At 42.2% G+C, this 139185-nt stretch overlaps 6 protein-coding genes across 6 annotated transcripts in view; 4 read left to right on the top strand and 2 right to left on the bottom strand.

Annotated features, from left to right (window-relative positions):
* Positions 1 to 20178: 20178 nt before the first annotated feature.
* LOC310987937 (protein NLRC3-like) lies at positions 20179 to 27697 on the top strand (the record flags this gene model as incomplete). The annotated part of the gene is made up of 5 exons (XM_083974406.1): positions 20179 to 20197; positions 21137 to 22934; positions 23042 to 23215; positions 23307 to 23480; positions 27601 to 27697. 5 exons carry the CDS (start codon positions 20179 to 20181, stop codon positions 27695 to 27697), a joined length of 2262 nt encoding a protein of 753 aa, XP_083830532.1.
* Positions 27698 to 40765: 13068 nt separating this feature from the next.
* Positions 40766 to 79860, top strand: LOC310987598 (cytosolic 5'-nucleotidase 1A-like). Its single transcript, XM_083973927.1, has 6 exons — positions 40766 to 40837; positions 41955 to 42065; positions 51720 to 51855; positions 51962 to 52084; positions 53125 to 53255; positions 79453 to 79860. The coding sequence occupies exons 1-6, from the start codon at positions 40802 to 40804 to the stop codon at positions 79690 to 79692; spliced, it is 777 nt and encodes a 258-aa protein (XP_083830053.1). The 5' UTR covers positions 40766 to 40801; the 3' UTR covers positions 79693 to 79860.
* Positions 56792 to 109642, bottom strand: LOC310987543 (uncharacterized protein). Its single transcript, XM_083973851.1, is given in 15 exon segments — positions 56792 to 57469; positions 58180 to 58226; positions 61363 to 61536; positions 61628 to 61801; positions 61893 to 62066; positions 62158 to 62331; positions 88918 to 89091; positions 89183 to 89468; positions 89471 to 91261; positions 91411 to 91636; positions 91771 to 91849; positions 92033 to 92146; positions 93612 to 93749; positions 101789 to 102068; positions 109411 to 109642. Coding segments are annotated over 13 exon segments (4047 nt in total). The 5' UTR covers positions 93701 to 93749; positions 101789 to 102068; positions 109411 to 109642; the 3' UTR covers positions 56792 to 56924.
* On the bottom strand, positions 81629 to 83274 carry LOC310987222 (neoverrucotoxin subunit alpha-like; the record flags this gene model as incomplete). Its single annotated transcript, XM_083973412.1, has 3 exons — positions 81629 to 82218; positions 82357 to 82438; positions 83152 to 83274. 3 exons carry the CDS (start codon positions 83272 to 83274, stop codon positions 81629 to 81631), a joined length of 795 nt encoding a protein of 264 aa, XP_083829538.1.
* Positions 103740 to 122743, top strand: LOC310987936 (protein NLRC3-like; the record flags this gene model as incomplete). The annotated part of the gene is made up of 11 exons (XM_083974405.1): positions 103740 to 103870; positions 112880 to 112958; positions 113093 to 113318; positions 113487 to 115260; positions 115374 to 115547; positions 115639 to 115812; positions 115904 to 116077; positions 116169 to 116340; positions 118247 to 118278; positions 121972 to 122009; positions 122148 to 122743. The coding sequence occupies 11 exons, from the start codon at positions 103740 to 103742 to the stop codon at positions 122741 to 122743; spliced, it is 3570 nt and encodes a 1189-aa protein (XP_083830531.1).
* Positions 122744 to 131676: 8933 nt separating this feature from the next.
* Positions 131677 to 139185, top strand: part of LOC310987600 (cytosolic 5'-nucleotidase 1A-like) — a gene marked incomplete at its 5' end in the record, with an annotated part of 9476 nt that continues 1967 nt past the window's right edge. The window contains 5 exons of the mRNA XM_083973929.1: positions 131677 to 131712; positions 136438 to 136548; positions 137628 to 137763; positions 137870 to 137992; positions 139035 to 139165. Of these exons, the coding sequence (XP_083830055.1) occupies positions 131677 to 131712; positions 136438 to 136548; positions 137628 to 137763; positions 137870 to 137992; positions 139035 to 139165 (537 nt within the window). The remainder of the gene's footprint in view (positions 131713 to 136437; positions 136549 to 137627; positions 137764 to 137869; positions 137993 to 139034; positions 139166 to 139185) is intronic.

Raw genomic sequence — 139185 nt, 5'->3', positions numbered from 1 at the left:
ATTACAGCTGGCGGCACCTTTACTTTGCAGTGGATGTGGATCAGGACGGGGCGTTTGACCGGAGGGAGAGATACGTATCCCTGCGGCCGCCTCAACCCAAATTTTGGCCAGAAAAAACCCTGAATACGTTAATTTCTCCTTTCTAGTATGTTGTCGGACATTCATTGTAACTATCTGAGCCTGTCAGTTTGAAAAAAATGCTCGTTTACGGCGAACTTTGACGGGAGCCACTTGCCCCATGCAAGAGCATCAGCTGGGCTGCAGGCTGCCTGCCCGGCTCAATACTGGAGCCACCTCAAAAAAAATATTATCCATCACTCACATCTACAGAAAAACATATGAAAACAGGGCCCAGGTTGAAAAAAACCGAAGTTGCCCTTTAATGTTTCGAACCTACTTTGACCGGAATAATCGATTTTTGTCAATAGACAACAAGAGAAGTGACAATGTCCCTTTAAATAGTTTTAGATTTTCAAAAAAATTAGAACATGAACACAAAAAAACATGAACCCAAATAAAAAACAATGCTTGATTTGTTTTCTTATTCCTGAAGATAAAAGCTGTATACAATGATGATGAAGGATTTTTCCACCTCGTGGGGGTGACACGCAGGATAGGGCCACTCAATGCGGGTGCATGGGGCGGGTGCTCTACCAACTGAGCTAAACACCGACCCTGATGAAAGATTTTTTCACCCCAGAAAATATCATTTTTTCAATTTCTTCTTCAATCTTTTGGTCTGTAAATGAGTTCAAGTTTCTAACATACTTTGAATGAAATTATTGATTTTTGTGAATAGACAACAAGCAAAGTGACACAGTGTCCCTTTAAATAGTTGTAGGTTTCCAAAAAAAAAACATAAACACAAAAAAACATGAAGCTTAATAAAAAACAATGTTTGATTTGTTTCCTTATTCCTGTAGATAAAAGCCGTAAACAATGATGAGGGATTTTTTCACCTCAGAAAATGTCATTTATCTCTTTGTTTTGTTCTGCAGATGAGTTGAAGTTTCTATCTTTACCTGAGTTTTGCTCGTTCTCTCTCTCAGTATTTATGCAGGTTTGTTTGTCTGCTCCTGTAAAAAGCAGCTGCTGAGATTCTGCTTCAGCTCCTGTAACTGATCCTCTGTCTCTGCTCTCTGTGTCTGACGTCACTCTGAACTCACTAGAAATCACTGATCGGCCCCTCGCCCTGTTGCACACCTCAAAGCTGCCACCAGGAGGCGACTTGATGCAGCCAACATCACCATGTTCCTTCTACCAGGTGGAAACAAGACCATGAACATTTAGAGCAAATGAAAAGATGATTTTAACCCAGTGGTTATTTCCTGTTTTAAGTAGAAGGTGCTGACATATTTCCTGTTGCTACTGGGCTGCACTGTGAGAATTACTGAATATTAACATGTGGATGTTCAGGCAGGGACTCTTTACTGCAGCTGGACAATGTGTGTCTGAGCTGTAACTCTTTTTGACTCCACAGGAATAACGTTCAACAGAAACTCAAAAGCTTTGAAATTTAGTTTTGTCTTACATCTGATCAGCTGTTCCACGTCCTCCTTTGAAGTTAATGTACCGGCCCTTTGACATGTTGCTCTTTAAAGGGATAGTTCAACATTTTGGCAAATTGGCCCATTGCCATAATCGCTATAGTCATAGCAGTAGGTTCATTACCTTTAATTGTAGGTGTAAGCTATTTTCAGTACGGCGGAGCGCAGCAGCTGGCTGCTCAGAGTTACGCTATGGAGGCTAATGGAATTTCTTGGTTTCCCTCATTAAACTCATCAAATTCAACATCCCAAAACTCCACAGCGCTTTTGTAGACAAGTTGTGACCTGCACAACCACCACGCTATGAGATAATGACGGAACGATACGAAACGGAGCCGTTTTCGAGGTAAATACAGGGTAAATACGGAGACTGCTTGCTGAAAAACTGTCCCTGAACGCAACGCGCATCAGCGGTTTTGTATGAATTTACCTCGAAAACGGCTCCGTTTCGTATCGTTCCGTCATTATCTCATAGCGTGGTGGTTGTGCAGCTCACAACTTGTCTACAAAAGCGCTGTGGAGTTTTGGGATTTTGTATTTGATGAGTTTGATGAGGGAAACCAAGAAATTCCCTTAGCCTCCATAGCGTAGCTCTGAGCAGCCTGCTGCTGCGCTCCGCTGTACTAAAAATAGCTTACACCTACAATTAAAGGTAACGAACCTACTGCTATGACTATAGCAATTATGGCAATGGGCCAATTTGCCAAAATGTTGAACTATCCCTTTAAAGACAGACAGCTGGGTTCAGGAGAGTCTGGTCTCTGCTGCTGGATCCTGAAACAACAACACAACTGATAAATGTGCATGTTGGAGAAAAACTGATGAAAAAATATCTTCAATCTTTTTATAAGCACAACAACTGACTTTTAGACAGTTTTAATTCTGACCTTTGACCTCTGGTCTGGCCCTGATGTCCCCCACACAGAGTGGTTTTAGAGGGAGGGGCTCCCTCCTCTCTGTCCTCACACTGATCCATGCTGCTGAGGTCACATCCACATCAGCTCACACACACTTTGTAGCTTCACCTGCAGAGGAAACACACATCATTCATGTGCACAGCAGCTCACATGTCCATCATGTCTCCAGCTGCTCCTCCACTGATTGGCTCTTCTTCTCTGCTTCATATCAGTGTCAGCTGAATGCAGTCACACAGCAGTGAGGAAGAGGAAGCTGCCATCAGCTGCTGTACTTCTACTATCAGTCCACTAGATGGCGTCATGAAGCTGCAGTGAAGTGAAGAGCAGCCCAGCAACATGATCCATGGACGACTGTTTCCATCACTGACACACACAAGGACTGAGATCCACTGAGTTGATGTGACACCGTCTCTGTGTGGACAGCGTCCCTGTAGAAAACCACTGGATCAAACAAGCTACAGCTGATTGTTACACACACAACAACTGGGCCTCAACTCAGCTGCAGTACAAGCAGGAAGTAGCACAACAAGGAAATACTCAAGGAAAGTACAAGTACCTGACAACTGTACTGATGATAGGCAGTAACAGTACTGATCAATAGACTGTAGTAGCTGTTGAAGCAGGAGTCTCTGTGGTGTTCACTGTCTTTCTGAACATCATATTAAAAACCCTGTGAGCCGCTCAGCCCGCCACACTGAGTCCACATCAGTCCTGTAGTGTAAATCTTTTTAAAATAAACTACAGCAGCAATGTGCAACAACAACTTGAAGTGCAACGACAACAATTAGGGTTTTTTGTAATTACGCAGGAATTCTCTAGGGATTGACAGAAGTTACACAATAGATTTTTAAAAGTTTGTTGCTTTTTGGGGCCCTGAGTTGTTGTGAGGCCCTAAGCAGGTGCTTAGTTTGTGTATCTCTGGCCTGTCTCTGAGTAGAGCTGCACACAAATAACCAACTCTGCTTCTGCTTTTCTACCAACAACAGGTTCTGTCGGTCCAGACTTTACAGTTACAGCTCTGACTCAACTACAGTAACATTATAATAACACAACAACAACACAACAAGAAGTTGAAGGGCAGAGAACTCAGGTAACGACAGGTGTTAACGAGGAAAACATTAAAACTGTTCACCTTACCTTCACACGAGAAAATAAACTGTGACACAACTGCTGGTTCAAAAGTGAAAGTAAACTTTGAACAGGATGTGGGGGAGGGGAGGGTCATGATCTGAGTGGAGAGACTGGTGTTTTTACTGCTGTTTATTTCAACCACTGAACCAAGAAGGTTAAATATTCAAGACATTATCGACCTTCAGTCCGCCGCTTGCTAGAAGAACATGTGTATTTCCCCTGTGCGTTGTCAGGACCGTGAGCAGGGGGCGACACTGCTCCGCTGCAGCAGGTTAATTGTGAAGTACAGACTCATGTTTCTATGTTGTACCAGATGGCTGTATTGTATAGGGTAAGCAGCAGTAATGAGCTGCCTCATGTTTTTGGTATGATTATATTGTACAAGGTCACTGCTGTTTTTTTGTGCCCTGTTTTAGTCTGAAAGCATGTTGTGGGAAAAATAAAATCCTTAAAGCAGAAGTAAGCGATCCGGTCGTTTCGGCTAATGCTGCGTTCCAGGCAGGCTTTTGAAACCGTAAATTACAGCTTCAAGTCACAACTTACGATTTTGTAGCGTTCCAGGCAACCCACTGGTGTTTTTCCGACCTGTTTTACCGGTGAAAGTCACTATAACGGCCACTCGTAACTTCCGACCCGTGAACTCGTACCAGATCGAACTGGTACAACTTCACAGGTTGGAAAGAACAGGAGTTACGAGTTTCCTTGAACGCACCATAACAGTCCTCGTCCCTACGTCACCACATTCACGGCGTCCCTTGGCTGCACACACAGCCCTGCATGCCATTCTCTCTCCTCATTGGATAAAAACTTTAGGATACGATAAATGTTTTCTCCTCGGCTCAGAGCAGAGCAGAGGGACTGACAGACCCATGTTTCGGTCCAAACACTCTATGTAAGTGATTGCTGTCGGAAGATATAACTATTTAAGACTTATATTAACACAAATATATCACTTCCTTCTGCTTTAATTGCATTAAAAAAAGTTCCTATAAAACCATCCACGGGGAAAACACAAAGAAGAGAAGAGTGGAGTGACTGCAGGTGTTCACACACCTTTATCTTAAAATCGCCTGTAAAAGCCTCTGTCAGGTGGAGAGAAAATAATCATTAACTTTGTATTAATGACAAGAGGTGGTGTGATATGTTCATACAGCCTATGTGGGAATGCCAAAATAAAGATGTAAATTAACCTTTTCCTTTTATCAATGAAGACCAAATGTGCCTGAGATCAGTTTTCAGATCAGATAAATCCTACCAGCACATTTATTTTGTGGCGTCCTCCTCTAGCTTTACCTCCTACCAGCAAACTAGCAACCAGCCACACATCGTAAGAAAAAAAAATCAATGAAAACAACAACTTCTTCACAGCTGCTTGTAGATATTTTTATTCACTGCAATTGTATGATTATTTAGGATGTTATATCAGTTATATTAGCTGGATTTCATTACGCCCATAAATGACAGTATGTGTGTAGCTGATGACAGCATCAGTAGCTACAGAAGCTGGCAGAGGTCACGTCAGGACTCAGACAGGAAGTGAAGCAGCGTGTGAAGTGTGAAACATGATCCAGTGGTTTAATGGAGCCTGATCCAGCCTGACAGATCCTCCTGCCAGCAGCTCAGCCACTGGTTTGTGGACTGGGCGATGATGTGTTAAAGGGATAGTTCAACATTGTGGCAAATTCTACTACCACCATAATCCCTATAGTCATAGCAGTAGGTTCATTACCTTTAATTATCGGTGCATGTTGTTTTGAGATCAGCGGGGCAGAGACCCGAGTTGCTCAGTGACACAATCCAACAACTCCACAACGCTCTGGTGGACAAGTTGGGACCTGCACATTCACCACGCTATGATATAATCATCTATAATTATGTAACATTACGACACATTAAGCAAATACTCTGAACTACTGGTGCTTTTGAAATCCCTCCGCCCAGCAGCCGTGTCAGGAAAGTAGTTCCGGTTACATTTGCCTCTAAAACAACTCTGTCTCGTACCTGCAGTCACCTGCTACAGTCAGACGTGCCAAATAAGAAACATGGTCTTCAACATGAGTTCATGTTTATTTCATATTTTATTGTGTCAGCTTGAAACCATACAACCATGTAGTGTAGTCGAACAGGAATGTGCACAGCCAATCAAATCCCAAACAATCCATGAAACAATCAATGGTCACTAATAAACGAAAATGAAGTCATGAGTGTGAATTGGCTCCAGTTTCCAAGAAACAGCAGTTAGGTAATAATTATAATAAAAAACAATCAGTCTCAAAGTGAAGATAAATTTAAATCTACAAACGTTATGAACTCAGCGTCATGTTAACAGAAAAAATCATTAGCTGGTAGGATTAGTAGTTGATGGTTTTTGTGCTGCTCTACATCAGCAGGAAATGCACATTACATATAAAACTGATTCAAATTGTTTTATTTGATTCAGTGAAACCACAAAGAAAAATAAATCACATGTAATTCATTATATTCAGCGTCTATACAACATTATGTTTGTTTTCAGTTGTGTTTATTGTTGTGTCTGTTTACCTGTGACCAGCTCACAAACAGCCTGTAAAGTTGAACATGAACAGAGAATTTGTTTAAAATGTGTTTTTCTCCTCGGTGACGCTGGCGGCTCAGAGACTTTTAGCTTGGTGATATTAGGCCTCGTCCTTCATCAGCAGCTGAGTAAAAGTCACCGTGGTTTTTGTCCTGTAATAATCAACACTTCCATCTTTAAAGGAAGAGGAAGAAGTTTACAAGAATCATTGAGAAGAGTTTTAAAAATCAACTGATTTAATCCATGAATGTGAAAACCTGAGTGAGAGACAGAGACAGACATGTAGAGACTGAACTGTCTGTTCAACAGTGAGAAGGTTTCTGTGACAGGAGGAGACTCTGATTCACTCAACACAGAGACACTGAGGAACCAGACCAGAGTCCAAACCCAGGATACAGAGGTTGAGTGAAGGTGGTGTTGAAGGTGTAGAGGTGGATCAGTGAGTCAGAGGAGACTCTGTAGAAGGACAGAGAGCCAGCAGGACAGTCCACATACACTGCTACTCTGTTAGAGACAGAGGAGGAGGAGGAGGAGGAGGAGGAGGAGGAGGAGGAGGAGGAGGAGGAGGAGGAGGAGGAGGTGATGTCTGTCTGTCTGTCATTCTGACAGGACTGATCGTTCCCTCCAAACCTACAGTCTTCACTGCCTCCTTTCCTGCTGATTCCTCTGTAACTCACTGATATATGAACCTCTCCTCTCCACTCGACCTCCCAGTAGCAGCGACCAGTCAGGCCACATTCGAATATTAATTTTCACATTCGTTGACGGCCCTAATATTATATATGGTGATCATAATAATGATGAGAAAAGAAAATGCATTACCCAAATTTGTGGCCTATAGCAGGATTCAAACCCAGACTGACAACAAGTTTGGTTTCCTGGGGGAGCTGCCCTATCACGTGAGCTATTACTACTAACTGATGTGTCTAGCGCACTCACCAACTTTTAAAAAATATTTTTGGCTCACATCAGCACGACTGCATCGCAGCGGTCGCAGTTACCTCGGTCCAACCGACCGTTGTGACGCCTATATTGGACAGTCCGTCACTGCTCCCGTTTTATAGCGTAAATGTTGTAGATATTGTTGCTGTAACAAAAAATAAAAATTAAAACACAGACAAAAAGGCACTGGGCAAAGGGGCAGGTTCGGTTAAATCCGGCCCTTAGGAGCTACTTTTAAGCCTCAGATTCTTTGTGAATACGGCCCCAGATATTTTTCTCATGACGCAATTCAATCGGATCACGAAATAAAATTTTGACTCCCGTTCACTGACATGGAGACTTTTTCCGAATTGAGGTCCCATGACGAGCTTCTCTTCCGCTTCGGCTCTCTATAACCGTGAAGTAGGGATGTCACAATTACTTGTTTTCACAATTAATCGCGGTATTAATCGCCACAATTAATTGATCGCAAAGATTCCTAAATACCGTCAAAAGATCATGTATGAACCGTGTTGGCAGATGTGCGCCAAAGTAAAGGTAAATGCACAGATACTGGTCCATTTACCTAACGTAGCATTGAATTTAAATGGTAGAGTGTCATTTGTAATTTTAAAAAAAAGATTGAAATTAACTTGAACATTTGGTATCGATGACACTTCCACTGGTGGATTAATAATTGGTCATATTTTAATAGATATTTTAAATATATTTTATAATTAGTAATGTATATTTTAACAATATTTGAATTTACACATTAATAGTGTTGTGAAATTAATCAATGCATAATAATCGTGATAAATGTAATACCGTGATTATTTATCTGACAATAATCGTACCAAGAAAATCTGTAATCGTGACATCCCTACCGTGAAGGATTTTTTTTGTCATATCGTCTCATGTTGTGTGTGTGTGTGTGTGTGTGTGTGTGTGTGTGTGTGTGTGTGTGTGTGTGTGTGTGTGTGTGTGTGTGTGCTCACCTGGGCGTCACTCTGCTGCTCTCCATCGTCCCTCAGCTCCTCCGACGGCTCTCTGATGGACAGACGATGTTTCACCGCCACCGCCCCCTCGTCGGCGCCCTCGGTGTCCGACGTGTTGGGCGACTCGGCCAGATCCAGGAACTCGTCCCGCCTCTGGCCCCGGAACCGGATCTTGTCCAGACGCTTCAGCATCGTAGTGGTGGTGGGCGTCGCCGAGAGACCGGGCTCTACCGGGACATGGCCGCCGACCAATCAGCTGCAGAGACTGAGCAGAGGGGGCGGAGCCACAGGAAGCACTGATCAATGAAGGAGCCACAAATATTATATCACTAAATAATCAATTAGGATCTGCTGCTTTATTCAAACGTAACTTTATTCTACACGAACAAAAAAGAATCAGCTCCAATAAAAACATGTTCAGAAACTGTTCAATCAATCAATCAATCAATCAATCAATCAATCAATCAATCAATCAATCAATCAAACTAATCTGAATTGAATCAGATCAAACAGATACGAGTGTCATAGATTGAAAGAATCCAGATGTTGAGACTAAACAGCAGCAGAGGATTCCTGCAGCTGTCTGAAGGAGTCTCCAAGGCTTTTATTTTGAAACTCACTGAACTTTATATTGTGACTTCTAGTGGAGGATTGATCCACAGAAAGGTCAGATAATTGATCACAAGTATTTGCAAATTAATTAATTAAATATAATATTATTAAATGCTGAACATATTTGCTGCTTTATCAAATGAAACTTTATTCTACATGAACAAAAAAACAAAACAATGACGGATATTTTTCAGAAACCCTCTGAAGGCCTTTTAATCGAACTGAACCTGAACTAACCATGAGTCCAACCTGAGATAATTGAGCAGTTTAACATGGAGGGTTTTGTTTGTTCAGGAGTCGACCAGGTGTCGTCTCTGTTTGTTCAGGGAGGAAAAACACATTTCATCTGAGTGACGTCTAAACCTGGACTAAAGCTGGATCTTTCTTTGTATTAAAAAACTAACTTGTCTTTGTCTGATGTGATCATAAACTGTGTTTTAGGGTTATTAAGGTTATTAATAAGTGTCACTTTTCAATATTTTAGGGAAAACTATTAATAAAGAAACCGATTTCTCCAGATTAATTAACAAATAATGAGTTGCACCAGATGACGATGATACAGCTTTTGTTTTTCCTTGTTATTTATCGTTATTTAGTCATTTAATTGATTAGTCAAGGATCAATATGCTGGAATCTGCCTCCATGATGTGTGTTACATTTGTGTAAAATCCTGACTAAGAGTTAAAAATAAAAAATCAGCACAATACGTGATATAAATGTCTGGATTAACAAACTTTTACATTTCACTGTACATGTGGAAAGTGGCGGCGTGGTGGTGCAGTGGATCAGTGGATAGTGTGCTGTCACCTCGCAGGTTTGATCTCCGCCTTCCTCCTCCCACAGTCCAAACACTTTGTGTTGACTAAACATATTATAGGTGTGTGTGTGTGTGTGTGTGTGTGTGTGTGTGTGTGTGTGTGTGTGTGTGTGTGTGTGTGTGTGTGTGTGTGTGTGTGTGTGTGTGTCTTACAATCAAATCTGGAGCTGCACAATGACTGAAGTCATAATAAATCAAAGTGCAATATGTGAATCACACTCGTCAGCATCATTAATGTTGTGTTGCTATGGAGACGCCCTGGACAACAAACCATCAAGGGTCAAAGTTTGTTCAGGTCCAAGACTCAACAAACATCATCATCATCATCATCATCATCATCATCATCATCATCATCATCATCATCATCATCATCATTCCTGAGTGGGAATTAAACTCAAAGTCCAGAGGATTGGACCTCTGACCGACTCTCAGATGTCACCGGTCGTTTCCACGGTCGTCAGCGGCGACAGCGTGACAGCTGAAGGTGTGTTCAGGTGTTCAGACAGAGCGTCGGTCACCGAGTCGTCTGACTGGTCCGACCGCTTCACATGGAAACTGACTCTGTATCTAATCGTTAACACCGTCTGTCTGGAAAACAACCACACAACAACAACAAGACTGTGACTGTGTAGTTATCTGGTTCTGCAAATATGCAAGAAGAAGGGGAACAAATCATAATTCAATTATATATATCATAATTAGGGATGTCACGATTACTTGTTTTCACAATTAACTGCAGTATTAAACACCATAATTAATTAATCGTCATGATTCCTAAATACCGTCACTTTACAAAAAAGATTATGTCGGAACTATATTGGCAAATAAGCGCCAAAATAAAGGTAAATGCACAGATACTGGTTTAAATTAAATTAATTTTCCTAATGTAACATTGAATTGGTATATGTTAGCGTGTCATTTGTAATAAAAAAAATTAAAATAAACTTTTTGGTATAGATGACAATTATTAACTATATTATTTTGTGGAAATAATTAGTAATGCAACCTATAGTTTGACTATATTTGATTTTACACTTTCATAGTGTTGTGAAATTAACTAATGTACAATAATCGTGATAATCATAATACCGTGATTATTTCTCCGACAATAATCGTACCAACAAAATGTATAATCGTGACATCCCTAATCATAATAATGATATTTATAGATGCCTTTAAAAACAGCCAGGGTCACCTTACAAGTCAGAGCTTGAGCGAATTCCACTTCCTATCTTAACCCTCAATCTTAACCTGCAATCTCAAAAATGCACGCTCCAGTTAAAGGGCTGAATCGCCTCAATACTGAGATTCTCCGACCGACACCCTTGGGAGCAAGGGCTACCCAGAATGCAGTATTTTCTTTGTTATATAGATATAAATATCACGAAAACCATTGTATCATCTTAGTTTAGGCTCATTTTATGGATGATTTACCTGTTTGTTGCATAACATTTAGCCTTATCTTTTATGTTACAATCTTTTGTCAGTAGCCGGCCGGTGCAGACAAGCCGTGTTGCTGTGGTTTAGTTACAAAATGGTCATTTTTCTCAGTGGTAATATAGTTGTTAAGTTGTTTAATCAAGATACAGCCTATGACAGGGCTGATGTCATCTCCCGTAGCCGCAGAGTTATCTAGAGATAGTTACAGCTGGTGTTTACCTTTCAATAAGCCGTGGAATGCGGTGACTTTCAGCTGAATATGTCCGTGGTTTATGGTATTTATACAGATTATTTGTTTGAATATCAACTTATAACTAACTCAACTAACTAACAAAAAACTAATACCCAAAGTAATAACTAACAGATAGTCCACAGTCTGAATATGTATCTGCATTAAAGGGGTGTCCCATTACTAAGTCACAAAATAGCCCTTAACACTTGGTTTTGAGGGTTAAGATAGGAAATCAATATGATGTATAGGAGCAGATATTGTGATTGTGATATTGTGGACATAATATAATATAATATAATATCAACATTAATAAATAATTCATTTATTTTATATATCGCTTTTCAGGGACCCAAATAATAACAACACTAAAGCTGTTAAATGGTATTTTTAGGAGCAGACTGAACTCCAGTCGTTCAGCAGGTACAGACAGAGATCTGTCTATGTTTTATTAAAGTTAGTGAGTGAATAATTTACAGTCTCATATTATTTTAAAAAAAAATTAATAATAAAAAATTAAATAATCACCTCAGTACGTCTGATTTATATCTAATCAATACCTGAAGTGTATGAGCTGATGATGATGATGATGTTCTATATGTATATGTGTCTTTTTTTACCTTGTTGTATTGTTATTATGAGTGTGACGACAGACTGGTCCGACCGCCTCTAATGGTTATTGTTATTCTTTACCTGCACAGGTGAGACAGGTGACTGTTACCATGACTACCAGGTGACAGGTGGCAGGTAGCAGACTGACTGAGTGACTGAGTGACTGAGTGAGTATAAAGTCATCAGCACCTGCACCTGTAGAGTCCTGACGTCACCATGATGAGGTCGGTGTCGGACCGACATTAAGACATAAGAGGAATTCTCTACCGACCGAAATAAAACTAACCCGAGACATTAGAACTTTTAATACAAAGGTTAAAATCTGCCTGAAACAAAATCTGAATTGTATGCATTTTTAACGTGTCATGACTTGGTATGATTTTAGAAGTATTGTAGGCTACAATTTATAAATAATGTTGTTATGTAACTTTGATGTCTTTCTTCTTACCTTCATTTTTTTTTTCTACTAAAAGCCTAACTAGGGACGGGAGTTGGAAACTAGCTTTAGCTATAATCTCTGTATGCAGAACATCAGTCACATTGACTTGTTTGTAATGAGTGGAAGTGTCACTATGTTAAGCTGCATTGTCCCTATCAAATAAACTGAATTAAATTAAATTAAAGCAGAAGTAAGCGATCCGGTCGTTTTGGCTAACTTCTTGTCAGCCGATGGAGTTAGCAGCCCCCGCCCTCGTCATGGATCTATTGGTCCTCGTCCCTACGTCACCACATTCACACGCATCCCTTGGCTGCACACACAGAGAGGACCGCCCCTTTATGCCGTTCTCTCTCCTCATTGGATAAAGGTTGTAGGATACAAGGAAGTATACAAGACGTTTTCTCCTCGGCTTACAGCAGAGCAGAGTGACTGACAGACCCGCGTGTTTCGGACCAAACACTCTATGTAAGTGATTGCTGTCGGAAGATAGAACTATTTAAAGGGACAACGAACTACTTCAAGGGACAACGAGGAGTTTTGGAAAAGCAAAGTGTTTTCACACTACATTTATGAGCCTCCGCGCACCGTGAAATTATTTGACCGGCGCAAGACAGACTCATGTTTTCATTCATCAAGAATTAAAGTCAGAGGTTGGAAGTCGATCACATACCGTCGTAGTTCCCACCATAAACGGCAATTCAGCGGAGTTATTCTCATGATTCGTCGCAAAACCTAATAGTCTACTTGCCAGCCCATAGGGCCCCATTGTGAACCCGGAAATGTTGAGTACCCCAAAGTTTTATGTTAGAAATATATAGTATGGGTCCCCAGTATTCAGAAACTGCCGGATGCTAACTTATATATATTGGGCAATTAGCACAATTGACATAATTAGCATAAATTACCATAGTTTCCTATATGGGCAATATTTCCGCAAAATTGACTTGGCTGATCTGGGCAATATTGGAGTGGTTTTAGGGGTTATTGATGATGCTGAATCCATTTCTGACATTTTCAAAATTCAAAATGGCTGTCTAAACCGGTAGTGACCAGATTTAAACCGCCAGTGGGACGATTTTGATGGATTTCAATCTGGTCCCTTCCGGTTTAGACAGCCATTTTGAATTTTGAAAATGTCAGAAATGGATTCAGCATCATCAATAACCCCTAAAACCACTCCAATATTGCCCAGATCAGCCAAGTCAATTTTGCGGAAATATTGCCCATATAGGAAACTATGGTAATTTATGCTAATTATGTCAATTGTGCTAATTGCCCAATATATATAAGTTAGCATCCGGCAGTTTCTGAATACTGGGGACCCATACTATATATTTCTAACATAAAACTTTGGGGTACTCAACATTTCCGGGTTCTCATTTTTGGCAAGTAGACTATAAAGTAAAGAAACGCTGGTCGGCTCGACCAGCATGTCCACCACCACTAATAATAACAAAATAACGATAGAGACAAAACGATATATTATTTATCGAAAATGGGCCCATTAACAAGTGTGGGTAGCAGAGATTCATCCACATTAACGCGAGACTTTTTTATAACCAAATAGAAACTCCTCGTTGTCCCTTTAAGACTTATATTAACACAAATATTCCGCTTACTTCTGCTTTAAATTAAATTAAACCTGTCAATCACCTGGAGGACTGTGGACAGGTGGAGCTACAGGGCTGCTGCCCGGGATGATAATAATAACAACAACAATAATAATAATAATAATAATAATAATAATAATAATAATAATAATAATAATGATAATAATAATAATAATAATAATAATAATAATAATAATAATAATAATAATAAATGTAGCCACGTCATCATGGAGCTAATTAATAAACAACAACACTTCCTTCAGTGTGCTGCAGCTGATCTCAGGCCTGTAGAGCCGCTGCCACCTGGACCGGTCACCTGCCGGTTACCTGCGGAGCTCGTGGGGGGGTCGAACCGGGACCTGTCTGGCCCGGTTGGACCCGGGTGGACCCCCTCCTCCTCCCCCCTAGAGGAGGCCGAGGTCCCGAGGGAAGGAAGCGAGGAAGCGAGGGGACAGAGTAGGTGTGTCTCGTCTCACCGTGAACCGACGCCGCCGCCGGACCAAACTTTGCTGCTTCCCGTCTCTCTCTCTCCGAGCCGAACCCGCTCCAAACCGGTTCAAATCCGCCCCGAACCGGTCCGGGTTCCTCCCAGACCCGCTCCGCTGCGACCTCCCGCCTCCTCCCCGGTGATTAGTCCGGGTTTTCGGGGCCGTTTCTGGGGCGAAACAACAGAGAGAGACCGTGTTTCACTACCTGACACCACACCACACACACACAATAATCACCCGCGGTGGGCGGGGACAGCGACGCACGGCACGTAGCCCCGAACGAGGATGTGACGCAATGACGTCGCGTTCTCATGCTGCGTTCGAGACGACTCGGAATTCAGAAACTCCCGGTTGAAAACTCCGATATCCGACTTCAAAGCGTTCAAAGAGACGCACCACGCCAGAATAACAAAAAGACGTTAAAGTAGGCTACATAAAATAAAAATAAAAAATTATAATAATAAAAGAATAAATAACCAAAAACATTTACTACCTACACCGAGACAAACTTTCAAATTCATATTCAAATTGCTTCACGCAGCTTAGGTGCCTCACCTGTGAACACCTGCAGTCCCTCCTCTCCACTCTCTCGTGTTTTCCCCGTGGATGGTTTAATGGGATTTTTTTTTAATGCAATGAAAATGATTTGATTTTGCCCACAACATGCTTTCAGACAAAAGCAGGGCACAAAAAACAGCAGTGACCTTGCATATCCTATGAGGCAGCTCATTAGTGGGTTAGGGTTAGGGTACTCTACTGTATACAATGCAGCCGTCTGGTACAACGTAGAACATTGAGTCTGTACTTCACAGTTCTTCTATTGTGTAATATTTTAAAGTGGGAGAAATAAACAGCAGTAAAAACACCAGTCTCTCCAATCAGATCATGTGACCTCCTCCCCTCCCCCACTGCCTGTTTAAAGTTTACTTTCACTTTGAGCCAGCGTTTTTCGTCGCAGTTCTTTTTCACCTGTTAAGGTAAGGTTAAAATGTTAAAATGTTTGATCGCTGATCAACATGGGCTGTACCGGCCTATCACTAATTAATTCAGACTGTTAGATGGCGTTTTCTCGATAACTTCCAGTGTTTTAAAATTATTCTGTGAATGCGTGCAGTAGGCCTATGTGAATGTAGTGCCCTGCCCTACAAAGCAAAAAGGCAGTAAGTGAGTTATTATCATTTTCATGACATTCAAGGCATCCTTTGTTATGTGACAAAATATCTTATCTCAAATGTTTGTCGTTTTGGAGAAAAATGGTAGTCGTTTTTACAGTAACTGCAAAAAGCCCTATGTTACTGTTTCCATGTTTCCCATACCCCGGTTTCCTCTTCTGAATATACAAATATATTTATGATTTCCAATATTTCCTCATTATCATTACTCAATCAAAATTATTTAGTTCTGCCCTGTTGAATTGGAGTTAGCCTAACTTGCCTATATTGCTTCAAAGTGAAGTTGACAGTGCTTTAAAGTTAATGTGATTTGTTGTAGATATAGGCGATACATTAGATAAACATAAACACACCCAGATACACATTAATCTAATATTCACACATAAGAATGTGGTAGCCTACTATTCAAAATAAATTGTCCTAATTTGGGCCTTGATACAGTTTAGGAATGTGAGACACTTTAAGCAGCAATTTCAGCACCAGAATTTCCGGGTGGAAAATATTGGCCTAAAATGGTCAGATTACTTTGGGTTTGGTATATCCATGTTCAGGGAAACAAACGTTTCCGATTAGTCCAAATACAGTGTATCTAACACACCTAGAGCACAAGTTGTGACAGAATAGTTTTTGAAGAATCTGCAGTTACTGCCTTTTTGCTTGGTATGGTGCCACAGTTTTGGCAAGTAATACAAAGCAAGAATATAGTAACTGCAAAATAGGGGTAAAACATCAAATCAAATATGATAAGCTAATACAAAGTAACAAAACTGCCTCATGTCCAATAATCTACCTACAACTACTTAGGCTGGACAACAGGATAACTTTAAAGTCATTTTTCTCAGTTCGGAACTCTGCGTAGTTACTGCCTTTTTGCTTTGTAGGGCAGTGCGTGTCTCCCAATATGTGTCCACTGTGTTCCTTTTTTAATCATGTAAAGCACTTTGAGCTGTCGTGGGAATGAAAAGGTGCCATACAAATAAAGCCTGATTGATTGATTGATCATCGATCAATACTGCATATCACTAATGATACTAATACTGCCTATCACAGATCAATACTGAACACCTCATGTTGTTATCAGGGTTTTCCTGAGACTTTGCTGATTATTGATTTTCCAGTATTTATCAATGCTCAGCATCAGGTTCTTCACAGTAACTGACTACATTTAGTGCAGTGCAGTTGTGAGGTATTTGTACTTCCCTTGAGTATTTCCTCGTTGAGCTACTTCCTGCTTGTACTGCAGCTCATCTACCTGACAGGTGAAGCTACTGGTCACTTTCCAGCTGCAGGTTATAGATTAAAAACACTGTCTCTGTGTCCCCACCATTCATGTCTGTGGTTACACACAGCAAACACTCTGGGTTATTGATTATTGGACACAATCATCAATATTGTTCTGAAGAATTTTTTAGAGCTGCAACAGGCCGGTTCATATTCTCATTTGCCCAGGTCGTAGTAACCTCCTTTGAAATAGAGCTGCAACAGTTTTTCAAGCAGGAATTTTCAGTTTTCAGCCTCAAACAATGAAGATTTCCTTGTTTTCTTTGACTGTAAACTGAATATTTTTGTCTCTTTGATTGTTGCTGTGACAAAACGAGACATTTGAAGACGTGGCCTTTGTCTTTGTTTTCTGACATTGATGGAGCAGACGATGAAGAGTCTTTTTCTCTCTCTGAATTTCCAGTGAGTGAAATGACTGAATGTTTGATAATGAAGCTATAAGTTTACCACCTACACCTGGACAAACTTTGCATTCAAAGTGCTTCACGTAGCTAAGGTGCCTAACGTGTGAACACCTGCAGCCCCTCACTCTTTTTCGTGTTTTCCCCGTGGATGGTTTAATAGGAACTCTTTTTTATGCAATGAAAATGATTTTATTTTGCCCACAACATGCTTTCAGACAAAAACAGTGCACAAAAAACAGCAGTGACCTTGTATAGTAGGCTATATGAGGCAGCCCATTACTGCTGCTTACCCTGGCCGATACATCTGGTACAACATAGAAACATGAGTCACAGTTCTTCTACTGTGTAATATTTTAAACCTTTATGGTTCAGTGGGAGAAATAAACTGCAGTAAAAACACCAGTCTCTCCACTCAGATCTGCAGCTTCATGACGCCATCTAGTGGACTGATAGTAGAAGTACAGCAGCTGATGGCAGCTTCCTCTTCCTCACTGCTGTGTGACTGCATTCAGCTGACACTGATATGAAGCAGAGAAGAAGAGCCAATCAGTGGAGGAGCAGCTGGAGACATGATGGACATGTGAGCTGCTGTGCACATGAATGATGTGTGTTTCCTCTGCAGGCGAAGCTACAAAGTGTGTGTGAGCTGATGTGGATGTGACCTCAGCAGCATGGATCAGTGTGAGGACGGAGAGGAGGGAGCCCCTCCCTCTAAAACCACTCTGTGTGGGGGACATCAGGGCCAGACCAGAGGTCAAAGGTCAGAATTAAAACTGTCAGACTTTTCTCTCTAAAAGTCAGTTGTTGTGTTTATTAAAAAATTGAAGATGATTGAAGATTTTCATCAGTTTTTCTCCAACATGCAGATTTATCAGTTGTGTTGTTGTTTCAGGATCCAGCAGCAGAGACCAGCCTCTCCTGAACCCAGCTGTCTGTCTTTAAAGAGCAACATGTCAAAGGATGAGCTCATTAACTTTAAAGGAGGACGTGGATCAGCTGATCAGATGTAAGACTAAACTAAATTTCAAAGCTTTTGAGTTTCTGTTGAACGTTCTTCCTGTGGAGTCAAAAAGAGTTAAAACTCAGACACACATTGACATTGTCCAGCTGCAGTAAAGAGTCCCTGCCGGAACATCCACTTGTTAAAGGACAAGTGCCATTTTTTACAGCCTGGACCTTATTTCTGGCATAAAATAAGGTCATTTACTCACCCATGTAACTTTGGTGTCACTTTGGACAATATTTAGGTCCATTCAAGAGTTGCTTATAGCCATATAGTGGGAGTGATTGGGGCACTGAAATGCAAATAATAATAATAAATTAAATTACACATTATCTGCCGTGAAACTCATTCTGTTATCGTCATCCAGGGTCTGTAGAAATCTGACAAATATTCAACCAGGTTGCATAAAACTGCAAAACTTTTCTGTATTCATGTTCCATGTATGTATTTATTTATTTATTTATATATAAACAAATAAATGAATAAATCTAAACTATTTAACATCAGTTGTGTTGTTGTTTCAGGATCCAGCAGCAGAGACCAGACTCTCCTGAACCCAGCTGTCTGTCTTTCAAGAGTGACCGGTCAAAGGGAAGGCCCATTGACTTTAAAGGAGGATGTGGATCAGAGATGTAAGACAAAACAAAATTTCAAAGCTTCTCTCTGTTGAACGTTCTTCCTGTGGAGTAAAATCAGTCGAATCATTGAAATTTGAACAATTTCAATGATTCTCCATAAAATCAGAGTTGTAACTCAGACACACATTGTCTCTACCTGAACAACCACGTGTTAAAGGACAAGTACCATTTTTTACAACCTGGACCTTATTTCTGGCATAAAATAAGGTCATTTACTCACCCATGTAACTTTGGTGTCATGAGGAGTCCTTTGGACAATATTTAGGTTCATTCAAGAGTTGCTTATAGCCATATAGTGGGAGTGATCGGGGCACAGAAAATGCAGACTCTAAATTACACATTATCTGCCGCGAAACTCATTCTGTTATCATCATCCGGGGTCTGCAGAAAGCTGACAAATATTCAGCCAGGTTGCATAAAACTGCAAAACTTTTCTGTATTCATGTTCCATCGACCTAAAATATTTAACATCAGTTGTGTTGTTGTTTCAGGATCCAGCAGCAGAGACCAGACTCTCCTGAACCCAGCTGTCTGTCTTTAAAGAGCAACGTATCAAAGGACGAGATATTGAACTTTAAAGGAGGATGTGGATCAGCTGATCAGATGTAAGACAAAACTAAATTTCAAAGCGTTTGAGTCTCTGTTGAACGTTCTTCCTGTGGGGTCAAATTTCAAGGATTCTCCATAAAATCAGAGTTATAACTGAGACACACATTGTCTCTACCGGAACAACCACGTGTTAAAGAACAAGTACCATTTTTTACAACCTGGACCTTATTTCTGGCATAAAATAAGGTTGTTTGCTCACCCATGTAACTTTGGTGTCATGAGGAGTCCTTTGGACAATATTTATATTCGAGAGTCGCTTATATCCATATAGTGGGAGTGATTGGGGCACAGAAAATGCAGACTCTAAATTACACATTATCTGCCGCGAAACTCGTTCTGTTATCGTCATCAAAACTTTTCTGTATTCATGTTCCATCTACCTAAAAAAGTGTAAACAGTGAGTTACTTTTATCTAGGAGCACACGTCTTAATTGTGAAGGGTTTTTCAATTGAGCTTCACTGACTGCAGTGTGCAGATTTGTTTCATTTTTATTTTATTTGGCAGGGACACAGTATATTTTGTACCAGATAATGGCTAGAGAAGTGTAGTTATTTTCATACGTAGTCCCTGGGTGTGCCATTCACAATAACACACCACCTGTACAGTGAGAAACAATTGTTGCCTGATGTGCGATTAAAAAAGATGATTAATTGGGACTATGAGCATGATTTGTGACACCACAGTTTAGAAGCCAATCCTGGTCCAAAATTGAATGTTCAGAAGTGTGATGTGTATACCTGAAGTGTACAATACAAATGCCTACGATTGACTATGGTGAAGTACACTAGGATACATCTTGTGTCCGGCAGGTAAACTTAAGTGAATTATTCAAACAATAACATTGATGAAATGGATTCAAGATAAATTATTGTGTGGTTATTAGCTTTGCAGTGAATCGTGCAATAGAAATACTTTTTACTTTTCATAATACTTTTGAGTACATTTCAGAGCCTGTACTTTTTACTTTTACTTGAGTATAGATAATTGGATCAGTACTTTCACTTTTACTCAAGTCATTTTTTACACAGGTACTTTTACTTCTACTCAAGTAAAGAATCCAGGTGCTTTTGCCATCTCTGTCTCTCTGTACTGATGTTCACTTGACACTGATTCCTCCACAGAGTGGACCAGGAGAGCTCAGAGGTTCCCAGTGGTCAGTCTGCCCAGCAGCATCAAACACACCTGGACTCCATGTTTATGGTGGGTACATGTCCAACAGCTGCTGTTACATCTGTTGTGCTCACCATCATCTCCATGCTGCACTTTGACACCAGTGGATTGTCAGTCTGTCAGGTTTTAGTTTGATGCTGTCACTCATAGAGTTTCTGTTCCAGCTGCTGGAGGAGAACATGGTCACTTTTGTGAAGAACGAGCTGAAGAAGATCCACAAGCTGCTGAGTCCAGATTACCCAGAATGCTCAGGGAGTCAGAGGGAGGATGAGGAGGTGGTGGACGGTGAGGATGAAGATCAGAGGAGCATCAGAGAGGCGTTAGTGAAGATCACAGTGAAGCTCCTGAGGAGCAGGAAGCAGGAGGAGCTGGCTGAGCATCTGCAGAGCAGTAAGAGGATTTCTGTAAAGATTCAACATGATGGACAAATGAGATGTTCACTGACCTCAACACATGGAGGGAAACATGTTCATATAGTCGTTATTTAGAGGAATTATCATGTTATATTTTCTTATCGGCCTGATTTCCTGTGTTTTCATTCAGAACATGTTGCTGCAGTTTGTCGATGTAAACTCAAATCTGACCTGAAGAAGAAGTTCCAGTGTGTGTTTGAGGGGATCTCTAAAGCAGGAAACCAAACCCTTCTGAACCAGATCTACACAGAGCTCTACATCACTGAGGGAGGGGCTGGAGGGGTCAATGCTGAACATGAGATCAGACAGATTGAAACAGCTTCAAGGAAACCAGACAGACCAGAAACAACCATCAGACAAGAAGACATCTTTAAAGCCTCACCTGGAAGAGACCGACCAATCAGAACAGTGATGACAAAGGGAGTGGCTGGCATTGGGAAAACAGTCTTAACACAGAAGTTCACTCTGGACTGGGCTGAAGACAAAGACAACCAGGACATACACTTCACATTTCCCTTCACCTTCAGAGAGCTGAATGTGCTGAAAGAGAAAAAGTTCAGCTTGGTGGAACTTGTTCATCACTTCTTCTCTGAAACCAAAGAAGCAGCAATCTGCAGGTTTGATCAGTTCCAGGTCGTCTTCATCTTTGACGGTCTGGACGAGTGTCGACTTCCTCTGGACTTCCACGACACTGAGTTCCTGACTGATGTGACAGAGTCCACCTCAGTGGACGTGCTGCTGACCAACCTCATCAGGGGGAAACTGCTTCCCTCTGCTCGCCTCTGGATAACCACACGACCTGCAGCAGCCAATCAGATCCCTCCTCAGTGTGTTGACATGGTGACAGAGGTCAGAGGGTTCACTGACCCACAGAAGGAGGAGTACTTCAGGAAGAGGTTCAGAGATGAGCATCAGGCCAGAGAGATCATCTCCCACATCAAGACATCACGAAGCCTCCACATCATGTGCCACATCCCAGTCTTCTGCTGGATCACTGCTACAGTTCTGGAGGAGCTGTTGAAGACCAGAGAGGGAGGAGAGCTGCCCAAGACCCTGACTGAGATGTACATCCACTTCCTGGTGGTTTATCTAAAACTGAAGAAGGCCAAGTATGATGGAGGAGCTGAGACAGATCCACACTGGAGTAAAAAGAACAGGAAGATGATTAAGTCTCTGGTAAAACTGGCTTTTGAGCAGCTGCAGAAAGGAAACCTGATCTTCTATAAATCAGACCTGACAGAGTGTGGCATCGATATCAGAGCAGCCTCATTGTACTCAGGAGTGTTCACACAGATATTTAAAGAGGAGAGAGGCCTGTACCAGGACAAGGTGTTCTGCTTCGTCCATCTGAGTGTTCAGGAGTTTCTGGCTGCTCTTCATGTCCATCTGACCTTCATCAACTCTGGACTCAACCTGATGTCACAACAACAAACAAAATCTCGGTGGTCTCAAGTGTTTAGAGAAAAACTAAATTCTTTCTACAAGAGTGCTGTGGACGAGGCCTTACAGAGTCCAAATGGACACCTGGACTTGTTCCTCCGCTTCCTCCTGGGTCTTTCACTGGAGACCAATCAGACTCTCCTACGAGGTCTGATGACTCAGACAGGAAGTGACTCACAGTCCAATCAGAAAACAGTCCAGTACATCAAGAAGAAGATTGAAGAGACTCCCTCTGCAGAGAAAAGCATCAACCTGTTCCACTGTCTGAATGAACTGAATGATCGTTCTCTAGTGGAGGAGATCCAACAGTCCCTGAGATCAGGACGTCTCTCCACAGATAAACTGTCTCCTGCTCAATGGTCGGCTCTGGGCTTCATCTTACTGTCATCAGGAGAAGATCTGGATGTGTTTGACCTGAAGAAATACTCTACTTCAGAGGAGGCTCTTCTGAGGCTGCTGCCAGTGGTCAAAGCATCTAACAAAGCTCTGTAAGTGTAGAGATAGTTTGATTTATTCATCAAAAACACTTCTGTCTTTTCAACAGGACAGAAAATAAATTCCTTCCTTCTTTAATTCCTCATGATCATCTCTTCAGACTGAGCAGCTGTAACCTCTCAGAGAGAAGCTGTGAAGCTCTGTCCTCAGTCCTCAGCTCCCAGTCCTCTAGTCTGAGACACCTGGACCTGAGTACCAACGACCTGAAGGACTCAGGAGTGAAGTTGCTGTCTGGTGGACTGGAGAGTCCACACTGTAGACTGGAGACTCTCAGGTAAAGATCCATCCAGCTGTTTATCTGATGACACTTGAACACACCTCCAGGTGTTGACAGTGGTTTCCTGTGTGTTGTTGTGTGTGTTCAGTCTGTCAGGATGTCTGGTCACAGAGGAAGGCTGTGCTTCTCTGGCCTCAGCTCTGAGCTCCAACCCCTCCCATCTGAGAGAGCTGGACCTGAGCTCCAATCATCCAGGAGCCTCAGGAGTGAAGCTGCTGTCTGCTGGACTGGAGGATCCAGACTGGAGACTGGAGACTCTCAGGTATGGAGAGGCTGCTGCAGCCACACACACTGTCTGGTAGAGGAGGAGGAGCTGGAACATTTTCTATGGCCCCGTTCACATCTGGTCACACCTGGTATTAACATCTGTCTCAGGTGATTGATGCATTGATAACATCAGATCTGATCACTGAGACCATATACAGAGGTGGTGTAGGCCACAGTGAAGCTCCGCCCACTCCACTGACGTCCTCTATCACAGTCTGACACGTCCCAACACAGTTTACTGAAGCCAAAATCTCTGAGTGTTTCAAACATGAGCTGTGCAGCTTTCATCGGTCACAGTGACAAACTACTGGGATCAGGAGTTTCTCCTCATGACTTCAGTGTCTCATCATAACTCACTGTTTCATATTCAGTAGAAGAGATCTCAATGACGAAACCAGATGTTGGCAGCTGTGCTCTGAATCTCTCAAGATGTTTTGATCAGACTTTATTTCAGAGTTGATGAGGAAACATTTCAGCTGCAGCTGGTTTAAAGTTATGGTTGGTAATCATGTTCAGAAACACTTTTTGTTATACTGGGTGAAATGGTCCTTCTATCCTGAGAGTAGTCAATACATTATCTATTCAGAAAAAGGAACTGACTGGAGTTGGTTTTCATCAAAAAGCAAAATTTTCAGACATGAATAGGAATCTTAACACAATCAAAAACTACATGCTTTAACAATATTCTGAATTTAAATTGGCAACAAAAGTAATGAGAGCAAAGTGCTCCGCGTTATTTCAGCACCACGACCACGGACAAGTAAAGGACGAGACATGCGGACAGACAGACGTCTACAGGCGCTGATCCTGCTGGTGCTGCGATGCTGGAGCAGCAGACAGACAGCTGTCTCCTCCATTATTAAAATCTGTAAATAAGCTGCGAATAATATCACATTTTAGTTGTGCTCTCTCTCGGGCATTTTAACCCGAGAAAAAAAAGAAAAGAGGAGGAAAGTGATTGACAGACATCAATCATCAGGTTACGCAACTGGGCGCACGTCAGGAGGAAAGCAGGAAAAACAAAAGGACATTAGAAACGCTAAGAGAAAAGGAATAATACTGGGAGAAGGAAAACGAGGGTCTATTGATAGTTTGCGGGCCGTTTTCAAAGGTAAGCCTACGTTGTTATTGATATTTCCTGCCGTATTATTAACTCATTGAGTGCCAACCACATAATTTCTCATTTTTTGTTCCCATGCGTTGAGTGCCAAAAACAAGATTTTACGTTTTTTGCTTTTTTTTAAATTATGAAAGTAGACACTTTAACACACCTGATATGTAAATTTGGGGACTCTACGACGAGCAGAACTGAAATAGATGACGATCAAAAACTTATGACAGCTCATGATCTGGAAGTTTTTATCATAACTCAGCTTTTGCAAACGGAGTTCTGCATGTGGATGCAGCAGCTGCTCTGCTCTCACCTGCGAGGCTCCAGCAGCTCGGAGCCGAACAGGAAGCTCTCAGCCGACAGTCCCGCCCGGTCTTCATCTCGAGCAACACCGTGTCCTCCCCAAGGTCCTCCTGCGGTAAAATCTGATGGTCTCTGGGCCAAAGCAGACCGGCATTACCGACCCGTACCACAGAAGGACCGCGACCACCGGTGGGACCGGTGTTCCCGACCTGCTGTGGCCGACAGACCATCACATTCCGCGGCGAGAGGCTGTGACACGGCACGGTGCGTCTACACGAGCCCTTTGATCCAGAAATGCGAGTGTCAGAAGAGCGACAGGCACAAACAGAGCACCTTTCATAAAAGACGCTCTATCTCCTTTTCTAGAAAAAAAGGAGGGATTTTGGTGAAACCCAGCCATGTTTAGCTTGACTTTTCTCAGGAACGGAGGCACGTAGAAACAAACGGTTTGTGGTCATTTGAAGCATAAAGTTTCACCTTTCAATTGAGCTACAGTATGTGTTGGTGGCAATAATATAGAATACACTATGGCTCTACATAAAAAGTCAAAAATGGTCTAAATTGCCGGTACACTTGACTGAAACTTTGGAAAGGATCACGGCACTCAATGAGTTAATTAGGAGCGATTAGTACCGTCGCGGTGTGGCATGATGCAGCGGTTGTAGAGCAGATCAGGGGTCGAGTGTGTGACCGCACGGTGGACAGAGCTGTTTGAGTGTGTGGTTGATGTAGGCCTGTGTGTGTGTGTATGTTAAGGTGAAACCGATCAGAGTCTTCACCCAGGTCTGTGTAAAGGTGAAGGTGTGGCTTCAGAGAGAAGTCTGAGGAAAGGGGCTGGGACTTTTGACTTTGTATTTTCAAAATGTGGCCAGATAGAACCGTTTTTCCAGAGTCTCCAACCCTCTCTGTCTGGTCAGATATTGATGATCAATAATCAGCTCAGTCTCTCTGAGATCCTGATCTTGTCCTGATGAGATCTGTTGTTGTGTTGAGGAGACAGTAAACCACAAGTGTGACATCCAGATGTCATCACTGTCCAGAGGCCTGGAGCTGTCAATCAGAAGAGAGTGAGTGTAGTGAACAGTGTAATAATCAGTGTTTGTGGCTGAATGTGTGTGTGATCAAACAGCTGTTTTCAGACTGTGTGTGTGCTGCTCAAACACATCTGACTCCAGATCAGATGAAGCCACAAAGTGTCTCCTTAAAGCAGAAGTGAGTGATATATTTGTGTTAATATAAGTCTTAAATAGTTATATCTTCCGACAGCAATCACTTACATAGAGTGTTTGGACTGAAACACGGGTCTGTCAGTCACTCTGCTCTGCTCTGAGCCGAAGAGAAAACATTTATCGTATCCTACAGTTTTTATCCAATGAGGAGAGAGAACGGCATGCAGGGCTGTGTGTGCAGCCAAGGGACGCCGTGAATAACCCGTTACGCAAATACCGCCATTTTTGATATCACGCAATGCATTGTGGGTATGCACCGATGCACTCTGGGATTGAACGCGTCCAAACAACACCGCAGCACCGTGCTCCGCAGCTCTGACAGAGACGGGCCACGGCCGCAATGGACACAGGAGTTAACTTTAGTAATATGACGGTTAGTCATAAATGTAAACGGAATCAAAATAAAACTAGTTAAACTAAGTTTAAGTTGACTAAGTCAAGTTGATTTACTAGTTAAACTAGTAAATCAACTTGGAGCTCGAGCGTTTATTAGAACCAGGCGCATATTTGCAACAGGCTACTTATTTTTGCAATGACCAGCACCGTTATGCACAAAACAGTCACCGCCCCCGACTCTTTATTGACATCAGACAATAAATACGACAGCTTGTTTGTGTTACCACGATACAAGGAGCTGATCAGGGGTTTACCATTTTTTTGTCTAACAAAGGCTTTTTATTTATTAGCCTAATTGAAAACAATTCTTACGCTCAGCACAGAAAATCTATAGGCTATCTCTGTTGTTACTGTTCAAAAGAGTCAGAATAGAAGGGTCGGATCGACAGCAGCATTAATTTACAAGTTTAATCTGCACCAATTAGCCTACACTTTTTCTGAATAAATGCTCCGGCCACAGACTACCAGCCCTTGGCTCAGTCATCGGACCGGGCAGAACACGACCGGACACACCGGGTTCGGATCGAAAACATTTACTAACTCAGACCAGGGTTTTTTTTCCTGAATTATAAATTGTGAGGCGGCCGTCTCGCTGAACTGCGTTTGTACGGATCGAGATCGAGCTGATCCGCTGCTGTTGACTTTCTCTCTGAGCGTCTCTATGTTCAGCTGAGGGAATAGCTGCTCACCTGTTGAGCTGAGCATCAGGAGCAAGTTGATAACCGGGGCTTGAGGTTTTGTTAAGCTGGAACATGAACACAAAGCCTGGCCATCGAGCTTCCTTCGCAGGCCGGAGGAGTCGGTGTTGTTGTTGTTTTTTTCCCCCCTCGGCCTTTATTCTGAAGGGACAGCGGAAAGAGACCGGTAAGCTACGCGGGGATAATTAAAAGTGAGGGGAGGTTGACACGCAGTTCCATTATTATCTGAAGCTTTCAGGCAACATTATCACCCCTAAAATATATATATTGGTGAGAAATGATCGAGGAGGAGGGAAAAAAAGACGTGTAAACGGCTATTGATTTTTCTAAACGGTTATGATTTGTTATCCGTGTACGTGTAGATGTTGACACTCCTAGATCAGAGCTATTAGTCCAGCACAACCTCGGGTCTCTGTCTGTGCAGTGCACCTGCATGCGAGAGAGCGAGCGGGAGGAGCCGCTGACGACGCTGTAAAGCGGCGTTCACACCGAACGCGATAGACGCGAATATAATCGCGCCAGACGCTTCATTCGCACCGCTTGGTCATTTTGGATCATTCGCGTCCATCGCGTCATTCGCGCTAGACGCTCCGCCCGTTAATTTGAAAACCGGAGATCTCAACCTGCTCTCTTTCCATGTCGATTGTGGCTGATATCACCACCGTTGCTGCACTGTAGCCTACTTGCTGTACAAGTCTCAGAAACACCAGAAAACCACCCACCGTCGTGTCTGGGTTCACTGTGTGTGTGTGTGTGTTCACTCTGTGTAGAAGACGGCAGCGGTGCCCACTCAATTAGCTTCTCCTTCATGTTGTTCTGAGTGTAAACAACCGTACAGAGAAGTGACGTCGTCGGCTTGAACTCGGCGCTGATTGGATGTCACGGCGCGATGCCGCCTGAAAAGTTCAATATTTTCAACTTTATTCGCGCCGCTCCAGACGCGCCGCTCCAGACGCTCCATTCGCGCCGCGTCTCATCGCGCCAGACGCTCCATTCGCGCCGCCTCCGCTTGCATCGCGTGTCATCGCGCCATTTACATTGATTTTCAATGTAGAGTTGCCGCTCCATTCGCGTCTATCGCGTTCGGTGTGAACGCCGCTTAACACAATATTATATTACTATTTGGTCATATACTGTAATGTACTAAAATATGTAGGCTACACGGGTTCGTCATATTACAGCGGCTATTTTAGTACATGTTCACATCCCTTTATAGTAATATATTATTGTGTTACAGCGTCCTCACCTGTCAGTCAGCAGCTCCTCCAGCCCGCTCTCTCGCCTGCAGGTGCACACAGAGACACACAAACGCGGGAGCGTGACAGGTTGTGCTGGACTATTAAGCTCTGATCAGCTCCTTGTGTCGTGGTAACACAAACAAGCTTTATTGTCTGATGTCAATAAAGATATATCGGGGAAAAAGTAGTTTTGTTCTGTGCATAATGGGTGCTGGTCATTGCAAAAATAAGTAGCCTGTTGCAAATATGCGCCTGGTTCTTATAAACGCTCGAGCTCCAAGTTGATTTACTAGTTTCACTAGTTTTATTTTGATTCTGTTTACATTTATCACTAACCGTCATATTACTAAAGTTAACTTCTGTGTCCATTGCGGCCATGGATGTATTGATTGCGGCCGTGGCCCGTCTGTCAGAGCCGCGGAGCACGGTGCTGCGGTGTTGTTTGGACGCTTTCAATCCCAGAGTGCTTTGCGGGATGTCCAAGATGGCGGTATTTGCGAAACGGGTTATGTGGCGACGTAGGGACGAGGACTGTTATGGTGCGTTCAAGGAAACTCGTATTTTTCCGACTGTGAAGTGGTACCAGTTCGATCTGGTACGAGTTCACCGGTCGGAAGTTACGAGTGGCCGTTATAGTGACTTTCACCGGTAAAACAGGTCTGAAAAACACGAGTGGGTTGCCTGGAACGCTACAAAGTCGTAAGTTGTGACTTGAAGCTGTAATTTACGATTTCAAAAGCCTGCCTGGAACACAGCATTAGCGAAAACGACCGGATCACTCACTTCTGCTTTAATGAAAGTCTCCAGCAGCTGGAGCTTCACTTCCTGTCTGAGTCCATGTGCTCTGAGCTGAGCCTGGTTCTCTCTGCTCTACAGTTTCTCTGCTTCCTCTGGACTCTGACTTCAAGTCCAGTAAAAATGTGTGGACAGGTTTGATGGAGCTCAGGACTGGTCCTGAGGACGGCTGCTTTGTTCCACATGATGTGACTGATCTCAGTGAGTCAGTGTGTTGCAGCTGATCTGTGTGAAGAGCAGAGAAGAACAGAGTCATTGATCATGAGATCCTGATCCGTCCTGTCACTGTGATCAGATGGTTTCTATTAGAGCTCCTTCATCCACTCACTGCTGCTGTGGCTCCTGTGGAAACCTGCTCACAGCCTCATTCTTCAGCTTCCTGGGGAGTTTTCTTCAAACAAACACAAGTTGTGTTCACACTCAGTGTTTCTCACTAAACTCACTGTTTCACTGAGCTCTAACAAACGTGTCTTCTCCTGTGCCTTTCTTGGTGCATTGTGGGATATCTGGGCTGGTGAGCTCCACCTGTTGTGTCTTCATCTTCTTTGCTGTGACGTGTGTTTGTGCAGCTTGAGAGTCAGAGAGTGAAAGTGTGTGTCTGACACTGCAGTGACATCACATGGAGAAAACACATGATGAAGTGTTTCCTCCTCGTCTCCTCCTGCTCTGTATCATCACTAGATAAAGACTCCAGCTCCTTCTTCTCTGTGCTCAGTGTTCATCCATACATACCAGCCTCCATGTGAACACAGTGATAAAACAGTGTGTGTGTGAGAGCCATGTAATGTCCATGTGTGCATGCTGACAGAGAACGTGCTGCTCTGACCCCCCTCCTCCTTTCAGGGTGGAGCCTGCTGGAGCCCAATTCGGTCCGGGGAAGTGTAAGTGTGTTTTTACTTAGAGCAGCACATTCAACCATCTTCACACTGTCACATCACTGACGTCATGAGTCTTCATCAAACTGTCAATAACTGATCACATGATCAATAACTGCAGCTGTGTCTTGTTCTCTCCATCAGATTCCTGTCGACTCACAATCGACACAAACACAGTGAACACAATCATCAAACTGTCTGACAACAACAGGAAGGCGACACATGTGGAGGAGGATCAGTCATATCCTGATCATCCAGACAGATTTGACCACTGGCCTCAGCTGCTGTGTTCAACTGGTCTGACTGGTCGCTGCTACTGGGAGGTCGAGTGGAGAGGAAAGGTTGAAATATCAGTGAGTTACAGAGGAATCAGCAGGAAAGGAGGCGGTAGAGACAGTTGGTTTGGAGGGAACGATCAGTCCTGGAGTCTGGACTGCTCTGATGGTCGTTATGACGTCTGGCACAATGGCACACGGACAGACATCACCACCTCCTCCTCCTCCTCCTCCTCCTCCTCCTCCTCCTCCTCCTCTGTCTCTAGCAGAGTAGCAGTGTATGTGGACTGTCCTGCTGGCTCTCTGTCCTTCTACAGAGTCTCCTCTGACTCACTGATCCACATCTACACCTTCAACACCACCTTCACTCAACCTCTGTATCCTGGGTTTGGACTTTGTTCTGGTTCCTCAGTGTCTCTGTGTTGAGTGAATCAGAGTCTCCTCCTGTCACAGAAACCTTCTCACTGTTGAACAGACAGTTCAGTCTCTACATGTCTGTCTCTGTCTCTCACTCACACTTTCACATTCATGGATTGAAATCAGTTGATTTTTTAAACTCTTCTCAATGATTCTTGTAAACTTCTTCCTCTTCCTTTAAAGATGGAAGCGTCGATTATTACAGGACAAAAACCATGGTGACTTTTACTCAGCTGCTGATGAAGGACGAGGCCTAATATCACCAAGCTAAAAGTCTCTGAGCCGCCAGCGTCACTGAGGAGAAAAACACATTTTAAACAAATTCACTGTTCATGTTCAACTTTACAGGCTGTTTGTGAGCTGGTCACAGGTAAACAGACACAATAATAAACACAACTGGAAACAAACATAATGTTGTAGAGACGCTGAATAGAATGAATTACATGTGATTTATTTTTCTTAGTGGTTTCACTGAATCAAATAAAACAATTTGAATCAGTTTTATATGTAATGTGCATTTCCTGCTGATGTAGAGCAGCACAAAAACCATCAGCTACTAATCCTACCAGCTAATGATTTTTCTGTTACCATGACGCTGAATTCATAACGTTTGTAGATTTAAATTTATCTTGACTTTTTATGATATATTTCTATACGGAAACTGGAGCCAATTAACACTCAGGACTTCATTTTTGTTTATTAGTGACCATTGATTGGTTCATGGATTGTTTGGGATTTGATTGGCCGTGCACATTCCTGTTCGACTACACTACATGGTTGTATGGTTTCAAGCTGACACAATAAAATATGAAATAAACATGAACTCATGTTGAAGACCATGTTTCTTATTTGGCACGTCTGACTGTAGCAGGTGACAGCAGGTACGAGTTGTTTTGGCTGCTGGGCGGAGGGATTTCAAAACCACAAGTAGTTCCAAGTATTTGCTTCATGTGTCGTAATGTTACATAATTATCAGTCAGGATCAACAGACAAGGAGGCCAACGAGGGCGGGGGGGGATTCTAGGATGAGTTTACCACAAGTAGTGTGTCTACTTGTTCTGTTATTGGTCAGTGTAGCCTAAACATTAACTTTATATTTTCAATATTTAAACTGTTTCACAATAAAATGTGAATTTAAAACATTATAGTTTCTGCATTTATGCAGTATTTATCAGTAATACAGTGAAAATTAGAGGAAATGTGAAAATTTACTTTGCAAGTTGATTTCGGTGTGCACCCCTAAATGTTTTGCTTGCGCTCCTAAGATTTTAAGTTAGGGGCCACTGTGCTCTTAGTCAAAAAAGTTAGTCTGGAGCCCTGTTCAGTGTGTACAATAGGCCATAAACAGTATAAACTTTGTGTTCATGTCACAGGTGGGAATAAGTAGTTTTTTTAAGCTTGATCCATTATTTGTTTATGAGTTTGATGTGCCCTTACTTTATATTTACAGTACATATATTTATTGCTTATGATGTGTTGGTGCTTGGTTTGTGTTTGCTTTTTTTGCTTTTTCTAATTCATAGCTGGATCAAGTCAATCAGACTATCAGGTACACCTGTGACAGACTACTCTTGGGATTGGGAGGAGCTCACAGCAGAGAGCTGCACTGATTAACACAGGTGTGAGTAGCAGAGGAGAGGACACACAGACAAAGGAAAATGGTGTGAGAGGAGGCAGGGGGAGAACAAGCTGCAGTGGAGAAAGACAAGTGAGGCGACGGGAGAGCGGTGTAAGGAATGGAAGACAAGAGGCTGGATTCAACACAAACAACTTGATAAGTAAAACAGGAACAGAGGACGGATTCAGAACACCACAACAAGATTGGAACAGAGGAGTTGACGACCAAGACCCCCATCTTCACCCTACCCCAGGCCTTGAACTTAAGTAGCCCCCCTCCTCCCTTTTTAAAAGACTGAACTATTTTATTCACCTTTTAACAGCTGTGTTACTACTTTTTTTAAAAGAGAATCAGAAAGTAAAAGAACACTACACTACTATTCGCTTGTCTTGTGTCTTTCTCAATGGTGTTACTTGCTGGTAGAAAAGAATCATACACTACTGTGTGACATCTCAAATTTTGGCGTTGTTGGCAGGATGGTAGGAAGCATCCATGTCCCTGAAAAAGGAGTGATAATTGTCAATGATGAATGTCTAGGACCAAATAAAGGCATACTTGGCATGAACATTATTCAACCTGTATGGTCTGCTCTCACCAAAGGAAACCATCCCGGGCTGGCAGCTTTCAAAACCACCATGTCTCCTGCAGCAGGTCAAGTATGGGACCGAGCATTTACAGTGTGTCAGCGAGTATCTGAAGGTGCAGCTAATCCCTCCTGTAGTGTACTGATAGAGGCCCTCCCCAACAGCGACACAGAGTGGTGTGTGGGCCGGACCCTGGCCACATTGAACCGAGGTCAAGTACCTTTTCGGATCTGCAACCCCAACCCTTACCCAGTAGAGCTCCCTCAGCGTCAACCTCTGGCCCAGGTGACAGAAGTGGCCACAGCAGACATACAAGGGGACCAAGAACTGGTCCTCAATAGTGTAGCACCAGATGTTGTAGAAGTGGCGGTAAGGCGGGTGGGGGTTTTCGAAGTAACCAATGATGAGTCTTATCCTGTGCTGTCCTTACAGGGAGATGGCCTGACCCCTGACCAGCAGGGGGAGATGAGTAATCTGCTACAGAAGTGGAAAAAAGTGTTTTCAAGTCATGATGAGGATTTTGGCTGCACTGGTGTTGTGAAACACCAGATACCAACTGGAACTGCGCCACCAAGTCGAGAGAGGTATAGACCTGTTCCTCCAAGCTTGTACACTGAACTGCGGACCCTACTGCAGAACATGCTGGACAGTGGTGTGGTAAGAGAGAGTAATAGCCCTTGGGCAGCCCCTATTGTCATAGTAAAGAAAAAGGATGGAAGCTGGAGATTCTGTGTGGACTATAGGAGGCTGAATGCAGTCACGCATAAAGACGCCTACCCTCTACCCCGCATCGAAGAATCATTGACAGGACTCAAAGCAGCCCGATGGTATTCTACGCTGGACCTAGCGAGTGGCTACTGGCAGGTAGAAATGGACCCTGCTGACAGAGAGAAGACTGCATTTACCACCCCTTTCGACCTGTATGAATTTGAGCGGATGCCATTTGGCCTGTGCAACGCTCCGGCCACATTTCAAAGGCTGATGCAACGCTGCTTGGGAAACCTGGTAAATGACTCATTACTGATCTATTTAGATGATGTTGTTGTGTTTTCCCCTGATTTTGACAGTCACCTGCGCCACCTGGAGGAAGTGTTCCAGCGGCTCCACCAGCATGGGTTAAAGCTGCAACCCAGAAAATGCCACCTGTTCCAACGCAAGGTTAACTACCTGGGACATGTCATCAGTGAGGATGGGGTTGCGACAGATCCAGCTAAAACAGCAGTGGTGAGAGATTGGCCAATACCTCAGACAGCAAAACAGGTTAAATCTTTCCTTGGCTTTGCTGGGTATTATCGCCGTTTTATCCCTGCTTTTTCTAAGATTGCAGCTCCTTTAAATACTTTGACACATGGCACCACTGCTCAGGATAAGAGGAACGTTCCCATAAGCTGGTCCCCAGAGTGTCAACAAGCTTTTGACAACCTAAAACAAGCCTTGATAAATGCACCTGTTCTGGCTTATGCTGACTTCTCTCTCCCTTTCAGACTGTACACAGATGCCAGCTTTGAGGGTCTGGGAGCAGTACTTGCCCAGGTTCAAGGAGGGAAAGAGCGGGTAATCGCTTATGCTAGTCGTAGCCTTCACCCGGCAGAGCGTAACGACCAGAACTATAGCTCCTTTAAGCTGGAGCTTTTGGGCCTTAAATGGGCCGTCACAGAGAAGTTCAAAGACTATCTCTATGGTGCAGAGTTCACCATCTTCACTGACAACAATCCCCTGGTACACCTTGAGACGGCCAGGCTCGGAGCAGTGGAACAGCGATGGGCGGCTCAACTGGCAAACTTCAAGTACACCATCAAATATCGACCAGGTACTCAAAATCGAAAAGCTGATGCTTTGTCTAGACTGCCAAACCAAGAAGAGAGGAGGCCGGTCTGTGTAGACCAGGTTATGGCTGAAGATAAAACCTGGGAGGAGAGACAGGCGAGGGACCCGGACCTCGCCCAGATGCGACAGTGGAAAGAGCAGCAACTGTCTCGGCCTGAGGTATGTGGCTCCCCCTCACGATACATGAAACAGCTGCTTGGACAATGGAACAAAGTTGTATTGCAGAAGGGTGTATTGGGGAGACTATGTGACATTGGTTCTGATGATGAAACTTTCAGAGTAATTGTTCCAAAGCAGGAAACCAAGGACATGTGGAGGACATACCATGATGGGATGGGTCATCCTGGCACGGCAAGGACTTTGTCAACACTACAGCAGCGTTGCTACTGGCCCAGGATGACACAAGATGTAAAAGAATGGACTGAAGCCTGTCTACAGTGTGTGTGTGCTAAGGCTGGACCAGAGGTGAGAGCCCCTTTAACACCTATCTTAACTTCATATCCATTTGAAGTTGTGGGAGTAGATTTCCTCTCCCTGGGACGCCCCGATGACAGGTATCCCTATATCCTAGTAATGACTGACTTGTTCTCCAAGTATGCCCTTGCAGTGCCTACCAAGGACCAGTCTGCAGTCACTACAGTCCAAGCACTATACCATAACCTTATTCGGACTTTTGGCTGCCCAGAACGTATCTTGACTGACCGGGGAGCTGCCTTTGAATCGACATTAGTCCAGGAGCTCTGTCAGCTTTATGGGTGTCAAAAGAGCCGCACCACGGCATATCACCCACAGGGGAACGGTGCCTGCGAAAGGTTCAATCAGACCCTTCTGAGACTATTAAGTTCCCTGACAGAGACTGACCAGACACAGTGGCCCAACCAACTGCCAGCCCTCATCCAGGCCTATAATAACACCACTCACAGCACAACAGGGATGACCCCACATTTTGTGGTTTTTGGGAGACACGCTAGGCTACCAGTGGACTGGATAACCGACCTGGGCCCCACGGTGAAACACCACACTCTACAAGGCTGGGTAAGGCAATACCACAAAACCCTCAGTTCTGCATACCAGACTGTTAAGAAACAGACTCAACACAGACAAGAGCGAGATCAGGCACACTACAACAAAAGAGCTAAGCCAGCCACACTGCTTCCAGGTGAAAGGGTGCTTATCCGTAACTTCCGCAGGAGAGCCAAGGGGAAGTTGACTCCAAGATGGGCCCCAGAGCCATTTGTAATAGTGGCTCAGCTGCGAGAAGGCCACCCAGTCTACATCCTCCGGCCGGAGGGTAAGGAAGCACCCACACGCACAGTACATCGTAATAACCTTCGACCATGTCCTCTAAATGTGTTACAGGACAGTGAGGAACCAGCAGGAACCCTTGAACCTCCAGAAGTGGAACAGCCAAACCAGTTGCCCCCTCCTACTTGGTGGCTTCCTGCTTTACATTTGAATCCAGCCCAACCATTGGCCACAGAGACAATCGACCCAGCTCAGGCCAATCCACCTGACCTGTGGTCAACAGCCCCTTACAGCGAATCAGAACACTTAGCTGTACGCCGCTCACAACGAGCTAATTTTGGATTGCCTCCAACAAGGTATCAAACTGAGTAATTGGTCGGGACGACCATTATTACATAAGGGGGGAAATGTCACAGGTGGGAATAAGTAGTTTTTTTAAGCTTGATCCATTATTTGTTTATGAGTTTGATGTGCCCTTACTTTATATTTACAGTACATATATTTATTGCTTATGATGTGTTGGTGCTTGGTTTGTGTTTGCTTTTTTTGCTTTTTCTAATTCATAGCTGGATCAAGTCAATCAGACTATCAGGTACACCTGTGACAGACTACTCTTGGGATTGGGAGGAGCTCACAGCAGAGAGCTGCACTGATTAACACAGGTGTGAGTAGCAGAGGAGAGGACACACAGACAAAGGAAAATGGTGTGAGGAGGCAGGGGGAGAACAAGCTGCAGTGGAGAAAGACAAGTGAGGCGACGGGAGAGCGGTGTAAGGAATGGAAGACAAGAGGCTGGATTCAACACAAACAACTTGATAAGTAAAACAGGAACAGAGGACGGATTCAGAACACCACAACAAGATTGGAACAGAGGAGTTGACGGCCAAGACCCCCATCTTCACCCTACCCCAGGCCTTGAACTTAAGTAGCCCCCCTCCTCCCTTTTAAAAGACTGAACTATTTTATTCACCTTTTAACAGCTGTGTTACTACTTTTTTAAAAAGAGAATCAGAAAGTAAAAGAACACTACACTACTATTCGCTTGTCTTGTGTCTTTCTCAATGGTGTTACTTGCTGGTAGAAAAGAATCATACACTACTGTGTGACATTCACTCACCTCAGATAGCCTAACTGTGGAACATCCTGGAAAGACATTACAACAGTGGCGGCTGGTGCTAAAAAAATCTGGGGGGGCGCACTGGCGGGCGGGGATTACAACACAACAATAAACTACTTGAACATAAATTTTGCTCTCCTCTCCTTCAGGCCAGCAAATTTTTCAATGACTTTCTGATTGAAATCTGTCATTTCACAAACAAGTCTCTTTTCCATGGAGAGCATGGCCAGTGCATTCAGCCTCTCCTGGGTCATGGTGTTTCTGAGGAAGGTTTTCACTCTTTTCAAGGTTGAGAAGCACCTCTCTGCTTCAGCTGTGGTCATGGGTGTGGTGATGAGGATCTTTAAGAGAGTGACAGTTTCTGAAAAGACATCTTCAAGATTGTTTTCCATGAACAGCTGGAACAGGTCCACTGCACCACAACAGGCTCTGAACTCTACTTTGCTGTAGATGAGACTGAGCTCTGTCTTCAGTTTGCTTCCATTCAGCATTTTGTAGGCCTTCAGAGTGCTTTGGAGTGTCTCTTCAGGAAATGCCCCCTGATATTCCTCAAACCTGTCCCCCTGCAGTAAGGTTGCACAGACAAGGTGGTCTGTGAAGGAGAAGCGCTCCCTGGTGTGTCCCAGAATGGTGTTGCAGATCTACAGAGAGAAGAATACAAAAATATATAGAGAAAAAATAGATGTCTCTTTAACATTTTTTGCATTTGCATTTGCTCCTCAGACAGTACACTGTTGGCTATATTTTGTGTACATATAGTTATGGCTCCCCTGGACCTATCTATTGCATATTTCAGCTTTTTGTATTGCTATTACTTATGTATTGGTGATAGTACTACTTTAAACAATTAGTTTAATTGTGATTAGGTGATAGGCTACATCTCTGCAACATGACAATGACACATTTTAAATTGTATTTCAAAACACATTTCTCCTCTAACAAACATTACAACCTCAAATGAAACATAGACTCACCTCTTCTGCAACATTTTGACGATCCTCTGAACTGAGTACCCGACGCCTCTTTGCTGTCAGAGAACCACTGCTTTGCTCACCCATGGAATGGCGAGAATTTCTGTGTGAGTAGTCATAATAATAATCAAAAAGGGGATAAGAGATAATGTTGAAAAATGTGATGATCATATTACTGATAGGAATACTTATTACCTGATGTTTTGTATGTCCTGTTCAAACTGCTGGATGCTCCCTTTGATGTGGACTGCATCTATGTTCTTCTTCTGGAGCTTGGCATAGAGGAGGTCCACATGTGGCATGATGTGGTGAAAAAGTTCCAGAAAGAACTTAAAATCCTGATGTTCCAGCAGCATGGCCATGCCTCCTGCCTCTCTGGTGGTTTTGGGGTCAAAGTCACCCGAGTCGCGTATGTTCTCAAAACACTGAATGAGATCCTGTCTGTGCTCAAACACAGTGTTGATGGCTTCGGCTGTGAAAGTTCCATCTGACATTGCTGGATGTTGGCAGTCTATGGGCCACCATTTTATCAAGAACAGCTGTACGCTTGGGTGATCTGGAAAAAAAGCTGGCAAATCCACCCAGGTCAGAAAAAAAAATTCTCACCTTGGAAATGTGAGAGGTGGCCTGTTGCATGATCAGGTTGAGTTGGTGTGCATAGCAGTGGATATAGTGGGCATTTGGGTACTCATCTTTGATTTTCCTCTGAACACCTGCAGTGGCACCCCTCATCACACTGGCTCCATCATATGCCTGGCAGATTAGCTTGCTTTTCTGATCCTCAGGAATGATGGCAGCAAGACGCTCTTTTAATGCAGTAGCAATGGACTCAGAAGTAGATGACTGCAGAGGAATGAACTCAAAAAATCTTTCCTGCACACTGTGTTTGTCATCAATGTAGCGTAGTACAAGCACAAGTTGGGTCTGTGTTGAAATATCTGTTGTCTCATCTGCCTGGATTGATACAAAAACACTCTTTTGAGCTTCTTTAATTATTTGCTCCCTTGCAACAGACAACATACAATCCAGGAGCTCATTTTGGACAGTTTTTGAAGTACCCTTAAAAACAGTGGCAGTCTCAAGGTGCTCTTTCAAAGCTCCATCCAGAGAGGAAACAAAATCCACCAGCCCACGAAATATCCCGGGGTTGACAGAGCTCTCACTCTCATCATGGCCACGTAAAGCCAATTCAAACGCCCCACAAAATTTCACACAGTCTATTATCCTGGACAGTATGTGACGATTTTTTGTCACCTCTTCATTGTGCCTTCTAATGCCAACTCTGTAGCCCTCATCTAATTGTTCAGCAATGCTAACTCGGCCAAAAAACTGTAGCTTCATGCTGTTGTCAAGGTGGCTACGGCTACTTTCATGCCGTTTGCATTTTTCAGATAGATGTTTCAGGTCTCTGACCCCAGTTGTTGTCCACAGAGCTTCAGTGCCAACACTTTGAAAAAGCAAGCATGGGAAGCAATAGAGAGCATTGCTAACTCCACATCCAGCTAGCCAACTGTGTTTGGTGTAACACAAACGGGAGAAGCCTCTAGTGTAACTCCTTCCCCTGTCACTTGCCTGCTGCTGGATTTGTATATCAGGCTGCTCAGGTCCAAGCTCCTTTATTCTTTTTTTTTCCTCCACCGAATGCCTCGAGAAAGGATTACTGCGTAACGAAACAACCGAATTTTCGTTTGCTGTCGCCATGTCTCCTCCTGTCTTCTCGTTGTTGTTTTTTTCTGTCTGCTCCGTGTGCGCGTGGGCGTGTCTGTCGCTCTTTGAGTGACAGGCACGGCTCCGTTGCCAGGGGAGTGACTTTGACTGACAGGTATCATGAATCAATCAGACTGGATGAAAAATGAGCCCAAGCACGCTGATTGGCCAGGGGCGCAGAGAGCTGCGCCCGGAGGAGAATCTTGAAGTGACCAATTAGAGACCAGCATGAAGTCACGTGGAAGCCAAAAGTTTAACAGCCCACATACACACTCATTAGGCCGGCGCCCCTCGCTATTGAAATGCATGAAACAACCCAGAATAAACCCAATATGGAATGGAAAGGCATACAAATGTAAAAGTAAAACCCATTGTATGAGTGAACACTGAACAGACGTGGTAATTACTTTTTATTAGGTAATTTATGTTTACTGTGTCTATACTTTTTTCCTGAAATTTTGATGGGGGCGTCGCCCTAGCGCCCCCTATTGACCGGCCGCCACTGCATTACAATCCGATCGCGCCTAGCTCTCCCCGCCACACAAACAAACACTTTTTTTCTTGTTGTGATGATTCTCTAATGTCCAAAACGGGCTAGATTTTTTCCCCCGACTGGTTGGATGAAGCTCCGACATGAGGTGGCGTGGTGGCGTTCAATTTCACGTTTTCAAGTAGGAGGTCGGGAAAGAGTCCCAGTTCCGAGTTGTCCTGAACGCAGCATTAAAGCGGTAGGCTACGTCACACACGTCAGAAAAGCGGAAGTGAACTAAAGAGTTGAGTGTTTCTGGGGGAACTTTGACAGACAGTTGCTGCTGCTGTTGTTGCTGTGGTGACGGGGTCGTTGTGTCCGTGAACAGGTAAAGATAACGAAACTTTAACCTGTCGAGGCCGTGAAGGCGCCGCAGCTGACATGGTTTCCACGGTGCAGAACACGGACGTGAAGCAGGTAAGTTAAGAGAGACTCACCTGGGGCTGAGGCAGGTTATTATGGGCTGTCTCACACCCACAAACACAACTAGAGATCTGAATTTCACACATCTGCAGAAGAACTCCGACAGAAACCAGAGGAGTGAGGCTGTTTATCAGAGTTGTGCACCAGACTCCGTTTAAATAATCATCATTTTAAGTATAATAATGTTCCTTTTTGAAGCAAACATCAATTAAAGCTCATAGTTTGAGACGTGAGTGACTTATGTTCAATTCGGCACAGAAATAAAATCCATGCAGCCACACGTTGCACTAAAATCCAAACTGATTCATCTTGCACAAGTTCCATCAGACCGGAAGAGATTAGAAAGTGATTAAAATATTAAAATATAAATGCATAGATTATATAATGTACGCCGATTTGAGGAGCGGGGCCTAATTATTTCTAAACAACCATAATCATTTATTTACCTGTGACACTTCTGTCGCAGATTAGTGACGTAAATGTGAACTTGCACGTTTTCTAGTGGAGATCCGGATCGATGAATAAGAGGCTGAAATTCAGGTCAGTTTCTGCAAAGACTGAGAGAAAACGAAGCAGAATTATATTTTAATATTTTTATGAGTTAAAAAACAGAAGTTAAAATGTTTTATAATGATGTCTAAAAGGTCAGTTTGCTTTTCTACCCCCTTTCATTCAGAAGTTGCATTATTTTTTTTGTGTCAAACCAAATAGAAGGTCTCTGGTTAAACTCTTTATTTTATTTCTTCAATGAATGAAACACATAAATAAACAAAAAAATCCATGTCCATGCTAGTTCTGTATTTCCAATTTCTGGTACTTTATACTCTATTACAATTAAACCTAAAAGTCTTGACTTCACCACATTTGTCTGATAATATAAAACAAGATATTATCAGCTCATAAGAAACTTGTTTTTATCGACACACAATAAAAAAAACATATCAACATATTTGATGTGTTTTTGTAGGTCAAGACAAGATGAAACTGTACTGATGCTCATTTCACCTTCACTGTCACATTATGGAACTGATCAATAATCAATATCCAATAATATGAGTCACATTTCCTATCACTATACGTATATAACTCATGTCCTGTGTTTCTTCTGCAGAAAGATGCTGATCGTGCGGTGGTCGTTGCCGTGACGTCTCGGTCGGTGTTCGAAGGTGGAGCCGATGGTGAAGAGGCGTACGAAGAGGGCGTGGCCTTCCCGCTGCTGCAGGTGTGTGGAGGAGTTAATGTGTTTATTTCATCATCGATCTCACTGCTGTTCAACTATTTAATACAACAGCATCTATGAACTGTCAGATTTTCACTCAGCTGTAGTGAAACTGAACTCGTTGCACAATGAAAACTGTCTCTTTTTTCAGCAATATGATGATTAAACACTTTACATTCATGGAAAAACATAAAATAAATACAACTCTCCAACTCTAAACTCACACTCTGAGTCAAGCAGCTTCTCAGACAGAACTAAATCCAGATGATCGAGAAGAAATAAGATTTGAAGAGACGTTCCCAGATGTTTCTTCACTCCTCTTCCTACGTCCTGTCTGTTTTAAATTTTAGGCGTTTCACAAGAGCCTCAACACTATCTATCTATCTATCTATCTATCTATCTATCTATCTATCTATCTATCTATCTATCTATCTATCTATCTATCTATCTATCTATCGTTCTATCTATCTATCGTTCTATCTATCTATCGTTCTATCTATCGTTCTATCGTTCTATCGTTCTATCTATCGTTCTATCTATCGTTCTATCTATCTATCTATCTATCTATCTATCTATCTATCTATCTATCTATCTATCTATCTATCTATTGTTCTATTGTTCTATCTATCTATTGTTCTATCTATCTGTCGTTCTATCTATCTATCTATCTATCTATCTATCTATCTATCTATCTATCTATCTATCTATCTATCTATCTATCTATCTATCGTTCTATCTATCTATCTATCTATCGTTCTATCTATCTATCTATCTATCTATCTATCTATCTATCTATCTATCTATCTATTGTTCTATCTATCTGTCGTTCTATCTATCTATCTATCTATCTATCTATCTATCTATCTATCTATCTATCTATCTATTGTTCTATTGTTCTATCTATCTATTGTTCTATCTATCTGTCGTTCTATCTATCTATCTATCTATCTATCTATCTATCTATCTATCTATCTATCTATCTATCTATCTATCGTTCTATCTATCTATCGTTCTATCTATCTATCGTTCTATCTATCGTTCTATCGTTCTATCGTTCTATCTATCGTTCTATCTATCTATCTATCTATCTACAGTATCTATCTATCTATCTATCTATCTACTGTATCTATCTATCTATCTATCTATTGTTCTATTGTTCTATCTATCTATTGTTCTATCTATCTGTCGTTCTATCTATCTATCTATCTATCTATCTATCTATCTATCTATCTATCTATCTATCTATCTATCTATCTATCGTTCTATCTATCTATCTATCTATCGTTCTATCTATCTATCTATCTATCTATCTATCTATCTATCTATCTATCTATCTATTGTTCTATCTATTGTTCTATCTATCTGTCGTTCTATCTATCTATCTATCTATCTATCTATCTATCTATCTATCTATCTATCTATCTATCTATCTATCTATCTATCTATCTATCTATCTATCTACTGTATCTATCTATCTATCTATCTATCTATCTATCTATCTATCTATCTATCTATCTATCTATCTATCTATCTATCTATCTATCTATTGTTCTATTGTTCTATCTATCTATTGTTCTATCTATCTGTCGTTCTATCTATCTATCTATCTATCTATCTATCTATCTATCTATCTATCTATCTATCTATCTATCTATCTATCTATCTATCTCTCTCTACCTTCTTCACCTCCTCCTTCAGGTTGAACTATGATATAAACTCAGTGACACGTCGATGTGAACGTGAGGCGTCAGCTGCTTCTCCGAGGAGCAGGAGGAGAACGATTTAAACCTTCACTGAGTCGTCTGAGGTTTCTCATTACAGACGACAAGCGCATAAAAATAGACAAGACCTGGAAAACACTGAGCAGCTCATGTAATAACCAAGTAGCCTCCACTTCTCTTTCTATACAGATAAGAGAGAGTTTTCACTAGAGACGGAGAAACTGCAGCGTCATACAGACCGTGTACTGGTGACGCCTCAGTTTGTCCATAATGATGAATATTATTATTGGTTTGTGAGCTGTGGTATCAAGATATGAACTTTGTTGACAAGAATAGATAATCAATTTTATCTCCAGAATATTCGTATCCACTAATTTTATTCTAGAAATGTTACAACTATAAATATTACAATTTTTTCCCCTAAAAAAAAAAAACCTCTTTAAAATACAAAGTACAACTACATTATTCCTGAAACACTACGACTTTGTCCTTGAATTACAGCCACATTATTTCTGTAATTCTGGGATTTTATTCCTTCATTTCTTTTGTTTATCCTTTAATTATGAATTTATTCTTGTGACTTTATTCAGGAAATGTTACAACTCCAGAAATACAACTTTATTCCTCAGATATTTTAACTTCCTCCTTTTAAATTGTTTTTTTTTTCAGCATAAAATGCTACGACTTTATTCTCAAAGTACAACTACATTATCTCAAAATATTAAAGTTATTCTGGGAATGTTACAGTTTTATTATTGAAATACCACAGTATTTATTATACATTATGTATTTTAACCCTCCTGTTGTCTTTCTGGTTTCAAATTGAACCAATCTGTTCCCTCCCTCCATCTTTCTTTCCTTCCTTCTTTCCACAATCCTTTTTCCTTTCCTTTTTTCCGTCCTCCCTTCCTCCCTTCTTTCCCTTCATCCATCCATCTCCTCCCTTCCTTGACCTAATCTGTTCCCTCCCTCCATCTTTTTTTCCTTCCTCCCTTTTTCCCTTCCCTTTTCCTTCCCTCCTTCCTTCCTTCCTTCCTTCCCTTCGTCCTTACTTCTTTCTTCCTTTTTGACCCAATCTGTTCCCTTCCTCCATCTATCTTTCTTTAATTTTTCCGTCCTTCCTTCCTCCCTTCTTTCCCTTCATCCATCCATCTCCTCCCTTCTTTGACCTAATCTGTTCCCTCCCTCCATCTTTTTTCCTTCCTTCCCCACTGAGCATTAGACGTCTATTAGACGTCTAGTCTAAGTTTAGACCGACATTAGCCCGTCTATAATCGGTCTATATTTTAGCCCAAACCTAGACGATAGAATTTAATCCATTAATCATTAAATATTAAATAAAAAAACAACTGTAAATTGTATAAATGATGGCCAAATGTTGGATTAATACATTTTTAACAGTCATTTATCAATGTACAGTGTAGTTTAGATTTAGACTCGATTTAGACGTCTAAATCAGGACCTCATATCAACGTCTATTTATAGACCAAATCTAGATGATTGCACTAAATGATGAATACCGTCCAAAAAGTAACTGTAAATTGTATTAATGATGACCAAATGTTGGATTAAAACATTTATAACAGTCATTGATCAAAGTGCAGTGTAGTTTAGACTTAGACTCGATTTAGACGTCTAAATCAAGACCTCATTTAAACGTCTATTTTTAGACCAAATCTAGACAATTGAATTGTATAATGAATACTGACCAAAGAAAACAACTGTAAATTGTATAAATGATGGCCAAATGCTGGATTAAAACATTTTTAACAGTCATTGATCAATGTACAGTGTAGTTTAGATTTAGACTCGATTTAGACGTCTAAATCAAGACCTCATATCAACGTCTATTTTTAGACCAAATCTAGATGATTGCACTAAATGATGAATACCGTCCAAAAAGTAACTGTAACTTGTATAAATGGTGGCCAAATGTTGGATTAAAACATTTACAGCAGTCATTGATCAATGTACAGTGTAGTTTAGATTTAGACTCGATTTAGACGTCTAAATCAAGACCTCATATCAACGTCTATTTTTAGACCAAATCTAGATGATTGCACTAAATGATGAATACCGTCCAAAAAGTAACTGTAACTTGTATAAATGGTGGCCAAATGTTGGATTAAAACATTTACAGCAGTCATTGATCAATGTACAGTGTAGTTTAGATTTAGACTCGATTTAGACGTCTAAATCAAGACCTCATATCAACGTCTATTTTTAGACCAAATCTAGACGATTGAATTAAATACATTAAATAATGAATACTGACCAAAGAAATAGCCTAACTGTAAGTTGCACAATGGTGTCCAGATATTGTACTAAAATCATCTGAATGACCATTGATCAATATACAGTGAAGTTTAGATTTAGCCTTGATTTAGACGTTTAATCAGCATCTAGATTTAGACCAGGTTTAAACTATTAAGTGATCTTTATTTTTTTAATGTTGTTTATGTTATGTTTACATCTTATGCTTTCTTTTTTAAGCATAAGATTATGCCAACCATGTTTAGAAATATTTAGATATCACTATTAACCTACATAGATATAGGCAGTTTGCAATTAAGTTTATTGAGCATTAATGCAAATAATTCCTTTGAAAAAATAATTATTGGTGAACAGTAAAATAAAATGGCAATTTGCACGGCGATCGGGGACAGTAGCCAATATGGATATGGAGATACTGTCAGCAGATCCCTCTATGATCCCTCCCCTCCCCACTAGGAGGCAGCAACACGCTGGAAGTTGTCTTGTGGACCGGAAATCAGTTTCGGGAAGTTCAAAAACGACTTCTGGCCGTCTATGCTTCTGGCACTACACCACATCCATGCACGACACCGGTCGAGAGCGGAGAAGAGTGTGCGAAAAGAAGAAGAGCTTCCTATAGGTGAGTGGTCAAGGTTACGTTATTGAAATGCTGCTTTTTCCTGCAATGTTTGTTCATTTAATTGTCATCAATCCGTTTGCAAAATGCCGACGATATGCTTGATATGCTAGCTATGGCTTGCCTGCCCTGCTAGCTCGCTAGCTATGGCTTGCCTGCTAGTACAAGCATCATTGCAAAAACGATTTGTTTGTTTGTGAAATATGGCATGCTCAGCCAAAAGTAAGGTTTTAATGAGACTTTACACAGTAGCACATACAATAGCAGATTTTCTTGAGTCATATGATGCATAATACTTACTACCTGAAAATATAAGCCCAAAATTGATTAAAATATAGCTAGCAGCACTATTTCCAGTGTCTATTTCATTTCATAAACTCCCAGTTACAGACTTGTAAGGGTCACATTTTCCTTACCTAAAGGAACAGTCCCTGAATTCAACTTTGAAAAGCGTTTCCTTAAGTAATTCCATGTTTTTCACAATGTTGATAATTTGTAATATCATACAGATTGCAAAGCTGTCTCATATTGGAGGAAAGGATTTGAAGACCTGCACGAACAAAATCATGGACAGGTATGATTACACATAGAAGTTTAATATCTGTAGAACAGACAACATAATAGTGGGTGGTTACAAGTTACAAGTTATATAAGTTTACTGTTAACAATTGTCTTCATTTTTTATCTGTTGCAGACTCTTCATGAACAGCATCATGACACAATTTAATATGTTGGAGGTGGGAAGCAAAAGAAGAGGGCCTTCACACAGACTGCCTTCTACTCTGTGGTCACAGGTAAATAGAAAAACTGTCTGCTAGTTATTTGGAAATTGCTTCATGTTAAACATGTGTGACTGACATGACATTAACAAACAACAATTTGTCTGGACTGTACTAGGTAATCTCTGTAATACTGACAATTATGAAACTTAATTGGTGTTGTTTCATGAAAGGGAACCATAATACAGTTATAGTCAGGCTTTATTTATTAATTTATTAATCTTCACAGACTTACTGCGCAGTGCAAGTTTTGTCCAGCGCAGTGCAGCACGCGCTTGGTTTGCAGTTTGGTAGACAGAGGTGTGCAGAGATGGGTGTGGCGGCGCAGCAGGGGGAGGAGTCTCATTCAGCTTGGCGCAGTGACAGTTTCGTGCCAAAGAGCAGCGCCGACGGTGCGCTGAATGCTTGCCAACTAAAATCAGGTCTACTCTCAGCGCAAGGTAGTGCAGTGGTAGTTTGGCTGACAGGCGCAGAGTGCACACGTCACCAAGACCTCACAGGCAGGTTTCCACAGATTCAGGCACATTTTAATGCAATTGCAATTGTCACTATTCAATGCAATCATCTTAATCAGCACATACATCTATATCTATATAGATTGTCCCGTCACATCTGATGTCAGATCAAAGGCAGTTGGCATGTGTAATGGAACTCAACCTGCCTGATTTAACACAGATTAAAACGTGATGCAAAATAACAAGTTAACATCTCTCTCAGCCAACCACAAACAGCATCAGAGAGTGAATATATATTCGGCATTGCTCATCTCCGGGAAAAAAGAGAGAGAGACGCTCTGCGATGCGTCCTTTACGCACAGCTACTTCTGGTTTCATCCCCATTACTATTTTTTTTATGTTGATGTGATCTGTGCACAGTGGTTACAGGGGTTTAAAGGAGCATTATCGCAAATACAGCAGTAATAGCATAAAATAAGCTGAAATATGCAAAAGATTGGTCGGGGGAGCCATAAATAAATTTACAAAGAAAATAGCAAACAGTGTAGTGTCCGTGGGGCAAATGCAGAATTTGTCTATGTTATGATCCAAGCCGGCCCGGCGCTTGCTGCGTTTAATTGCACTCGGAACGCGGAAAACCAAACTCCGAATCGCAAAAATTCAATAGAAAATTGTAATGTAGCAGTGTTAGGCTGCTTACAGTCACTGAATCGCTCGGTAGAACACTTCTCTCCACGCCCCTGTGTCTTTCTTCAGCTGTCCTCTCAGCGTTATTAACGTGTTGACACAAAAATGATTTTAACGGCACATTAACGCGGGCCACTCTGTAGTTTTGGAAAACAGAGAGGCTGCTCCTCTCCAGACATGTGTATGCGTCTGTGTGTGTGAGTTACTACAGTTACGGCGACGCTCCCGTCCCCCGGATATTTCTGCAGTTGGATTTACATGATCTGGTCTGAGACATGAAACTCATGGACTGAGGAGTCGTCCACTGCGGTCTGCACGTACTCCGTCGTGCATTTGTAGGAGGAAGTTGTAGCTGTTGTTGTGGTTGTGCGCGACGTAGAGCTGCCGTGTCGACTAGGGAGTTTTTTTTTTCCTTTCCCCAATCGCACGGTGAGGGAGGGGGAGGGGGGGGGCATATTTTTTCTCCTCATGTCCTACACTAGAGAACTTGTTCTTCTTATCACCAAACGAGGCTGCTCTCTCTCTGACAACTGATTGCACTTGTTTATATCTGATATGCTCCGCCACTGGCTCCATCTAGTCTCGTCCATGTCGAAATGACAAAATTGCAGTGCGCATCACTCGTGGCGCATTTAAAGGTGAGGAGAGGAGCTCATTTGATTGGTGAAGAACGGACTCGCACCCTCTCCTTTGCCATTTGCGCCGGTAGGAATAGAGGGACGGGAGGAGTGCCTGTGCCGAGCTGCGCCGTGCACCAAACTTGTAAAGTGCTCCTAGACACACCCCGTTGGCGCGACTGCGCCTGGTTTATGAAACTAGAGCCCCAAGTCTCAAATGGGTGGTGACCAATGCCCATTGAGTCAAGTCCTTTGAAACCATGTACCTTTTGTTATTGAATAGTATCTCTGTGACATCACGTAAAACAATAGGCAACCACACTTGCAATTTCTCTTCATTTATTTTATTGCTTTGTTTGCAGAAGCTGTACGAAAGTCCTTTAAGGATGCCACAGATGACCTCATTGCCTCAGCAACGGAGCTACATTTTAAGCAGGCCCCAGCTCGCAGCGGTGGAGGGGGCTACAAGAGTGTGTAGTTGTTTGTCTTTTTGTTCACAGTTTCAGGGTGTTCTTTTCAAATTTCTAATGTTTTTAACCCTCCTGTTCTGTTCTGACTCAAATTGACCCAATCTGTTCACTTCCTCCATCCTTGGTTCTTTCCTTCCTTCCCTTCATCCTTCCTTCTTCCTTCTTCTTGATCCACTTGTTCCCTCCCTCCATGTTTTGTATTTTCTGTTTTGTAAAGGAATTAAAAATATTTATATTGCACTTTCATATGTTTGTGATGGTTGGAATTTGTTTTAAAAATGTAGGTTGATTGAGATTACAGTAGGATAGTTTGGTTAATGTTCCCATCAAGAGATATATTTATATCCAGTGGTAAAATAAGCATGACATTAGTGTTACTGAAACCTATTTAAAAGACCAAAAAAACACATAATGTGAATAGATTGTCATAACATACTGCAACTACATCAAGGTAAGGATCACAGGTTAAATTTGGTCATGATGCATTTTGACAACTTTAATGTCCTTTTTAATATAGGGTTCTTGTTAATAATTTGATAGATTGTAATTACATGACTTAAATATCTAGATTTATTAGAATATCCATATAATAGTATGTTTAATTGATGTCTAGATTTTGTAATGGGCTTTAAATATGGTATAAAAGTAAACGTCTAAAATTAGTCTATAAATAGACGTTCATTAGCAGTTATTTAAACGTCTAAGATTAGACGAGACGTATACATTTGGTATAAAAATAGACGTCTGGCAAACGTCTAAATTTAGACGTCTATAAATAGACGTATATAAGTGGTTATTTAAACGTCTATGATTAGACAAGATGTCTAGACGTAGTCGTCTTTTAGACGTCTTTTAGACGTCTATTAGACGGCTAGTATAAACTTAGACGTCTAAAAAACTTTCACTTTTATACCAGTGGTAGACCGATTTTAGCCTAGACGTCTAGGGACCATTTAGACGTCTATTAGACGTCTTTTAGACCGGAAAATGCTCGGTGGGTCCTTTTTCCCTTCACTCCTTCCTTCCTTCCTTCTTTCCCTTCGTCCTCATTTCTTCCTTCCTTTTTGACCCAATTGACCCAATCTGTTCCCTTCTTCCATCTATCTTTCTTTCATTTTTCCGTCCTTCCTTCCTCCCTTCTTCCCCTTCATCCATCCATCTCCTCCCTTCTTTGACCTAATCTGTTCCCTCCCTCCATCTTTTTTTCCTTCCTTCCTTTTTCCCTACATTTTTCCTTCCCTCCTTCCTTCCTTCCTTCCTTCCTTCCTTCCTTCCTTCCTTCCTTCTTTCCCTTCGTCCTCATTTCTTTCTTCCTTTTTGACCCAATTGACCTAATCTGTTCCCTTCCTCCATCTATCTTTCTTTCATTTTTCCTTTCCTTTTTTCCGTCCTTCCTTCCTCCCTTCTTTCCCTTCATCCATCCATCTCCTCCCTTCTTTGACCTAATCTGTTCCCTCACTCCATCTTTTTTTTCCTTCCTTCCTTTTCCCTTCCCTTTTCCTTCCCTCCTTCCTTCCTTCCTTCCTTCCTTCCTTCCTTCCTTCCCTTCGTCCTTACTTCTTCTTTCCTTTTTGACCCAATTGACCTAATCTGTTCCCTCCCTCCATCTTTCTTTCCTTCCTTTTCCCCTTCCTTCCTTCTTCCCTTCCTTCTTTCCCTTCGTCCTCATTTCTTCCTTCCTTTTTGACCCAATTGACCCAATCTGTTCCCTTCCTCCATCTATCTTTCTATCATTTTTCCCTTCCTTCTTTCCTCCCATCTTTCCCTTCGTCCTTCCTTCCTTGACCCAGTAGGACAACAGGAGGGTTATAAGCACCACCACATTGTAACAATCACAGTCGAATAAATAACGAGTCAATAAATAGATAAATAACCAAAATTCCTCAGTTTCTGAAGTTGATCTCACCGAATCTCACCTAAATTTCACAGAATGTGAATTAATCCGCCACAGAAAATAGTCCCCGACAACAGAGGGAACAATGTGTGAGCTGTTGTTTTGAAGACGGCACATGAAGGGCTGGACTTTGTTTTCCATCAGGCTCTGCAGAGAGTGAATCAGCGTCTGCTGGAGGCGAATCCCACGGAGACGCTGCTGTTTGACGTCGTCATGGTGACCACTGATGCGCAGCAGCAGCAGCAGAGCTCCCGCATCATCAGCAGCACCAGACGCTACGGTAATTTAACTTTTTAAGAGTTTATCCGATCAGTGACGGGTCAGTGTTCACTTCCTGTTGTGACATCATCATCATCATCGTCATGGTCACCGTCGCTCTGCTGCAGGTCTGGACGTCGGCAGCTTCTGTTTCTCGGCTGAGGAGGATTTCACCGACTGTTTGCTGGACAACAACGTGCAGCTGTTCCTGACGACGGACAGAGACGAGGCGTCGCAGGCGTCGCAGAAAGGTGAGGAGGCTTCGTCTCTTCTTCATCACCACGACGACGTCACCACGACGACGCCACGTTTTCACAGCAGGACGATTTAAACTTAAAATATGATGAAGTTCCCCTCCATTGCTAACATATTGGTAATGGATTGATCGTGTATAGGGCTGCAACTAATGATTATTTTGGTCATCGATTAATCTGTTGATTTTTTTAAACGATTAATCGATTAGTTGTTTGGTCAATAAAATGTTAAAAAATGCCAAATCAGTGTTTCCCAAACCACAAGACGACGTCCTCAAATGTCTTGTTTTCTTCACAAACCAAAGAGAGACTCAGTTTATTGTTTGTTATTGTCATAAAAGGAACAAATAAACCAGAAATATTCACATTTAAGAAGCTGAAATCAAAGAATTTGGACTTTTTTTTCTCTTAAAGGGACAGTTCAACATTTTGGCAAATTGGCCCGTTGCCATAATCCCTTATTAGCAGTAGGTTTGTGACCTTTAATTGTCAGTGCAGAGTTGTTTTCGAGGCAAATGCAAAACCGCGGTTGCACGTTGCCTTCAGGGACAGTTTTTCATCAAGCAGTCTCTGTATTTACCTCTAAAACAACTCTGTCTCATAACGTCTGTTATTATCTCATAGCGTGGTGAATGTGCAGGTCACAACTTGTCCACCAGAGCGTTGTGGAGTTGTTGGATTGTGTATTTGATGAGTTTGATGAGGGAAACCAAGAAATCCCATGAGCCTCCGTAGCGTAGCTCTGAGCAGCTCACGGCTCTGCTCCGCCGTTCTAAAAGTAGCTTGCACCAACAATTAAAGGTAACGAACCTACTGCTATGACTATAGGGGTTATGGCAATGGGCCAATTTGCCAAAATGTTGAACTATCCCTTTAAAAAACTACCCATCCGATTATTCAATTATCAAAATAATTGATTAATTTAATAATCAATTATTGTTTGATTAGTTGATTCATTGTTGCAGCTCTAATCATGTATTGACGGTGTATTGGTGAGTGTGGTGTCAGAAGGTGAATCCTCCTTGTCCTCGGTCCAGGCGTCCTCTCTGCGCTGTTGGACCAGCAGACGGCTTCCTGTTCGTCTGAGCAGCTCAGAGTTTTATTCTGTGGCGACGCCGTCGTCCAGCCCGACGTCAGCCCGGCGTCGGCGTGTCAACGGGCCGCTCAGGTAGCTACTCGCCGCCGCCAGCTGCCTCTTTCATCAGCTCTTGTTAACCTTTCCCATATTCCATGTTATAAACTGTTTGTATACAGTATAAACTTGTCTGTATATTACATCTACTGCCTGTCCTGGGGGAGGGATCCCTCCTCTGTTGCTCACTCTGAGGTTTCTCCAGTTTTTCCCTTTTAAAGGACAATTCCAGGTGAATTAAACTCGGGGGTGTATGTTCCTAACGTTTTAGGTCTAAAAGAAGGAATCTGAAGATTTGCAGTTTAGTTGCTCCTGTTTTGCGGTAGTTGCGTCTGTCCCCGCATCGCCACGGCAGCAATGAATGGGAGCGGATGTAAGTTCCGCTGCTTAGGCTGTTTACATCCCTCAAAGCCGCAATTTTTTTCCACAGACAGCGTCAGATGGCGACTCAAACATGCACTGAGAAGTTTATTTATTTCAAGCAAGCCGACATGTTTGTAAAACTAGATCTAAATCAAAGTCTCCCAGAGTCTCGTGCTTGGTGTGTTCAGGTGCAGTGGGAAAGCTACCGCTTGTGTCATAAACACAGGAATATCAACTCTTGACTTGCTTCAAGTAAAAAAAACATATCAGCGCATGTTTGAGTAGCCATCTGACGCTGCCTGTGGAAAAAAATGTACACTTGAAGCAAGTCAAGAGTTGATATCCCTGTGTTTGACACAAACGGTAGCTTTCCAACTGCACCTGAACACACCAGCACTGCAACTTGGGTCTCGCGCGAGACTCCGGGAGACTTTGAATTAGATCTAGTTTTACAAACATGTCGGCTTGCTTGAAGTAAATAAACTTCTCGGTGCATGTTTGAGTCGCCATCTGACCTTGTCCGTGGAAAAAAAATCCCGGCTTTGAGGGCTGTAAACAGCCTAAACAGCAGAACTTGCATCCGCTCCCATTCATTGCTGCCGTGGCGATGCGGGGACAGACACAACTACCACAAAACAGGAGCAACTAAACTGAAAATCTTCAGATTCCTTCTTTTAGACCTAAAATGTTAGGAAAATACACCCCCGAGTTGAATTCACCTGGAATTGTCCTTTAAAAGGGTTTTCCATGGAGTTTTTCCTCAGTGGATGTGAGGGTCAAAGGGCAGAGGATGTTGTTATGATGGGATGTGAAGCCCTTTGAGACAAACTGTTTGTAAAAACGGGCGATACAAATAAAACGGCCTTGTCTGGTCGTCCTCTGCTCTGACCTGGAGGTTGCGTTCACTGTCTCTCTCCTTTTGCAGAGTTTGTCGGCTCGGCTCGGTGAGATGCGGCGGAGGTTCGGCATGACCTCACAAAGAAACATTCACTGTGTCTTTAAGAGAAAGTTCAGATCGTCAGTCTGACTGAAGGTCAAAGGTTCAACCTCAGAGTTTCTGTTTATTGTTCATGATGAGGTCACTGATCGATGACCTCACATCTGAACTCAATGCTGTTTGACTCTGATTCACTTTCACTGTTCGTCTATTGATTGGTGATTGGGCTATTGATGAGTTCAGGTCTGATCAGGTTATGATCAGTGTTTGGTTTAAGAGAGAATTAACTCTGAACTCAGAAGATTTTAGGTTAAAGGGATAGTATCATTTTTTAAAGTGGGGTTGTATGATCTACAAATAGCCCCTAAGTACTTTCATTGCAGTAGAAGACTCTCTGCACTCCTCCCGTTAGCAATGCCAGCCCATAGCCCTGCCCAGAGATTTACAACATACAAGAAACGGCCTATTTTCACGGCCTAAAAGATGTTTTACCTGAAAAAAAAATACACAGTTCCATTGTTCGCTATAATATAATTTTTTCCAGCCCCTCAAAGTGCAGGAAAAACACTGTTTTTATTTGGACCTAACCAACTGCTGATCGGCGGGCGCTAACCCTGGGCGGAGGGATACGTGAGTTGGTTAGGTCCAAATAAAAACTGTGTTTTTCCTGAATTTTGAAGGGCTGGAAAAAATTATATTATAGCGAACGATGGAACTGTGTTTTTTTTTAAGGTAAAACCTCTTTTAGGCCGCGAAAATAGGCTGTTTCTTTGGGTCTGTTCACAACACTGTATGTTGTACATCTCTGGGCAGGGCTATGGGCTGGCGTTGCTAACGGGAGGAGTGCAGAGAGTCTTCTACTGCAATTAAAGTACTTAGGGGCTATTTGGAGATCATACAACCCCACTTTTAAAAAATGCTACTATCCCTTTAACCTGAAATTTTATTATCTATTTTCGGTGTTTTACTGTGAAGGTTGTCACACAGATGGTTAAACCCAAACTGTTACATTTGTTTCTGTCGTTTGTTGCAGAGAGATTAGAGATTATGTATTTTATACATGAATAAAATATTAAAAACAGCATTTGTGTCTGTTGGTGAGGTGTCTCGTTTTGACCAGCAGGGGGCATCATAGGCGTTTTTTTTTACATGTCACTTTGTATCAATGACAAGAGGTTCAGTTCAGTTCAGTTCAGACAACTTTATTTATCCCCAAGGGGCAATTCGGTTTAGCAGACTCAGTTTCATTAAAAGACAGATAAAAGAAAGAGAAGGGAGACAAAAACAAGTTCATATCAGGTAAACAGTATGTGGCACAGACTCTCACCGCACGTTGGTAATAATAAAGATTCAAAATAATACATACATGGCGCCATAAATAAATAGCAACAGTAAATACAACAATATAAAGTGCTGTCACATGCCCTCCAGGTTTAACAACCTGATGGCAGAGGGAAAACGGTAGCCTGCTCGGGTCGCACACAGCTTGCAGCGCCCCGGATTACAAAAAATGGGGTATTGGTTTGATATGTTCATACAGCCTATGTGGGAATGCCAAAATAAAGAGGTAGATTAACCTTTTCCTTTTATCAATGTAAAGACCAAATGTGCCTGAGATCAGTTTTCAGATCAGATAAATCCTACCAGCGCATTTATTTTGTGGCGTCCTCCTCTAGCTTTACCTCCTACCAGCAAACTAGCAACCAGCCACACATCGTCACATTATTAAAAATAGAGGAGGAAAAGACGACATGCAGAGCTAACTTGGAGCTAACGTCCTGAGAGATGGGACTGTTTTTTTTCACAGTGGGTCTGTTTGATTAGATAATATTTCTGGGTGAATGAAAACTACATGAAATTGATTGCGCATTCCTCTTTCATATTGTCTTTATTGGTAACCGTTTTATAAAAGCAAGATATAAGCAATATAGCAATATATATTTCTTAATTGTTTCACATCAAATTATTTACAGGACAGAGATGAATACAGTTTAATAATTATCTCAGTGGCATGTTAACAGAAAAAATCATTAGCTGGTAGGATTAGTACTCATCAGCAGGAAATGCAGTAATGAATCAGTAAAACCACAAAGAAAAATAAATCACATGTAATTCATTATATTCAGCGTCTCTACAACATTATGTTTGTTTCCAGTTGTGTTTATTGTTCTGTCTGTTTACCTGTGACCAGCTCACAAACAGCCTGTAAAGTTGATCATGAATCATCCATTTTTAAAGGAAGAGGAAGAAGTTTACAAGAATCATTGAGAAAATATTTTAAAAAATCAACTGATTTAATCCATGAATGTGAAAACGTGAGTGAGAGACAGAGACAGACATGTAGAGACTGAACTGTCTGTTCAACAGTGAGAAGGTTTCTGTGACAGGAGGAGACTCTGATTCACTCAACACAGAGACACTGAGGAACCAAACGACCAGAGTGTAAATCCAGGATACAGAGGTTGAGTGAAGGTGGTGTTGAAGGTGTAGAGGTGGATCAGTGAGTCAGAGGAGACTCTGTAGAAGGACAGAGAGCCAGCAGGACAGTCCACATACACTGCTACTCTGTTAGAGACAGAGGAGGAGGAGGAGGAGGAGGAGGAGGAGGTGATGTCTGTCTGACTGCCATTGTGCCTGACGTAGTAACGACCATCAGAGCAGACCAGACTCCAGGACTGATCGTTCCATCCAAACACACAGTCATCACTGTCTCCTTTCCTGCTGATTCCTCTGTAACTCACTGATATATCAACCTCTCCTCTCCACTCGACCTCCCAGTAGCAGCGACCAGTCAGACCAGTTGAACACAGCAGCTGAGACCACTGGTCAAATCTGTCTGGATGATCAGGAAATGACTGATCCTCCTTCACACGTGTCACCTTCCTGTTGTTGTCAGACAGTTTGATGTTTGTGTTCACTGTGTTTGTGTCGATTGTGAGTCGACAGGAATCTGATGGAGAGAACAAGACACAGCTGCAGTTATTGATCATGTGATCAGTTATTGACAGTTTGATGAAGACTCATGACGTCAGTGATGTGACAGTGTGAAGATGGTTGAATGTGCTGCTCAAAGTTTAGTTAGTTTAGTTTAGTTTAGTTTATTTATTTATTTCATTCATTTATCGAGCATAAAAACAAAAAATAAAATAAACAATGACAATACTGTAACTCTTGAATGAAAGGGGGCAGAAAGAAGCAAACTTATATTGTCTAGCCCTTGTTACAAAGAATTAATTCACAAATTAGATATTACCTACATCCAAGCAAAGAAGAAATGGAAGAAGAAGAAAAACATCAACAAACAACGTTTACAACAAAAGTGACATGAAATAAATTGAGCGGCTGCAGCCCAGCTACTCATCATCTTAATACATTTCTGTTAAGTGTTGACATGCTACATGCAGTATAGACACATATAAATTTACTATCACATGCGCACATATACACATAAATACATAAACACCAATATCTGTATATAAATCCATACAAACAAAAATTTTCACACATACATGTACACACACAGACACTTATGCACATGTGTGTGTATACACCTTTATGTGTGGTTTTATTACATTTACACCAGGTCATATTTCTGAATCATGTTATTTTTAACAGTTTTTTTTAAATAAGTTAGTAAAAATAAAGTGAAAACACACTTACATCTCCATGGACCTGGTGTCAACCATCGGACTCCAGCAGGCTGCACCCTGAAAGGAGGAGGGGGGTCAGAGCAGCACGTTCTCTGTCAGCATGCACACATGGACATTACATGGCTCTCACACACACACTGTTTTATCACTGTGTTCACATGGAGGCTGGTATGTATGGATGAACACTGAGCACAGAGAAGAAGGAGCTGGAGTCTTTATCTAGTGATGATACAGAGCAGGAGGAGACGAGGAGGAAACACTTCATCATGTGTTTTCTCCATGTGATGTCACTTCAGTATCAGACACACATTTTCACTCTCTGACTCTCAAGCTGCAAAACACACGTCACAGCAAAGAAGATGAAGACACAACGGGTGAAGAAGAAGAAGAAGAAGAAGAAGAGTGGTGGTTTCAGTGTTTGATGAGGAAGAAACACACTCAACACGTTTGTTAGAGCTCAGTAAACAGTGAGTTTAGTGAGAAACTGAGTGTGAACACAACTTGTGTTAGTTTGAAGAAAACTCCACAGGAAGCTGAAGAATGAGGCTGTGAGCAGGTTTCCACAGGAGCCACAGCAGCAGTGAGTGGATGAAGGAGCTCTAATAGAAACCATGGACGGATCAGGATCTCAGGATCAATGACTCTGTTCTTCTCTGCTCTTCAAACAGATCAGCTGCAACACACTGACTCACTGAGATCAGTCACATCATGTGGAACAAAGCAGCCGTCCTCAGCAGTGTTGTTTTCGTTAACGATGACGATGACGATGACGAAATATTTTCGTTGACGCCCCTTTTTTTCATGACGATAACGAGACGGTGACGAGACGAACATGGCTCTCTGATGACGAAAACATGACGAGACGTGTGTGAGTTTTCGTTGACGAGACGAGAACGGACGTAAATGTCAGTGGTCGGGCTGTGATCGCCTCTACATTCCATATTATGGATTGTCATTACTAGCTGCACACGATTTAGCAACGGCTCCGTCAACAACAGAACAACGCTGCTGAGACGAGCCGCGGTGCGCCGCCGCCCGGTGCTTGTGATTAGAGCGGCAGAGAGCAGCAGGCAGTGATCAGCTGCTCCGGTGACCTCGGTCGGTGCGGTGCAGCCGCTCCGCGGTGCTGACGGGTGGTCAGACGTTCAAATGCATGACATTTCTGCTTATTGTGCGTGTAATCTGTCCATTAAAATCAACAAGTGTCTGCAACACTGCTGCATCCTTGTGTGGTCACGTCCACCACCTGGCATGCAGCGCACATTCTGCTCAACACACCTGCCGTCACTCCATCAGAAAAAAAACTGAATGCACTACTGTTACCACTTTATCTTTGTGTAGGCTAATGCATAATCCTTAGACCATAAAGTATTTGGCATTGGGTGGAAACATTATGTGTAAAACCATTCCTTTATTGAATTAATTTGTTGAAAGACTTTTTTTTTTTTTTTTTACTGAAACTGACTAAAACTAGACGAAAACCTTGTTGAGTTTTCGTCGACTAAAACTAGACTAAAACTATCACATATAGGAATGACTAAAATTGACTAAAACTAATAAGTATTTTCGTCAAAAAGACTAAGACTAAGACTAAATCTAAAATGCCTGCCAAAAACAACACTGGTCCTCAGGACCAGTCCTGAGCTCCATCAAACCTGTCCACACATTTTTACTGGACTTGAAGTCAGAGTCCAGAGGAAGCAGAGAAACTGTAGAGCAGAGAGAACCAGGCTCAGCTCAGAGCACATGGACTCAGACAGTAAGTGAAGCTCCAGCTGCTTTCATTAAGGAGACACTTTGGCTGTCTTTACACTGCACGGTTCAAGTGGCCCAATTCCGATTTTTTTTTCCTTTCAAGTGGCTCAAATCAGATCTGTAACATGAATGTGTAAACGGGACAAATGCGCATTGAATCTGATATTGTCAAATCAGATTCAGGCCCCTGTTATATGTGGAAATAAATCAGATACAAATCGGATATCTGCTATGGGTCACTTCTGATAGAACATGTAAATAGCAGGGGTGCAAACTTCTCAAAAGGTGCCAAGATACCGACCCCCTAGGGGGGTCCGGGGACATGCTCCCCTGGAACATTTTTAAAAAAAACAACTTTAAAGGTGAATTTACAGTCAATTTTAGCATGAGACTAGGGTCCAGATTTACTCAGGTTTACACAGCTTTTGCTCATGTTAAACCTGCACAATCTGTCTCTCCCCAGTCTGTGGTCAGTTTATCCAGATATCGCCTGTTAGGAAATTTGCTCCAACGTTTGTTTTAGGAGAAATACAGAGGTAGTCTGAGGCTAGTAGGCTACATCCATGCGACCGGCACGTCTCAGGCAGTAGCCGGTCTACTGAACCGATAGCCCGGGCCGACTCCGTCGTCTTCACGCTGGCGATAATGAGCCGAGTAACTTTATCCGAAAGTTTTTAGAGGTTTCAGGGCTGTACGTTAAACGGCAGCTTGATTGGGCGTAGGCAGAACCAGACATGAAGGCATCTGATTGGTTTTTCCTTTTCGGAGCGAAAAGCATGGATTGGTCAGAGTTTTGTCAGTCCTGCAGCTGCCACAGAGGTCTGATTGTTTTGGTTCCTTTTTCTGAAAACATAATGAATTGACTACTCTCAGGATAGAAGGACCATTTCACCCAGTATAACAAAAAGTGTTTCTGAACATGATTACCAACCAACTTACAACCTAACTTTAAAGCAGCTGCAGCTGAAAGGGTGTTGTTGATACACTCTGAAATAAAGTCTGATCAAAACATCTGGAGAGACTCAGAGCAGAGCTTCCAACAGCTGGTTTCATCACTGAGATCTCTTCTCCTGAATATGACACAGTGATTCATGATGAGACACTGAAGTCATGAGGAGAAACTCCTGATTCCAGTAGTTCATCACTGTGACTGATGGAAGCTGCACAGCTCATGTTTGAAACACTCAGAGATTTTGGCTTCCGTATAAACTGTGTTGGGACGAGTCAGACTGTGACAGAGGACGTCAGTGGAGTGGGCGGAGCTTCACTGTGGCCTACACCACCTCTGGATATGGTCTGAGTGATCAGATCTGATGTCATCAATGCATTAATCACCTGAGACAGGTGTTAATACCAGGTGTGAACGGGGCCATAGAAAATGTTCCAGCTCCTCCTTCTCTATCAGACAGTCTGTGTGGCTGCAGCAGCCTCTCCATACCTGAGAGAGTCCAGTCTCCAGTCTGGATCCTCCAGTCCAGCAGACAGCAGCTTCACTCCTGAGGCTCCTGGATGATTGTAGCTCAGGTCCAGCTCTCTCAGATGGGAGGGGTTGGAGCTTTGAGCTGAGGCCAGAGAAGCACAGCCTTCCTCTGTGACCAGACATCCTGACAGACTGAACACACACAACAACACACAGGAAACCACTGTCAACACCTGGAGGTGTGTTCAAGTGTAATCAGATAAACAGCGTAATGGATCCTCACCTGAGAGTCTCCAGTGTACAGTGTGGACTCTCCAGTCCACCAGACAGCAGCTTCACTCCCGAGTCCTGCAGGTTGTTGTTACTCAGGTCCAGGTGTCTCAGATGGGAGGGGTTGGAACTCAGAGCTGAGGCCAGAGAAGCACAGCCTTCCTCTGTGACCAGACATCCTGACAGACTGAACACACACAACAACACACAGGAAACCACTGTCAACACCTGGAGGTGTGTTCAAGTGTAATCAGATAAACAGCGTAATGGATCATCACCTGAGAGTCTCCAGTGTACAGTGTGGACTCTCCAGTCCACCAGACAGCAGCTTCACTCCCGAGTCCTGCAGGTTGTTGTTACTCAGGTCCATGTGTCTCAGATGGGAGGGGTTGGAGCTCAGAGCTGATGCCAGAGAAGCACAGCCTTCCTCTGTGACCAGACATCCTGACAGACTGAACACACACAACAACACACAGGAAACCACTGTCAACACCTGGAGGTGTGTTCAAGTGTAATCAGATAAACAGCGTAATGGATCCTCACCTGAGAGTCTCCAGTGTACAGTGTGGACTCTCCAGTCCACCAGACAGCAGCTTCACTCCCGAGTCCTGCAGGTTGTTGTTACTCAGGTTCAGGTGTCTCAGATGGGAGGGGTTGGAGCTCAGAGCTGAGGCCAGAGAAGCACAGCCTTCCTTTGTGACCAGACATCCTGACAGACTGAACACACACAACAACACACAGGAAACCACTGTCAACACCTTCCGTCTGTTTCAGAAAGCGGGATTAGTGGAAACTCTGAGTATGCTGAGCCTGAGATGAGGGAAACTCTGAGTTTTCCGTTTCAGAGAGCCGGATCAGCGTAATGCTGAGTCAGTCACTATGGCAACATGTGCTGTGAAGCAAACCTGCTCCCTGGCAGGTTTGATCCATCTAAACCTAAGGTTGATGCTGAGCGTGGAGCAGGAATGAGAGACATCGTGTCATTTAGTGAATGAAGTCATGGACGTGGAAGTGAAACTTATTTAAAGGCTGTAGCAGAGCGGATCATTACAGTAGAGTCTGTTGGAAGATGTATTACCTCTATAAAAGATAGCTACTGTTTAATCCACACATTGTGGATAGGCGATAATTCATTATCATCAGAGCAGATTTTATATTTATATTTCGTCATTACATTTTTAACAGCTTTTTAAAAGTATTTATTTTATTCATTTTTTCTTTTCTTTTCTTTTTTACATCAGAGACAGTGAACGCAGCAGCATGACAACGGCTCGACGGGATGCATATCGCTCTGTTAGCCTATAAGACAAGACTTTGCAGGTTTTCATGTGGGACAGTGTGAACAGAAATTGTTATACATGATATTGAAGATACAGTGAACCTCTGTCGGCTCCTCTGTGTCCATAGCAACTATTCAGCAATTAAATAAACCGAAGCCAAATATTGCAACATTAAAGTAAAAGCTAAATGTCTTACTGTTTGATTTGAAGTGGATACAGCTGAACAGATCAATAGAGCTATCAAATTTAAATGGGCATTTTTGAGAGGCCACAGATTACACACAACCACATAGGCTACTCTTTTATATAATGATGAGAAAATGCATTGCCGACCAAAATGTATGATAAACCCTTGGTTTTGAACCCGGGCTGATTGCATAAAAGGCACAGGAGCTACCAAGTGAGCTATATGACAACATACAGTATTTGTATTTTAATGAGCTTTTGTTCCATTGTCAGAGTTTTTTAGAGAACACACTGCACTCTTTTTCCCATGTCAGCTCATGCAGTTTCGGCTCAATTTGATGTTTTTAATGTGTTCATACTCCACATAAGCCTCCATTACACTCTCGAGTTGGGTTGGAGTAAAATTCACGGCTCTATTTCTTTCTTTCTTTCTGTCATTGCGAATCGTGTCATCTGTGCTCCACTGATTATGGCTTCTTGTGCTGATGGTGAACGCACCTTCCCCAGGCTCAACATACTCTGGGTTGATTGAACTAATTCTTTTTTTTTTTTTTAAGTATATTTTGGGCATTTATGCCTGTATAGATAGTACAGTTGAGACAGACAGGAAACGGGGAGGCAGAGAGAGGGGGAATGACATGCAGTAAATGGCGCCCGATGCGGGACTCGAACCAAGGCCGACTGCAGCGAGGACTGTGCCTCTATACATGGGGCGCCCGCTCTCACCACTACACCATGCGACGCCCCGATTGAACTAATTCTGATCACCTGTTCTGAAACCAAAAACTCAAGAGTTTTCCAGTTAAGGCTCAATCAACCCTGAGCTAGGGATTTGACTCTGAGTTGGTTGAGCCTGCTTCCTGAAACGGACCACTGCTGTGTCATCAGTGTCAACAGATAAACAGCTTGATGGATCTTCACCTGAGAGTCTCCAGTCCACCAGACAGCAGCTTCACTCCTGAGTCCTGAAGTTTGTTGTTACTCAGGTCCAGCTCTCTCAGATGGGAGGGGTTGGAGTTCAGAGCTGAGGCCAGAGAAGCACAGCCTTCCTCTGTGACCAGACATCCTGACAGACTGAACACACACAACACACAGGAAGCCACTGTCAACACCTGCTGCTGTGTTCAAGTGTCATCAGAAAAAACAGCTTGATGGATCCTCACCTGAGAGTCTCCAGTCTACAGTGTGGACTCTCCAGTCCACCAGACAGCAGCTTCACTCCTGAGTCCTGCAGGTTGTTGTTACTCAGGTCCAGCTCTCTCAGACTAGAGGACTGGGAGCTGAGGACTGAGGACAGAGCTTCACAGCTTCTCTCTGAGAGGTTACAGCTGCTCAGTCTGAAGAGATAAAAAGGCGTATTAAAGAAGAAAGGAATTTATTTTCTGTCCTGTTGAAAACACAGACCGGTCATTATATAATGATGAATAAATCAAACTATCTCTACACTTACAGAGCTCTATTAGAGGCTTTGACCACTGGCAGCAGCCTCAGGAGAGCCTTCTCTGAAGCAGAGTATTTCTTCAGGTCAAACTCATCCAGATCTTCTCCTGATGACAGTAAGATGAAGACCAGAGCCGACCACTGAGCAGGAGACAGTTTATCTGTGGAGAGACGTCCTGATCTCAGGGACTGTTGGATCTCCCCCACTAGAGAACGATCATTCAGTTCATTCAGACAGTGAAACAGGTTGATGTTTTTTTCTGCAGAGGGAGTCTCTTCGATCTTCTTCTTGATGTACTGGACTGTTTTCTGATTGGACCGTGAGTTACTTCCTGTCTTTGTCATCAGACCTCGTAGGAGATTCTGATTGGTCTCCAGTGAAAGACCCAAGAGGAAGCGGAGTAACAAGTCCAGGTGTCCATTTGGACTCTGTAAGGCCTCGTCCACAGCGCTCTGGTAGAAAGGTGTAGATGTGTCTTTAAAGACTTGAGACCACAGAGATGTCGTTTGTTGTTGTGACATCAGGTTGAGTCCAGAGTTGATGAAGGTCAGATGGACATGAAGAGCAGCCAGAAACTCCTGAACACTCAGATGGACGAAGCAGAACACCTTGTCCTGGTACAGGCCACTCTCCTCTTTAAAGATCTGTGTGAACACTCCTGAGTACACTGAGGCTGCTCTGATATCGATGCCACACTCTGTCAGGTCTGATTCATAGAAGATCAGGTTTCCTTTCTGCAGCTGCTCAAAAGCCAGTTTTCCCAGAGACTTAATCATCTTCCTGCTCTCTGGACTCCAGTGTGGATCTGTCTCAGCTCCTCCATCATACTTGACCTTCTTCAGTTTTAGATAAACCACCAGGAAGTGGATGTACATCTCAGTCAGGGTCTTGGGCAGCTCTCCTCTCCTTCTGGTCTTCAACAGCTCCTCCAGAACTGTAGCAGTGATCCAGCAGAAGACTGGGATGTGGCACATGATGTGGAGGCTTCGTGATGTCTTGATGTGGGAGATGATCTCTCTGGCCTGCTCCTCATCTCTGAACCTCATCCTGAAGTATTCCTCCTTCTGTGGGTCAGTGAACCCTCTGACCTCTGTCACCATGTCAACACACCGAGGAGGGATCTGATTGGCTGCTGAAGGTCGTGTGGTTATCCAGATGTGAGCAGAGGGAAGCAGTTTCCCCCTGATGAGGTTGGTCAGCAGCACGTCCACTGAGGTGGACTCTGTCACATCAGTCAGGATCTCAGTGTTGTGGAAGTCCAGAGGAAGTCGACACTCGTCCAGACCGTCAAAGATGAAGACGACCTGGAACAGATCAAACCTGCAGATTCCTGGTTCTTTGGTTTCAGAGAAGAAGTGATGAACAAGTTCCACCAAGCTGAACTTTTTCTCTTTCAGCACATTCAGCTCTCTGAAGGTGAAGGGAAATGTGAAGTGTATGTCCTGGTTGTCTTTGTCTTCAGCCCAGTCCAGAGTGAACTTCTGTGTTAAGACTGTTTTCCCAATGCCAGCCACTCCCTTTGTCATCACTGTTCTGATTGGTCGGTCTCTTCCAGGTGGGGCTTTAAAGATGTCTTCTTGTCTGATGGTTGTTTCTGGTCTGTCTAGTTTCCTTGAAGCTGTTTCAATCTGTCTGACCTCATGTTCAACATTGACCTCTCCAGCTCCTCCCTCAGTGATGTAGAGCTCTGTGTAGATCTGGTTCAGAAGGGTTTGGTTTCCTGCTTTAGAGATCCCCTCAAACACACACTGGAACTTCTTCTTCAGGTCAGATTTGAGTTTACGACGACAAACTGCGGCAACATGTTCTGAATGAAAACACAAGAAATCAGACCAGTAATAAATTAACATGATAATTCCCCTAAATAACAACTATATGAACATGTTTCCCTCCATGTGTTGATGTCAGTGAACGTCTCATTTGTCCATCATGTTGAATCTTTACAGAAATCCTCTTACTGCTCTGCAGACGCTCAGCCAGCTCCTCCTGCTTCCTGCTCCTCAGGAGCTTCACTGTGATCTTCACTAACGCCTCTCTGATGCTCCTCTGCTCTTCATCCTCACCGTCCACCACCTCCACATCCTCCCTCTGACTCTCTGAGCATTCTGGGTAATCTGGACTCAGAAACTTGTGGATCTTCTTCAGCTCGTTCTTCACAAAAGTGACCATGTTGTCCTCCAGCAGCTGGAACAGAAACTCTATGAGTGACAGCATCAAACTAAAACCTGACAGACTGACAATCCACTGGTGTCAAAGTGCAGCATGGAGATGATTGTGAACACAACAGATGTAACAGCAGCTGTTGGACATGTACACACCATAAACATGGAGTCCAGGTGTGTTTGATGCTGCTGGGCAGACTGACCACTGGGAACCTCTGGGCTCTCCTGGTCCACTCTGTGGAGGAATCAGTGTCAAGTGAACATCAGTACAGAGAGATAATACAAGATGGACTTTATATGTCCCCTGAGGACGTTCACAACAGAGACACTTTGATTTCAGTCCTGGCCCAACAACATGTCATACAAACTGGTTCATTTCTACAATAACCTGAATCTGACAGTTACAGCTTACATCTGATCTGCTGATCCACGTCCTCCTTTAAAGAGGAACTAAACCCCCAAACCACTTTATTCTGCTGAAAACAAATTTATTTGGGTATAACTTAGTGTTGTCAGTTGATTCTGGTCCAACTTTTGACATTTTAGTCAAAATATTTCAATTTGGTGTATTTTGTAGTAAAAATGTAGAGTGACTGCCCTCTATGGGTTGAAACACGGCTATTACAATCGAATTTTTCTATTGGCTGAGATGGAGGCAGATGACGTTTTGGAGGCAGCTTTCGTCACCGGCCACTAGCTCCCCGACCAATCAGCACCGGCTGCTAGCAGAGCGATAGATATAACATCTATCGCTCTGGCTGCTAGGCGCTCTAGCTGCTCTGCTGCGGCTAACGGCTGCTAACAGCTGCCTGAACGGGAATCGTTAGTGCCGCCGGCGCTAACGAGCCGTTAACGAGCTAACGAGCCGGCGGATCAGCTGTAGATGCTGTGTCACGGCTCTGGCGTCCTCTCCTAGTAATAATAATAATAATAATAAATGTATTTATAGAGCACTTTCCATCAAAGTGCTTTACAGAGGTTAAAAACGACAAAAAGCACAAGCAAATACATAAAAGATAAACAATTTCAATGTAAAAGATAAAATACAATTAAAAAAGATAGATAAATAAAAACAATGCAAACAAACAATTTTAAGAATTATAGACAATAGAGAAAAGATGTGTTTTCAATTTAGATTTAAAAATGTCAAGTGAGTGTGCCTGTCTAATATCCTGAGGAAGATTGTTCCATAGCTTTGGTGCACGGAAGGAGAAAGCCCGCTCACCAAGGCTTTTCTTCTTCACCTTTGGGACACTAAGAAGCCCAGTCCCCTGTGAGCGTAAGGAGCATGCTGGCTCGTAGAGGTCAACCTGATCCATCAAATAAGCTGGTGCGAGACCATTCACTATTTTGTAGGTGAGCAACAGCACCTTAAAATCAGCTCTGGCCTGCACTGGAAGCCAGTGAAGGGAGGCCAGCACAGGACTGATATGCTCATATCTAGATGCGCCGGTCAAAATGCGTGCTGCTGTATTTTGTACCATCTGCAGGGTTCGAAAACACTTCTTTGGCAACCCTGACAGAAGAACATTACAGTAGTCCAGCCTGGATGTTACAAAGGCATGTAAGAGGACCTCAGCATCTTTAAACGACAGGATAGAGCGAATCTTTGCAATCCTTCTCAAATGAAAAAAGGCAACACGTGCTACTTCCTTAACATGCAATTCAAATGAGAGAGAATGATCAAAAAGGACACCAAGGTTTTTTACCCTGTCCTTACTACAAATAACACAATCATCAAGAGACAGGGAGAGCTGATCAAGCTGATTATTAGATGTAGATGGTCCAATAAGAATCAATTCAGTTTTTGAGGAGTTTAGTGATAAGAAATTAGCTGACAACCAACCCCTTACGGCAGCCAAGCAGGTGTTTAGCTTGTTTACATCAGCTCCATTTACAGTTGTCACAGGCAGGAAAATTTGTAGATCATCAGCATAAAAATGAAATGATACTCCAAAAGAACGTAAAATCTGACCCAATGGTGTCAAATACAGAGAAAATAATAGTGGGCCTAACACAGAACCCTGAGGGATTCCATGTGTAACAGGAAAAGACTTTGAGAATTTATTGTTATAGGCAACACATTGAGATCTACCTGTCAGGTAGGAGCCCAACCACTTGAGCACCTGACCCGAAATACCAAAATGGGTTTTAAGCCTATCCAGAAGTATGCTATGATCCACTGTGTCAAATGCCGAGCTCAGGTCCAATAACACCAGAACAGAAGTTAAATTTGAGTCAGCGGCCAATAATAAGTCGTTTGTCACCTTAGTAAGTGCTGTTTCAGTGGAGTGATTAACCCGAAAAGCAGACTGCAAAGGCTCAAATAAATCATTAAGTGACAGGTATTTCATGAGTTGAGCTGAGACAACTTTCTCAAGAATTTTAGATAAAAAAGACAGGTTAGACACAGGTCTATAGTTTGCCACAGAGTTTGGGTCAAGATTTGGTTTCTTGAGCAGAGGTTTAACCACAGCAGCTTTAAAACAAACTGGAAAAATTCCAGTGGAAAGAGATACATTCATTATAGTTAAAACATAAGAACCTAAAGTTGACCATAACTCTTTAACTACCCATGCTGGTAGGGGATCCAATGAGCACGTTGTATATGTTGCAGCCTTGACTACCTTGGTCAAGTCGGTAACAGTCGGTAGTAGTGTCCGCGCTACTAGTGCTGTTAGAGTCACTCGTTAGTAGCTCGTTAGCGCTAGCAGAAGTGTCGATGTGTGTTTATTACTTTTTTTTCTCTTTTGTGTGATTTCGCGGGTGTGAATGGGGCGCAAGGGGGAGGGGGGATCGGAGAGTGCTCCTGAGTCCCGCCCATAATCAAGGCATTTTTTGAATTTCAAGCTCAGAGCACGTCATCCAAAACTGAGGGGTTTAGTTCCCCTTTAAAGTCAGCGCCTAAGCCCTTTGATATGTTGCTCTTTAAAGACAGACAGCTGGGTTCAGGAGAGTCTGGTCTCTGCTGCTGGATCCTGAAACAACACCACAACTGATGTTAAATAGTTTTAGATTTTCAAAAAAAAAAAAAAAAAAGAACACAACAAGTCCTAAAAACACAAAGTTTGATTTGTTTCCTTATTCCTGTAAATAAAAGCTGTAAAAATGTTGATGAGGGATTTTTTCACCTCAGAAAATGTCATTTATCTCTTTGTTTTGTTCTGTAGAGCAATGTTTCTCAAAGTGGAGTCCCCCACCCCCAAGGGTCCTTAAGTGGGTCTCCAACTTTTTCTTGAAAATGTTACCACTTTTTCTAGAATTTGCAACCTCTTTTCTTTTAAAGAAATTAGATCAATTTTACCAACTTTTTTTGAGAAAATTTATTTTTTCTATACATTTTTTTTTTACTTTTTATTTCTCTATAATCTCATGACATTGGCCCTAATTTGAACATATATTGACTAAAAAAGTAATGTTCTTTAGTCTCAGAACAAATATTTGTGTATTTCTGGTGTTTGCTTCAAAATTTTGTCCAATGGGGGTCCGTGGTCTAATTTGTGTCAATTTAGGGGTCCTTGATGTAAAAAAGTTTGGGAACCAGTGAAGATGAGTGGACGCTTTTATATCTGTAACCTGAGTTTTGCTCGTTCTCTCTCAGTATTTATGTACGTTTGTTCGTCTGCTCCTGTAAAAAGCAGCTGCTGAGATTCTGCTTCAGCTCCTGTAACTGATCTGATCCTCTGTCTCTGCTCTCTGTGTCTGACGTCACTCTGAACTCACTAGAAATCACTGATCGGCCCCTCGCCCTGTTGCACACCTCAAAGCTGCCACCAGGAGGCGACTTGATGCAGCCAACATCACCATGTTCCTTCTACCAGGTGGAAACAAGACCATCAACATTTAGAGCAAATGAAAATATGATTTTAACCCAGTGGTTAATTCCTGTTTTAAGTAGAAGGTGCTGACACATTTCCTGTTGCTACTGGGCTGCACTATGAGAATTACTGAATATTAACATGTGGATGTTAAAGCAGGGACTCTTTACTGCAGCTGGACAATGTGTGTCTAAGTTGTAACTCTTTTTGACTCCACAGGAAGAACGTTCAACAGAGACTCAAAAGCTTTGAAATTAAGTTTTGTCTTACATCTGATCAGCTGATCCACATCCTCCTTTAAATTCAACAAGCCTTCCTATTGACTGGTCGCTCTTTAAAGACAGACAGCTGGGTTCAGGAGAGTCTGGTCTCTGCTGCTGAATCCTGAAACAACAACACAACTGATAAATGTGCATGTTGGAGAAAAACTGATGAAAAATATCTTCAATCTTTTAATAAACACAACACCGACTTTTAGACAGTTTTAATTCTGACCTTTGACCTCTGGTCTGGCCCTGATGTCCCCCACACAGAGTGGTTTTAGAGGGAGGGGCTCCCTCCTCTCTGTCCTCACACTGATCCATGCTGCTGAGGTCACATCCACATCAGCTCACACACACTTTGTAGCTTCACCTGCAGAGGAAACACACATCATTCATGTGCACAGCAGCTCACATGTCCATCATGTCTCCAGCTGCTCCTCCACTGATTGGCTCTTCTTCTCTGCTTCATATCAGTGTCAGCTGAATGCAGTCACACAGCAGTGAGGAAGAGGAAGCTGCCATCAGCTGCTGTACTTCTACTATCAGTCCACTAGATGGCGTCATGAAGCTGCAGTGAAGTGAAGAGCAGCCCAGCAACATGATCCATGGACGACTGTTTCCATCCACTGACACACACAAGGACTGAGATCCACTGAGTTGATGTGACACAGTCTCTGTGTGGACAGCGTCCCTGTAGAAAACCACTGGATCAAACAAGCTACAGCTGATTGTTACACACACAACAACTGGGCCTCAACTCATTTCACCTCACAGCTCCACTATCACAACATTCAGTCATTTCACTCACACTGGAAATTCAAGGAGAGAAAAACACTCTCCAGATGCCACTGACACTTAAAATCTCTGTCAATCCATTCATCGTCTGCTCCATCATACAAATATAATACAGACAAATGATGCGTTCAAGTTCGTCTCAGTCTGAGGCCACGTCTTCAAATGTCTCGCTTTGTCACAGCAACAATCAAAGAGACAAAAATATTCAGTTTACCGTCAAATCAAACAGAGAAAACAAAGAAATATTATATATATGTTTGAGCCTGAAAAATGAAGATTTCTGCTTGAAAAATGTAAAACTGTTGCAGCTCTAAAAGATTCTTCACAACAATATTGATGATTTCTGTCCAATAATCAATAACCTAGAGTGTTTGCTGTGTGTAATCACAGACTGGTCGGGACACAGAGACAGTGTCAGTGGTACTGATGATAGGCAGTAACAGTACTGATCAATAGACTGTAGCTGTTGAAGCAGGAGCCTCTGTGGTGTTCACTGTCTTTCTGAACATCATATTAAAAACCCTGTGAGCCGCTCAGCCCGCCACACTGAGTCCACATCAGTCCTGTAGTGTAAATCTATGACAGACCACTCACCACAGACAAAGTCACAGCTGTACACAAAGTCTCCAGCTGCACACAAACAACCACTATTATGCTCTGTGCTTCTGCTCTTAACGACAACATCCACTCAACATGGCGGATGTCACGGTTCTGTCGGTCCAGACTTTACATTTACAGCTCTGACTCAGCTACAGTAACATTATATAACACAACAGCAACACAACGAGAAGTCAAAGTGCAGAGAACTCAGGTAACAACAGGTGTTAACGAGGAAAACATTCAAACTGTTCACCTTACCTTCACACGAGAAAATAAACTGCGACACAAACGTTGGTCAAAAGAAACTATGAAAGTTGCCTCACCTGTTTGACGTGACGGCGTGCTCTTACCTGTACTAACCTGCTCTACTGCTCTTTGCTCCATTTCTGTCAGTTGATAAACAAGTGTGTAACTCTGCTCTATGAGCGCGTTGTGGGTAAAAAAAAAAAAAAAAAGACACTGATGCAACAGTGAGACTGTTAATTCACAGCAAACGTATGCTGGGAAGACCTTCACCTTTAGCTACTGTACCTGTCCCCCGTAACACAAGGGCAGGCGGAACCAAAGTCATCCAGTAAAGAAACAAAAGTTATAACCAAACATTTCAAACAGTGCACCAAAACATCCATACAAATAAAATACTGCAAATGATTATTTTAGGCTACAAACTAAGTTAAATTCATAACTGTAACAATATTGCACAAAATGCAAAAGCAGTATTAGCACTATAAAATAATATAGCCTAATACAATCAATTGTATGGTAACAACATAAAACCCCTTATCAAAAATAAAATGCGACCTTGAAGTTAGGCTACTGTTGTAAACATAGACAGAGTCATTGAAATTTGAATTTGTCTATTTTTGTCTATGTGCATGTTTTCTAAGGAGCCACTGAAACAACTAAACTGGAGTAGGCTACGTTTATTAAAAAAAGATCTCTGGTGTTTTTCATTGTTACTTTTCCTTTACTTAAATCGGTAACCACTTCGTTAAAGCTTTTATTTTGTCAAGTCTTTGCACTATTACGGACCTTTTATTTTGAAGTTTTCCGGTAGACGTCTCTTTGTCGGCAGTTTGAGTTTCCCGGGCTTCAGACAAAGGACAGTGATCAGATCTGACTCCACAGTATAAAGATCTTCGTCATAATTAAGCTCCTCTCTGACAGGAACAAGGTATTGTGTGATTTGAGTTTTAAGTAGTAAAATGTGATTTGGTCGATTTGATATTAACAAAGTGTTTTAATCTAGGTTGGTTGGCAATGACGCTAATGTTAGCCTGCTAGCTAAATGTACTGATGTTCCTCATGTCCCAGTGATGTAAACTCTCTAGCTGCTCATGCTCCTCTTAAATGTCACACAAAAGTGTATTTATGTGTCTGGTTAATGTAGAATACAGTTTATATTTGACTGTTTGTTAGAACTCTTTTTTTAAAATCTCAATTACAATAGGCTATTGGTTAGCTTAGTGTTTAAAAAAAGTTTATTTTAAAATCAGGAGGTTAGCTTCTGGAAGCATCAGTGTGCTTCACCGTGGTCTGACTGGAGTTTTCTTCAGTAACAGCTTCTCCTTCATCGATGCTGGCGATAACCTCCATGAAGGGTCATGATGATAGAGAGTCATCACAGCTGCTGCTGCTTCATCACATGCTGTCCACGTGGATTCATCACCCAGCACATCTTCCCACGTGTCACAGCTGATCGACAGTGATTCAGGCAGTGTTCAGGCTCAACACAGAGGTCAGAGACAGTCACATCCACCAACACTGAAACACAACTGTGAGTATTGATCTATTAATATTAAATTTATTAATTTTATGAACTTATCAAGACGGTAGACTACACAGTTGATGGGTTTCTGAAACTGAAATGGTCTGGGCATCATCAGATAATCAATAATAAGTACACACTGTAGGGCGTCAGTGGCTCGGTTGTCCAATAACCAAAGGGTTGGAGGTTTAAATCTTGTGTTTTTGGTATCGGGTAACGATAGAAATGCGCTAAATGTAATCCATTATTATTATTATCATCAAACTATTAAGCATTAGTTAAAGGTTGAATATGGAGAATCTCTATTAAAAGCCACACTTTTTCAAAAAACGAGTACACAGATGGGGCATTTAGAGGGGTACAGAATAAAAGTATTGCTTTTCCATAAAAAAAATTATATTTAGTTTGAATTAATTAATTTGAAATTTGTGACAGGTTCGACAATGACTTCCTGTTTAAATCATACCATCCAATAGCCGCCATTGTGGCTCTCTTCTCCACAAAATGAAAATGGTAAAAACCTTTTGGCATCAGAATAAAAAACTAAAACTTTCAAAATGGTGCATCTTTGGTGTTTGACAGTTTCTTTTATTTGGCTTTTATTTAGATTTTTCACTCTTGATATCCTCTTCTCTGTCTGTGCCCTGAGCTACTGTCTCTGTCAAATGAGAATGCAAAGGAGACACCATGTCTCAGTGAGAGTACCTGTATGAATAACGGTTAATTAAAAAAAAAAAATGAAAGGGGAAAGATTTGGAAACGCCACATTTGAACATGTTTTCTTTTCTTCCTTTCTTTTATAGAACAAATACCAAATTGACCAAATCATTTTGTTTCTAGTCTTTGGTTTAAAATTAAAAATCAGATATCCATTTGAATATGGTTTTAAAATAAATAATGTTAAAAAAATAATAAAACAAAACAAAGAGGGCCCATTTTCTATTGAATTGCATTTCTTGATTGTGACACCAATAACCTCCTCTTCTCTTTTGATTTAAAATAAATCACAGACTGATGTTTTTAAATTATGATAAATGATTGATTATCTGATGAGACTCAGACCTGAAACAGTGAACATTTAACACTCACCTGTTCATATTACATCATTATCAATGTAACGTAGTGCCATCTAACAACCACAAGGGGTCAGGGCATGAACATGAATGAACACTCATATGAAGGTGCTGTGTTCAGGTAGAAGGTCACATGACCAGGCTGGACTGCAGGCTCACGTCACTGTGTTTCAGAGTTCAATGATTTCTGGCTCTAGTCTGAGCAACACAACTGGGAACACAGTCAGTCCACTGTTGAATAACCATAATAACTGTAACCTACAAACTACATGAGTATAGTAGTTAGAGGAGAACCTTATGCATCAAGGCAGGAGCCAGCCAATCATTTTCAATCAAAAACTACATATGACAGCTAGTATCATATATCGCCGTGACGACAGGACGTTCGATCTGATGTAAGAGAAGTGAGATTGTCCCTGATACACACGGCTGCAACAAAGGATGTAAGGAGCCAACAGAGCAGCAGAGAGAGGTGAGTTCACTATTCACTACTATTAATGACGCACAGTAGAGTCTGTTGAAGTGCAGCGACCATGTCAGAGATTATAAGAGTTTTTATTATAACGACTATCAGAGCTGCTCGCCTGTTGCATAAACTGAAAAAGCTGCTGACTTTCGGGGTGACCTCCGTGTTATGTGGCCCACTGAATATACCAGTAGTGTAACTCCCATCATGCCTCTGGGCTGAGCGAACGGCGTTCTGGATTTGATGCTACGTTTTAATGAATGCTATGCTAGTGGATTAAATGGATGAGTAATAAGACTTTTAAAGGAACCACATGGGGCTTTTGGATCATGGATTTTCATAAATGACAACACTGACAAACAACAAAGATAATGTTCAGTAAAGTAAGACGTGTTAAATCTACAGTCACTGATATTGTGGTTTGTTTGTTTTAATCAGGAATCAGTGTTTAGTTGAAACTGTTTCCTTTTTTACTAATACGTGAATATTGTATGTAACGGACTACAACTCGTCAGATGAAATTAGTGCGAGAGCCTTACTTTCTGACCTTTTTATGCTGACACATATTCACATAGCACATCTGCTTGCAGTTCTATATATTTCCTGTAACATTGTGTAGACTTCAGTCTATTTTTCAGTGTTCTCATTTATCTGCTACAGTCAGGATTGGTGGTAAGTATCATAAACTCTTTCATATTTATTCAGTCATTGTCATTGTATATCGTTAAAGTAGAATTAGTGTAAAAAAAAAAAAAAAACCCTGATTTCTGTTAAACTCAGCCATATGTAGTCTGTAACAGCCAAACAAGCTGCTCCTGTAACATGTATTTAAAGTGTATGTGGACTAGGGGCGGCGTTTAGCTCACTCTCTCTCTCTTTCTCGACTATCCTATCAATAAAAGGCAATAAAAGCCCAAAATATATACTTAAAAAAAAGTGTATGTGGACTGAAGGACACTTGAATTTTACCACGGAGACAGTTTAAGACATTAAATAATGTGTAATGTAATGTGTTTGTTGTGGACTGATGAACAGGTGGTGAACTTCAGTCAGGATGAGAAACTATCACATACAAGTACAAAATACTGACATGTGTCCGAACTGAAGTATCAAAGAATTTCCTGTTTATCACACACAATATTACAGGCACATGGTCAAAGTGACATAAGGAAGGTAAGCTACAGTAACAACAACCAACATGTTCCCAGGTGAACTGAACCATATTCTATGACAATCATCTATCACTGACATAAAACACTCAGTGGATAACTTTGAATGAATCAGATGATAATTATTATTATAAACAGTTATTGGTAGTCTAACAGCTATAATAGTGCTGTGATGTCACTTATTGTCCAGCAGGGGGTTTAATACAAGTAGATACATCAGGAGGAAACCACTGGAGTGAAATAACCAAGTCTAACTGATCTCCAAGTTTCAGAGAGATGTGCTCTGGTCACCATGGAGACGATTTGTGCACTCAAAAGGTGAAAAGGTCGAGATGAAGGAGAATGTGTGAGCAATGGAAACTCTACATACACACAGCAAGAGATGAAGTGAAGACATAAACCACAGAGTCAGATCTGAGCTCTCATAGAAGAAGCTCAGAGAGGTAAGGAAGAATTAATCCACATTTATTTTCTAAATGTGAGACTTCCTGTCACCATCCAGTGACACAAGAAGACGAGTCGATGTGTGAATCAGTGAGCACAGAAATCATCAGTGTTGCCCACAGCAGAGCGATCACTGACCAATGAGAGACAGGGAGGGCACCACCTTCATCAGCTGCTGCACCACCACCACCAGGTAAAGTCCATCTATGGATCTGCTGCCTCCCTGATGAGTTACAGCCAGTCCACCGACTCCATGACTCCGTCTGCAGCAGCCAAACCAACAGTGAAGGAAGCTCATTATGAGACGCTGCTGGAGGAGGAAAGACTAAATAAATCCCAATGAGAGTGATGCTGAGAACGCACTTCCTGTGTTGTGTGTGTGTGTGTGTGCGTGGTGGCTGCTTCACTGACCTGCAGCACTTCTGTCTCGACACACAGTTTACAGGTGAGTGCAGTGTTTGGTCTCTTTTCAGGACAAATTAATTTCTGATTTATTGTGGACAGAAAACGTCACTCAACGACTCCACATTCAGCAGCTAAAACAAATATTTATATTCTGTTCATTATGAGACATTTTCACATTCAGCTGAGACACTAATAACTAATGAAAGGTGTCAGTTTAATGTTGGTGTGATGTCACTGTGACATCACAAGGTGTTTTCCTATTAGTTTGTAGTTTTGTGATTCATGCAAAACTGCTGATGCACAGGGACAGTTTTTCATCAAGCAGTCTCTGCATTTCCCTCTAAAACAACTCTGTGTGGTAACGTTGTGTTATTATCTCATAGCGTGGTGAATGTGCAGGTCACAACTTGTCCACCAGAGCGTTGTGGAGTTGTTGGATTGTGGATTTGATGAGTTTGATGAGGGAAACCAAGAAATCCCATGAGCCTCCGTAGCGTAGCTCTGAGCAGCTCACGGCTCTGCTCCGCTGTTCTAAAAATAGCTTGCACCGACAATTAAAGGTAACGAACCTACTGCTATGACTATAGGGATTATGGCAATGGGCCAATTTGCCAAGATGTTGAACTATCCCTTTAAAAAACTACCCATCTGATTATTCGATTATCAAAATAGTTGATGAGTAATTTAATAATCAATTATTGTTTGATTAGTTGATTCATTGTTGCAGCTCTAATCATGTATTGACGGTGTATTGGTGAGTGTGGTGTCAGAAGGTGAATCCTCCTTGTCCTCGGTCCAGGCGTCCTCTCTGCGCTGTTGGACCAGCAGACGGCTTCCTGTTCGTCTGAGCAGCTCAGAGTTTTATTCTGTGGCGACGCCGTCGTCCAGCCCGACGTCAGCCCGGCGTCGGCGTGTCAACGGACCGCTCAGGTAGCTACTCGCCGCCGCCGCCGCCAGCTGCCTCTTTCATCAGCTCTTGTTAACCTTTCCCATATTCCATGTTATGAACTGTTTGTATACAGTATAAACTTGTCTGTATATTACATCTACTGCCTGTCCTGGGGGAGGGATCCCTCCTCTGTTGCTCACTCTGAGGTTTCTCCAGTTTGTCCCTTTTAAAGGACAATTCCAGGTGAATTCAACTCGGGGGTGTATGTTCCTATCATTTTAGGTCTAAAAGAAGGAATCTGAAGATTTGCAGTTTAGTTGCTCCTGTTTTGCGGTAGTTGTGTCTGTCACCGCATCGCCACGGCAGCAATGAATGGGAGCGGATGTAAGTTCCGCTGCTTAGGCTGTTTACATCCCTCAAAGCCGCATTTTTTTTCCACGGACAGCGTCAGATGGCCACTCAAACATGCACCGAGAAGTTTATTTACTTCAAGCAAGCCGACATGTTTGTAAAACTCGATCTAATTCAAAGTCTCCCAGAGTCTCGTGCTCGGTGTGTTCAGGTGCAGTGGGAAAAGCTACCGTTTGTGTCATAAACACAGGAATATCAACTCTTGACTTGCTTCAAGTAAAAAAAACATATCAGCGCATGTTTGAGTAGCCACCTGATGCCGTCTGCGGAAAAAAAATTGCGGCTTTGAGGGATGTAAACAGCCTAAGCAGCGGAACTTGCATCCGCTCCCATTCATTGCTGCCGTGGCGATTTAGGGACAGACACAACTACCGCAAAACAGGAGCAACTAAACTGAAAATCTTCAGATTCCTTCTTTTAGACCTAAAATGTTAGGAAAACACACCCCCAAGTTGAATTCACCTGGAATTGTCCTTTAAAAGGGTTTTCCATGGAGTTTTTCCTCAGTGGATGTGAGGGTCAAAGGGCAGAGGATGTTGTTATGATGGGATGTGAAGCCCTTTGAGACAAACTGTTTGTAAAAACGGGCGATACAAATAAAACGGCCTTGTCTGGTCGTCCTCTGCTCTGACCTGGAGGTTGCGTTCACTGTCTCTCTCCTTTTGCAGAGTTTGTCGGCTCGGCTCGGTGAGATGCGGCGGAGGTTCGGCATGGTCGACAGCCCGCTCAGCTTCGTCATGGTGACGGCGCGCGGCGGCAGAGAGAGCTGCTGCGCCGCGCTGAGGACGCTGCGGTCTCGGGGCGTCGGGCCGGACGAGGCGTACTGTCTGGCCGGGGCCCCGAGGGGCCCCATGCTGTCGCTGGTCAGACCTCATTTCCTGCTCAGCGACGGCAGCCTGGAGGAGTGATGACATCACAACGTCGCATGACCTCACAAAGAAACGTTCACTGTGTCTTTAAGAGAAAGTTCAGATCGTCAGTCTGACTGAAGGTCAAAGGTTCAACCTCAGAGTTTCTGTTTATTGTTCATGATGAGGTCACTGATCGATGACCTCACGTCTGAACTCAATGCTGTTTGACTCTGATTCACTTTCACTGTTCGTCTGTTGATTGGTGATTGGGCTATTGATGAGTTCAGGTCTGATCAGGTTATGATCGGTGTTTGGTTTAAGAGAGAATTAACTCTGAACTCAGAAGATTTTAGGTTAAAGCTTTAGGAAAATCAAATACTTGATTATTATTATCAATGTTTTAGTGTGAAGGTCGTCACACACAGATGGTTAAACCCAAACTGTTAAATTTGTTTCTGTCGTTTGTTGCAGTGAGATTAAAGATTATGTATTTTATACATGAATAAAATATTAAAAACAGCTTTTGTGTCTGTTGGTGTGGTGTCTTGTTTTGACCAGCAGGGGGCATCATAGGCGTAACTTTGGGTTAAACATTGGGGGGTTAAGATCTCTGCCCACATGAGGATTTTTTTTTACATGTCACTTTGTATTAATGACAAGAGGTGGTGTGACATTTTCATACAGCCTATGTGGGAATGCCAAAATAAAGAGGTAGATTAACATTTTCCTTTTATCAATGTAAAGACCAAATGTGCTTGAGATCAGTTTTCAGATCAGATAAATCCTACCAGCACATTTATTTTGTGGCGTCCTCCTCTCCTACCAGCAAGCAACCAGCCACACATCCTCAGATTATTAAAAATAGAGGAGGAAAATACGACATGCAGAGCTAACTTGGATCTAACATCCAGAGAGATGGGGCTGTTTTTTTCACAGTGGGGCTGTTTGATTAGATTATATTTCTGGTTGAATAAAAACTACATGAAATTGATTGCGTATTCCTCTTTCATATTGTCTTTATTGGTAACCGTTTTATAAAAGCAACATATAAGCAATATATCAATATATATTTCTTTATTATTTCACATCAGATTATTTACAGGACAGAGATGAATACAGTTTAATAATGAACTCAGTGACATGTTAACAGAAAAATCATTAGCTGGTAGGATTAGTAGCTCATCAGCAGGAAATGCAGTAATAATTCAGTAAAACCACAAAGAAAAATAAATCACATGTAATTCATTATATTCAGCATCTATACAACATTATGTTTGTTTCCAGTTGTGTTTATTGTCGTGTCTGTTAACCTGTGACCAGCTCACAAACAGCCTGTAAAGTTGATCATGAATCATCCACCTTTAAAGGAAGTAATATCAAACTCACCACGAACACAAAGAAATTCAAAATATTAATAAAACAGCATTTATCAAAGTAAGACAACATGGTATATTTATATATGGAGTATATTTCGATGGATATAGGATATGTGTTATTATAATGTATATTCTGTAGAATGAATGTATATACAAGTGTGATGTGTAATGATGTATACATATATGATATGTAGAAATGTGGGTAATAGGATTAGTATGTGAACAATTAATATAACGAAGAATGAATGAAGCACAGTAAAGAAATGTAAACACTTATTCTGTTTTTGTTTTGTTAGGTTAAGCATATCGCTCACTTGTTTTTTTTGTTTTAAATTTTTATAATGTTTATGTTTTGTGTTTTCAACTGTATATTTGATACTGTTGGACCACAGGAAGAATAGCTGTGGCTTTGCTGCAGCTAATGGGGATCTTAATAAACAAATAAACAAATAAGAGGAAGAAGTTTACAAGAATCATTGAGAAAATATTTTTAAAAATCAACTGATTTAATCCATGAATGTGAAAACGTGAGTGAGAGACAGAGACAGACATGCAGAGACTGAACTGTCTGTTCAACAGTGAGAAGGTTTCTGTGACAGGAGGAGACTCTGATTCACTCAACACAGAGACACTGAGGAACCAGAACTGTAGAGTAAAAACCCAGGATACAGAGGTTGAGTGAAGGTGGTGTTGAAGGTGTAGAGGTGGATCAGTGAGTCAGAGGAGACTCTGTAGAAGGACAGAGAGCCAGCAGGACAGTCCACATACACTGCTACTCTGTTAGAGACAGAGGAGGAGGAGGAGGAGGAGGAGGAGGAGGAGGAGGAGGAGGAGGAGGAGGAGGAGGAGGAGGAGGAGGAGGAGGTGATGTCTGTCCGTCTGCCATTGTGCATGACGTAGTAACAATCATCAGAGCAGCTCAGACTCCAGGACTGATCGTTCCTTCCAAACCAACAGTCTCCACTGTCTCCTTTCCTTCTGATTCCTCTGTAACTCACTGATATACTCACCCCTCCACTCCACTCGACCTCCCAGTAGCAGCGACCAGTCAGACCAGTTGAACACAGCAGCTGAGGCCACCAGTCAAATCTGTCTGGATGATCAGGATATGACTGATGCTCCTTCACATATGTCGCCTTCCTGTTGTTGTCAGACAGTTTGATCTCTGTGTTCACTGTGTTTGTGTCGATTGTGAGTCGACAGGAATCTGATGGAGAGAACAAGACACAGCTGCAGTTATTGATCATGTGATCAGTTATTGACAGTTTGATGAAGACTCATGACGTCAGTGATGTGACAGTGTGAAGATGGTTGAATGTGCTGCTCAAAGTAAAAACACACTTACATCTCCATGGACCTGGTGTCAAGAATGTGACTCCAGCAGGCTGCACCCTGAAAGGAGGAGGGGGGTCAGAGCAGCACGTTCTCTGTCAGCATGCACACATGGACATTACATGGCTCTCACACACACACTGTTTTATCACTGTGTTCACATGGAGGCTGGTATGTATGGATGAACACTGCACACAGAGAAGAAGGAGCTGGAGTCTTTATCTAGTGATGATAGTTAGTTAGTTAGTTAGTTAGTTAGTTAGTTAGTTAGTTAGTTAGTTAGTTAGTTAGTTAGTTAGTTAGTTAGTTAGTTAGTTAGTTAGTTAGTTAGTTAGTTAGTTAGTTAGTTAGTTAATTTATTGACACAAATCATTAAAAACATAACGTTTGGGTCCAAACAATAAATGATAAACAATATACATTATACAATATACAATTTACAATAAACAGCACAACACATACACACACACACACACACAAAGGAAAAGAATAGAAAGAAAAAAAGAAAAAGAGGGAATGACACTTAATATGCCCTCCCATCTCCCATCTATTTTTCTAACATTGTCAAACAAGCCTGTAACATAGTTAAAATCTTTTTATCAGTGTTTGTAAAAAGAGAGCTCAGCTCTGTGGAGTCATGTCCATATTTTGCACAAATGTCCCTTGTGTGAGGGCACAAGAGCAAATGTTCCTCATTTTGTATGCCCATATTACAGTGACACACACGTAGATGCGGGGGTGTACGGCTCCACCTCCCCATCTCTACACGCAGCCTATGGGAGGATAACCGGAACCGTGTGAAAGTCACTCTTAAATGATCCTCAATATATGGGGCACTGTTGGAGTAGAGAGGGTGGATGGACATGTCTGGGTTGATGGCTTGGTAGGTTTTGTATCTTGTTCCCTCATTAGAGTATATTTTCACAATCATGTCTGCGCGATCTCTCTCAATATGATCTTGTTCCTCCATTAACTCCTTTAGGTATGAGTCCATAACCTTGTTTTCTTTTCGTGTCATTTCAAAAACATACCATAAGGGGTCATCTTGACTACCATGACGCTGCATCATCCTAGTCAAGAATCTGGCTTGTTTTTGTCTGACTAGGGCTTGCACTGAAGGGAGCCCCGCCTCCACAAAACAGATAAGGTTAGGTGTGGTAGACCTCACCCCCATTACAGATTTCACCCCAGTCATACAAAGAGATTCAACAGACTTTAAGGGAATTTTCAACCAATACAGAGCAGGAGGAGATGAGGAGGAAACACTTCATCATGTGTTTTCTCCATGTGATGTCACTTCAGTGTCAGACACACACTTTCACTCTCTGACTCTCAAGCTGCACAAACACACGTCACAGCAAAGAAGATGAAGACACAACAGGTGAAGAAGAAGAAGAAGAAGAAGAGGAGTGCAGCTGTGAACAGTGGACGGTTTCAGTGTTTGATGAGGAAGGAAACACACTCAACATGTTTGTTAGAGCTCAGTGAAACAGTGAGTTTAGTGAGAAGGCAAGGCAAGGCATCTTTATTTATATAGCGCATTTCATACCAAGGCAACTCAATGTGCTTTACATAAAGACAAAACATTTAAGAAAAAAAAGAAGCATAAGACAGAATAAAAACAAACAAAATACTAAAGTTAAATGCAAGAGCACATAAAAGTAAAATAAAAGAAACATTAAAAAAGAAGCATAAGACAGAATAAAAACAAACACTAAAAACAGAGTTAAAAGCAAGAGCAGATACAAGAAACACCGAGTGTGAACACAACTTGTGTTTGTTTGAAGAAAACTCCCCAGGAAGCTGAAGAATGAGGCTGTGAGCAGGTTTCCACAGGAGCCACAGCAGCAGTGAGTGGATGAAGGAGCTCTAATAGAAACCATCTGATCACAGTGACAGGACGGATCAGGATCTCATGATCAATGGCTCTGTTCTTCTCTGCTCTTCACACAGATCGCACACTATAATATAATAATTTCCTGAATATGTCATAACGTTTGAAAATGTAATAAAACCAATTTATGTAAAACTTCACCAATAATGTCCTGACTGATATTGTAATAACATTTTTACAGATAATGTGATACCTTATTAAATTATTGGGTATACATTTTCAGGAGGGTCTTTTTTTTCCCCAAAACTTATCATGTAGGCTAATACTTGACATATAATGTTATATACACTGGATTTGATACAACAAAATGACTATTGGGTTAGATTGCAGATCTTCAGTACCTTACAGCCATAGGCACCAGGGCCGGCTCTACGCAGGGGCAAGAGGGGGCAGTGCCCCCTTAAATAAATGTCTTGCCCCCTCAAATCCAAATTTTAGAAGTTGAGAAAGCACATTTTAATATACTCAAAAAATGTGTATATTACCAAAGAGAAAGAAGTTAAAGGGACAACGAGGAGTTTCTATTCGGTTATAAAAAAGTCTCACGTTAATGTGGATGAATCTCCGCTACCCACACTTGTTAATGGGCCCATTTTCGCTAAATACATCGATCTGTCTCTATCGTTATTTTGTTATTATTAGTGGTGGCGGAAATGCTGGTCGAGCCGACCAGCGTTTCCTTCGTGGCGAGTTATGAGAATAACGCCGCAGAATCGCCGTTTATGGTCGGAACTACGACGGTATGTGAACCTCTTTGAACCTCTGACTTTAATTTTTGATGAATGAAAACATGAGTCTGTTTTGCGCCGGTCAAAGAAATGTACGGTGCGCGCGGAGGCTCATAAATGTAGTGTGAAAACGCTTCGCTTTTCCAAAACTCCTCGTTGTCCCTTTAAGTTGGGGGTTCAGACATCCCTCTATCTAGACATGACGGTAGTCAACACTTTTTGATACCGCTATTCCGACGTGTCGTCTTTTTTTTTTTTTTTTACAGCTGCGATACCCAGGCTCGTCTCTCTCTCTCTTTTCTTTTCTTTTCAGCATGCCTATCACTGGTTTGATGAGGGAGTGGTGTTCTTAATCACAACAACTAAACTATCAAGTCACAAACAAAACTGACACACATGATAAACAAACAGAACTATGCTGCAGTTTGTTTGTCAAGTTAACCTGTCACCTTCAGCACCACGGACAGCGCCGCGGATGAGCCGCAGAGAAGCTGCTGCATCTATGAGCGTCTGGGCTCTGGGCTTAGGGCCTGGGGCCTCATTTATCAAAACTGTAAGTAAGCAGTGTAAAACTGCTGCTACTAAATGTTTTGCTTAGGCCTATGGCGAAAAGACACCCTAAATATTTACACCTTTTTCAGATCTATCAAACTGTGCGTGCACAACTCTCCGCAATTTCACTTTGATAAATCAAACTGGATCAAAGAATGGTGCGCAGTTGCGCAGGTGAACACACTTCATATTCCGCCCCCGGAATGCCTAGACACAACCAGTCAGCACGTGCATATTAATTAGCTATGTGCGCTCTGTGGAGCGACAGCAAAGTGACAACGAAGACAACGGGCGGAGGGCGGGGGAAAGAAAGCGAGATAGCTACACGGCATCGGGCAATAAATCAGTCAGAAAAATGATCTTGCATTTTAACAAAGCTACAATAAAAACAAAAACCTCCCAAATCTCAACAAAAGGGAGCAGAAAGAAGAATAATCTTACTCTTAATAATCTTAATCCTACAAATTGACAAAATTATCTGCTGTAGCACAAAAATCAGCTGAAAAAGGGACAGTGTTCTTTTCTAAAATGTTCTGTTCCTTTTTCTTCTTTTTTTAGTATTCATAAGACTACCTTTCAGTTTTGTAAATCTTGACCATAGTAGACCCCCCTCCTCTTCTCAGAGTACACCAGAATGCTTCACTCACATTTTAAAATCACAGACATTTTCTGGGGGGGATGCCCCCAGACCCCCTACAGGGGTTTAGCTACTCACCTTTTTCACCCCCTCTGGGTTTGCAATGCATCTTCAGGTATATGCCCCCCCCCCCCCCCCCCCCCCCCCCCCCCATATAATGTGGCTCTTTGCATTACGACAGTAAAAAATTTGGGCTCTAAGACCCTGGTTGGCCACCCCGGCCCCTAGTTGGACAGGTCTGAAGGTAGAGGCCTGACAAAGTGCAATCCACTTCTCCAGGTTGGGGTTGGACACATAGCCAACAACCCAATTCAATGAAGTTACTGTAAGCACAGAGAAAAAAAAGTGCTGGAGCATGATGTGTTCACATGATGCCCCCTTCACATTTCTGACTGCCCCCTCATATATGCCTGCCTAGGACCGGCCCTGATAGGCACATGTGCAGATACTCAGGGACATGCAACTACATCCTGGTCCTACTGAGTGGGTGATGGACTTACCTCCTTGAGAGACCAGAATTCCAGCTCAGACAGGCTTCTGAGCAGCACTGGACCCAGGAAACTCGTCCCTAAATGTCCCTCTTCACTTCACAGATTTCACATGCTTATATATACTCTCTTCAAATTAAGTGTTACTGAAAGTTGTTTTGTTGGTTTGTGGGTGTTTTCATGAGGGAATAATTTGTTGGAAATCTGTTAAGTGAAGAGGGACGTTTACGGAAGAGTTACCTGGGGTCTCCTGTGCTGCTCAGAAGCCTGTCTGAGCTGGAATTCTGGTCTCCCAAGGAGGTAAGTCCATCACCCACTCAGTAGGACCAGGATGTCCCTGAGTATCTGCACATGTGCTGTATGGTACTCAAGATGTGCAATAGTCAAAGAATGTTTAACTCAATAGCAAATGCAGAGACTGCTTGCCGAAACACAGCAGTTGCATATTTACCTCAAAAACAACTCCATGTTCTGTTATTATCGCATAGCATGGTGAATGTGAAGGTCAAAACTTGTCCACGAGAGTGTTTTGGAGTTGTTGGATTGTGTATTTGATGAGTTTGATGAGGGAAACCAAGGAATCCCATTAGCCTCTGAAGCGTAGCTCTGTGCAGCTTGCGGCTCTGCTCCGCCGTTCTAAAAATAGCTTGCACCGACAATTAAAGGTAACAGCAGGTATACTGCTGTGACAATAGTGATTATGGCTATGGGCTAATTTGACAAAATATTGAACTATCCCTTTAACCCAATAGTCATTCTGTTGTTTCAAATCCACTCTTAGATTATTAAAACACAAAATGTAGATCTCTGGACTAAGAATTAACATTACATTATCTGTCAAGTATTACATTATCAGTTTTGAAAAAAGAAAAAAAAAGACCCTCCTGAAAATGTAACAAATTCCCAATAAGGTATTTCATTATCGGTAAAAAATGTTATTACAATATCAGTCAGGATATTTTATTACATTATTGGTAAAGTTATTACATTATTAGGTTTTATCATTTTTGATTGAGTTAAGTGCAAATTTTGTTACATTTTCAGGAAATTATTACATTATAGGGTGCTACAACACACTGACTCACTGAGATCAGTCACATCATGTGGAACAAAGCAGCCGTCCTCAGGACCAGTCCTGAGCTCCATCAAACCTGTCCACACATTTTTACTGGACTTGAAGTCAGAGTCCAGAGGAAGCAGAGAAACTGTAGAGCAGAGAGAACCAGGCTCAGCTCAGAGCACATGGACTCAGACAGGAAGTGAAGCTCCAGCTGCTGGAGACTTTCATAAGGAGCCACTTTGTGGCTTCATCTAATCTGGAGTCAGCCGTGTTTGAGCAGCACACACACAGTCTGAAAACAGCTGTTTGATCACACACACATTCAGCCACAAACACTGATTATTACACTGTTCACTACACCCACTCTCTTCTGATTGACAGCTCCAGGCCTCTGGACAGTGATGACATCTGGATGTCACACTTGTGATGTACTGTCTCCTCAACACAACAACAGATCTCATCAGGACAAGATCAGGATCTCAGAGAGACTGAGCTGATTATTGATCATCAATATCTGACCAGAGAGAGACCTGATGGTGCCGCCTGATTTCTGTCTCTTATTTCCTCCTTGGTTGGAGACGCTGGGAGACGAATTTCTCTGAGCAGTGGACATGGTTTGATTCTTGTTGCTGTGTTGTTATTAGTGTGTCAACACTCAACAGGTGTCTACAGTCTCTGGGACTGTTCAGGTCAAACACTCTGTTGGTTCAGGAGCAGTTCAACCAGCTGCAGCTGAAATGTTTCCTAATCAACTCTGAAATAAAGTCTGATCAAACATCAGGAGAGACTCAGAGCACAGCTGCCAACTGCTGGTTTCATCACTGAGATCTCTTCTCCTGAATATGACACAGTGAGTCATGATGCGACACTGAAGTCATCAGGAGGAGAAACTCCTGATCCCAGTAGTTCATCACTGTGACTGATGGAAGCTGCACAGCTCATGTTTGAAACACTGAGATTTTGGCTTCAGTATAAACTGTGTTGGGACGAGTCAGACTGTGACAGAGGACGGTAGTGGAGTGGGCGGAGCTTGACTGTGGCCTACACCACCTCTGGATATGGTCTGAGTGATCAAATCTGATGTCATCAATGCATCGATCACCTGAGACAGATGTTAATACCAGGTGTGATAAGGTGTGACCGGGGCCATAGAAAATGTTCCAACTCCTCCTCCTCTATCAGACAGTGTGTGTGGCTGCAGCAGCCTCTCCATACCTGAGAGAGTCCAGTCTCCAGTCTGGATCCTCCAGTCCAGCAGACAGCAGCTTCACTCCTGAGGCTCCTGGATGATTGTAGCTCAGGTCCAGCTCTCTCAGATGGGAGGGGTTGGAGCTCAGAGCTGAGGCCAGAGAAGCACAGCCTTCCTCTGTGACCAGACATCCTGACAGACTGAACACACACAACAACACACAGGAAAACACTGTCAACACCTGGTGATGTGTTCAAGTGTCATCTGATAAACAGCTTGATGGATCCTTACCTGAGAGTCTCCAGTCTACAGTGTGGACTCTCCAGTCCACCAGACAGCAGCTTCACTCCTGAGTCCTTCAGGTTGTTGTTACTCAAGTCCAGCTCTCTCAGACTAGAGGACTGAGAGCTGAGGACTGAGGACAGAGCTTCACAGCTTCTCTTTGAGAGGTTACAGCTGCTCAGTCTGAAGAAATGATCATGAGGAATTAAAGAAGAAAGGCATTTATTTTCTGTCCTGTTGAAAAGACAGAAGTGTTTTATATAATGATGAATAAATCCAACTATCTCTACACTTACAGAGCTTTGTTAGAGGCTTTGACCACTGGCAGAAGCCTCAGAAGAGCCTCCTCTGAAGCAGAGTATTTCTTCAGGTCAAACACATCCAGATCTTCTCCTGATGACAGTAAGATGAAGACCAGAGCCGACCATTGAGCAGGAGACAGTTTATCTGTGGAGAGACGTCCTGATCTCAGGGACTGTTGGATCTCCTCCACTAGAGAACGATCATTCAGTTCATTCAGACAGTGGAACAGGTTAATGCTTTTCTCTGCAGAGGAAGTCTCTTGAATCTTCTCCTTGATGTACTGAACTGCTTTCTGATTGGACCGTGAGTCACTTCCTGTCTGACTCATCAGACCTCGTAGGAGAGTCTGATTGGTCTCAAGTGAAAGACCCAGGAGGAAGCGGAGGAACAAGTCCAGGTGTCCATTTGGACTCTGTAAGGCCTCGTCCACAGCACTCTGGTAAAAATGTGTAGATGTGTCTCTAATCGACCGCCGAGATGTTGTTTGTTGTTGTGACATCAGGTTGAGTCCACAGTTGATGAAGGTCAGATGGACATGAAGAGCAGCCAGAAACTCCTGAACACTCAGATGGACGAAGCAGAACACCTTGTCCTGGTACAGGCCTCTCTCCTCTTTAAAGATCTGTGTGAACACTCCTGAGTACACTGAGGCTGCTCTGATATCGATGCCACTCTCTTTCAGGTCTGATTCATAGAAGATCAGGTTTCCTTTCTGCAGCTGCTCAAAAGCCAGTTTTCCCAGAGACTTAATCATCTTCCTGCTCTCTGGACTCCAGTGTGGCTCTGTCTCAGCTCCTCCATCATACTTGACCTTCTTCAGTTTTAGATAAACCACCAGGAAGTGGATGTACATCTCAGTCAGGGTCTTGGGCAGCTCTCCTCCCTCTCTGGTCTTCAACAGCTCCTCCAGAACTGTAGCAGTGATCCAGCAGAAGACTGGGATGTGGCACATGATGTGGAGGCTTCGTGATGTCTTGATGTGGGAGATGATCTCTCCGGCCTGCTCCTCATCTCTGAACCTCTTCCTGAAGTACTCCTCCTTCTGTGGGCCAGTGAATCCTCTGACCTCTGTCACCATGTCAACACACTCAGGAGGGATCTGATTGGCTGCTGCAGGTCGTGTGGTTATCCAGAGGCGAGCAGAGGGAAGCAGTTTCCCCCTGATGAGGTTGATCAGCAGCGCGTTGACTGAGGTGGACTCTGTCACATCAGTCAGAATCTCAGTGTTGTGGAAGTCCAGAGGAAGTCGACACTCGTCCAGACCGTCAAAGATGAAGACGACCTGGAACTGATCAAAGCTGCAGATTCCTGCTTCTTTGGTTTCAGAGAAGAAGTGATGAACAAGTTCCACCAAGCTGAACTTTTTCTCTTTCAGCACATTCAGCTCTCTGAAGGTGAAGGGAAATGTGAAGTGTATGTCCTGGTTGGCTTTGTCTTCAGCCCAGTCCAGAGTGAACTTCTGAGTTAAGACTGTTTTCCCAATGCCAGCCACTCCCTTTGTCATCACTGTTCTGATTGGTCGGTCTCTTCCTGGTGGGACTTTAAAGATGTCTTCTTGTCTGATGGTTGTTTCTGGTCTGTCTGGTTTCCTTGAAGCTGTTTCAATCTGTCTGACCTCATGTTCATCATTGACCTCTCCAGCCCCTCCCTCAGTGATGTAGAGCTCTGTGTAGATCTGGTTCAGAAGGGTTTGGTTTCCTGCTTTAGAGATCCCCTCAAACACACGCTGGAACTTCTTCTTCAGGGCAGATTTGAGTTTACGTCGACAAACTGGAGCAAAATGTTCTGAATGAAAACACAAGAAATCAGACCAATAATAAATTAACATGTTAAATCTTCTAAATAACAACTATGAACATGTTTCCCTCCATGTGTTGATGTCAGTAAACGTCTCATTTGTCCATCATGTTGAATCTTTACAGAAATCCTCTTACTGCTCTGCAGACGCTCAGCCAGCTCCTCCTGCTTCCTGCTCCTCAGGAGCTTCACTGTGATCTTCTCTAACGCCTCTCTGATGCTCCTCTGCTCTTCATCCTCACCATCCACCACCTCCTCATCCTCCCTCTGACTCCCTGAGCATTCTGGGTAATCTGGACTCAGAAGCATGTGGATCTTCTTCAGCTCGTTCTTCACAAAAGTGACCATGTTCTCCTCCAGCAGCTGGAACAGAAACTCTATGAGTGACAGCATCAAACTAAAACCTGACAGACTGACAATCCACTGGTGTCAAAGTGCAGCATGGAGATGATTGTGAACACAACAGATGTAACAGCAGCTGTTGGACATGTACCCACCATAAACATGGAGTCCAGGTGTGTTTGATGCTGCTGGGCAGACTGACCACTGGGAACCTCTGAGCTCTCCTGCTCCACTCTGTGGAGGAATCAGTGTCAAGTGAACATCAGTACAGAGAGATAATACAAGATGGACTTTATATGTCCCCTGAAGACGTTCACAACAGACGGAGACACTTTGATTTCAGACCTGGTCCAACAACACGTCGTACAAACATTCATTTCTACAATAACCTGAATCTGACTGTCAGTTACAGCTTACATCTGATCAGCTGATCCACGTCCTCCTTTAAAGTCAATGTACCCATCCTTTGACCAGTCGCTCTTTAGAGACAGACAGCTGGGTTCAGGAGAGTCTGGTCTCTGCTGCTGGATCCTGAAACAACAACACAACTGGTGTTCAATAGTTTTAGATTTTCAAAAAATAAAAGAAAATGAACACAGCAAAAACATGAACTGTAATAAAAAACAATGCTTGAATTGTTTCCTTATTCCTGTAAATAAAAGCTGTAAACAACGATGATGAAGGATATTTTTCACCTCAGAAAATGTCATTTATGTCTTTGTTTTGTTCTGTAGATCAATGTTTCTCAAAGTGGACCAGTGGACCCAGTGGTCCCAAACCTTTTCTTGAAATGTTACCACTTTTTTCTAGAATTTGTAACCTTTTTGTCTTTTGGGATAAATTATTACTACTTCTTTTATTGTTTTATTTTTTTGTTTTGTTTTATACCAACTTTTATGAGAACTTTTTTTTTCTTTTTATTTCAATTCAATTCAATTTCACAAGCTTTATTGGCATGACTTTCATTACAATATTGCCAATGCTTCTTTTTATTTCTCTATAATCTTTCAAAAAATTCACGCCATTGGCCCTAATTTGAACATACATTGACTAAACAAGAAAGGTTCTTTAGAAATACACTTCAGAAATACACAAATATTTGTGTATTTCTGGTGTTTGCTTCAAAATTTTGTCCAATGGGGGTCCGTGGTCTAATTTGTGTCTATTTAGGGGTCCTTGATGTAAAAAAAAAGTTTGAGAGCCACTGCTGTAGATGAGTTGAAGTTTCTATTTTTTCCTGAGTTTTGCTGATTCTCTCTCTCAGTATTTATGGACGTTTGTTCGTCTGCTCCTGTAAAAAGCAGCTGCTGAGATTCTGCTTCAGCTCCTGTAACTGATCTGATCCTCTGTCTCTGCTCTCTGTGTCTGACGTCACTCTGAACTCACTAGAAATCACTGATCGGCCCCTCGCCCTGTTGCACACCTCAAAGCTGCCACCAGGAGGCGACTTGATGCAGCCAACATCACCATGTTCCTTCTACCAGGTGGAAACAAGACCATCAACATTTAGAGCAAATGAAAAGATGATTTTAACCCAGTGGTTACTTCCTGTTTTAAGTAGAAGGTGCTGACACATTTCCTGTTGCTACTGGGCTGCACTGTGAGAATTACTGAATATTAACATGTGGATGTTCAGACAGGGACTCTTTACTGCAGCTGGACAATGTCAATGTGTGTCTGAGTTGTAACTCTTTTTGACTCCACAGGAAGAACGTTCAACAGAAAGTCAAAAGCCTTGAAATTTAGTTTTATCTTACATCTGATCAGCGGATCCATGTCCTCCTTTGAAGTCAGCACCTAAGCCCTTTGACACGTTGCTCTTTAAAGACAGACAGCTGGGTTCAGGAGAGTCTGGTCTCTGCTGCTGGATCCTGAAACAACAACACAACTGATAAATCTGCATGTTGGAGAAAAACTGATGAAAAATATCTTCAATCTTTTAATAAACACAACAACTGACTTTTAGAGAGAAAAGTCTGACAGTTTTAATTCTGACCTTTGACCTCTGGCCTGGCCCTGATGTCCCCCACACAGAGTGGTTTTAGAGGGAGGGGCTCCCTCCTCTCTGTCCTCACACTGATCCATGCTGCCGAGGTCACATCCACATCAGCTCACACACACTTTGTAGCTTCACCTGCAGAGGAAACACACATCATTCATGTGCACAGCAGCTCACATGTCCATCATGTCTCCAGCTGCTCCTCCACTGATTGGCTCTTCTTCTCTGCTTCATATCAGTGTCAGCTGAATGCAGTCACACAGCAGTGAGGAAGAGGAAGCTGCCATCAGCTGCTGTACTTCTACTCTCAGTCCACTAGATGGCGTCATGAAGCTGCAGTGAAGTGAAGAGCAGCCCAGCAACATGATCCATGGACGACTGTTTCCAGGGGCGGAGTGGCCATCGGGAGGACCGGGAGATTTCCCGGTCGGCCGGCGGCCAATAAACTCAAGTGAGCCGGCCCGCAAGCTGCCCTGCGTGGCCGTGTGGTGCTCACGAGTTAAAAGTAACATGCCACGCAGGCCCCCATGATAACCTCCAAGCTCTACCTCTTCACCTGTTTAAAAAGTCCAACCATTATTTGTACCCCTTCATGTCTCTCTACATCTCACTCATGGTTGCGATAGTGAATCAGACTCTCATCAATCCAGCCTACTAAATGATTTTTGTTTAGCCTCCAATCTTTATCTAATTATTTTTGTTAAATGTTACAGAACTTTCATGACCACAAAATATAAAATAACCAGCAATTTAATTTGTTTGTTTGTTCTTAAACTAATGTAGAATGGTGCAAAGCCTCATGGGAAATGCGTCAGCCTGTCACTGTGAAAGTTATCATTAAACTAGCGGCTACGGCTAAAAACAGATCGACTCACGGAAGCTACCCAGCAAACCTTATCAGTCCTGCCCGTGTGTTACGTTATCTATAAGTTATATTATTTTAACAAGACAACACAGTCCGTGCTTTACTGCAAGTGGGCCAGTGCGCGTCGGTACGCGGACCGCGGTATGAGCCGGCGGAGCCTCTCACATCACAGCAGCAGCCTACTCTGTCTTCTCCATGGGCACGCAAGCATGATGGTGAGTAGGACAAGACCCGATGCGAAACCGTGGCGTTTGCAGCGGGCTGTTAGTAAAATCAATTTGCAGAGTAGAGTAGTTGAGAGGGGGAAATAAAGGAGTAAACATGACTGGATGTAATGTTATGGTCAGCAGTGTTAAGTAGGCTAAATCTGCTTGGGAGGCACTAATTGCAGCTCTTTCACATTCTGTATATGTAATTTCTTTCTTTTCTTTTTCTTTTTTTTAGCTATAGATAAAAGTAACAATGTGTTCAAATGCCCCTGAATATGGGAAATGGTGTAGCCTTTATAAAAAAAATTCTGGGGGAGGCCCCCAGACCACCAATTAAGTTGTTTCACCCACTTTTTTTTTTTGCTTCTGGCAGTCGGGGGGGGGGGGGGGGGGGGGGGGGGGGGGGGGGCGATGGTGGGCCGGTGCGGTCAGAATTTTCCCGGTAGATTTTGGTGCCCCACTCCGCCCCTGACTGTTTCCATCCACTGACACACACAAGGACTGAGATCCACTGAGTTGACACGGTCTCAGGGAAGTAAAGTATAGTAATATAAAGTAATATAAAGCAATAAACAATGAATGAGTGTTTTGGTTTTGGTTTTAAATAAACTGCAACAGTAATGTGCAACAACTACTTTAAGTGCAACAACAACAACTAGGGATTTTCGTCATTATGCAGGAATTCTCTGGGGATTGACAGAAGTTACGCACAATAGATTAAAAAAAAAAAAAAAGTGTATTGCTTTTTGGGGCCCAAGTAACTATGAGGTCCTAGTCTTTGGCTGGCTGAGTGGAGCTGCACACAAATAACCACTCTGTGTTCAACTACTGACCATCGACTCTCTCTGCTTCTGCTCTTCTACCGACAACAGGTTCTGTCGGTCCAGACTTTACAGTTACAGCTCTGACTCAGCTACAGTAACATTATGATAACACAACAACACAACAAAAGGTTGAAAAGCAGAGAACTCAGGTAACGGCAGGTGTTAATGAGGAAAACATTCAAACTGTTCACCTTACCTTCACATGAGAAAACAAACTGCGACACAACTGCTGGTTCTTCTTTTGTGTTTTATGGCAGTTTTGTTTCCCATTTCGGGGAACAACTGCTGGTTCAAAAGTGGAAGTGGGGGAGGGGTTGTCACATGATGATGAGAGACTGGTGTTTTTACTGCTGTTTATTTCTACCACTGAACCATAAATGTTTAAAATGAAATGATCGATCTTCAGTTCGCCGCTTGTCAGAAGAACATGTGTATATTTCCCCTGTGTGTTGTTGTTATGTTGTCAGGACCGTCAGCAGGGGGCGACACTGATCCACTGCAGCAGGGACAACACCCACACTAGAAAAACTGTGAAGTACAGACTCATGTTTCTATGTTGTACCAGACGGCTGCATTGTATAGGGTAAGCAGCAGTAATGAGCTGCCTCATGTTTTTGGTATGATTATATTGTACAAGGTCACTGCTGTTTTTTTGTGCCCTGTTTTAGTTTGAAAGCATGTTGTGGGCAAAATAAAATCCTTTTCATTGCATTAAAAAAAGTTCCTATAAAACCATCTGTAAATGATAGTAAATTGTTTTGAGCTGCCATCTCAGCCTTCCTGTGTCTTGTCTGCTGATTTCCCCTTTTTTCTCACTCAAGTGCCTGTAAAGGTCAGTGTATTACTGCCATCTAGTGGTCAGTTTTCTTGTCAAGGGAGCGGGGTATAAAAGGGAGGAGGCCACTGTCACCTGTAAGCTCTTCCTGTGGGTGTGTGCGCTCACCTGTGCGCATCACCACCATCCTCCCTTTGTTCTCCCCTGGCTGGCTCAGCGTTTGTGCTGCTGGCTTTCTTTGGACCATGTTCGTGGCTCTTTGAGTGAGTTTTCTTTGTTGAATTATTTGTAATCTTTGTGTTGGTGCAGGTTCCCTTATTAGTCAGGGGGCTTAGCAGAATTACCGTTACGGAGCGGATAAAAGCGTAAAAATTTGTATGATGTTTCTTTATAGTCTAACAAATAATTTTAGCCTAGGAGCCCTGAAAAATTTTTCTGTAAAATATCATATTACAAAATCATCATTATCAATGAAATATTTCCAAAACACCTGCTATTTTTAAGCCTCTAAGCATCATAAAATGATTTAAAAAAAATCTAAGAATACTCACACAAAATGTGGGTACATTACATAATGTGTGTGTGTGCTGCATATGTGTGTTTATTACATACAGTATATGTGTGTATATTGCATAGTTTTAGCTTTATATTAAAAGCGAGAAAGAAAATAAAATCTTTTTTTCCCCCTCATCAATCTACACCCAGTACCCCTTAATGACAGCACAAACCCAGAATTTTAGAAATGTTTGCAATTTAATAAAAATAGAAAAAATTAAATATCACCTGAACATATAGACCCTTTGCTGCAATGCTCGTGTATGCCATTCAGGAGCTGTCAACTTATTTTATTCATCTTTGAGCCTAACTGTATTGAAATAAATAGTTTGGACATGATTTGAAAGACACACCTCAATAAGATACAGCTAATACAGCTCATTTGCATATCTGAGCAAAGTGAGATCCATGAGGTCAAAGGAACTGCCCCAAGAGCTCAATTGTAGCAAGGCATAGATCTGGACAAGGCTACACAAAGAAATTTGATAATCCTTCAATTTTCAGGCTGCTAATTATGGGTGGCATGATGGTGCAGTGGTTAGCACTGTCGCCTCACAGCAAGGGGGTTCTGGGTTCGAACCCACCGGCTGGGGCCCTCCTCTCGTTAGTGAAGTGAGAGGCTCCAGCTCACCCCTGACCCTAGTGCAGGATAAGCGGTGGTCAATGAATGACATATGAAAGGTTTGAATTTGCAAACAACCACCTGGTTGTGAGTAACTCTACCAAGCCTTTCATGTGTGTAACACTGTGGAGTGAGCTTTCATTGGTCCACTCTGCTGTATAGCCCAGATTGGTGGAGGCTTGTTGGAGGCTGCTGCAATGGCTCATCTTCTGAGCCATCTTCTGTAACTTTCTCCCCTCACCCAAAAGGATCTCTGGAGCTCAGCTTTTCTGTTTGTTTTTGGGGTTCTTTGTTACCTTTCTAACCAACTCTAACCAACTCTCACCAACTCTGCCAACTGTTCAGTTTGGCTGGATGGCCAGCTCTATGAAGAGTCCTGATTGACCCAAACCTTTGATGGAGGCCACTGTGCTCTTAGAAACAATAAGTGCAGCAGGTCTTCTTTTGTAGCCTTGTCCAGATCTGTGTCTCTGTATTTACCGCAGATTCATCTGTGCAGTTGCAACTGTCAAGAGTTACAAGATCTTTGAAATCATCCAACAAAGGATTGCCAATTCTAGTAATAGATTATCAATTTACGACATTCATTAACTTAATTTAATTTATAATAATTTATAATAACTTTGGAATGATAAGTCTCCAGTGCCTCTCTACCCCTTCCAGATGCTTTTGCATCTTTGCACAATTAATCCATAATGATACTGTAATGCATGTTTTATACACATCATTTGAAAGGTTACTGGTCAGTGCACAAATTAAAAGCAGATTCAGGTTATACAATGGCCTAAAAAGAGCAAATTAGCTACCATCAATTTCTTCTTAAGACTTCAGAAAAATGACATTTTTCATCATATAATTGGATCAAGAGAATATGGTTCTTTTTATGGATATTTCAAAAAATTCTGGTGGGCTCCTAGGCTAAAATCATATAGTAGGTACTGACGTAGCCTCGTGCCAAATTTCACGCTTTTATCCGCTCCGTATCGGTAAGCCCAAAAAAGGGTGCTAAGCCCGCTGACTATATAGTTTGGTCTTGTTTTGTTATTAGGAGACAGACAGTAGAGACGGCACCTTCCATCCTCTATTAGCCCCTTGGTTTGTGGAACAAGGTGTGTATCTGAATTTTGGGCTATTACTTTATTTTTGATGTCTTGTTTTATTTTTTGTTTTGGGGTGATGCCGTTCACATTTTATTTTAATTCCTTAAATAAGGTTTTAGTAATATGGGTTAATAAAATGTAGTAATGTGATGTGTAATGTGTAAAATGTAAACCTTTTTTTTATAGTAATAAATTGGGTGCTTTTTGAATCTGTGTTGGGGAAATTCTAGTTTTTTTTTCACGGTGCTACACCAAGGCAATAAACTCATGCACCCGTACGTACAATTGTATGATTATTTAGGATGTTATATCAGTTATATTAGCTGGATTTCATTACGCCCATAATAAATGACAGTATGTGTGTAGCTGATGACAGCATCAGAGGTCACGTCAGGACTCAGCAGCTCAGCCACTGGTTTGTGAACTGGGTGATGATGTGGTAAAGGGATAGTCCAACATTCTGGCAAATTCTACTACCACCATAATCCCTATAGTAATAGCAGTAGGTTCATTACCTTTAATTATCGGTGCATGTTGTTTTGAGATCGGCGGGGCAGAGATGTGAGTTGCTCAGTGACACAATCCAACAACTCCACAACGCTCTGGTGGACAAGTTGTGACCTGCACATTCACCACACTATGAAATAATCATGTATAATTATGTAACATTACGACACATGAAGCAAATACTCTGAACTACTTGTGCTTTTGAAATCCCTCCGCCCAGCAGCCGTGTCTGGAAAGTAGTTCCGGCTGCATTTGCCTCTAAAACAACTCTGTCTCATACCTGCTGTCACCTGCTACAGTCAGACGTGCCAAATAAGAAACATGGTTTTCAACATGAGTTCTTATGTATATTTTATTGTGTCAGCTTGAAACCATACAACCATGTAGTGTAGTCGAACAGGAATGTGCACGGCCAATCAAATCCCAAACAATCCATGAACCAATCAATGATCACTAATAAACAAAAATGAAGTCCTGAGTGTTAATTGGCTCCAGTTATACAAAACAAATACTGGTATGATTAGTAGCTGATGGTATTACATCAGCAGGAAATGCACATTACATATAAAACTAATTCACATTGTTTTATTTGATTAAGTAAAACCACAAAGAAAAATAAATAACATACTGTTTAATTCATTACTCAAGTTGAACATGAACAGAGAATTTGTTTAAAATGTGTTTTTCTCCTCAGTGACGCTGGCGGCTCAGAGACTTTTAGCTTGGTGATATTAGGCCTCGTCCTTCATCAGCAGCTGAGTAAAAGTCACCGTGGTTTTTGTCCTGTAATAATCAACGCTTCCATCTTTAAAGGAAGAGGAAGAAGTTTACAAGAATCATTGAGAAGAGTTTAAAAAATCAACTGATTTAATCCATGAATGTGAAAACGTGAGTGAGAGACAGAGACAGACATGTAGAGACTGAACTGTCTGTTCAACAGTGAGAAGGTTTCTGTGACAGGAGGAGACTCTGATTCACTCAACACAGAGACACTGAGGAACCAGACCAACAGAATCCAAACCCAGGATACAGAGGTTGAGTGAAGGTGGTGTTGAAGGTGTAGAGGTGGATCAGTGAGTCAGAGGAGACTCTGTAGAAGGACAGAGAGCCAGCAGGACAGTCCACATACACTGCTACTCTGTCAGAGAAAGAGAAGGAGGAGGAGGAGGAGGAGGAGGAGGAGGAGGAGGAGGAGGAGGAGGTGGTGATGTCTGTCCATTTGTCATTGTGACAGGACTGATCGTTCCCTCCAAACCTACAGTCTCCACTGTCTCCTTTCCTGCTGATTCCTCTGTAACTCACTGATATATGAACCTCTCCTCTCCACTCGACCTCCCAGTAGCAGCGACCAGTCAGGCCACATTCGAATATTAATTTTCACATTCGTTGACGGCCCTAATATTATATATGGTGATCATAATAATGATAAGAAAAGAAAATGCATTACCCACATTTGTGGCCTATAGCAGGATTCAAACCCAGACTGACAACAAGTTTGGTTTACTGGGGGAGCTGCCCTATCACATGAGCTATTATTACTAACTGATGTGTCTAACACACCCACCAACTTTAAAAAAATATTTTTGGCTCACATCAGCACGACTGCATCGCAGCGGTCGCAGTTACCTCGGTCCGACCGACCGTTGTGACGCCTATATTGGACAGTCACCGTCACTGCTCCCTGTTTTTTTTAAAAATAAAAACACAGACAAAAAGGCACTGGGCAAAGGGGAAGGTGCTCCAGCGCCCCCCCCCCCCCCCCCCCCCCTCTGCAGCAATTCGCAGTCCTCCATTGTCTCCAAAACATTTGCCTGGCTGCAGACATTTCTGATTCTTTGTGAATAGGTCTTACTGAGTTAGGAGTCCTCACGAGGACTTTTAAGCTCTCCCAGACTTAGGAGCTACTTTTAGGCCTAAAATACTTTGTGAATTACTCTTATTTTAAAAAACTAGGAGTCCTAAATTTAAGACTGACACGCCCACTTATTTTAGGAGTTGCTCCTAAATTCAGCCGTTAGGAGCTACTTTTAACCCTCAGATTCTTTGTGAATACGGCCCCAGATATTTTTCTCATGACACAATTCAATCGGATCACGAAATAAAATTTTGACTCCCGTTCACTGACATGGAGACTTTTTCCGAATTGAGGTCCCATGGTGAGTTTCTCTTCCGCTTCGGCTCTCTGTAACCGTGAAGTAGGGATGTCACAATTACTTGTTTTCACAATTAATCGCGGTATTAATCGCCACAATTAATTGATCGCAAAGATTCCTAAATACCGTCAAAAGATCATGTATGAACCGTGTTGGCAGATGTGCGCCAAAGTAAAGATAAATGCACAGATACTGGTCCATTTACCTAACGTAGCATTGAATTTAGATGCTAGAGTGTCATTTGTAATTTTAAAAAAAAGATTAAAATTAACTTAAACATTTGGTATCGACACTTCCACTGGTGGATTAATAATTGGTCATATTTTAATAGATATTTAAAATATTTTATAATTAGTAATGTATATTTTAACAATATTTGAATTTACACATTAATAGTATTGTGAAATTAATCAATGCATAATAATCGTGATAAATGTAATACCGTGATTATTTCTCTGACAATAATCGTACCAAGAAAATCTGTAATCGTGAAGGATTTTTTTTGTCATATCGTCTCATATTGTGTGTGTGTGTGTGTGTGTGTGTGTGTGTGTGTGTCCTCACCTGGGCGTCACTCTGCTGCTCTCCATCGTCCCTCAGCTCCTCCGACGGCTCTCTGATGGACATACGATGTTTCACCGTGGCTGCCGCCGCTGCCACCGCCCCCTCGTCGGCGCCCTCGGTGTCCGACGTGTTGGGCGACTCGGCCAGATCCAGGAACTCGTCCCGCCTCTGGCCCCGGAACCGGATCTTGTCCAGACGCTTCAGCATCGTAGTGGTGGTGGGCGTCGCCGAGAGACCGGGCTCTACCGGGACATGGCCGCCGACCAATCAGCTGCAGAGACTGAGCAGAGGGGGCGGAGCCACAGGACGCACTGATCAATGAAGGACCCACAAATATAATATCATTAAATAATCAATTAAGACCTGCAGCTTTGTTCAAACGTAACTTTATTCTACACGAACAAAAAAGAATCAGCTCCAATAAAAACATGTTCAGAAACTGTTCAATCAATCAATCAATCAATCAATCAATCAATCAATCAATCAATCAATCAATCAATCAATCAATCAATCAATCAATCAATCAATCAATCAATCAATCAAATCTGAAATGAATCAGCTCAAACAGATACAAGTGTCCAAGATTCAAATGAATCCAGATGTTGAGACTAAACAGCGGCAGAGGATTCCTGCAGCTGCAACATGTTTTAACCTCTGAACGTCTCCAGGGCTTTTATTTTGAAACTCACTGAACTTTATTGTGAGTTCTAGTGGAGGATTGATTCACAGAAAGGTTGGATAATTGATCACCATTATTTGCAAATTAATTAATTAAATACAATATTATTAAATACTGAACATATTCGCTGCTTTATCAAATGAAACAACAGATATTTTCCTGAAATCCTCAAAAAACAATGACAGATTTTCAGAAACCCTCTGAAGGCCTTTTAATCGAACTGAACCTGAACTAACCATGAGTCCAACCTGAGATAATTGAGCAGTTTAATATGGAGGGTTTTGTTTGTTCAGGAGTCGACCAGGTGTCGTCTCTGTTTGTTCAGGGAGGAAAAACACATTTCATCTGAGTGACGACTAAACCTGGACTAAAGCTGGATCTTTCTTTGTATTAAAAAACTAACTTGTCTTTGTCTGATGTGATCATAAACTGTGTTTTAGGGTTATTAAGGTTATTAATAAGTGTCACTTTTCAATATTTTAAGGAAAACAATTAATAAACAAACAGATTTCTCCAGATTAATTAACAAATAATGAGTTGCACCAGATGACGATGATACAGCTTTTGTTTTTCCTTGTTATTTATCGTTATTTAGTCATTTAATTGATTAGTCAAGGATCAATATGCTGGAATCTGCCTCCATGATGATGTGTTATATTTGTGTAAAATCCTGACTAAGAGTTAAAAATAAAAAATCAGCACAATACGTGATATAATTGTCTGGATTAACAAACTTTTACATTTCACTGTACATGTGGAAAGTGGCGGCGTGGTGGTGCAGTGGATCAGTGGATAGTGAGCTGTCACCTCGCAGGTTTGATCTCCGCCTTCCTCCTCCCATAGTCCAAACACTTTGTGTTGACTAAACATATTATAGGTGTGAACGTGTGAACGTGTGTGTGTGTGTGTGTGTGTGTGTGTGTGTGTGTGTGTGTGTGTGTGTGTGTGTGTGTGTGTGTGTGTGTCTTACGATCAAATCTGGAGCTGCACAATGACTGAAGTCATAATAAATCAAAGTGCAATATGTGAATCACACTCGTCAGCATCATTAATGTTGTGTTGCTATGGAGACGTCCTGGACAACAAACCATCAAGGGTCAAAGTTTGTTCAGGTCCAAGACTCAACAAACATCATCATCATCATCATCACCATCATCATCATCATCATCATCATCATCATCATCATCATCATCATCATCATCATCATCATCATTCCTGAGTGGGAATTAAACTCAAAGTCCAGAGGATTGGACCTCTGACCGACTCTCAGAGATGTCACCGGTCGTTTCCACGGTCGTCAGCGGCGACAGCGAGACAGCTGAAGGTGTGTTCAGGTGTTCAGACAGAGCGTCGGTCACCGAGTCGTCTGACTGGTCCGACCGCTTCACATGGAAACTGACTCTGTATCTAATCGTTAACACGGTCTGTCAGGAAAACAACCACACAACAACAACAAGACTGTGACTGTGTAGTTATCTGGTTCTGCAAATATGCAAGAAGAAGGGGAAAAAATCATAATTCAATTATATATATATCATAATTAGGGATGTCACGATTACTTGTTTTCACAATTAACTGCAGTATTAAACACCACAATTAATTAATTGTCATGATTCCTAAATACCGTCACTTTACAAAAAAGATTATGTCGGAACTATATTGGCAAATAAGCGCCAAAATAAAGGTAAATGCACAGATACTGGTTTAAATTAAATTAATTTTCCTAATGTAACATTGAATTGGTATATGTTAGCGTGTCATTTGTAATAAAAAAAATTAAAATAAACTTTTTGGTATAGATGACAATTATTAACTATATTATTTTGTGGAAATAATTAGTAATGCAACCTATAGTTTGACTATATTTGATTTTACACTTTCATAGTGTTGTGAAATTAACTAATGTACAATAATCGTGATAATCATAATACCGTGATTATTTCTCCAACAATAATCGTACCAACAAAATGTATAATCGTGACATCCCTAATCATAATAATGATATTTATAGATGCCTTTAAAAACAGCCAGGGTCACTTTACAAGTCAGAGCTTGAGCGAATTCCACTTCCTATCTTAACCTGCAATCTCAAAAATGCGCTCTCCAGTTTAAGGGCTGAATCGCCTCAATACTGAGATTCTCCGACCGACACCCTTGGGACCAAGGGCTACCCAGAATGCAGTATTTTCTTTGTTATATAGATATAAATATCACGAAAACCATTGTATCATTTTAGTTTAGGCCCATTTTATGGATGATTTACCTCATTGTTGCATAACATTTAGCCTATCTTTTATGTTACAATCTTTTGTCAGTAGCCAACTGGTGCGGAGAAGCCGTGTTGCTGTGGCTTAGTTACAAAATGGTCATTTTTCTCAGTGGTAATGTAGTTGTTAAGTTGTTTAATCAAGATACAGCCTATGACAGGGCTGATGTCATCTCCCGTAGCCGCAGAGTTATCTAAAGATAGTTACAGCTGGTGTTTACCTTTCAATAAGCCGTGGTATGCAGTGACTTTCAGCTGAATATGTCCGTGGTTTGTGGTATTCATACAGATTATTTGTTTGAATATCAATTTATAACTAACTCAACTAACTAACAAAAAACTAATACCCAAAGTAATAACTGACAGATAGTCCACAGTCTGAATATGTATCTGCATTTAAGGGGTGTCCCATTACTAAGTCACAAAACAGCCCTTAACACTTGGTTCTGAGGGTTAAGATAGGAAATCAATATGACGTATAGGAGCAGATATTGTGGACATAATATAATATCAACATTAATAAATAATTCATTTATTTTATACACAGCTTTTCAGGGACCTAAATAATAACAACATTAAAGCTGTTAAATGGTATTTTTAGGAGCAGACTGAACTCCAGTCGTTCAGCAGGTACAGACAGAGATCTGTCTATGTTTTATTAAAGTTAGTGAGTGAATAATTTACAGTCTCATCTTATTTAAAAAAAAATATTCATAATGAAAAATTAAATAATCACCTCAGTACGTCTGATTTATATCTACCGGTAATCAATACTTGAAGTGTATGAGCTGATGATGATGTTCTATGTGTCTTTTTTTACATTGTTGTATTGTTATTATGAGTGTGACGACAGACTGGTCCGACCGCCTCTAATGGTTATTGTTATTCTTTACCTGCACAGGTGAGACAGGTGACTGTTACCATGACTACCAGGTGACAGGTGGCAGGTGGCAGACTGACTGAGTGACTGAGTGACTGAGTGAGTATAAAGTCATCAGCACCTGCACCTGTAGAGTCCTGACGTCACCATGATGAGGTCGGTGTCGGACCGACATTAAGACATAAGAGGAATTCTCTACCGACCGAAATAAAACTAACCCGAGACATTAGAACTTTTAATACAAAGGTTAAAATCTGGATGAAACAAAATCAGAATTGTATGCATTTTTAACGTGTCATGACTTGGTATGATTTTAGAAGTATTGTAGGCTACAATTTATAATGTTGTAACTTTGATGTCTTTCTTCTTACCTTCATTTTTTTTTTTTTCTACTAAAAGCCTAACTAGGGACCGGAGTTGGAAACTAGCTTTAGCTATAATCTCTGTATGCAGAACATCAGTCACATTGACTTGTTTGTAATGAGTGGAAGTGTCACTATGTTAAGCTGCATTGTCCCTATCAAATAAACTGAATTAAATTAAATTAAAGCAGAAGTAAGCGATCCGGTGGTTTTGGCTAACTTCTTGTCAGCCGATGGAGTTAGCAGCCCCCGCCCTCGTCATGGATCTATTGGTCCTCGTCCCTACGTCACCACATTCACGCGCATCCCTTGGCTGCACACACAGAGAGGACCGCCCCTTCATGCCGTTCTCTCTCCTCATTGGATAAAACTTGTAGGATACAAGGAAGTATACAAGACGTTTTCTCCTCAGCTTACAGCAGAGCAGAGTGACTGACAGACCCGTGTTTCGGACCAAACACTCTATGTAAGTGATTGCCGTCGGAAGATATAACTATTTAAAGGGACAACGAGGAGTTTTGGAAAAGCGAAGTGTTTTCACACTACATTTATGAGCCTCCGCGCACCGTGAAATTCTTTGACCGGCGTAAGACAGACTCATGTTTTCATTCATCAAGAATTAAAGTCAGAGGTTGGAAGACGATCACATACCGTCGTAGTTCCGACCATAAACGGAGATTCGGCGGCGTTATTCTCATGACTCGCCACGAAACCGAAAGTAAAGAAACGCTGGTCGGCTCGATCAGCATTTCTGCCACAACTAATAATAACAAAATAATGATAGAGACAAAACGATATATTATTTATCGAAAATGGGCCCATTAACAAGTGTGGGTAGCGTAGATTCATCCACATTAACGTGAGACTTTTTTATAACCAAATAGAAACTCCTCGTTGTCCCTTTAAGACTGATTATATTAACACAAATATTCCGCTTACTTCTGCTTTAAATTAAATTAAACCTGTCAATCACCTGGAGGACTGTGGACAGGTGGAGCTACAGGGCTGCTGCCCGGGATAATAATAACAACAACAACAACAATAATAATAATAATAATAATAATAATAATAATAATAATAATAATAATAATAATGAATGTAGCCACGTCATCATGGAGCTAATTAATAAACAACAACACTTCCTTCAGTGTGCTGCAGCTGATCTCAGGCCTGTAGAGCCGCTGCCACCTGGACCGGTGTTGTGGCCCTACTGGTTTCAAGTTAACTGGTTACGGTGCTGAACAGCTGCAGATGTTTTGCGCTCCCTGAGCAGATTCGTCACAAATTCATAAACATACACAACATATTACCAGCGAGTTTCAAGCCACAATTCACATCTACCGCGGCGAATATGCTGCTGTGAGTGAGCACTAACAGTTACGTACCAGCCACATGGGGAAAAAAAATAAAGTGGAGAAAAAATAATCTTCACATATTTGCGTGGGTCGGGACTCGATCTCGCTTCAGCAAAACCAATTACACCACTAACCACCTGTCTACCTCTGTGAGCCACTCAAGCTCACAGGTGCCAGCCGCTTCACTGCATATCAGTCAATTACGTCACTACAGGTAACGTTTTGACTCGAGCTGATCTGAGACAACTGGTTACCATCGGTTTGCCTTTGAAATACACGGACAATGCCTCGGTGTTTATTGTTCTTTTTCCTCCAGTCTAATCAACATATTCAGCGCTACACTTCTCTCCGCACAACGCTACACACCACAACAAAGCCTGTCGTGTTGAGAAAGTGATGAACTAGCTCGGAGATACTGTCAAAATACGCTCAACAATATGTAAACAAAAGCGAAACACTTGAGCCACTGCATGTGTACATGGGTGAAAAACGTACGACTTGCATTTAATCACATTACTGTATTGCGAATGTTTTGTGTACTTACATTTCTTTACACTTCTCTACAGATCTTATTAAACGCAAAGCGTATTTATTGGCGTGCATTAAAAGAAATGTCCATTTAAAGTCGCCGTGGTTCGAGGAAGAGGTGAGGTTACCTCTACCTGTTTCTGGCTCGTGAATAAGATGCGTTCAAGGGACCAGGGCAGCGTCGGACGTGAGTCGCTTGTTTGGAAATGATTTATAGAATGGTCTGATGCTTTAGATTTCGTGTGCCGACATATTTTATCATTGCCCTTTGTAAAGGTATACATTTTAATTAAAACTAGTTTGACATTCACAGAAAAAACTGACATCTATGACAGAAAAGCATTCTGGACTAATGTTCAAATAGAGATTGATAATTTTCTTGCCATTTAGATCGCCATGGACCCAAAACTGTTTAGTTAGTCAGTTTTTACAAAGGGCAATGATAAAATATGTTGACACACGAAATCTAAAGCATCAGACCATTCTATAAACACATTTCAAACAATCGACTCACGTCCGACGCTGCCCTGTTCCCTTGAACGCATCTTATTCACGAGCCAGAAACAGGTAGAGGTAACCTCACCTCTTCCTCGAACCACGGCGACTTTAAATGGACATTTCTTTTAATGCACGCCAATAAATACGCTTTGCGTTTAATAAGATCTGTAGAGAAGTGTAAAGAAATGTAAGTACACAAAACATTCGCAATACAGTAATGTGATTAAATGCAAGTTGTACGTTTTTCACCCATGTACACATGCAGTGGCTCAAGTGTTTCGCTTTTGTTTACATATTGTTGAGCGTATTTTGACAGTATCTCCGAGCTAGTTCATCACTTTCTCAACACGACAGGCTTTGTTGTGGTGTGTAGCGTTGTGCGGAGAGAAGTGTAGCGCTGAATATGTTGATTAGACTGGAGGAAAAAGAACAATAAACACCGAGGCATTGTCCGTGTATTTCAAAGGCAAACCGATGGTAACCAGTTGTCTCAGATCAGCTCGAGTCAAAACGTTACCTGTAGTGACGTAATTGACTGATATGCAGTGAAGCGGCTGGCACCTGTGAGCTTGAGTGGCTCACAGAGGTAGACAGGTGGTTAGTGGTGTAATTGGTTTTGCTGAAGCGAGATCGAGTCCCGACCCACGCAAATATGTGAAGATTATTTTTTCTCCACTTTATTTTTTTTCCCCATGTGGCTGGTACGTAACTGTTAGTGCTCACTCACAGCAGCATATTCGCCGCGGTAGATGTGAATTGTGGCTTGAAACTCGCTGGTAATATGTTGTGTATGTTTGTGAATTTGTGACGAATCTGCTCAGGGAGCGCAAAACATCTGCAGCTGTTCAGCACCGTAACCAGTTAACTTGAAACCAGTAGGGCCACAACACCGGTCACCTGCCGGTTACCTGCGGAGCTCGTGGGGGGGTCGAACCGGGACCTGTCTGGCCCGGTTGGACCCGGGTGGACCCCCTCCTCCCCCCTAGAGGAGGCCGAGGTCCCGAGGGAAGGAAGCGAGGAAGCGAGGGGACAGAGTAGGTGTGTCTCGTCTCACCGTGAACCGACGCCGCCGCCGGACCAAACTTTGCTGCTTCCCGTCTCTCTCTCTCCGAGCCGAACCCGCTCCAAACCGGTTCAAATCCGCCCCGAACCGGTCCGGGTTCCTCCCAGACCCGCTCCGCTGCGACCTCCCGCCTCCTCCCCGGTGATTAGTCCGGGTTTTCGGGGCCGTTTCTGGGGCGAAACAACAGAGAGAGACCGTGTTTCACTACCTGACACCACACACACACACACACAATAATCACCCGCGGTGGGCGGGGACAGCGACGCACGGCACGTAGCCCCGAACGAGGATGTGACGCAATGACGTCGCGTTCTCATGCTGCGTTCGAGACGACTCGGAATTCAGAAAGTCCCGGTTGAAAACTCCGATTTCCGACTTCAAAGCGTTCAAAGAGACGCACCACGCCAGAATAACAAAACAAAAAACAAAAAACACGTTAAAGTAGGCTACATAAAATAAGAATAAATAATAATAATAATAAAATAATAAATAATCAAAACCATTTACTACCTACACCGAGACAAACTTTCAAATCCACATTCAAAGTGTTTCAAGCAGCTTAGGTGCCTCGTATGTGAACACCTGCAGTCCCTCCACTCTTTTTCGTGTTTTCCCCATGGATGGTTTAATAGGAACTTCTTTTTTTATGCAACGAAAAGGATTTGATTTCACCCACAACCTGCTTTCAGACAAAAACAGTGCACAAAAAACAGCAGTGACCTTGTACAATGTAATCATAACAAAAACATGAGGCAGCTCATTACTGCTGCTTACCCTACAATGCCGCTGTCTGGTGCAACATAGAAATATGAGTCTGTACTTCACAGTTCTTCTACTGTGTAATATTTTAAACCTTTACGGTTCAGTGGGAGAAATAAACAGCGGTAAAGACACCAGTTTCTCCACTCAGATCATGTGACCTCCTCCTCTCCCCCCACTGCCTGTTCAAAGGTTACTTTCACTTTTAAACCAGCGTTTTTTGGTCGCAGTTCACCTGTTAAGGTAAGGAGACCAGTTTAAATGTTTGATCGCTGATCAATATTGGCTGTATGTTTTCTCGATAACTTCCAGTATTTTAAAATCCTTGTGTGAATGTGTATAATTTAGTGTGCGTGTCTCCTATGTGTGTTCCTTGTTTTTATCATGTAAAGCACTTTGAGCTATCGTAGGCATGAAAAGTGCTATAAAAATGAAGCCTGATTATGAAGCCGTATCATTAACCAATAGTCACTCATACTGTCTATTACAAATCAATACTGAACACCTTATGTTGTTATCAGGGTTTTCCTGAGACTTTACTGATTATTGATTTTCCAGTGTTGATCAATGTTCAGCATCAGGTTCTTCACAGTAACTGAGTACATTTAGTGCAGTACAGTTTCCTTGAGTATTTCCTTGTTGTGCTACTTCCTGCTTGTACTGCAGCTCACCTGACAGGTGAAGCTACTGGTCACTTTCCAGCTATTCAACTATTCATATCTGTGGTTACACACAGCAAACACTCTGGGTTATTGATTATTGGACACAAATCATTAATATTGTTCTGAATAACCTTTTAGAGCTGCAACAGTTCAACATTTTTCAAGCAGAAATCTTCAGTTTTCAGCCTCAAACACTGAAGATTTCCTTGTTTTCTTTTGTAAACTGAATATCTTTGTCTCTTTGATTATTGCCATAATAAAACAAGACATTTGAAGACGTGGCCTCAGACTGACACAAACTTGGAGGCATCATTTGTTTTGGTTTTCTGACATTTGATGGAGCAGACGATGAAGAGTCTTTTTCTCTCTCTGAATTTCCAGTGAGTGAAATGACTGAATGTTGTGATAATGAAGCTATAAGTTTACTACCTACACCAGGACAAACTTTGCATTCAAAGTTCTTCACGTAGCTAAGGTGCCTAACGTGTGAACACCTGCAGCCCCTCACTCTTTTTCGTGGTTTCCCCGTGGATGGTTTAATAGGAACTCTTTTTTATTCAATGTAAAGGATTTTATTTTACCCAAAACGTGCTTTCAGACAAAAACAGGGCACAAAAAACAGCAGTGACCTTGTATAGTAGGCTATATGAGGCAGCCCATTATTTCTGCTTACCCTGGCCTATACATCTGGTACAACATAGAAACATGAGTCACAGTTCTTCTACTGTGTCATATTTTAAACCTTTATGGTTCAGTGGGAGAAATGAACTGCAGTAAAAACACCAGTCTCTCCACTCAGATCTGCAGCTTCATGACGCCATCTAGTGGACTGATAGTAGAAGTACAGCAGCTGATGGCAGCTTCCTCTTCCTCACTGCTGTGTGACTGCATTCAGCTGACACTGATATGAAGCAGAGAAGAAGAGCCAATCAGTGGAGGAGCAGCTGGAGACATGATGGACATGTGAGCTGCTGTGCACATGAATGATGTGTGTTTCCTCTGCAGGTGAAGCTACAAAGTGTGTGTGAGCTGATGTGGATGTGACCTCAGCAGCATGGATCAGTGTGAGGACAGAGAGGAGGGAGCCCCTCCCTCTAAAACCACTCTGTGTGGGGGACATCAGGGCCAGACCAGAGGTCGAAGGTCAGAATTAAAACTGTCAGACTTTTCTCTCTGAAAGTCAGTTGTGTTTATAAAAAGATTTAATATATTTTTCATCAGTTTTTCTCCAACATGCACATTTGTGTTGTTTCAGGTCACCTGGACAGTTCATTGACTTCAAAGGAGGACGTGGATCAGCTGATCAGATGTAAGACAAACCCTTCTTCCTGTGGAGTCAAATTTCAATGATTGTCCATAAAATCAGAGTTATAACTCAGACACACATTGTCCAGCTGCAGTAAAGAGTCCCTGCCATGTTAAAGGTCAAGTGCCATTTTTTTTACAACCTGGACCTTATTTCTGGCATAAAATAAGGTTGTTTACTCACCCATGTAACTTTGGTGTCACTTTGGACAATATTTAGGTCCATTCAAGAGTTGCTTATAGCCATATAGTGTGAGTGATTGGGGCACTGAAATGCAAATAACACATCTGCCGCAAAACTCATACTGTTATCGCCATCCAGGGTCTGTAGAAATCTGACAAATATATAGCCAGGTTGCATAAAACTGCAAAACTGTTCTGTATTCATGTTCCATGTACCTAAAATATTTAACATCAGTTGTGTTGTTGTTTCAGGATCCAGCAGCAGAGACCAGACTCTCCTGAACCCAGCTGTCTGTCTTTAAAGAGCGACTCGTCAAATGACCGGTTCATTAACTTTAAAGGAGGACGTGGATCAGCTGATCAGATGTAAGCTGTAACTGACAGTCAGATTCAGGTTATTGTAGAAATGAACCAGTTTGTATGACGTGTTGTTGGACCAGGTCTGAAATCAAAGTGTCTCTGTCTGTTGTGAACGTCCTCAGGGGACATATAAAGTCCATCTTGTATTATCTCTCTGTACTGATGTTCACTTCACACTGATTCCTCCACAGAGTGGACCAGGAGAGCTCAGAGGTTCCCAGTGGTCAGTCTGCCCAGCAGCATCAAACACACCTGGACTCCATGTTTATGGTGGGTACATGTCCAACAGCTGCTGTTACATCTGTTGTGTTCACAATCATCTCCATGCTGCACTTTGACACCAGTGGATTGTCAGTCTGTCAGGTTTTAGTTTGATGCTGTCACTCATAGAGTTTCTGTTCCAGCTGCTGGAGGAGAACATGGTCACTTTTGTGAAGAACGAGCTGAAGAAGATCCACAAGCTTCTGAGTCCAGATTACCCAGAATGCTCAGGGAGTCAGAGGGAGGATGAGGAGGTGGTGGATGGTGAGGATGAAGAGCAGAGGAGCATCAGAGAGGCGTTAGTGAAGATCACAGTGAAGCTCCTGAGGAGCAGGAAGCAGGAGGAGCTGGCTGAGCGTCTGCAGAGCAGTAAGAGGATTTCTGTAAAGATTCAACATGATGGAGAAATGAGACGTTCACTGATATCAACATATGGAGGGAAACATGTTCATATAGTCGTTATTTAGAGGAATTATCATGTTATATTTTCTTATTGGTCTGATTTCTTGTGTTTTCATTCAGAACATTTTGCTCCAGTTTGTCGACGTAAACTCAAATCTGCCCTGAAGAAGAAATTCCAGTGTGTGTTTGAGGGGATCTCTAAAGCAGGAAACCAAACCCTTCTGAACCAGATCTACACAGAGCTCTACATCACTGAGGGAGGGGCTGGAGAGGTCAATGCTGAACATGAGGTCAGACAGATTGAAACAGCTTCAAGGAAACCAGACAGACCAGAAACAACCATCAGACAAGAAGACATCTTTAAAGCCCCACCTGGAAGAGACCGACCAATCAGAACAGTGATGACAAAGGGAGTGGCTGGCATTGGGAAAACAGTCTTAACACAGAAGTTCACTCTGGACTGGGCTGAAGACAAAGACAACCAGGACATACACTTCACATTTCCCTTCACCTTTAGAGAGCTGAATGTGCTGAAAGAGAAAAAGTTCAGCTTGGTGGAACTTGTTCATCACTTCTTCTCTGAAACCAAAGAAGCAGGAATCTGCAGCTTTGATCAGTTCCAGGTCGTCTTCATCTTTGACGGTCTGGACGAGTGTCGACTTCCTCTGGACTTCCACGACACTGAGATCCTGACTGATGTGACAGAGTCCACCTCAGTGGACGTGCTGCTGACCAACCTCATCAGGGGGAAACTGCTTCCCTCTGCTCGCCTCTGGATAACCACACGACCTGCAGCAGCCAATCAGATCCCTCCAGAGTGTGTTGACATGGTGACAGAGGTCAGAGGGTTCACTGACCCACAGAAGGAGGAGTACTTCAGGAAGAGGTTCAGAGCTGAGGAGCAGGCCGGAGAGATCATCTCCCACATCAAGAAATCACGAAGCCTCCACATCATGTGCCACATCCCAGTCTTCTGCTGGATCACTGCTACAGTTCTGGAGGAGCTGTTGAAGACCAGAGAGGGAGGAGAGCTGCCCAAGACCCTGACTGAGATGTACATCCACTTCCTGGTGGTTTATCTAAAACTGAAGAAGGTCAAGTATGATGGAGGAGCTGAGACAGATCCACACTGGAGTCCAGAGAGCAGGGAGATGATTGAGTCTCTGGGAAAACTGGCTTTTGAGCAGCTGCAGAAAGGAAACCTGATCTTCTATGAATCAGACCTGACAGAGTGTGGCATCGATATCAGAGCAGCCTCAGTGTACTCAGGAGTGTTCACACAGATCTTTAAAGAGGAGAGAGGCCTGTACCAGGACAAGGTGTTCTGCTTCGTCCATCTGAGTGTTCAGGAGTTTCTGGCTGCTCTTCATGTCCATCTGACCTTCATCAACTCTGGACTCAACCTGATATCACAACAACAAACAACATCTCGGTGGTTTAGAGACACATCTACACCTTTCTACCAGAGCACTGTGGACGAGGCCTTACAGAGTCCAAATGGACACCTGGACTTGTTCCTCCGCTTCCTCCTGGGTCTTTCACTGAAGACCAATCAGACTCTCCTACAAGGTCTGATGACTCAGACTGGAAGTGACTCACGGTCCAATCAGAAAACAGTTCAGTACATCAAGAAGAAGATTGAAGAGACTCCCTCTGCAGAGAAAAGCATCAACCTGTTCCACTGTCTGAATGAACTGAATGATCGTTCTCTAGTGGAGGAGATCCAACAGTCCCTGAGATCAGGACGTCTCTCCACAGATAAACTGTCTCCCGCTCAATGGTCGGCTCTGGGCTTCATCTTACTGTCATCAGAAGAAGATCTGGACGAGTTTGATCTGAGGAAATACTCTGCTTCAGAGAAGGCTCTTCTGAGGCTGCTGCCAGTGGTCAAAGCCTCTAACAAAGCTCTGTAAGTGTAGAGATAGTTGGATTTATTCATCATTATATAAAACACTTCTGTCTTTTCAACAGGACAGAAAATAAATCCCTTTCTTCTTTGATTCCTCATGTTCATCTCTTCAGACTGAGCAGCTGTAACCTCTCAGAGAGAAGCTGTGAAGCTCTGTCCTCAGTCCTCAGCTCCCAGTCCTCTAGTCTGAGACACCTGGACCTGAGTAACAACGACCTGCAGGACTCAGGAGTGAAGCTGCTGTCTGGTGGACTGGAGAGTCCACACTGTAGACTGGAGACTCTCAGGTGAGGATCCATCAAGCTGTTTATCTGATGACATTTGAACACACCTCCAGGTGTTGACAGAGGTTTCCTGTGTGTTGTTGTGTGTGTTCAGTCTGTCAGGATGTCTGGTCACAAAGGAAGGCTGTGCTTCTCTGGCCTCAGCTCTGAGCTCCAACCCCTCCCATCTGAGAGGGCTGGACCAGAGTAACAACGACCTGCAGGACTCAGGAGTGAAGTTGCTGTCTGGTGGACTGGAGAGTCCACACTGTAGACTGGAGACTCTCAGGTGAGGATCCATCAAGCTGTTTATCTGATGACATTTGAACACACCTCCAGGTGTTGACAGAGGTTTCCTGTGTGTTGTTGTGTGTGTTCAGTCTGTCAGGATGTCTGGTCACAAAGGAAGGCTGTGCTTCTCTGGCCTCAGCTCTGAGCTCCAACCCCTCCCATCTGAGAGAGCTGGACCTGAGTAACAACGACCTGCATGACTCAGGAGTGAAGCTGCTGTCTGGTGGACTGGAGAGTCCACACTGTAGACTGGAGACTCTCAGGTGAGGATCCATCAAGCTGTTAATCTGATGACTTTTGAACACCCCTCCAGGTGTTGACAGTGGTTTCCTGTGTGTTGTTGTGTGTGTTCAGTCTGTCAGGATGTCTGGTCACAGAGGAAGGCTGTGCTTCTCTAGCCTCAGCTCTGAGCTCCAACCCCTCCCATCTGAGAGAGCTCGACCTGAGCTCCAATCATCCAGGAGCCTCAGGAGTGAAGCTGCTGTCTGCTGGACTGGAGGATCCAGACTGGAGACTGGACTCTCTCAGGTATGGAGAGAGGCTGCTGCAGCCACACACACTGTCTGATAGAGGAGGAGGAGCTGGAACATTTTCTATGGCCCCGTTCACACCTGGTATTAACATCTGTCTCAGGTGATTGATGCATTGATAACATCAGATCTGATCACTGAGACTATATACAGAGGTGGTGTAGGCCACAGTGAAGCTCCGCCCACTCCACTGACATTCTCTGTCTCAGTCTGACTCGTCCCAACACAGTTTATACTGAAGCCAAAATCTCTGAGTGTTTCAAACATGAGCTGTGCAGCTTCCATCAGTCACAGTGATGAACTACTGGGATCAGGAGTTTCTCCTCATGACTTTAGTGTCTCATCATGACTCACTGTGTCATATTCAGTAGAAGAGATCTCAATGATGAAACCAGATGTTGGCAGCTGTGCTCTGAGTCTCTCCAGATGTTTTGATCAGACTTTATTTCAGAGTTGATGAGGAAACATTTCAGCTGCAGCTGGTTTAAAGTTATGGTTGGTAATCATGTTCAGAAACACTTTTTGTTATACTGGGTGAAATGGTCCTTCCATCCTGAGAGTAGTCAATACATTATCTATTCAGAAAAAGGAACAAAAACAATCAGACCTCTGTGGCAGCTGCAGGATAGACAAAACTCTGACCAATCCATGCTTTTCGCTCGGAAAAGGAAAAACCGATCAGATGCCTTCATGTCTGGTCTCTGAGATCCTGATCTTGTCCTGATGAGATCTGTTGTTGTGTTGAGGAGACAGTAAATCACAAGTGTGACATCCAGATGTCATCACTGTCCAGAGGCCTGGAGCTGTCAATCAGAAGAGAGTGAGTGTAGTGAACAGTGTAATAATCAGTGTTTGTGGCTGAATGTGTGTGTGATCAAACAGCTGTTTCAGACTGTGTGTGTGCTGCTCAAACACGTCTGACTCCAGATCAGATGAAGCCACAAAGTGGCTCCTTAATGAAAGTCTCCAGTGGCTCCTTAATGAAAGTCTCCAGCAGCTGGAGCTTCACTTCCTGTCTGAGTCCATGTGCTCTGAGCTGAGCCTGCTTCTCTCTGCTCTACAGTTTCTCTGCTTCCTCTGGACTCTGACTTCAAGTCCAGTAAAAATGTGTGGACAGGTTTGATGGAGCTCAGGACTGGTCCTGAGGACGGCTGCTTTGTTCCACATGATGTGACTGATCTCAGTGAGTCAGTGTGTTGCAGCTGATCTGTGTGAAGAGCAGAGAAGAACAGAGTCATTGATCATGAGATCCTGATCCGTCCTGTCACTGTGATCAGATGGTTTCTATTAGAGCTCCTTCATCCACTCACTGCTGCTGTGGCCATAGGCGTCATTTACGCTGGGGACGCTGGGGACATGTCCCCACCACTTTTTGTCAAGAACAATTTTGTCCCCACCACAAGGAGGCAGGTAGTAAAGGGAGCGTGCTTCATGCTCTCTCCGCGCCGGTAAAACATCGACTCCACTCGTCTGTACTCAGTTTTCGACACACACACAGGTCTGTCTCTAGCTTTGTACGTACAGATGTGTGTGTGTGTCTCGTGTGCAGACGCAACTGACAAATATTTATAGATGGACAAGCAACAACTTCATTACCGGTAATCATCATTTTATTTTGAAAATTGACCGGATTCTCTCACCTTTTCTGTGCCCGACTTCCTGTCTGTTACGAGCTGTTCTATCCAGCTTGACATACGGCGCTCGCGGCTCGCGTGAAAAATAGAACAGACACCGAACTGAAGCGCGGCAGCGGATTGTAGCCTACCGGATGAGACAGCATCCGATATATGCTTAATATGTTTGGGTGCAGGGGCGGATCTAGGTTCATGGGAGATCCGAGGCCTAGCCCAGAGGAAGGAAAGACAAAGATCTGCCTTTTCTTTTTGTCTTTGACTGTGATAGGCCTACTGGAAATTTCAACATATCAACGTTAGGTAGACAAAAGCATTGTCCTGAAGGGTCCACAAACAGGAGTTACATCATAAAAAAAATAAAATATAAAACATGACCTACAGCATTACGCTTTTTAAAAAAAGGAAAGAATCTGAATTTAAACTAAATTTGTCTGACTTACATTTACACAACTCACAAAGAGTTAGGGATATTTGATAAGAATATCCATATAAAAAAGGTCATGCTACAGTGATATTCTATCATGAGGCCTTTTAAGTAGAAGGATGCAATGGTTATTTCTTTATCTCAAACAAAAGCTAACAACAGTGGTGGTTATAGCCCAACAAAAATCTCAATGTCTCAATAACTTTGTGTTTTCTTGGTCTCATGATGTCACCATGTGAACATGGTGGAGAGGAGAGGGAGAGAGAAGAACATTTAGTGGTTCAATGACAACTGAACCACTAAATCAGACGGTGCTTGTGATTTTTGTACTGTAGTTAATCACCTTGTTAGAGAACAGCATGCTATTCAATAAGGACTGAAACATTGAACAATTGGACATGTGCATTCAAAAGTTTAGAGAAGGTTAAATTAAGTTCACCTGTAAAGGTTATAGTGCATTTTAGGTGCATTCTGAAATTTAACCCAAAAGCCAAACATTCCTAACTTTTTGTGAGTAGTGTATCTCATATAATGCTAGATCTATGCAGTGACGGCTGGTATCAATGGGCTAGTGGGGCTAAGCCCTCCCAGCATTACACAACAAAAGATGAGGAAAAAATATTATATATAGCCTATATTATATTCTCTAAATAACATACAAAAGATTGTTCTAAGTCTTAGTCAAATCGAAACTGGCAACAATATTAAAGCAGATATCAGCTTCACGGCCGTTTCGGCTAATGCTGCGTTCAAGGCAGGCTTTTGAAACCGTAAGTTACAGCTTCAAGTCACAACTACGACTTGGTAGCGTTCCAGGTAACCCGTAGCTCGTGTTTTTACCATCCTGTTGTCTGTGAAAGTTCCCTATAACGGCCACTCGTAACTTCCGACCCGTGAACTCGTACCAGATCGAACTGGTATGACTTCACAGGAAGGAAAAACACAAAGTACGAGTTTCTTTGAACGCACCATGAGTTAGCAGCCCCCGCCCTTGTCAGGCATCAATTGGTCCTCGTGCTACGTCACCACATTCACGCGCATCCCTTGGCTGCACACACAGCCCTTCATGCCGTTCTCTCTCCTCATTGGATAACACTTGTATCCCACAAGGAAAATTTTCTCCTCGGGTTACAGCAGAGCAGAGTGACGGAGAGACTCGTGTTTAGGCTGAAATACTTCATGTAAGTGATTGCTGACGGAAAATAGGACTATTTAGGACTTATATTAACAAAAACATTCCACTGATATCTGCTTTAAATAGTTTCGAGAAAAACACAGGATATCTCTAAATGGGCTAATTTTAATCAGCCCCAGCTCACCCAGTCTGCTCTCATTCATTTTCTGACTGTGGATGATTGACAGGTGCCATGTCCCGCCCTCGCCATTGACCGACTGTTGGGGCTAACTTCATTCAGCCCACAGGCCGAGCGGTTCTGACCAATCAGCAGCGGGCTGACGCAGGGTCAATGATTGACAGGCGTCATGTCCCGCCCCCTTGGTTCACTTGTCATTGGGGCTAATTTCATTTAGCCCAACACCGCTGTTTTCAGACCAATGACAGGAACCGGAGGAAAAGTTGTGTTGTTGTGGGAGGGAGAAGACAGAAACAGCGGCGCTAGGCGCTAGCATCACAGGTAGCATTAGCATACTGCTCTAAACTGTCTTTGCTAACATGAACGAAGTGGAGAATCTAGTTTCTAAACTCACTGGGAGCACCAGACTTAAATGACATGGCGATAACAGACCAGAAAGGCCGTCGATGTGAGCTGCATCGTCTTTTCTTTTCTTTTTTTTTAATTGAGCAATATCGTCGGGTGTGTGTGTGTACGCGTGTGTGTGTGTAGGTGTGTGTGTGTGTGTGTGTGTGTGTGTGTGTGTGTGTGTGTGTGTGTGTGTGTGTGTGTGTGTGTGTGTGTGTGTGCGTGCATGCGTGCGAGAGAGAGAGAGAGAGAGAGACTGTGTGTGTATGTGTGAGATAACCAGGTGAAGTTTTTTTTTTTTTGGACTAGACCCTTCTACTTAATGCAGTATGTAGGCCTAGTTAGTTGCTATACTTTTGTGAGATGGGATAACCCTAACTTTTAGCTGTGTTAACCATTTATGGGTATAATTTATTTATTAGCCCACCCAACTAATTTGACCACCAGCCGCCAGGCTGCATGTGATATGCAGCCTGCCTGGCTCCATACAGCAGCCTGGCACCTGGCATAGTGGAGTCAGGCTGCATCTGACAGCTCAGTGTGACGTAGGCTACGGCCGACGCCGACGGCCTATGGGAGGCAGGAAAATTTTATCTGAGGGAAGCCTTTATTTCTAAATCCCTCCTTTTATTTTTACACATAGCGACCAAGCTCATCGTTCATTAGCTCATCTTCATCTTCTTCATGTGCTTTTCTCCTCGCTGCGCTGTCGGACCTGGGTCTCTGTCTCCGTTACACTGTATCGCTTCAATCCCATTCAAGTCGCATTTTTACAGCGTGCGCTGCGGTCCGTCTTCGGTCCATGAATCTATTATAATACATCCATGCTCGGTCCCGAGCGGGCTCCGGACACAGAGACTCAGATCCGACAGTGGAAAGCTGTCCCTCTCTGAAGCAGAGGACGAGGCAGCTTCACTCCCGTCAGTCTTCACAGACAGTCCACACATGAGTTTTTTTGGTTGGTTGTTTGTTTTTTTGACCCGGCTTGTATTTAGGGCCGGCCGTTTTTTTTTTGTGTAATGATTGAATACCGGCCATGATTTGATGAAATGCGGTATGCTATTATAAAGTAACTTCAAATCACATAATCACTGCTAAGTGTGCGTCTCTCCCCCGACCCTCTCAATAAACAGTTCCGACGTCCATGAGGCGACACTTCAGACTGGTGCGGTCAGCTTGAGGGAGACTGACATAAACTGCGTTGAGATTTTTTTTGCCCCTACTGTAAAACATTCAGGGCTTTGGCAAAAACATCCGGGGCTTGAGCCCAAGTAGCCATCCCCTAACCCCGCCCCTGTTTGGGTGCAAAGTCACTGTTAACGAAATCAACATCTAATTTGTCCCTTCAAAATAAAGTTTGTAACGTGTCTGTTTGGAGCAGCTGCTGACAGTGACAGTTCCTCATCACTAAACCTGAGCCACCATCCGATCCTCACTCACCTCGTGACGATGGGACAAAGTCTTTTGGACTTTTTCACTGAGCTCTAACAAACGTGTCTTCTCCTGTGCCTTTCTTGGTATATTGTGGGATATCTGGGCTGGTGAGCTCCACCTGTTGTGTCTTCATCTTATTTGCTGTGACGTGTGTTTTGCAGCTTGAGAGTCAGAGAGTGAAAGTGTGTGTCTGACACTGAAGTGACATCACATGGAGAAAACACATGATGAAGTGTTTCCTCCTCGTCTCCTCCTGCTCTGTATCATCACTAGATAAAGACTCCAGCTCCTTCTTCTCTGTGCTCAGTGTTCATCCATACATACCAGCCTCCATGTGAACACAGTGATAAAACAGTGTGTGTGTGAGAGCCATGTAATGTCCATGTGCGCATGCTGACAGAGAACGTGCTGCTCTGACCCCCCTCCTCCTTTCAGGGTGGAGCCTGCTGGAGCCCAGTTCGGTCCGGGGAAGTGTAAGTGTGTTTTTACTTTGAGCAGCACATTCAACCATCTTCACACTGTCACATCACTGACGTCATGAGTCTTCATCAAACTGTCAATAACTGATCACATGATCAATAACTGCAGCTGTGTCTTGTTCTCTCCATCAGATTCCTGTCGACTCACAATCGACACAAACACAGTGAACACAAAGATCAAACTGTCTGACAACAACAGGAAGGCGACATGGGTGAAGGAGCATCAGTCATATCCTGATCATCCAGACAGATTTGACCACTACTACTGCCCTCAGCTGCTGTGTTCAACTGGTCTGACTGGTCGCTGCTACTGGGAGGTCGAGTGGAGCGGAGGAGTTTATATATCAGTGAGTTACAGAGGAATCAGCAGGAAAGGATACAGTGGAGACTGTGGGTTTGGATGGAACGATCAGTCCTGGAGTCTGGAGTGCTCTGATGGTCGTTACTACGTCATTCACAATAACAGACGGACAGACATCACCTCCTCCTCCTCCTCCTCCTCCTCCTCCTCCTCCTCCTCTGTCTCTAACAGAGTAGCAGTGTATGTGGACTGTCCTGCTGGCTCTCTGTCCTTCTACAGAGTCTCCTCTGACTCACTGATCCACCTCTACACCTTCAACACCACCTTCACTCAACCTCTGTATCCTGGGTTTAGACTCTGGTCTGGTTCCTCAGTGTCTCTGTGTTCAAATCAAATCAAATCAAATCAAATCAATCTTTATTTATAGAGCACCTTTCATACATGGGAATGCAACACAAAGTGCTTTACACACAGAAAAATAGAAACAGAAAAACAAATTACAAGTAAAAACCCCTCCCTCCCACACCCCATACTGCACACACACACACACACACACACACACACACACACACACACACACACACACACACACACACACACACACACACACACACACACACATACACACTCTCTCTCACTACTGACACTAGGGAGACATGGCATGACACTGAGGATTGAGGAAGCGCTATCTTTGGGGCCGTCCACACTGGGAGGAGTGGCAGGCTGTGCCACAGGGGGCACCAGCGCCCAGGCCCCCCGACCCCGACAGACCACAGCCAGCGGAGCCGAAGGGACCCAGGGACAGCGCCCCCAGCAGCAGCCCAGACACAGCTCCCAGCGTGGAAGACCCCCCTGAGGAAACACTGGAGTTAAAGCTAAAAACTAAAAACATAAGATAGGATAAAAACATTGAAAAAATTAGTTAATAGAATAAACAGTTTAAAAAGATAAAAATATGTAAGATAATAAATAAAATAAGTAAAACAAGTAAAATTATTTAAGGTTAATAACATCTTTAAAAGCAAGATAGAAGCAGAAAAATAAGATAGAACCATAAGAAGAATTTAAGATCTAGTTAAAAGCCTGACTAAAAAGGTGTAAGTGAATCAGAGTCTCCTCCTGTCACAGAAACCTTCTCACTGTTGAACAGACAGTTCAGTCTCTACATGTCTGTCTCTGTCTCTCACTCACGTTTTCACATTCATGGATTAAATCAGTAGATTTTTTAAACTCTTCTCAATGATTCTTGTAAACTTCTTCCTCTTCCTTTAAAGATGGAAGTGTTGATTATTACAGGACAAAAACCACGGTGACTTTTACTCAGCTGCTGATGAAGGACGAGGCCTAATATCACCAAGCTAAAAGTCTCTGAGCCGCCAGCGTCACTGAGGAGAAAAACACATTTTAAACAAATTCACTGTTCATGTTCAACTTTACAGGCTGTTTGTGAGCTGGTCACAGGTAAACAGACACAACAAGAAACACAACTGGAAACAAACATAATGTTGTAGAGACGCTGAATATAATGAATTACATGTGATTTATTTTTCTTTGTGGTTTCACTGAATCAAATGAAACAATTTGAATCAGTTTTATATGTAATGTGCATTTCCTGCAGCACAAAAACCATCAGCTACTAATACTACCAGCTAATGATTTTTTCTGTTAACATGATGCTTAGTTCATAACATTTTGTAGATTTAAATTTATCTAGACTTTGAGACTGATTGTTTTTTATTATATATTTCTATAATTATTACCTAACTGCTTTTTCTTGGAACTCAGGACTTCATTTTCGTTTATTAGTGATCATTGATTGGTTCATGGATTGTTTGGGATTTGATTGGCCGTGCACATTCCTGTTTGACGACACACGGTTGTATGGTTTCAAGTTGACACAATAAAATATAAAATAAACATGAACTCATGTTGAAGACCATGTTTCTTATTTGGCACGTCTGACTGTAGCAGGTGACAGCAGGTACGAGTCGTTTTGGCTGCTGGGCGGAGGGATTTCAAAAGCACAAGTAGTTCCAAGTATTTGCTTCATGTGTCGTAATGTTACATAATTATACATGATTATTTCAAAGCGTGGTGAATGTGCAGGTCATAACTTGTCCACCTCCATTGTGTTCACAGAGCAGCTCACGTCTCTGCCCCGCCGATCTCAAAACAACATGCACCGATAATTAAAAGTGATGAACCCACTGCTATGACTATAGGGAATACGGCAATAGGAGAATTTGCCAAAATGTTGAACTATCCCTTTAACACATCATCACCCAGTTCACAAACCAGTTCTGCTAACATGAAACTGTGGTCATTAGATGTTAAACCGTATTTATCCCAGTAAATGGCTGAGACGAGCTACGGATAGCATGGCTAACACGGAGCTAAAAGCGTTAGCAAAGTGAATCGGTTTTTCACATTAACTTTATATAACTTGGACGTTGACAGTCTCGTGTTCTTCGGTCAAAACACACAGGTGGGCACAAGGGGGGGTAATCAGTGCTCTTGTAGAATATAGGCTACAACAAATTAAATAAGATTTAGACATATTCAGAAAAAAAAAAAACTTACCGAATCGTGATATCAGCTCCCTCTGGTCTGTTAGCACCGTTGGACGAGTCATAGACGCGGTGAAATGAAAACTGACTGAAATTAATTAACTGCCAACTGTACCTGTAGTCCAGGCAATTTAGCTAATTTTGGACCCAAAAATAGAACTAATTGTCACAGAAGGTTTTTCACCATACATCATTTCTATGAGGTGTCTAGAACAACATACTAAAAGTCCTAAGAAATCCTATTTGGGGAAATATGTTTAATTTGCATCATTATTTACTGTATAAAGTCTATGGTGCCGACAACAATACACCCCAATGGGGCTATTTTTTTCCTTTACTCCTATCACAATGAAACTTTACATGATGAAAGTATCTATGAAATGTAACATTTTTTGTATTACAAGTTTCTTTGAAAATTAATTTGAATATGCAAATGAGCCTTACACTAATCAAATATGCCCAAAATACATCCGAATAGGCTTATTTTTTTCCTTTACTCCTACCACAATGAAACTTTACACAATGAAAGTAGACATTAAAAGTAACATTTTTTGTATTACAAGTTTCTTGGAAAATGAATTTGAATATGCAAATTAGCAATACACTAATGGAATATGCCCAAAATACACCTGAATAGGCTTATTTTCTTCCTTTACTCCTACCACAGTCACACTTCACACAATAAAAGTATACATGAAAAGTAACATTTCTGTATTTCAAGTTTCTTGGAAAATTTATTTTAAATATGTAAATGAGCTCAACACTAATTGACTTATGGTCAAGAAGCCATAAAGCCGCAAGCAGCAAAAACAGGGGCCAAATAACTTAGTTCTTAGTCCCGCTCATATGTTGTTGAACATAACAGCATATTTAATATAACATCACACACTGTCGTTGAAACGACTTTGATGAATTCTGACTTTCTTCTGATGTTCTCTGCAAACTGGGAGGAAAGTCGTTAGGTAAGGCTTGTTCGCTAATAAAAAAAAAAGCGAATAAAAAAAAGAATTTAGAAAGCAACTGGAGACAAGACTGTGCAATTAATTCTTAAGGTCAATATAGGTCTTTTAAGTGTGGCAAGTGACATTTGTGTATGCATAAGTCAAGTGTGGCAAGTGACAGCACTCAGTGCATAGGTTAACTTATTGAATGGACAGGAATGTGTTAGTTATTTGGCCCCTGTTGCTGCTTGCGGCTTTATGGCTTCTTGACCATAAGTCAATTAGTGTTGAGCTCATTTACATATTTAAAATTAATTTTCCAAGAAACTTGAAATACAGAAATGTTACTTTTCATGTATACTTTTATTGTGTGAAGTGTGATTGTGGTAGGAGTAAAGGAAGAAAATAAGCCTATTCAGGTGTATTTTGGGCATATTCCATTAGTGTATTGCTCATTTGCATATTCAAATTAATTTTCCAAGAAACTTGTAATACAAAAAATGTTACTCTTAATGTCTATTTTCATTGTGTAAAGTTTCATTGTGGTAGGAGTAAAGGAAAAAAAGAAGCCTATTCGGGTGTATTGGGCATATTTAGAGATAGATAGAGATAGAGAATACTTTATTCATCCCTAGCAGGGAAATTCACGTTAGTCCAGTAGCTCATACAACAATGACAAAAAAGATGAACACAAAAATACATTTTAACAAGTGTTATATAAAACGATTGCAGCAGGAACAAATGATCTCTTAAATCTTTCTGTTCTGCAGGTCAGGGAGATGAGCCTTTTGCTTCGGCTGCTCCTCTGACCTGAGAGGGTTTTGTGTACCGGGTGTTGGGGGTCACCCAGGATGGTCTTCAACTTACACCCCATCCTCCACTTAACCACAGCCTCTACCAGCTCCGCTCCCTCCCCCATCACAGAGCTACATTTTTTGATGAGCCTGTCTAATCTGTTCCTGTCCCTGACCTTGATGTTGTTACCCCAGCAGACAATAGCAAAGAATGTAACACTTGCAATGACAGACTGATAAAACATACGCAGCATTACATTACATACATCAAAAGACCTGAGTCTTCTTAAAAAGAAGAGCCTGCTTTGTGTCCTTTTGTACACATAATTTGTGTACGTACGGACCAGTCCAGCCTGTCATCAAGGTGTACTCCAAGGTACTTGTATGACTGAACCCTCTCAATGTCCACCCCATCCACAGTCACAGGCCGTAAGGATCTTTTGGACCTGCCAAAGTCAATAATCATTTCTTTGGTCTTTGATGTATTAAGCAACAAGTTGTTGTTGTTGCACCAGTCTGTGAACGCCCCCACCAGGTCCCTGTATTCATCTTCCTGTCCCTTCTTCACACATGCCACTATGGCCGTGTCGTCAGAGTACTTCTGAACATGGCAAGATTCAGATGTGGAGGTGAAATCTGCAGTGAAAAGTGTGAAGAGGTAAGGTGAGAGCACAGTACCTTGTGGTACTCCTACACTGCTCACCACTGTGTCTGACATGCAATTCCCCAGCCTCACATACTGTGGCCGCTCTGTAAGATAGTTATAGACCCACAAGATGATGGTTGGATCTACACCCATCTTCTCCAGCTTTCCTCTCAGAATACTAGGTTGAATTGTGTCAAAGGCACTGGAAAAGTCTAGAAACAGCAGTCTCACATATCGCCCAGGTTCATCCAGGTAAGAGTAAATCCGATGCAACATGTAGATGATTGCATCGTCCACCCCAATGTTCTCCCGGTATGCAAACTGCAAGGGGTCCACAGAATGCTGCACTTGAGGTCGAAGGTGGCGAAGTAGTAGTCTCTCCAGAGTCTTCATAATATGAGAAGTCAGGGCTACTGGTCTGTAGTCACTGATTCCTGCTGGCCTCGCCACTTTGGGAACCGGCACCAGGCACGAGGTCTTCCAGAGAAGAGGGATCCTACATGACTGCAGGCTCAGGTTGAAGATGGTACGGAGAGGCACAGCCAGCTGGGCAGCACAGTCCTTAAGGAGTCTAGCTGAAACACCATCAGGGCCAGCCGACTTGCCAGGACGCAGTCTCCTCAGTTCTGCCGACACTTCCTCCAGGGAGAGTAGAGTGTCACCGCCATATGGAGCAGGACCGCCAGGTGGAGCAGGACCACCAGGAGGAGCAGGACCACCGGAAGCAGGACCGACAGGAGGAGCAGGACCGCCGGAAGCAGGACCGCCAGAAGCAGGACTGCCAGGTGGAGCAGGACCGCCGGCTGGAGCAGGACCACCGGATGGAGCAGGACCGCTGGAAGCAGGACCGCCAGGTAGAGCAGGACCGCCGGCTGGAGAAGGACCACCGGATGGAGCAGGACCGCTGGAAGCAGGACCACCAGATGGAGCAGGACCGCCGGAAACAGGACCGCCAGGAGGAGCAGGACCGCCGGCTGGAGCAGGACCACCGGATGGAGCAGGACCGCCAGGAGGAGCAGGGCTGCCAGGTAGAGCAGGACTGCCAGGAGGAGCAGGACCGCCGGAAGCAGGACCGCCGGATGGAGCAGGACCGCCAGGTAGAGCAGGACCGCCGGATGGAGCAGGACCGCCAGGAGGAGCAGGACTGCCGGAAGCAGGACCGCCAGGAGGAGCAGGACCGCCAGGAGGAGTAGGACCGCCAGGAGGAGCAGGACCGCCAGGTGGAGCAGGACCGCCAGGTAGAGCAGGACCGCCAGGTAGAGCAGGACCGCCAGGAGGAGCAGGACCGCCAGGAGGAGCAGAACCACCAGGTAGAGCAGGACCGCCAGGAGGGCCATGAGGAGCAGGACCGCTGGAAGCAGGACCGCTGGAAGCAGGACCGCCTGATGGAGCAGGACCGCTGGAAGCAGGACCGCCGGATGGAGCAGGACCTCCAGGTAGAGCAGGACCGCCGGAAACAGGACCGCCAGATGGAGCAGGACCGCCAAGTGGTGATGGTGAGGGAGAAGAGGCTATGTTAAACCTGTTGTAAAACTGGTTAAACTCATTTGCCAGGTCAACATCTCCCTCAGGCTGCCTATTTCTCTCCTTGTATCCAGTGATGGTCCTCATTCCTCTCCAGACCTCCCTGATGTTATTATTTTGTAGTTTGCTCTCCAGCTTTTTCTTGTAGTCTCTCTTTGCTTGCCTTAGTCTCACTTTAAGTTCCTGCTGTGCTGTCTTAATCAAGACTGAGTCACCAATCTTAAAAGCCTCCTTCTTATTATTTAGGAAGCTTTTGATGTCACTTGTGATCCACGGTTTATTGTTAGTGAAGCAACGAACTGTTCTGACCGGCAACACCACATCCCTGCAGAAGTTTATATAGTCAGTGACACATTCTGCCATCTCATCAATGTCAGTGGATGTGTTGTTAGGTGTCTGCGAGTGTAGCAGAACATTCCAGTCTGTAGACTCAAAGCAGTCCCTCAGAGCCTCAGTAGCCTCAGGTGTCCACTTCCTTACTGTGAGTGTAGTTGCAGGTTCCCTCTGCACACAGGGTTTGTAACAGGTCTGCAGACAAACCAGGTTGTGATCTGACCTTCCCAGTGGTGGCAAGGCAGTGGCTCTGTAAGCTTCTTTTACATTGGCATACAGCAAGTCAAGGGTTTTGTTTTTTCTGGTAGCACATTTAACAAACTGTGTGAATCCAGTCAGGTGGGAGGAGAGGATAACATGGTTGAAGTCACCTGATATTATAATAAGTGCCTCAGGATGTTTTGTCTGTATCCTAGCAACCATTTCATGTAGTATTTCACATGGAACATCAGCTGTTGCCTTGGGAGGGATGTACACAAGTATTGTTATGATATGACTGAATTCTCTTGGTACATAATATGGCCGCATTCCAACAGCCAATAATTCAATATCTGGACAACACATCTTCTCTTTGACAGTAATATGTGCAGGATTACACCATCTCTGGTTCACAAATAAGGCCAGACCTCCTCCTTTTTTCTTGCCACTTGCCTTAGCATCTCTGTCTGACCGTATGAGAGTGAAGCCAGGTACATCCACAATGGAGTCAGTGATGTTTTGATTCAACCAGGTCTCAGTAAAACACATCAGGCTGCACTCACGGTAAACTTTCTGAGTCTTCACCAATATCTCCAGCTCATCACTCTTGTTGGTCAGAGAGTTGACATTCCCCATGATGACAGACGGCAGAATGGGCTTGTATCTCCACTTCCTTGCCTTTAAACCTGCACCAGCACGGCAACCACGAAAACGCCTCTTCAACTCAGCCGGAATAGTGTGATACACCCCAGATTTTCTCCACTTCAACGAAAAAAGCTCTTCACTTGAGAAAACTCTTCTCTTCACAGAAGAAATATCCATCAGTAATTGAAAAAATATGATAAAATACAACAAAAACAGAGTAAGAAACTCAGAGCTACCAGACTTTGCTGCTCCCAGTTGAAGCGCATTCTAGAATGCGCTAGATTCTAGAATCAAATAAACATTTGATTAGTGTAAGGCTCATTTGCATATTCAAATTAATTTTCAAAGAAACTTGTAATACAAAAAATGTTACATTTCATGGATACTTTCATTGTGTAAAGTTTCATTGTGATAGGAGTAAAGGGAAAAAATAGCCCCATTGGGGTGTATTGTTGTCTGGCCTTAACGGCACCATAGACTTTATACAGTAAATAATGATGCGAATTAAACATATTTCCCCAACTAGGATTTCTTAGGACTTTTAGTATGTTGTTCTAGACACCTCATAGAAATGATGTATGGTGAAAAACCTTCTGTGACAATTAGTCTGTCGTAAAACGCTATTTTGCCTGGACTACTGGGCTATCTATCATCCAAATGCATTGACAAAACTGACTTAAAGGAGAATGCCAGCCATTTTTGACCCCTAAATCGTTTTCCTGATGGTCACGCAGTGTTGGGGGGGAGCCAAAAACGTGACTAAAATTGATGCAGGCAAACCGGAGTTACAACATGGCTACCTGGCGCTTGGGATAACGTTAGCAACAATGCTAACCCATGGGGGCAATTCTTTCAACCACAACAAACACTCAAAAAACAATCAAATCTCTATGGCACATGACTGGAATCCTTAGAAGACACCACTGAACTCATATTCAGTGTGTACAATAGGCTATAAACAGTATAAACTTTGTGTTTTTGCATGTAGTCACTCACCTCAGATAGCCTAACTGTGGAACATCCTGGAAAGACATTACAATCCGATCGCAGAGCGCCGCCGCCTAGCTCTCCCCGCCACAGAAACATTTCTTGTTGTGATGATTTTCTAATGTCCAAACTGTTTACTTTTGTAAAGAAGACAACTGATTCTCGGAGAAAACGGCCTAGATTTTTTTTTTCCCTCCGACTTTTCCCGAGTGGATGGATGAAGCTCCGACATGAGGTGGCGTGGTGGCGTTCATTTTCACGTTTTCAAGTAGGAGGTCGGGAAAGAGTTCCCAGTTCCGAGTTGTCCTGAACGCAGCATTAAAGCGGTAGGCTACGTCACACACGTCAGAAAAGCGGAAGTGAACTAAAGAGTTGAGTGTTTGGAACATGGATGTATTATATTAACGGTTTGGAACATAGGATTTGAGTGTCCTTTCCTTTTTTTTTTTTTTTTTTTTTTTCTTTATTAATATGTTTTGTTTCCTGACACTCTCCTGCTCACACTCCAGCTCAGAGGGTGGCGGTAATGCGCCGGTAAGCTGGTTGCCAACCGCCGTTAAACAAAAAAGAAGAAGAAGAAGAAGAGTTGAGTGTTTCTGGGGGAACTTTGACAGACAGTTGCTGCTGCTGCTGTTGTTGCTGTGGTGACGGGGTCGTTGTGTCCGTGAACAGGTAAAGATAAAGAAACTTTAACCTGTCGAGGCCGTGAAGGCGCCACAGCTGACATGGTTTCCACGGTGCAGAACACGGACGTGAAGCAGGTAAGTTAAGAGAGACTCACCTGGGGCTGAGGCAGGTTATTATGGGCATAAATGTGGCAGCCGTAGAGAAGCCCACATGTGAAAATGCGTGAAGGCTGGATGTACAGTTCATCATGGACTTCGTTTTATTTTGTTTTGTTAATTTTTGTTTTTGATTTGTTTCGCTTTTGTGTTTGCTTTTCTTTTTGCTTTTCCTTTTGTTTTTTGCTTTGTTTCTTCTTTTGTTTTTGTGGGGAATGGCTTTGGCCACTTCCATGGACAATGAAAATAACTAAACAGACAAATGACAAGCCTGGATAGAGACTATATTTTTCCATTCGATGACTTTGAGGAGGAAGATTTCGGGAATTGTGCAAATGACTGTCAACTTGGGCAGTTACCCAACACAAGCACGGAAAAAATGAATTTCAAAACCTTTGACTATGTAGAACATAAGATGTTTGATCCTGAATGCAACTTTGACCCAGACAACAATTTTTATAATAACAACAACAACAATACTTGCGAATACTATACAGATGATCAATTAAACACAAGTATCAACATGGACAATGCACTATCAATCATACATTTCAACAGTAGAAGTCTTTATAGAAATATTTCAAAAATTAAAGAGTGTTTGAGTAAACATGGTAAATTTAATATAATTGCAGTATCAGAAACATGGCTTGATAAAGAGAAAGTTAAGGAAATGGAACTGGAAGGATATGAACTATTTTCAATGAACAGGGTGAATAAAAAAGGAGGTGGGGTTGCTTTATACGTGGATAGAACTTTGCGATGCAGCCAGATTGAATGTATGACAAATACTATAGACAATGTACTTGAATGTTTAACCATTGAGATTCATAATGAAAAAGCAAAGAATGTAATTGTTAGTTGTATCTATCGGACGCCAGGTTCATGTCTTGATATATTCAATGAACAACTAGCTGCTATGTTTAACAATTTAAATGATAACAAAGTGCAAGTAATCTGTGGTGATTTCAATATAAATTTGCTAAACCCAAACAGACACCAAAAAACAATTGACTTTATTAACACAATGTATAGCAACTACCTTTTCCCTGTAATACTAAAACCAAGTAGAATAACCATTGATACAGCCACACTGATAGATAATATATTCACAAATCAAATGGACTATGAAATAGTAAGTGGACTTCTAATAAATGACATTAGTGATCATCTTCCTATTTTTGCAGTTATTCAAAAATTTTTTGGGAAGAAAGTTAAACAAAAGACTCATACACACGAAATGATAAGACATAAAACACCTAAAGCCATTGATGCCCTCAAGATGGACCTAGAGGGACAACGCTGGAATGAAGTCTATGCCAGTGAAGACCCAAATTGTGCATATGATAAATTTATGTCTACTTTAATTTCACTATACGAGAAACATTGTCCCCTAAAAAAAGTAAACAGAAAACATAATGATAAATATAAACCATGGATCACAAAGGGGATAGAGGATGCATGTAAAAAGAAAAATAGATTGTACAAGAAATTCTTAAAATTGAGAACTAAAGAGGCTGAATTAAAGTATAAGGTATATAAAAATAAACTTGTAAACATCATAAGAACAAATAAGAAAGAGTATTATCACACATTATTGGAGCAGAACAGGTGTAACACACAAGGAACGTGGAGAGTATTAAATTGTATAATTAAAAAGAGCTTTAAAAAAAAGGATTATCCAGTATACTTTGTAAAAGATAATGACATTATTACAGATAAAATTGAAGAAATAGTAAATGAATTTAATAACTTCTTTGTTCAGGTTGGTTGCAACCTATCAAAAGATATTCCGAAGCCAAAAAGTAATAATGAGATAGATAAGTATATTAGTAAAAATTCCTCCTCCATGTTTTCTAGTGCTACGAATGATAGAGAGATACTCGAGATTGTTAATAAATTCAAAAATAAAAAATCCTCTGATTATTTTGATATGGACATGGTATTAATTAAAAGTATCATTGAATATGTAGTTCAGCCATTTACGTATATTTGTAATTTATCCTTTCAAACAGGTATTTTTCCTTCAAAAATGAAAATAGCAAAAGTTATCCCTATTTATAAAACTGCTGAAAGAAATCTATTTACCAACTATAGACCAATATCATTACTCCCGCAGTTCTCAAAAATTTTAGAAAAGTTATTTGTAAATAGACTTGATAATTTCATTGAAAGAAATAATCTATTGAGTGATAGCCAGTATGGCTTTGGAGAAAAAAGGTCCACCTCGATGGCGGTAATGGAACTTGTGGAAGGGATATCAAATGCAATAGACAATAAGGAATACACAATAGGTGTCTTTATTGATTTAAAAAAGGCATTTGATACTATTGACCACCGAATATTAATGAATAAATTAGAGAGATATGGCATCAGGGGGATTGTTTATAAGTGGATGGAGAGTTATTTGGAGGACAGATATCAGTATGTGCAATTAAATAATGTAAAATCTAAATACTTGAAGGTCACCTGTGGGGTTCCCCAAGGGTCCGTTTTGGGCCCTAAATTATTTTTGTTATATGTTAATGATATTTGCAATGTCTCCGATTTATTGAAATGTGTTTTATTTGCTGATGACACCACTCTCTACTGCTCTGGTAAAAATTTTGAACAGCTTCTGAGTATAGTTGAAAATGAATTGAACAAACTTAAAGACTGGTTTGATTTGAATAAGTTATCATTGAATCTAAATAAAACAAAGTTTATAATTTTTGGTACCAAACAAATTAAAACTCAGGTTAAAATTATAGTAAATAGTATTGAAATAGAAAGAGTGTATGAAAACAAATTTCTGGGTGTTACAATTGACGACAAACTGTGTTGGAAGCCACATATAAACAATGTGATAACCAAAATGTCAAAAATCATCGCAATATTTTATAAAACAAGAAATTATCTCAACCAAAAGTCATTATACACACTCTACTGTTCGTTGTTACTCCCATATATGACCTATTGTGCCGAGATATGGGGTAATGCGTACAAAACTAACACTCAACCTATCTTCAAATTACAGAAGAAAGCTATAAGAATTATAAATCATTTAAATATTATAGAGTCAACAAACGCTTATTTTGTACAGTCAAAGACTCTTAAATTTTACGACTTAGTTAATTTCAAAATGGCTCTAATTATGTTTAAAGTGCATAACCATATGTTTTGTTGCAGTACTCAGAGGCTGTTTGAAACTCGAGAGAGTCGTTATGAATTGAGAGGATTAGGTGTCTATAAAAGACCAAAAATACGAACTAATATAAAACAGCGTTGTGTTTCCGTCAGAGGTGTTAATTTGTGGAACAGTTATGATGAGGAATTAAGAATGTGTAGCTCGATTTCTATTTTCAAGAAAATGTTTAAATCCAAGGTACTTAAAGAATATATAGATTTGTTATGAGCGCCAAATGCTTGTTTGATTTAAACTCTAATGTAAAAGTTGCCTTGTTGAAATAGTTTCTGGATTGATTGTTGTTTTTTTGTTTTTGTTTTTTTCTCTCTCTTTACCTCTTTTTTTTGTTTTGGTAAAAAGGGTAGGCATAATAAGCCTAGGCTTCAGCCTACACCTTTTCGATCAGCACCCCTCATCACATGTACAGTAAGCACTTGTGTACATTTAGTAAATTTTACCTGTGGAGAAGGGGGGGGGGGGGGGGGGGAATGCTGATCGAATAAACTGAATAAACTGAAACTGTCTCACACCCACAAACACAACGAGAGATCTGAATTTCACACATCTGCAGAAGAACTCCGACAGAAACCAGAGGAGTGAGGCTGTTTATCAGAGTTGTGCACCAGACTCCGTTTAAATAATCATTATTTTAAGTATAATAATGTTCTTGAAGCAAACATCAATTAAAGTTCATAGTTTGAGACGTGAGTGACTTATGTTCAATTCGGCACAGAAATAAAATCCATGCAGCCACACGTTGCACTAAAATCCAAACTGATTCATCTTGCACAAGTTCCGTCAGACCGGGAGAGATTAGAAAGTGATTAAAATATTAAAATATAACTGCATAGATTATATAATGTACGCCGATTTGACGAGCGGGACCTAATTATTTATAAACAACCATAATCATTTATTTACCTGTGACACTTCTGTCGCAGATTAGTGACGTAAATGTGAACTTGCACGTTTTCTAGTGGAGATCCGGATCGATGAATAAGAGGCTGAAATTCAGGTCAGTTTCTGCAAAGACTGAGAGAAAACGAAGCAGAATTATATTTTAAGATCTTTATGATTTAGAAAACAGAAGTTAAAATGTTTTATAATGATGTCTAAAAGGTCAGTTTGCTTTTCTGCCCCCTTTCATTCAGAAGTTGCATTATTTTTTTGTGTCAAACCAAATAGAAGGTCTCTGGTTAAACTCTTTTTATTTTCTTTTTTCAATGAATGAAACAAATAAAAAAATAAAAAAATTAATGTCCATGCTAATTCTGTATTTCTAATTTCTGGTACTTTATACTCTACTACAATTAAACCTAAAAGTCTTGACTTCACCACATTTATCTGATAATATAAAACAAAAATATTATCAGCACATAAGAAACTTGTTTTTGTAGGTCAAGACAAGATGAAACTGTACTGATGCTCATTTCACCTTCACTGTCACATTATTGAATGACTCAATAATCAATATCCAATAACATGATTCACGTTTCCTATCACTATACGTATATAACTCATGTCCTGTGTTTCTTCTGCAGAAAGATGCTGATCGTGCGGTGGTCGTTGCCGTGACGTCTCGGTCGGTGTTCGAAGGTGGAGCCGATGGTGAAGAGGCGTACGAAGAGGGCGTGGCCTTCCCGCTGCTGCAGGTGTGTGGAGGAGTTAATGTGTTTATTTCATCATCGATCTCACTGCTGTTCAACTATTTAATACAACAGCATCTATGAACTGTCAGATTTTCACTCGGCTGTAGTGAAACTGAACTCGTTGCACAATGAAAACTGTCTCTTTTTTCAGCAATATGATGATTAAACACTTTACATTCATAGAAAAACATAAAATAAATACAACTCTCCAACTCTAAACTCACACTCTGAGTCAAGCAGCTTCTCAGACAGAACTAAATCCAGATGATCGAGAAGAAATAAGATTTGAAGAGACGTTCCCAGATGTTTCTTCACTCCTCTTCCTACTTCCTGTCTGATCTATCTATCTATCTATCTATCTATCTATCTATCTATCTATCTATCTATCTATCTATCTATCTATCTATCTATCTATCTATCTATCTATCTATCGTTCTATCGTTCTATCGTTCTATCTATCTATCGTTCTATCTATCTATCGTTCTATCGTTCTATCTATCTATCGTTCTATCTATCGTTCTATCTATCTATCGTTCTATCTGTCTATCATCTATCTGTCTGTCTGTCTGTCTGTCTATCTATCCATCTATCTATCCATCTATCTATCCATCTATCTATCCATCTATCTATCTATCTATCTATCTATCTTCGTCCTCATTTCTTCCTTCCTTTTTGACCCAATCTGTTCCCTTCCTTCTTTCCCTTCGTCCTCATTTCTTCCTCCCTTTTTGACCCAATTGACCCAATCTGTTCCCTTCCTCCATCTATCTTTCTTTCATTTTTCCCTTCCTTCTTTCCTCCCATCTTTCCCTTCGTCCTTCCTTCCTTGACCCAGTAGGACAACAGGAGGTTATAAGCACCACCACATTGTAACAATCACAGTCGAATAAATAACGAGTCAATAAATAGATAAATAACCAAAATTCCTCAGTTTCTGAAGTAGATCTCACCGAATCTCACCTAAATTTCACCAAATGTGAATTAATCCGCCACAGAAAATAGTCCCCGACAACAGAGGGAACAATGTGTGAGCTGTTGTTTTGAAGACGACACATGAAGGGCTGGACTTTGTTTTCCATCAGGCTCTGCAGAGAGTGAATCAGCGTCTGCTGGAGGCGAATCCCACGGAGACGCTGCTGTTTGACGTCGTCATGGTGACCACTGATGCGCAGCAGCAGCAGCAGAGCTCCCGCATCATCAGCAGCACCAGACGCTACGGTAATTTAACTTTTTAAGAGTTTATCCGGTCAGTGACGGGTCAGTGTTCACTTCCTGTTGTGACATCATCATCGTCATCGTCATGGTCACCGTCGCTCTGCTGCAGGTCTGGACGTCGGCAGCTTCTGTTTCTCGGCTGAGGAGGATTTCACCGACTGTTTGCTGGACAACAACGTGCAGCTGTTCCTGACGACGGACAGAGACGAGGCGTCGCAGGCGTCGCAGAAAGGTGAGGAGGCTTCGTCTCTTCTTCATCACCACCACCACGTCACCACGACGACGCCACGTTTTCACAGCAGGATGATTAAAACTTAAAATATGATGAAGTTCCCCTCCATTGCTAACATATTGGTAATGGATTGATCGTGTATAGGGCTGCAACTAATGATTATTTTTGTCATCGATTAATCTGTTGATTCTTTTAAACGATTAATCGATTAGTTGTTTGGTCAATAAAATGTTAAAAAATGCCAAATCAGTGTTTCCCAAACCACAAGACGACGTCCTCAAATGTCTTGTTTTCTTCACAAACCAAAGAGAGACTCAGTTTATTGTTTGTTATTGTCATAAAGGAACAAAGAAAGCAGAAATATTCACATTTAAGAAGCTGAAATCAAAGAATTTGGACTTTTTTTTCTCTTAAAGGGACAGTTCAACATTTTGGCAAATTGGCCCATTGCCATAATCCCTTACTAGCAGTAGGTTTGTTACCTTTAATTGTCAGTGCAGAGTTGTTTTCGAGGCAAATGCAAAACTGCTGATGCACGTTGCCTTCAGGGACAGTTTTTCATCAAGCAGTCTCTGTTTACCTCTAAAACAACTCTGTCTGGTAACGTTGTGTTATTATCTCATAGAGTGGTGAATGTGCAGGTCACAACTTGTCCACCAGAGCGTTGTGGAGTTGTTGGATTGTGTATTTGATGAGTTTGATGAGGGAAACCAAGAAATCCCATGAGCCTCCGTAGCGTAGCTCTGAGCAGCTCACGGCTCTGCTCCGCCGTTCTAAAAATAGCTTGCACCGACAATTAAAGGTAACGAACCTACTGCTATGACTATAGGGATTATGGCAATGGGCCAGTTTGCCAAAATGTTGAACTATCCCTTTAAAAAAACTACCCATCTGATTATTCGATTATCAAAAAAGTTGATGATTAATTTAATAATCAATTATTGTTCGATTAGTTGATTCATTGTTGCAGCTCTAATCATGTATTGACGGTGTATTGGTGAGTGTGGTGTCAGAAGGTGAATCCTCCTTGTCCTCGGTCCAGGCGTCCTCTCGGCGCTGTTGGACCAGCAGACGGCTTCCTGTTCGTCTGAGCAGCTCAGAGTTTTATTCTGTGGCGACGCCGTCGTCCGGCCCGACGTCAGCCCGGCGTCGGCGTGTCAACGGGCCGCTCAGGTAGCTACTCGCCGCCGCCG

This window comes from Trachurus trachurus (assembly GCF_905171665.1).
Source record: "Trachurus trachurus genome assembly, chromosome: 6".
NCBI lineage: Eukaryota > Metazoa > Chordata > Actinopteri > Carangiformes > Carangidae > Trachurus > Trachurus trachurus.
The sequence above is the reverse complement of the archived record's forward strand: the minus strand, read 5'-3'. Positions and strand labels throughout refer to the sequence as shown.

What these genes read in the sequence shown, in the direction of transcription:
- LOC310987598 (XM_083973927.1), top strand. Translation starts at nt 40,802, where the DNA reads ATGGTTTCCACGGTGCAGAACACGGACGTGAAGCAG. An exon ending in CAGCAGCACCAGACGCTACG is followed by an intron (nt 51,856 to 51,961) that starts GTAATTTAACTT and finishes GCTCTGCTGCAG; the next exon opens with GTCTGGACGTCGGCAGCTTC. An exon ending in GTCGCAGGCGTCGCAGAAAG is followed by an intron (nt 52,085 to 53,124) that starts GTGAGGAGGCTT and finishes TCCTCGGTCCAG; the next exon opens with GCGTCCTCTCTGCGCTGTTG.